The sequence below is a fragment of the Phytophthora cinnamomi genome, assembly GCF_018691715.1.
Source record: "Phytophthora cinnamomi strain GKB4 chromosome Unknown Contig36, whole genome shotgun sequence".
Taxonomy (NCBI): domain Eukaryota; phylum Oomycota; class Peronosporomycetes; order Peronosporales; family Peronosporaceae; genus Phytophthora; species Phytophthora cinnamomi.
In genome coordinates, this window is record NW_027150969.1 from 280,479 (window position 1) to 416,068 (window position 135,590).

The following is a 135,590-nucleotide window of genomic DNA, read 5'->3' on the forward strand; positions in this document are numbered from 1 at the left end:
GCTGTCGCGTCCGAAGCGCACGAGCGTGCGCTTCTTCCAGTCTATCACCGGATCATGCCGTGCAAGCCACGGCATGCCCATTACTACGTCGAACTTATCGTCCAGGTCCAGGACGATAAAGCGTTCGACAAACATTTGTTGTTTGTACGAGAAGCACACGTTCATGACGCGCTTTTCGGTCTTCACGATGGCACCTGTTGCCAGTCGTACCTCCAGAAGACTTCGAGGTACAACTATCTCCTCGACGTCAAGCCTCGGCAGGCTCCGTAGTCGAACAAACTTGTTCGACGCGCCTGAATCTGCCAAAGCTCGGAAAGAGTCACTCGCTCTCTTTGAGTAGACCTTCAAGATGACTAGGTTCGGCCTGTCATCTTGTTTCTTGCAGCGAGAGCTAGTCTCACTGGGGGCTGCAGTCCTCAGTGTCGCGTACCCGATGTCAGCACGCGTGACTGCATTACCAGTAGGGCGCCCCGCGCCTACTGCATGTTCGCGTTTTTTTGTTGGTCCGCGGCGATGCCTAGCATCGCCACGACGGCCACCTCCAGGGGGCATGGGAGCTGTGCACTCCCGTGCAAAGTGACCGATCCTTCCGCAACGGAAGCATCGCACGTTACCTCCCTGCTGCTGGTAGCCAACTGCCGTCGAGTTCGATAAGTCCATTGATTCCGGACCTCCCGTCCTCACGACCGGGCGCGATTGCGGCCTCGGTACGTTCACATGGAGTGTAGCCTGCCGCAGGCTAAACTCTTCTTGCATTTCAAGGGTGATCGCAGCTTCGAGAGTACTCGGGTACTCTCGGAAGCAATAGGTCTTCACGAGCCCATCTCTAAATCCCTTCATGAACGTGACGACCTTGGTCGCCTCATCAATTCGATTAGTCACGATATTTGAGACCAAGTATCGTGCGCGCTGCGTGTAAGCATGAACGTCATGCTTACCCTGCTGAAGGTCGAGGAACTCCGCCCTCGACCGGAACTCGTTTTGCGGGGGATCAAACGCTTGTCTGAGCTCCTCTTCGAATACTTCGTACGTGCTGAAACACGTAGGATCAGAGAGCCGGCGCCAATACGCCCAACCCCTTGCGCGTCCGCCAAGACAAGACATGGCGAACGCGACCTTCGACAGCGGGTCGACGATGCGTCGAGCCGCTATGGCTGTGTCGAGCTCGACTAGCCACCGGAGGAGAGGCTCGCCCTCTCTTCCCACGTAATTGTTTACGCTCAATTTCAATGATTGAACACGTGGTGTCGTCCCTAACGACCCCGACACGGAGGAAGCAGCATCACGCTGCTCCTTCATGATGAATCCTAGAGCAACACCATGTCGCTCTGTCGGCGATAGCGTACGCAGCATCGTAGCTATCGCCGCTTCCCCAATGACTGTTAACAGTCGTTGGAGGGCTTCCCACTCTGGGTCAGACAAGTGGGGGCAGTCAGCGCGTGCAACATGCGTTGCAGGCGTGTTGGAGCTCTCCATGGGCACCTCCGTGCTCATGTGGTTCTCGGCTTCGCGTTCGCACACCTCGTACGAACGCCAACCAGCCCGTCGTTGGATGGACTACAAAGTGCTACCAGGTGTAGTGGGTCTAACTTGACTCACTACTTTAGCTTACACGTCGCGCTACGTGTATGAGGAAGCAGAGGTACTAGTAATAACTGGAGTTAATTATACTTGAGTACACAAGTATAATGTAAATCAAATAAAGACTCCAAGTAGCTTAGTTAAGGTAAAATGAGAACTGTATTGCTTGTGAATTGATCTTCCTCCTAAATCTGCTAAAACGGTTTATCATCTATGAGAGGGGTTGACAGCGGCTGGCTGTCAGAGCCCCGCCAATATGCACGTCTATAATTGGTAGAACGTTGCGGTTAATCGACGACTCGGACATGACGGCACCCGTACACAGGTAATGCACGAGTTTGCGATCCCACCAGTGAAACATTACCATGCTCGGAATAGCTCAAGAGTTGTCGTCAACCACGCAGGGACTTCTGTAAGCCCCTGTATCTGAAGCCCAAACGACATACAGCAACGCGATGAGCAGTTTCCGGTAGAGATTTCGTCGTTCATCATCCACGAAAGCTACGAGCACTGATAGCGTGCCGATAATGTAGACCAGGCCCACCAAACTTGGCAAAATTGAAGGAGCCGCGGGAGATGGAGACCGAGCGCGTCGCTTGCTTCTCCTTGAGCGCAGGGTTAAGGCCGAGTCGGTTGGTCATCCCTGTGCCGATGACATAGACATTCATGACTAGCAGCTCGACACAGAGCAGCACAGATGTGTAGAGCCTGACAACCACAATGACGTGTCACTTATGGCGGTTGCTGGCAAGAACAAGCTTCAGGTTGCGCACCACCGCGGCAGCACCCGTCGTGTGGTCGAATGTGCTCTCACCGAGATCTTCACGTTTCCGCTTGCCCACATAAATCTCGAATCTAGGAAGTAACGACATTCGGAGGCCCAATCATCCGATGCAACCGTAAGTTATGACATAGGAATATATAAACTAAACTCAAAGCCGAACCTCGTACCGATGGCAGTATGCGGTTCGCGGGTCGCAGATCATGAAGATTTGGAGCCGTAGTGGTGTGGCTTGTGGGCATGAACATCCGAGTGGTGTTCCGGCGGGACGTCGGGGGCACGACACCCTCATCGACGCTGAATACCGCCGGTAGCGACCACCCCGCCAAGAACCGCTGTTGGAGTTTATTCACGACCGACCGAAGCTTCCACGGCCTGTATCGCATCCCTGGGGCCTCGTTGTCAACGAAGTGGGGTCGCGTAGGATATCGATATAACGATTACGCGACATGTACCGCCCGAAGTTTTCCGCTGGTACGGCGCCATACTCCACCATCGACCAGTAGGCCGAGAACTGACACTGCTGTGGACAAAGCACGCGCGCGACAAGTAGACCGACTACGTGCAGGATATCAAACAATAAGCTTGGACACCTCGATGGAAACATCATGATCACATTTATTAAATGCAGTGTCGCTCGTAGGGACATTAATATTCAATCTTTCAGGCACAAGAAACTAATCGAATTCAATGTCAATCGATTGGTATTCTGGAAGGTGAAATATATGAAAAGATGAAGCTGAATATTGCAGGAGGTCCGTCGATCATCTGTAATAGATATCCTAAGCGTAATCAGACAAAGATTCGAGGAGATAAGATTTGTAAAAAGATTATCGGCTATGAAGCCAATGCTCTGTATCTGTGGTGTCTCGGTAATGAGATGCCTTGCGGGCGATTGACTACTATCGATCCATATGAAGATATCATCAAGGATATTATGAATGATAACATATTTGACTTTCTTGAATGTGATGTAGAGGTACCAAAAACATTCAACGGAACTACACTATCACTTTGAGGAAATGACACCCATTTTCAAAAATATCGATATTGAACCAGAGCGACACATCATTGGTCATCATATGTACGAATTCAATGAATCGCGTGGTAAACCAAGTCAAAGGGCGGTCGAAAGCTAATCGGAAGCTACTTCGGTAAGCAAATATTGGTATATACGCCTTTGCTCAAGTGGTATATCAGTCATGGATTGGTAATCACTCACTCATATAGCTTCATCAAGGCGCACAGTCATCGCCCCTTCAAGTCAATTATGTGTATCGTATGGGATGCCCGACGTGAGGGCGACGTTAATAAGGCGCTTGATTTCTTGAATACGGTTAAGAAAACCGATTCGAAATGGGATCTGAATAGCGAAGACGTCGACGTGAAAAGTATGTTAGTGCATTCACTCGACACGAGGTACCCGACGAGGTTATCTTTTCCGAAGCGATCAAATGTGGATTTGAATCAAAAACCCTTGATGGACTGTGTAAAGAGGTGCGCGATGCATATAAATTGGCTAAGAATCGAACTATGATAGCTGATATGATGAAGCTTGTCGGAAATGCTGCTTTTGGTCGCTCTGGTAAGGATATGTCCAAACACAAGGGAGTTGATTATCTCAGCGATGAAGATGCTATCTATAAGGCCACCGAACATTTTAATTTCAGCAACAAGACCGAGTTCAGGGATGGGACAGCGGAGATTAGCAAAAGCAAGAGGCGCATCAAGCTCAAAAATCCAGTTCACGTATCTATTGCCAACTATCAGCTGGCCAAGCTACGAATGCTTCAGTTTTACCACGATTGCATCGATTTCTACTTCGAGAGATCCGATTTCCAACACCCAGAGATGGATACCGATAGTGCTTGCATTGCCTTTAGTGATGAACACCCTTTCAAAATTCTAATTAAATATGACTTGATTGTTCATTTCCAGGAGCATAAGCACGGATGGTTTCCAAGAGATGATACGAATGAAAATGCTGATTTCGATAGAAGAACGCCAGGTTTATTCCAGGAGGAGTTCCGATGTAACGCAATGGTATTGCTGTCGTCAAAGAACTACATCTGCTACCTTGGAGATGAAATCGATAAGAAGACTAAAAAACCGAAGATCAAACTATCATCCAAAGGATATCAAAAGTCGAAAAACGCTAACGTTTTGACTCCCGCTAAGTTTGAATCTGTTATCAAGGATCGAATCACAATCCAAGGCAACAACCGAGGATTCCGCGTATGTAAGGAGACAAACTCGATCATTACCTATAGCCAAACCAAAACGGCTATGGGCTACTACTACGCCAAGCGACAAGTTGGAGCTGATAGTATCTCTACCAAACATCTACCTATTTATGATATCTATGGAGAAAGCTATCTTTTTATATAGTGCAGAGCTGTGGACGATCTACTCGAAGGATTATACTATGATCCTGAAACAGGTTTTATCTCACCTAAGGCTCTCTATAAAAAACTAAGCTAAAAGATCCTTCCATTCGATTAAAAGCCGTTCAAGATTGGTATAACGATAAGTTGGACATACAGCGTCATGTTTCACAGAAAGATAGATATGACAACTTCAAAATCGCATCTCATGATCCTAACTCATGGCAAATGAATCTCACCTTCTGGAATAAAACGATTATATTAGCAGCAATCGATATCAACTCTCGTTTAGGTTTCGCGAGGGTCTTCAAAAACTAGGGAACACCCGCTGTATTAACAGGAATCAATCAATTCTTAAAAGACGAGGAGGTTGATATCTTAACATCCGATAATGGCAAGGAGTTCCTTAATCAAAAAGTTCAGGCCTTCTTCAAGGAGCATAAGATTACCCATTACAACTATGATGCAGGCGACCATGAGACGATGGGTAAGATTGAACACTTTAACCGAACCACGAAAATGTGACTACTTCGCATGAAGCGACGTTGACAGACAACCTCCTGGTAAGCTTAATACCCAACTACAACAACACTTATCATACGGCTATTAAGATGACTCCAAATCAAGCCAAAGGCACTGTCAGATACAAGGATCTCGATCATAATCGACAATTAGCCGAACGCATGGAGAATGATATGAGGATAGGAACTACAGTACTCTATTATCTCTCTAAAGGCGTATTTGATAAACAAAACGCGCGATGGAGCAAAACCGTCTATGAAATTGTTGGGCTCGATGGTTATCGGGTTCAAATTCGCTCGAAACATGATCATACACTCTATAAGAGCCCCAACGATATTAAGCTATTCAATGCTAAGACAATTGACGCTCCATTCGAAAGTGGCCACATTTATGAGGCTGGGCGACTTTTAGAACTTAAAAAATGCCTTCCGGCAAGCTCAAATACTTAGTGAAATGGAAGGGATATGACGAACCGACATGGGAGAGTCAAGCCAATGTGAGATTGATCAACAAGGGACAGAGCAGCAAGCTTGAAGGAGATTACTTTAGACGATTAAAGCGTGATTGAAGCTATATCAGGCAATCTCACTGTTCTCGGTTTAGGCATTTCACTGATCCTATGGTCCATTTTTTCTTAGACCGCTGTTTTCTAAGCTTCTCAGCCTCTTCAGTGACATTGCTATTATCATATACGTAAACGGACAACGGATCGTAGTCAATATATTCAATATTATACATGGTCTCTTGAATATACTGTATGTTTAAATAATATCAGCATGCCTTGCATCGCGATTACCTTTTCCAAGAAACCATGCTCCATAGAGTCTCTACCTTGCGGATATTGCTCGCAGCACTCGAAGGACTACAAGATCCAAATGTACAAGAAGGGGCTCAAGAGGATGCATGCGAGGATGCGGTTTTACTCAGAAAAAAATCAATAAAACGAATACAATGCTCAGTGATATCTATAGACTTGACTACATCAAGTATAGGCTCCAGCAGTTAGAATGGACACCCCCATATCGATACCTATGCTGCGACCCTATGTACCAACATCAACTCGAAGAAATATTTGGGCTACCGATAGATGAATGCCAAGAAGCGTATATAAGCTTACTCGAGAAGAGAAACGTTCATAAATTCACCATGCGCGTATGGGACTCTACCGATGACATACCAGTTTCACTAGAATATAAGAAACGATTTTATAAATAAATATAAGCTACATCATATAGCATTCAACAAATGTTTCCAAATTTTGCATCCCTTGCTCAACGCGAGCAAAAGCGTATCGATCTACTCGAACGGACGAAGCTCCGTGTCAGGCAGAAAGATGCAGCTCGCCATATGTACTCGGAAGCATCATGGGCATCGGATTTAGGCAAAGCCACCTCAGTTGACAAGCGGGCCACTCACGACTCGAATGATCAAGCTGGAGATGGTGATTTAAAAAAGCCTTCAGTAGCAACTGAAACCGAAAATCCAGAACATGAACTAAAATCCTCCCAGAAGATCACTGAGGTATCATCAGTTGGGTATCATCAGTTGGAACTGACGCTAAACCCTATCTTCGACCTCTGTCTGATGTTTCACTGGAGGGCATTCATATCCCACCAGTAGTGCGACCACTATCTGACGTTTCACATGAAGGCGTTCACATCCCACAGTAGTGAGACCACTATCTGACGTTTCACTTGAAGGCGTTCACATCCCATCAAGTAAACCTGATATTGGGATTGAAACCTCAGAAAATGCAATCATTCGAGATAGTAAAGAGCGGATTGCATCAAGAAATTGGATTAGAGCATTCTTCAAAGCTAGCCCTAACTGGACGTCGGTTAAGAAAAATGGTAGCGATAACGAAAATCTGGTCACTTGGGAAAATGGTTCTCTTAGAACAGTAAGCAATGGCAAAAAAATACGGAGGTATGGCACAATCGATTGGGTTGCTACTGAAGCTAAAGTCCGAGATATTCTATATGATGGTGAAAGCAATTCAATTGATGAAATTGGTGCTATGCGCGCCGAAGATAAGTCTCCACGGTCAGATAGAAAGCGAAAAGGAGAAGATGATATTGAAGACCTAGATACACCGCTAAAAGATCCAAGACTCGATTTGAAGTATTTGAATAAATCAACTTCTACCCAGCTCGACGATGATGACGCTAAGTACAAGCTAACATGGTTTATCATTGATAATAAAAATCTACTGTTAGCGAACAACCTACAAAAACGGATAATCCCTATTCTAAAGGATGGTAATGCATTTGGAGGCGGCTATCTTTGGATTGATGACCATTTTAGAATTTATGTCATTGGGATAGATTCTAATAAACACCGTCCCGCTGCGCAGGAAAATGTGAATTGGATACTCACCCTCGAACGGTTCTTGTCAATGATCAAGGAGAAAGGACTAAACTTAGTATCAAATACTGATATGGCTAGTGAAAAGATTGCTGGCAATTGAACCAGCTGAAGATCTCATCGATGATCGAGCAGGAGTAAAGACTGGCAAAGACGAGTACATGGACAAAGACTTTGCCATTCCTGAACTTGAAGCTAAAACAATGCTAATCGAGTATTATCAATAGCTTGCGGATAATCAAGTGAAGATAGCGGTAAAGTTGCGTCCAGTTGTCAATTCGGACAAAGGTGATAAGATGCATCTTCCAACGTACTATTTAGGCGAGCCAACGCGTGCGAGACCGCTATATTTTAGAAATGCCCAGCACATGGCTGTGAAAGGCGACGTGATGCCCCATTTAATGAAAATCATTCGATGGATGGACACGTTTCAGTCTCTACGAACTGAACTTGAAGATTGTGGAAAATATGTGGACGATACCGGAGATCGTAATATAGAAACAAATCTAAACGATAATTTTAGGGTTCTGCGAGAGGTCATTTTTAGCAACGTTGCTGTTGTCAAAACTCCACTTGGTTATGAAGATTATGGCGATGAAAATCTTCAAAAGTTACACGATGAAGCAGAATCTGCTTTTAAAGATTACGGAGAGGCCCATAGTCAGTTGGAGAAAAATCTAAGTGATTTTAGGAAATCGTTGTCAGAAGCTGATAAAGAAGCGGTAAGAGCGTCAAGAGCAGCCGTAAAAGCTACCAAAGCTACATGTTCAATTAAATTCCGCGCTTACCAATCTAAGCTGAGCGAGCAGCGTGAAATTGATCAAATGAGTGATAATGATACCATAATGTCAGCGTCAGCTATTGGAAAGGTCGAGCGAAAGCTTAAAGGCCGTGGACTACGAGGGGCAGGAGTAACGCCATTGGAAGGTGTTGAGCGCAGAGGTAGGACTTACAACCTGAATGACATTCAAGGCAAAGCGCCTCCATCAGCATATGTTTATCGCAAGCTTGGTTCTAAATTTATCAGATTGCCAGATCTTGACAAGCGAACGCTTACAATCGTTCAGCCTAATCGCAGAAAGGTTGGCCCGATGCGTGAGATCAGCGATTCTCTACAGACCAAGGATCTGGTATTCAGAAACGATATCAGTCAGGCGAAGTACGATTAGCTATCTATTGATGACAAGAAGCTCTTCAAAGAGATACTTGAGATGACTCACCTTCAATACAATTTCGATCAGCACATTGAGGATCCGCTCGAGTCGCTTCATATGGAATACGACAAACTCAAGGGCGAATTGATGCTTGGCAATACCAATTCATCGATTCTAAAGGCGCGGAAGGTAGTATGCGTTGACATGTACTCGAATCGATTGATTTCTGATTCTGAATTCAAATCTGTTATCACTCGACTACTACAATGATGCTCGTACTCGATCCCAAAAAACATTTCCAAGAACGGAAGGCTCTATAACCTCAATGCTGCTCACAACCTTGCTGAGCTCAAATCAATCATGAAGGACCTGCTCGTCATGGAGGTCCCATCAAGCGATCGACCAACAGTGTGAGCATCCGATGTCAAGCCATATTCAGCGAAGAAAGTTGTTTCGACTCAAACTGATGCTACAGGCGATGAATGGGAGAAGTCAGAATCTAAGGCTGGTGGTGGCGTTTGGGCTTAAAAAATAAGAAGAGATTGGTCAAGAACTTCGCCCTATGAGGCCATTGAAGCAACTATTTTTTTTAAACTCATCCAGGCGTGCATACACATCATCTCGATCCGCTTTGAGAATCTCCAACTCAGCCTGCTGCCTCAATAATAATTTATGTAAGAGACAACTCATTTTGGAGTAGTCTACACACATTTAAAGAGCTTCCAGATCAACTGTTTCATCCTCGACGTGTAGATCTGGATTCCATACGTAGTTAATAGTGTGATATAGACCAGCTTTAAGTAAATCTTGAGCTCAATATTCGAGGTGAGTAGGACAGTTCTCAGGATCCGATGTGTATTTGAACATGGAAGGCTCGATTTGGAGTAGAGAATCGCATACAGAGTCCTCCACTGGTTCAAAACAGTGCCTTAAACGCCTATCACTATAAATAATTGCCAGTAGAGCTAAGCATCGAGTCAGTGCAAGCGATAGCTATCGGGACACTGCTTATAGGTCCTGTCGTGCTAATTAAACCTCCGGATTGTAAAAGTAAGCTACAGCAGTGCTGCCTGCGTCTAAAGTGGTTGAAACGGTCATTCCCACGTACAATCCATATAGAGGCGTCGTAGTAACTACGCCTACACTCCCAGCGTTTGTTCATCCTAAAATGGTCATGCGTGGGCTATCCGACGTTCCAAATCGTAAATCACAGTTGCTCATCGTTCCGATGAACATCGCATTTGTAGATGTTGCGTTCGAGCCGTTGCTGACCTGAATGCATCCTCTTACTGGCGTTGCATACGATCCATAATAATCGGAACAGATAGTATAAGTGCCATCAAGCCAATTGACGCCGTCTCCAGTAATGCTTTGCCACGCAGATTGAGAAGCAGCAGGAGTATTCACTAGAATGCTTGAAACCGCCTGAAAGAGGTTCCCCCAGCAATCTCCGCCTATGCTGACTCCCCCGTCAACGATAAGGGTTCCCGTGAATTGTGATGTAGCGGAGATAGCTCCACCCATATAAGTTCAACCAGTTGGTGTCCATAGCCTGTGGCCGTTCCTCAAAGTCATCTTTTTACCGGCTGTTGGAGCGCCGCTGAAATATAACATTGCCGCTCGGGTAGTGATAACGCCCGTATTGATAGCTCCGATCGTTGAAGCTGCGAAAGTGTTCATACATCCTGAGGCAACCGTTGAAGAAGCAGCTGTCGAATAACTAGTATACGTAGCTGAAGCTATATACAGCTGCGGAGCCGTAGTAGTCCAGGTATTAAGACTTAATCCCCCCCGATGCAATCACTAAGTTGCGATTGACAAGCATTCCTCCTGACACGATTAGAGCTGCGGTCGAAGCGGTTGCATACGTAGAATCTCCTATCAGGCATCGACCGGTGGATATCATGAGCGCGTATGGATTCAGGATCGAAACATTGCTACCTGCAGTAGGGCTGCCTTGAATGTATAATGTAGAAGCAAACGAATATGTTATATTGCTACTAACGGCTGCAATAGTACCGGAAGCGAGAGAGTTGATAACGGAGTATGGTGCAATAAAACTGGCTGGTGATGAGCTATCCGTATATACAGCGCTTAGTCCGGCATGATGAATTCCTTGGCTTTGCCAAGCGGGACTCGAGATTGCAGTTCCTCCTATAACGATGTTCTTAGCAATTCCAACACCTCCAGATACGACTAAAGCTCCACTAACTGATCATGAGCTATACGTTGCATTACTTAGACTCACTATGCCACTCGCCGATAGGCAGGTGCATCCGGAAATGCCTCCTGAAAGCGAAAGAGATGTCGGAGTGCCTACCGAAGTGATATTCGACTGAGCAGCAGTGGTAAGCGTTCCCGATACGTTTCCGGAGCAATTTACGGCAGTTATCGTACCAAGCGATGTGATATTAGGTTGAGCAGCAGTCGTAAGCGTTCCTGATATGTTTCCAGAGCAATTTAGGGCAGTTAGCGTACCAACGGAAGTGATATTAGGCTGCGATGATGTACTCAGAGTACCACTGATATTACCACTCACGGTAACGCCTGTCAGAGTCCCTACGGAAGTGATATTGGCTGAGCTGCAGTCGTGAGCGTTCTCGATATGTTTCAAGAGCAACTCAAGACCGTTAGAGTGCCAAGACTCGTAATATTTGGCTGTGCAGCAGTAGTAAGCGTTCCCAATGCGTTTCCAGTGCAATTCAAGCTAGTTAGAGCGCCTATGGAAGTGATATTCGGCTGGGCACCCGTTTGGAGTGTTCCGGTAAGGCTCGATGCTGATAGCGAATTGATTCCAGAGATATTGCCCGATGCATCAAGTAACAGGGCCGTCGATAGCGATGCTGTACTAGGTGTAATACCGAGCACATAGCTTGGAGCCGATGATACTGCTGAACCGTTAACCGTCAGGCTGGAGCAACTTAGAGCTCCTAATCCGCTGAGTGATCCATCTGGAGCAACGACAAGTGCTACTCTAGGAGTAGCTGTACCAGCCGTTATACCCGTAATATAGCTCAGTCGATAATAATTAATAGCGTTTGGGCGTATGCATATCCCGTCTGATCAGGCGAGAGGTGGAATGCTGGGTTGTAGCATGGATAAACGAAAGTAGGAGGAGGACAACTAAACCCACTCATTTTTAGTATATCTTAGATAAGTCAAATGATTTTTTAGTCATGAGCGCTATTCCCGATTATGATGGATCATTGCCAAAGAAGTATCGAGCCGACTCGGTAGGTGATATCAAGGAGCTTGGTATCAAGAAGCTATTTAGGATGGTTATCCTTGGTCCCTCGTTCTCAGGGAAAAACAATCTATGCTATCATATACTGAAAAGCTCACCTCATGTCTTCTCCCACCTCTATATCATTGCGCGCAACCCAAATCAAGAGCTGTATGACTATCGTCGCGACAAGCTTGAAGGATTCGTATCATTTCACAAGACGCCTCCATCTGTTGATGCGATCCGACGCACACCGGGGAATAAACTGAGCTCATTATCATCGACGACTATAGCAACGATAAATCCCTTCAGAAAAATGTGTTCAGCCACTACTTTACTCGTGGTCGCCATCATAAACTGATCACGATATTTCTGTCGCACAGATGGTTTGCTACTGATAAGATGATCTGCGTGAATACTGAGTATGTGGCGATCCTTCGCGCGAATTCACGCCGCGATCTGAAGCTACTAATACCTGATTTCAACATTCCTGGTCTCACTGAGGAAGACATTCTCCACTATTATAATCGAGCTGTCAAGCGCGGAAAGGGCCAGATGCTGTTCATAGACTCTGTAAAGGGTCAAATCAGGTATAATTTTGATCAGTCCACTAAAATTGTCGAAAACTATTAGTTGGCTCATATAACAACGATTCACTAGGCTGAAGATAACTTGCTCACAAAGCCTACACCTTTTTGAAGTTCGTTCTAATGTCAAGTTTTGTCAAGATCGATAATACTAGCTTAGTCCCCAACGGCTTGAACAATACCTGGCGATACAGTTTGCCAGGATCTGCTTGTAATTTCCAGGATGCCGAGGCTTCGATTCAATCGATTTCACTGTACAACTCCGAGTTCAACATCGATTCAGGGCAATTCGCAAACACTTCTTTCCAAATTGAAGTGCCTACTACTGCTACCATTTATACTATTAATGTCGATCTGCAATACGGATGCTACATGTACAGTGACATCAACAGAAATATACAGTCCGCGTTGGTCTCAGCTGGAGCGTATTTAATTGATTCGAATGGAAATAATGTTTTCTACATCCAAATCGAGGAGAACAGCACTTATTACGAGTGCCAGCTTGATTGATCAGCTACGCCTACTTAACTTCCAACTGGATACACGAGATCCGCAACGGGTCTATATTCGACAACAGGACCAGAGCTACCTATAACAACGCGAGTCCCGTGTCTGATCATCAGTAATGCTCATTTTGGTTCGATTTTGGGCTTCACAGCTGGAAGATATCCAAGTGTATCTCAGACAACTTCTACGAGTCTCCTGAGCAATACCATCCTTGCTATCAGCCTACAAACCAGTTATGTGGTCCATTGCGATTTGATTAAGAATGACTTCGTTATCACTGGTGGTATCATGGCTGTATTTGATAAGGGCGATGCTGGTATTGGTAAACAAATTCAATACTTCCCATCACACGAAACGTGGTGTCAAACCCATGACGGTCCAAGAACGACTATCACGATCAGTATCTGGAATCAAAACAATCAGCCCGTTAAATTCCGGGACAATTCTGTTAATATTATGATCCTACTGCGTAAGCGTCGTAGATCATATAAAAGAAGCATTTTCTCTGTACAATCACATTGTGAAACTTCCAGCGAGCATCGGCTTAGCGCCTCCGTGCTTGCCTTTCCGCATAGAACGAAGCTTAGCCATATGAGCCTTAGCTTCAGGAGAGCCCTCAGCAAACTTACTATTGCGTTTCATCGAAACGCCTACTCCATATCGATGTTTGCTAATGAGCTCATCATGTCCAGGTCGCGTTGCCTTGGTGTGGAGAAACTTTTCTGACTCATCGATAATATTTCTAATGACACCCTTTCGCTTTGCGTATCGTAGTGCATTGCCCGCATGTCGCTTAACATCAGCGAAACTAATGCGATCTCCTTCCTCATCATCGCTATCATAATCATCTACTGCGACGCCTGTTAGAGCTTTGATACCCGCACGAGCTGGAACAGCGAGTTCTGGCTGTCCTATCGCGGTGGCAATAGCTGGAATAGCTACATCAGTGTCTTTGCTAAGTAGTCCACTGTCCTTAGCGAACTTAAAAGCCGATTTGATACCACCCCACACCTTGCACCAGATAGAACCTCCTTGGGCCTTCTTGTTGCCTTTCTTGATTTCGCGCTTCGTGATGTGAAGTCTCACTCCTCGATGAGTTTTTTTTAGCTTGACGTGCCTTCTCATGAGATTCTGGATGCAGATGCAATTTGGCACCTGTACCAGCCAGCTCGGCTGCTGTAAGCGATAGTTTACCAGTTTTGACAGCTTTGCGTAGCTTGCTCGCTGGGACGCCGCTTGAGATGATAAATTCTCGGTACATGATGATAGTATAATCTCTGAGTTAAATGACAATGATATTTAAATTAGTCATGGATTTGAAGAGATCGATGCGATTATGTTGCTTTGTGTATAGCCAAAGCATAGACCATATGTCATAATAATCACCATGCGCTGATTGAGTCAGGAGTTCATTGTATTTGCTGATACCATAGGTTGATGGGGGTCCTTCTCCCATTGAGTCGAAGTATTCATGATCATGGACCGCTGTCCAATGTCCTACATCCTGGTTCGGCTTGCGTAGTAATATCAGAAACGATCATTTCCGTGGGAGGGGCGAGTTGATCTCATTTGACTCATATATGTGATCAAGATGAATATCAAGCTTCTTAGCAAGAGCGATGAGATCATGATCAGAGGATACTGGCTTTACTAATTCCATTTGGATTATTTATTTATGCGATTATGTTGCTTTGTGTATAGCCAAAGCATAGTCCATATGCTACAATATTCACCATGCGTTGATTGAGTCTGGAGTTAATTGTATTTGCTGATACCAAAGGTTGATGGGGTCCTTCTCCCATTGAGTCGAAGTATTCATGATCATGGACCGCTATCCAATGTCCTACATCCTGGTTCGGCTTGCGTAGTAATCTCAGAAACGATCATTTCCTTGGGAGGGGCGAGTTGATCTCATTTGACTCATATATGCGATCAAGATGAATATCAAGCTTCTTAGCAAGAGCGATGAGATCATGATCAGAGAATACTGGCTTTACTAATTCCATTTGGATTATTATTTTTCGTAGATCCTATATCGTCAGCTATATAAGTGCTCTCACAAGTACGTCGGAAACTCAACTCGCCGACCAGTTTTATATCAATCTTCGCTGACGAGCGACCCAGTCGTCAAGGTCAACGCCCGCAAGCGTGTCACGTACGTGATCGATCTCAACCAGGGTTCGTTCCAAAATGGTATTATCACCATTGATGATACTTCTCTGCTGAATGGTGCTAAGGGATATGCCTGCTTGCGTGATGCCTATATCATGCTTCCGTACAAGGTCACCATGAAGAACACGGGAGCTATTGATCTCACCAACCCTGCAAATCGTCTATCAGTTGATCTTAAGTGTGGTATTTGGAATGTCGAGGATGCTATGAGCCTTGAACTTAACGGCAAATTGATCATCTCGATGAGGGAATACAAGCTATTTGCCAATAACCTTCGTGCTCAGACGGAGTCTTCCCTCGATTATGTACAGAAGCATGGTGCTGAGGCTTTCCTATATCCTGACACGCCTGGCTCGATGCTTTTCAGCAGCGCTACAACGACGAACTCCGGGGATGGCTACTCGAACACTGCAGCTGACATCACGCCTGCTCTTGGAACTAATGCTACTGGTGCAGGAGTGCTTCCAGCGAATGAGGGATTTGTAAAGCGTCTGTTGTCGAATCCTCCCACCGCTGGTGGTCAGAACACTAATGGTTGGGCTACTATCGCATCCGGAGCTTCTAATGTTATTGCCAATCAGTTTGGTCGTGGCGCTTTCGTCCCTGGAACAAAAACCGCTGGTACTGTCGCTGGAAGCTGGAACTATATGCTCAAGATTCGCCTTGTCGATCTTCACCCGATCTTCAAGGAACTTGATTTGATGGCTAACCCACAGATTCGTATGCGCCTTCGCATCAACCAGGGTTAGTTTGTGATTACGATTGGTTCTCGAAATACAGCTACTAATACGATGTCTCTCGCCTCTACATCAACCATTTCCGGTACTACCTGTCCGATTATGGTTTCTTCATCCTCTGGAAGCGCACCTAACAGTGCTGTTATCCCTGCTGCAACAGCTTCTGCTTCGAGACAGATCACGGTTGCTTGGGGTGTTGTGTCGGACACGCTTGAAGTTGATCCTACCTACTTTCCCTTCACAACATCGCGTCTATATGTACCTTTCCCCGATCTTGAGAACCCTCAAGCGATCATCTCGAAGCTTGTTAAGGCAGTTCGATACTTCGATTACTATGCCCAATGGTTCCCTAATAAAGCCGGCAGTGGTGTAAGCACTGGCGAACAGAATGCTTCGTTTGATCTACAGCTATCCGCTTCACTAAAGAATGTTAAATATGTCGTCTTTCTCCCTTTTGCAGAGACTTCTGCAGGCAACTTTGAGTCGGCTACTACGGTACAGCAGTGGCAATCTCCTTTTGACAGTGCGCCATGGACTGTACAGCTTAGTTCGTCGGTCCGCAACTTCAACGTTAAGATCGGTTCTCAAAATACGTTCGATATCAGTTATGACTACGATTTTCACGATTTCTGGAACGAATTTTCGAAGCTGAGTGCTATCAATGGCGATCAGACTGCTGAGCTGTCGAATGGTTTGCTTGACTACCAGACGTGGCAACAGACCAACCGCGTGCTCATTGCTGATGTATCGGGGCTAACTGAAAAGGACGTACGCCAGGCTATCCAGATCATGGGAACTAACGCTTCGTGCCAAGGAATGAACATGATTGTATTGGTTGCATTTGAGAATGAACTAAGCTACCACCGCTTGACCGGAGAGGTGCTTGAATATACCGCTAACTAAGCTCCGGTTCGAAGGATTTCAAAATTATATACTCACCATTCTTGAGTCTGATTCTCTCATCACTGCTCTTGACTTGGAGGAGCGTCTTACATTTTCCACAAGCGATCTGCTTAACTCTCACATTTATCTTTGCTCCGGAAACCAGCAAGTGTAAGTCTCCTCTACCAATAAAGCGAATCATAGTTATGCTAATCACTGACTTACTCTTCCTTAGGTCGTAAATATTCATAATTAGAATTAATTAATTATTTTTGAAAATTTCCTTGTGGGTATGGATATGGATACACCTGATAATAGTCATGAGCGCAGTACTTAATTTTGGGAAGCACAAATCGAAGACGATCATGGAAGTCCATGCAACTGATCCAAGCTACTGTCGTTGGCTGCTAAATCAGAAGATTCTCCTTGAATCAAACCCTGAAATTGCTGAGTTCCTCAGAATCAACTACCAAAACGATGATGGTTCATTCTTTCTAACGTGGGGCAAGTATAAGGGACACACTATTAAGCAAGTCCAAGTCCTTGATTCCAACTATATCGAATGGTTGAAGAAGAATGAATTTGTTAGGGAGAAGATGACTTAGCTTTTGACTGCTCTAAATGAGCTGTAAGCCAATGGTACTTTTTTTGTGAAAAATAGAGCTTGATGAGCTTGATATCCTGTAATACACATCGATAGCTGTAATAGTGATCCCTAAAGTCATCGCTTTGATTGAAGTATCTATGCAAGGCTAAAGCCCTGTTGATGCCTATATTTCGACAAAAAACATCTCGAATTTAGAATTAGCATCCCATCAATTCGAAGAAGTTTTCGATGTCATCGAAGCTTTCCATTTGCTTCATCAAGCGTCTTGGATGCATAGTTTCAGTGATTAGCTCCTCAGCGATTTGAGAATTGAATAGCTTTTTACACCTTTTATGATGTAAATTAGAAATTTGCTCAATAATCAAACTCTGGTTATCATATGCGAAGTGATAACCAGTAATTAAATCGAAGAAATCATCAAACTCAGGTAAATCTTCCATCTTATCGACTTCGTTATCAATTTCAGGTAGATAGAGATCAGCGTAATTTCCATATCACTCACCATAGATACGCTGTCGAACTAAATTGTTATGAATTTCTTCTTCACTTTGCTCATGAGTAATACCAAGCGCAAAGCCGATCATTTCTTCTCGCATATCTCCGTAGTAGGTATCACGGTCGAAATGTTGCATCCACATAAAAGGATCAGTAATAGCTTGACATATCATGTCGATGACGTATCTATTCTTAAGAAACTTCAAGAACTCAACCCAATACTCATCAGTTTGTTGTTCCCCCAAAATATGTGTAGAATAGTTATTGAGGAAAATGATAGCATCATCAGTTAGATCAATGATATTGTAGTAGCCATAGCTATAGTCGGATAGAACTTCGTATGCATTCATGATTATCGTTATGGTAGGATCGTTGGGTCGAATATATGGATTATTTATACTTACTATGTTTATTCACTTCCGTTTTTGCGACCAGTCGCGCAGACCGACCAGCCGCACAAGAACCAACCTGTGGTGCGTGGGAGTACACCACCTAGCCAACCGACACCAAAAGGAGCAGCATTCGAGCCACCCTTGAAGTTTAAGCTTGGTTAAACTATAAGGTCTTCAATTGGGAGCACTAAGATCTTGCCATCTCCGTGCACCGTGGAGGCCCGAAATCACCCACTGGACCCTGGCGCCCTCCACCAAGACAAAACAACGGCGACAAAGCTACCAAAGGAACCAGAGAAGGTTGAAGATCAGAGTGGACAAGAAGAGGTCGTGAAGACAATGCATCAGGAGGCAATTGAATCAACGGAGCGACAACCACCAGCTACACCACCACCAGTTGGATAAATCGAGCCGGAAGCTGAGCCCTCCGAGAACAAGAGCCAGAACCCGGAAGGGATACCAGAGAAACAAGCCCCCTTCAGTGAACCGGTGGTCAAGATGGAGAGAACATTTGATCAAGGTGAACAGATGAATGACCAAGAAGAACACACACGCAATCAAGTCATGCAGCAAATGGTCACGATGGCGTACAAGCAACAAGACCAAAAGGAGCTGTCAGAAGAAAAATCTCATTATCCCATTCTCCAACAAGAAGAACTTCGAGGTCTGATCCGGCTCTTCAAGTTAGAAGTGGTGCAGCACGATGGTACGTCGCGAATATGGCTGCGACGACTCAAGGGTCTTGCTGCATCCATTTTCGACAGTAGGCGAACTCTACGGCATGGTATTTCTTTGAAAGAAAGTGAGATCAAGGTACACTACGCACGCAATGAAAACCCATGGACCAATAACCCGTTGCTCAAAAATACCCACGAAGATGACGACGATGCGATGGGAGAAGAACAACACTCAAATGTTGTTCGATTCAAAACCGCTGTATACTCGCCAGAAGAAATCGTTGACATGCGAGTCGTCTACGATACGCCGTACGGATTTCCAACCGAACTGAGAGAGCCAACTTTAACAGAAAAATAATTATTCAAGGCCTGCTAGAAGACACAATTCTAGCTCAAGAGTCACCTCAATTTCTGAAGCGCACATGCAACAACGAGATGCTACGAGTAATTCAGAATACTATCCACGCTCAGGTTGAAGGAGAACTAATGTTTCGACTACCGGGCCAATTCCCTGTTTACCCGGATTTTCAAAATCGAGATCAGCTATGCAATGCAGTGCTTCAAGGAGGGACAGGCCGAGGGTTCAATATGGAACAGTTGACACAAATGCTAGGCGAGACAAAGCAGGCGTGCTACAATGCCCAGCAACACTCGGTCCACCAAATTTATTGGACTAGAGAAGCTGCAGACAAGTGGTCAAAAATTTACAAGTCCATCCCATTTCGAAGCAGGCGGTTTGTATTAACAAACGTACACCATGAAGTCGCTTCTGGATATGGAACACCAAGTGACCACGCAGCACGGGTTTGGGCGCGCCAGATAGGGAGCGATTGTAGTGGGTCTAATTTGACTCACTACTTTAGCTTACACGTTGCGCAACGTGTATGAGGAAGCGTAAGTACTTCGTACTTACTTAGGTTAATTATATTTGATTACACAAATATAAGTTAACTTAGACAAGACTCCAAGTAGCTAGTTTAAGGTAAAATGAGAACTGTATTGTTTGTAAATTGATCTTCCTCTAAAATCTGCTAAAAACTGTTTATCATCTATGAAAGGGTTGGCAGCGGCTGGCTGTCAGAGCCCCGCTAATATGAATGTCTCTGATTGGTAGAAAGATGCTGCTTTCTACCAATAGGATCTTTGGGTATGTGTGGATCACTCACTGTGGTGGTCCACTTCAATGTATCCATTGGTGTGTCTTACACCAATGTGAGGAAGTATCCAAAACGTTTAACAGATAACCTATCTGTTAAATTCACAAGTGGCTTGCAGCCACTTGTACGTGTAACCCCGTTACACCATCCCCCCCTTAAGGTTAGACGCGCGGGGTCCCCGCACGTCAATCTTTTGGAATTGACCATTCGTCAATTCTCCGCGTTTGGAGAAGAAATCCGCGCTCATTCAACGATGAGCGCGCCACAGAAGAAGCCCGCAAAGTCGATGGGGAGTCATCTCTCCATCGACGACTACTTCGAACGCCAGAAGGCGAAGTATGGCGACGTCGTCGACTTCGACGACGACGATGAAGACATGGAGGGCGAGGAGGACTCGCCCTCAAAGCGTAAGGACTCAGTGTCGAGCGAATCGCTCGACCCTCACGCCAAGAACGTTCGCCCGCGTGAAGGGGACGAATCGGACGCTTCGAGTTCGAAGCGTTCGCGTACTGAGAGCGATACCCCACTCGCTTCCGCTGGGGCTCTCAGTACTCCGCGCGCTGCTGCTGCAGCGCGTGATGTCAAAGCTCAAGGCTCTCCGCGCGCTGCGCCTGCAGCGCGCGATCCATGGATGCCGTCCGCGTCCGAGATCGCGGACCGGTATGGGAACTCGGTACCTCCGAATGAGGTGCCGCTGTACGTATGCAGCGCCATCAAAGATGACGCTGTGGCTGCCGAGCTGCACTTTGATGCGGAAACGCATCAAAGACGCGATTACTACATCGGACTCTTTCATGAGCTCCGATGGTTTCAAAGCAAGAAGACCTCTTCTCGCAGCAAAGTGCCCGAATGGCAGGCACTTTGTCAAAGCTGGAACGCCTTTGTTGAGAACTTCAACAAGAGGCCGAGTGCTTACCGTGATCGGATTAAGCAAGCGCATGATCGCTTCGAGACGTACTCGAAGCGTGGAAAGTTGGAGCAACTCCACGTTGCTGCGGAGGAGGCGAATGTGCCGTGCGCTGTGCCCGAGGGCTTTCAGTGCACGAAGTGTTTTCCAGGCGCGGTCCGCTTGAGCGACCGCGACCTGAACGGGTACACGTCGTTCCGTGTGCCCGAGAGTCTCAAAGAGCTCCGTGCTAAGTTCTTAGCACGTGAGGGTTCGGGCGCTAGCGATGATCGCAGCGCTCGTGTTACTTCCGCTGCACCAGCGCGTACTGCTCTTCGTACGCCCTCACCATTTCCGGAACGTCCTCCAGCAAGACGTTCCGCAGCTCCCATGTATCTCGATGGGGAGGAAATCCTCTCCAACGAATACGAAAACGATCCCCTTGAGGGTTCGTTTTCGGGATACTATGGTCAACAATCCGCTCAACAACCCAGCGGGTTGAGCCGCGGGCGTCACGGATCGGCGGTGGCGGGGGTGGGAACACGCCCCGGGTATGATCAGCCCCGGGCTGATCAGTATGCGCCTCTCCACGACCGGGTGACCGTCGTGGAGCGTCTGCAGGGCGTTGAGTTCGCCGCCCTGAAACAGGAGCTGGCGAACCAGAAGGCCCAAGTCGCGGCGGTCTCGCAGACCGCCTCGAACATCCAGGTCGAGCTGGGGACCCGGATGAAGGAGTTGCCCTAGCGCGTCCGCGCGTTGGAGGAGAGGCTGCTCGTCGCCGAGGCCAAGTCCTCCGCGTCTGCCTCGGCTCCTGCCGAGGCTTCGGGTCAGCCGAGCTAGATGGCTCGTGCTGCCGGTATGGCTTCAGCCGTCCGACGTAAAAGGTCGGATGGAGGCGCATGCTAGACGGTATGTCTAGCGTGTATGCGTTGCCGTGCCGTGCCAACACAGTGAACGGCCCGATGAAGCGCGGAGCAAGCTTGCTTGCTCCGAAATCCGAAACTGCATGTCTAGGCAGGTTTTGTGTAGCTAGCAAAACTAATGAACCAACTTTAAATTCATTTGTGTTGCCTCTGCCCGCATTGTCTGCGTTCAGCTTCTGTTGATCAACAGAAGCTGCTATTGTGTCTTGGACAAACCGAATCACGGCTTGTCTTTTGGTGATGAAACTGATTGCATCCGAGCTGAAGTCATTCAGCTCGCTCTCCGCTAGAGGCCCGGCCTCTGCGTGGTTCTTTGCGGTGTCTGCGCCCTGCGCAGACCCGTGGTCGTTGGCCTTGTTGTTGGGGGAGTCTGCGCCCTGCGCAGACTCATGTGGTTTGTCCATTGTTGCAGCTGACACTGTGCAAATGTCAGCGGTTTTCTGCGGCTGCTCTATTGCAGTCGTAGATCCTCCCCCACTTAAAGTGGGAGCCATCACTCCGAGTAAACTCGGTAGACGTGGATGCCGCATGGCATTCACGTAGAACGGTGTATGCCCGGTCGAGGCATGCACTGAGTTATTGATGGCAAACTCTGCCATCGATAAGCACTCGCTCCAGTAGTGGAACGAGTGAGCGTAGCTCTTCAACATATCGACGAGCACGCGATTCACGCGCTCGGTTTGACCGTCCGTCTGCGGATGATCCGCAGTCGACATGGAAAGTTGGCTCCCCAAGAAGTGTAAACACTTCTTGCCACAGGTTCGCTGTGAATCGCGGGTCTCTGTCCGACACGATGTCGGTCGGCATGCCATGGTGTTTGAACACCATGTCGACGAATAGACGGGCCGTCTGCTTCGCGGTCACCTCTGCTGGCACCGCAGCAAGATGTACCATCTTGCTGAAACGGTCTACAAAGACCACAACACCGGTGTTCCCTCCGCTGTCCGGGGGAAGACCAAAGATGAAGTCCAAAGACATGGACTTCCGACACTCCGACGGAGTCGGTAGTGATTAATGGAGCCTGCGCGAATGGCGCAGGCTTTACGCGTTGGCATACCTCGCAAGCACGGATGTACTTGCGCACCCACTTATACTGGTGGTGCCAGTAGAAGTCGCGCGTGAGAAGGACGTATGTCTTCTCACGTCCGAGATGTCCCGCAGTCGGGGCATCATGGTATTCGTACATGATCCTCAGTCGCAGGTCATGGACATTCGGCACGACAACGCGGTCCGCGTTGTCGTCGACTGCATTATAAAGAAGCAGTCCGTCGTGCACCCGACATCGGTGTGCACGCGCACGAAGGTGCTTGGGCAACTTCTGACGAGCCCTGTCAGAAGGTGCTGTGCCATAGGCCAGCAAGAGTTTCGCGTCCGCGTCGTGCGCGTACGCGGCCTTCATGTCGTCCAACAGAGACGACGTGGGAGTGCTCGTTCGCATGGCGTCAATGGCATTGACGTCAGCAGCTTCTGCATAATCCGGCCGACGTGATAACGCGTCGGCCACCATTCAATCTTCCGGGTTTGTATTCGACCCGGAAGTTGTACTCCGCAAAGAAGGAGAGCCATCTCGCCATTCTTTGTGAAATGTGTGGCGACTTCACTGCGGTGCGCAGTGAAGCATGGTCGGTGTAGACCACAAATGGTCTACTCCCAAGCAAGTACACTCGGAACTTTGCGAGTGCGTACTTCATGGCAAGGAGTTCCTTGTCATGCACCGGATAGTTGCGCTCAGCTGGCTTCAGCTGACGCGATTGGTAGACGACACGATCACGGCCCCTCGTGATCGTGTATTAACGCGCATCCGATCGCGAAATCGGATGCGTCACACACTACGTGAAATGGGCGATCTTGGTCAGCCACTGCCAAGATCGGCGCCTCAGTCAAGCCCCGCTTGACTGTATCGAATGCCTTTTGGCAATCGGGTGTCCAATTCCACACAGCTTCTTTCTTAAGAAGGTGTGATAGCGGGCGGATCTTGCCCGCATAGTCCTCCACGTACTTGCACAAGTACGTGGCCAAGCCAAGGAACTGCCTCAGTTCCTTGACACTTGAAGGCGTTGGCCATTCGTTAATCACTCTGACCTTTTCTGGGTCAGGGCGGACACCATTCTTCCCTACGAGACACCCGAGGACGGGTATCTCGCTCGCCCCGAAGATACACTTCTTCAGGTTCGCGTAGAGATTATGTGTTTTCATAAGCTCAAGTAACTTTCGGAGATGCACCCTGTGCATCTCTACGTCGGTCTTCCCGTCCACAGCCCGGCTGTGGATGAATACATCATCGAAGTAGCTCGGTGCGAAGTCGCGCACCGAACGCAACAAGTGCGTCACGCACCTGTTGAAAGTCGCAGGGGCGTTCTTAAGCCCCTGTGGCATTACTAGCCATTCCCAGAGCATGCCGCTTGGCGTGCTCACTGCCGTGAGAGGGATATCGCTCTCACGCGTTAGGATTTGATAAAATCCATCTCGCAAGTCGAGAGCACTGTAAACGGTGCTCCCGGCCATCGAATCGATGATAACATCTTTTCGCGGTATCGGCGTCTGCGCCGGTACCGTCGCATCGTTCAGCTTGTTGTAGGCATGAACGATGCGCCATCCGCCCTGTGGCTTCTTGACACAGAACGTCGGAGCACTGTGCGGGGACTTTGATTCCCGCACTTGTCCTGCTTTACGACGACTTTCAAAGAAGTCGTCGATTGCTTTTACTTGCTCTCGCGGCAGTGGCCACTGCCGCGTGACACAGTACTTCGTGCCCGGCACGAGATCAATTTCGGGCTGAATGCCCTTGTTCTGCGGAAGCTCCGCAGGAATGTCTTCCGGGAGTACGTCTTTGTACTCCCTCAGCACTTCGTAATAGGGACTCGATTTCAGCGAGTCTCAACCTTGTTCCTCGAAGCGTTCTCGCTTCGTCTTCGCACTTAGAGTGAAGACACTCTCAGTGGTACTTCCCATGAAGGGCTGCCTCAGCTCTTCGCTCTCGCTCGCCGTTCTTTCGCTGTCCGAAAGAACGCAGACTTGCTCGATGCGTCCATCGTGCAAGTCGCGCGTGAAGCGCTTCCAGCTCATGGCTGGAAGCGAAGTCAACTCCGACGCCGTCGTCGGAGGACTAGCGAGTTCCATGTCACGATACTGGAATCCAGTATCGGTGCGCGTCAAGACGCTTAGCGTCTTGACATTCGGCGTCACCGCCGCAGTCTGCCCAGCAGACTGCTCTTGTTGCGTCTCGGTCCCGGACCGAGACTTGCGCAGCGTTTTCCGCTTGCGCCGTCTTCTTGTTGTACGGAGCCCTGGTTCCGCACAGTTGTTCTTCTGGTCCAGGCCCGGCCGTGGACAGTTGTTCGCCGGCGGACCCTGTCCGCGGGCGCGCGGTATCAAGCCCGGCTTGACCGCATTTTCCTTCGTGCAGCCCGGTTGCACGGTAACGTGTCTCTTCGCCAGCAGACCCTGTCTGCGGGCGCGCGATATCAAGCCCGGCTTGATCGCATGGCGCTTCGTCGTGCAGTCCGGCTGCACGACAGCATGCGTCAGTGCGGTACGTTTGCAACCGTCCGTACGGCGTCAACTCCCGGAGTTGACACGCCTTCGTCACCTCGACGCCATTCATTGGCGGAGCCCTCATGACTGAGGGTGCGTCGGCTCCCGGAGCCGACGCGTCGTTGTCGACCTGACCGCTTCGGGTCAGGGACTGTCCTACACGCTTGAACGGTGTTGGTTCCCGGAACCAACACATCTTTTTTCCGACGTCGGCAGCATTGCCGACGTGGGTCTCACTTGTGCGCGCCCTCGCGCACTTCTTGGGACAGCAGCATAAAGCGCTGTCTCGATGAGAGCCGCACGCACCAACAGGTGCGTGCGCTGCGTAACAGGGTCATCGCTCTCGTTCCGCTGTCGCGGCCGAAGCGCACGAGCGTGCGCTTCTTCCAGTCTATCACCGGATCATGCCGTGCAAGCCACGGCATGCCCATTACGTCGAACTTATCGTCCAGGTCCAGGACGATAAAGTGTTCGACAAACATCCATTGTTTGTACGAGAAGCGCACGTTCACGACGCGCTTCTCGGCCTCACGATGGCACCTGTTGCCAGTCGTACCTCCAGAAGACTTCGAGGTACATTTACTTCCTCGAAGTCAAGTCTCGACAGGCTTCGTAGTCGAACAAAGTTGTTCGACGCGCCTGAATCTACCAAAGCTCGAAGAGTCACTCGCTCTCTTCGACTAAACCTTCAAGATGACTAGGTTCGGCCTGTCATCTTGTTTCTTGCAGTGAGAGCTGGTCTCACTGGGGCTGCAGTCTCAGTGTCGCGTGCCCGATGTCGGCACGCGCGACTGCATTACCAGTAGGGCGCCCCGCGCCTACTGGATGTTCGCGTTTTGTTGGTCCGCGGCGATGCCTAACATCGCCACGACGGCCACCTCCAGGGGGCATGGGAGCTGTGCACTCCCGTGCAAAGTGACCGATCCTTCCGCAACGGAAGCATCGCACGTTACCTCCCTGCTGCTGGTAACCAGCTGTTGTCGCATTCGAGAGGTCCATTGGTTCTGGACCTCCCGGCCTCGCTACCGGGCGTGGTTGCGGCCTCGGCACGTTCACATGCAGTTTAGCCTGCCGCAGGCTAAACTCTTCTTGCATGGCAAGAGTGATCGCAGCTTCGAGAGTACTCGGTACTCTCGGAAGAGATAGGTCTTCACAGGCCCATCTCTAAGCCCTTCATGAACGTGACGACCTTGGTCGCCTCGTCAATCGGTTAGTCACGATATTTGATACCAAATATCGTGCGCGCTGCGCGTAAGCATGGACGTCATGCTTACCCTGCTGAAGGTCGAGGAACTCCGCCCTCGACCGGAACTCGTTTGCGGGGCTCAAACGCTTGTTTGAGCTCCTCTTTGAACACTTCGTACGTGCTGAAGCACGTAGGATCGGAGAGTCGGCGTCCATACGCCCAACTCCTTGCGCGTCCGCCAAGGCAGGACATGGCGAACGCGACCTTCGACAGCGGGTCGACGATGCGTCGAGCCGCTATGGCTGTGTCGAGCTCGACAAGCCATCGGAGGAGAGGCTCGCCCTCTCTTCCCACGTAATTGCTTACGCTCAACTTTAATGGTTGAGCACGCGGTGTCGTCCCTGACGACGCCGTCACTGAAGAAGCAGCATCACGCTGCTCCTCCATGATGAACCCCAGAGCAACACCATGTTGCTCCGTCGGCGATAGCGTACGCAGCATTGTAGCTATTGCCGCTTCTCCAATGACTGTTGACAGTCGTTGGAGGCCTCCACTCTGGGTCAGACAGGTGGGGGCAGTCAGCGCGTGCAACATGCGTTGCAGGCGTGTTGGAGCTCTCCATGGGCACCTCCGTGCTCATGTGGTTCTCGGCTCCGCGTTCGTACACCGCGTACGAACGTCAAGCAGTCGGTCGTTGGACGGACTACAAAGTGCTACCAAGTGTAGTGGGTCTAACTTGACTCACTACTTTAGCTTACACGTTGCGCAACGTGTATGAGGAAGCGTAAGTACTTAGTAATTACTTAGGTTAATTATATTTGATTACACAAATATAAGTTAACTTAGACAAGACTCCAAGTAGCTAGTTTAAGGTAAAATGAGAACTGTATTGTTTGTAAATTGATCTTCCTCTAAAATCTGCTAAAAACTGTTTATCATCTATGAAAGGGTTGGCAGCGGCTGCCCCGCTAATATGCATGTCTCTGATTGGTAGAAAGATGCTGCTTTCTACCAATAGGATCTTTGGGTAGGTGTGGACCACTCACTGTGGTGGTCCACTTCAATGTATCCATCGGTGTGTCTTACACCAATGTGAGGAAGTATCCAAAACGTCATTTAACAGATAACCTATCTGTTAAATTCACAAGTGGCTTGCAGCCACTTGCACGTGTAACCCCGTTACACTGTCACTGTGACGTGTTATTCCAATCAAGTTGTAGCAGCAACTTTTGTACTACTGGAGCAAGGCCAAACGCTCCCACATTCGAGAACTCTAGCGATTTTTTTGTTCGTGGTCCACCTGGTTCATCAATTTTCTTCGACTCTTGTCGACCAACTTCTGGAAGACCTGTCTGGTTTACAACAGCAATTGGCTGGGCATCTGTGTTGCTCGTTGGTGCTTTAATTTTTTCTAGTGGGTTCAGCTGTGGAGGAGTTGCGTCCTCGGTTTTACTTTCTTCTTCACCAAGTTCTGGGGGCATGTCAAGACATGATGACTCCTCCTCTGTCTGAGGTTGGTTAACCGGACGGTTTCCAAATTGTAGTCACTGGTAGTGCTCCGAACCATACTTTAGTACAATAGGCAGATGCTCTTTTCCTCTGGGATTCAGGCATTCTGTTCCAGCCACAACTGTGCCTTTGGTTCAGCGATCATTACTTCTTTTGCTGATTCCCAAATGACGTTCGCTGATTTAGCTGTGTGCGGATCGAAGATCTGGTAGCTTGGCTTCGTAAGTCCATTCCGTGTTACTACTACAAAGATCGGTCGTTGTAGCAACTTTGCAGCTAGTCGTAGCGTAAAATCAGAGCCCCAGAAGCTTCTGGCGATGAAAGCTGAACTCTTTGAGCTCGTTTGAGCTATATATTCCATGTACTCCATCAGTAATTGCTTCGATTCCATTTCCGATAAGTTACTCGTATTTTCCATGCAAGCTAGTAATCGTAACTTACGTTCGTCGTGCTGGTACTCCTCGTCAAACCAATGATTCATAGCAATTTGCAAACCTTTCTTTAGTTTTGCGGTTAAGTTCTCGATGGCTTTCTGGTTTTCGACAGTGGTGAAATCTGTGTTGAGTAGCGCCATGGCGATAGCATAGTATTGGCAATTTCCTGTTCCTGGTGTGGCTACGTCCTTTAGACCACAGTATTCAAGGACTTGGTGGCCTGTTGTCGTTGCCCATTCCAGGTCATCAATGACAAGATTGCGTAATTGTTCAGTGTCCTCCCACTTCGGTTCCGGGTTGCTGCGACTTATCGCTTCCATGATTAATCTCTGTTGTTTGGACAGTGCTGCTGGTCGACGACTTTGTCGAGGGCCACAATCTGTCGGCTTTACAGCTTCCTTTTCTGGTCGACCTTGCGATTCCTGCTGGGATCCGTCTTCGCTGACTAGATCTATCACGTTCTGTTGATTGTTGTCTGTGGACACTTGCAGTTCTGGTGATGACAAACTCTTGCTCTGTATGTGACTGTAGCTGGCATTACTGCGTTTTCCTCGCGACTTCGGTGTGATCCACGTTGAGATAGGCGCTGGTACCGCTCTTGGGACTTCCGCTTGAGATTCGGCTTGGTTTCCGTCGTTATTGTTCGTGGCTAGCGAAGTAATAGGATGCTCAGTTACATCGTGGCTACTATCAACATGATGGACTAATAGTTTGGTTCCTAGCCAGTTAGTAAATCTGATCCCCTCCAAAAAGGGCGGGTATCCTGGGGATCGAAAGAAAATTTTCTACGCTCCGGTTTGTAGTGTCTGGCGTCCCGAGGTAGGTTCTTGATACGTACTCAACTCTCCATCAAATCTCGATTGCAGAAATGCATCAACGGCTGCTTCATCTATGAATCGAGGGATATTGAGTAGTTTGATTTTGTAGCGATCATGTTGACGTTCATTGGTGATACCATCTCTGTAACGGGGTTACACGTACAAGTGGCTGCAAGCCACTTGTGAATTTAACAGATAGGTTATCTGTTAAACGACGTTTTGGATACTTCCTCACATTGGTGTAAGACACACCAATGGATACATTGAAGTGGACCACCACAGTGAGTGATCCACACATACCCAAAGATCCTATTGGTAGAAAGCAGCATCTTTCTACCAATCAGAGACATGCATATTAGCGGGGCTCCCGCTGCCAACCCTTTCATAGATGATAAACAGTTTTTAGCAGATTTTAGAGGAAGATCAATTTACAAACAATACAGTTCTCATTTTACCTTAAACTAGCTACTTGGAGTCTTGTCTAAGTTAACTTATATTTGTGTAATCAAATATAATTAACCTAAGTAATTACTAAGTACTTACGCTTCCTCATACACGTTGCGCAACGTGTAAGCTAAAGTAGTGAGTCAAGTTAGACCCACTACACTTGGTAGCACTTTGTAGTCCGTCCAACGACCGACTGCTTGACGTTCGTACGCGGTGTACGAACGCGGAGCCGAGAACCACATGAGCACGGAGGTGCCCATGGAGAGCTCCAACACGCCTGCAACGCATGTTGCACGCGCTGACTGCCCCCACCTGTCTGACCCAGAGTGGGAGGCCCTCCAACGACTGTCAACAGTCATTGGAGAAGCGGCAATAGCTACAATGCTGCGTACGCTATCGCCGACGGAGCAACATGGTGTTGCTCTGGGGTTCATCATGGAGGAGCAGCGTGATGCTGCTTCTTCAGTGACGGCGTCGTCAGGGACGACACCGCGTGCTCAACCATTAAAGTTGAGCGTAAGCAATTACGTGGGAAGAGAGGGCGAGCCTCTCCTCCGATGGCTTGTCGAGCTCGACACAGCCATAGCGGCTCGACGCATCGTCGACCCGCTGTCGAAGGTCGCGTTCGCCATGTCCTGCCTTGGCGGACGCGCAAGGAGTTGGGCGTATGGACGCCGACTCTCCGATTCTACGTGCTTCAGCACGTACGAAGTGTTCAAAGAGGAGCTCAAACAAGCGTTTGAGCCCCCGCAAAACGAGTTCCGGTCGAGGGCGGAGTTCCTCGACCTTCAGCAGGGTAAGCATGACGTCCATGCTTACGCGCAGCGCGCACGATATTTGGTATCAAATATCGTGACTAACCCGATTGACGAGGCGACCAAGGTCGTCACGTTCATGAAGGGGCTTAGAGATGGGCCTGTGAAGACCTATCTCTTCCGAGAGTACCCGAGTACTCTCGAAGCTGCGATCACTCTTGCCATGCAAGAAGAGTTTAGCCTGCGGCAGGCTAAACTGCATGTGAACGTGCCGAGGCCGCAACCACGCCCGGTAGCGAGGCCGGGAGGTCCAGAACCAATGGACCTCTCGAATGCGACAACAGCTGGTTACCAGCAGCAGGGAGGTAACGTGCGATGCTTCCGTTGCGGAAGGATCGGTCACTTTGCACGGGAGTGCACAGCTCCCATGCCCCCTGGAGGTGGCCGTCGTGGCGATGTTAGGCATCGCCGCGGACCAACAAAAAACGCGAACATCCAGTAGGCGCGGGGCGCCCTACTGGTAATGCAGTCGCGCGTGCCGACATCGGGCACGCGACACTGAGGACTGCAGCCCCCAGTGAGACCAGCTCTCACTGCAAGAAACAAGATGACAGGCCGAACCTAGTCATCTTGAAGGTTTAGTCGAAGAGAGCGAGTGACTCTCTTCGAGCTTTGGTAGATTCAGGCGCGTCGAACAACTTTGTTCGACTACGAAGCCTGTCGAGACTTGACTTCGAGGAAGTAAATGTACCTCGAAGTCTTCTGGAGGTACGACTGGCAACAGGTGCCATCGTGAAGGCCGAGAAGCGCGTCGTGAACGTGCGCTTCTCGTACAAACAATGGATGTTTGTCGAACACTTTATCGTCCTGGACCTGGACGATAAGTTCGACGTAGTAATGGGCATGCCGTGGCTTGCACGGCATGATCCGGTGATAGACTGGAAGAAGCGCACGCTCGTGCGCTTCGGCCGCGACAGCGGAACAGAGAGCGATGACCCTGTTACCGCAGCGCACGCACCTGTTGGTGCGTGCGGCTCACCAGTCGAGACAGCGCTTTATGCTGCTGTCCCGGAGTGCCCAAGAAGTGCGCGAGGGCGCGCACAAGTGAGACCCACGTCGGCAATGCTGCCGACGTCGGAAGAAAAAGATGTGTTGGTTCCGGGAACCAACACCCACGTTCAAGCGTGTAAGGGACAGTCCCTGACCCGAAGCGGTCAGGTCGACAACGACGCGTCGGCTCCGGGAGCCGACGCACCCTCAGTCATGAGGGGCTCCGCCAATGAATGGCGTCGAGGTGACGAAGGCGTGTCAACTCCGGGAGTTGACGCTGCAAACAGTACGGACGGTTGCAAACGTACCGCACTGACGCAATTTGCATGCTGTCGTGCAGCCGGACTGCACGACGAAGCGCCATGCGATCAAGCCGGGCTTGATATCGCGCGCCCGCAGACAGGGTCTGCTGGCGAAGAGACACGTTACCGTGCAACCGGGCTGCACGAAGGAAAATGCGGTCAAGCCGGGCTTGATACCGCGCGCCCGCGGACAGGGTCCGCCGGCGAACAACTGTCCACGGCCGGGCCTGGACCAGAAGAACAACTGTGCGGAACCAGGGCTCCGTACAACAAGAAGACGGCGCAAGCGGAAAACGCTGCGCAAGTCTCGGTCCGGGACCGAGACGCAACAAGAGCAGTCTGCTGGGCAGACTGCGGCGGTGACGCCGAATGTCAAGACGCTAAGCGTCTTGACGCGCACCGATACTGGATTCCAGTATCGTGACATGGAACTCGCTAGTCCTCCGACGACGGCGTCGGAGTTGACTTCGCTTCCAGCCATGAGCTGGAAGCGCTTCACGCGCGACTTGCACGATGGACGCATCGAGCAAGTCTGCGTTCTTCGGCCAGCGAAAGAACGGCGAGCGAGAGCGAAGAGCTGAGGCAGCTCTTCATGGAAGTACCACTGAGAGTGAAGACACTCTCAGTGCGAAGACGAAGCGAGAGCGCTTCGAGGAACAAGGTTGGGACTCGCTGAAGTCGAGTCCCTATTACGAATTGTTGAGGGAGTACAAAGACGTACTCCCGGAAGACATTCCTGCGGAGCTTCCGCAGGATAAGGGCATTCAGCACGAGATTGATCTCGTGCCGGGCACGAAGTACTGTGTCACGCGGCAGTGGCCACTGCCGCGAGAGCAAGTGAAAGCGATCGACGACTTCTTTGAAAGTCGTCGTAAAGCAGGACAAGTGCGGGAATCAAAGTCCCCGCACAGTGCTCCGACGTTCTGTGTCAAGAAGCCACAGGGCGGATGGCGCATCGTTCATGCCTACAACAAGCTGAACGATGCGGCGGTACCGGCGCAGACGCCGATACCGCGAAAAGATGTTATCATCGATTCGATGGCCGGGAGCACCGTTTACAGTGCTCTCGACTTGCGAGATGGATTCTATCAAATCCTAACGCGTGAGAGCGATATCCCTCTCACGGCAGTGAGCACGCCAAGCGGCATGCTCTGGGAATGGCTAGTAATACCACAGGGACTTAAGAACGCCCCTGCGACTTTCAACTGGTGCGTAACGCACTTGTTGCGCTCGGTGCGCGATTTCGCACCGAGCTACTTCGATGATGTATTCATCCACAGCCGGGCTGTGGACGGGAAGACCGACGTAGAGATGCACAGGGTGCATCTCCGGCAGCTACTTGAGCTTATGCGAAAGCATAAGCTCTACGCGAACCTGAAGAAGTGTATCTTCGGGGCGAGCGAGATACCCGTCCTCGGGTGTCTCGTAGGGAAGAATGGTGTCCGCCCTGACCCAGAAAAGGTCAGAGTGATTAACGAATGGCCAACGCCTTCAAGTGTCAAGGAACTGAGGCAGTTCCTTGGCTTGGCCACGTACTTGTGCAAGTACGTGGAGGACTATGCGGGCAAGATCCGCCCGCTATCACACCTTCTTAAGAAAGAAGCTGTGTGGAATTGGACACCCGATTGCCAAAAGGCATTCGATACAGTCAAGCGGGGCTTGACTGAGGCGCCGATCTTGGCAGTGGCTGACCAAGATCGCCCATTTCACGTAGTGTGTGACGCATCCGATTTCGCGATCGGATGCGCGTTAATGCAGCACGATCACGAGGGCCGTGATCGTGTCGTCTACTACCAATCGCGTCAGCTGAAGCCAGCTGAGCGCAACTATCCGGTGCATGACAAGGAACGCCTTGCCATGAAATACGCACTCGCAAAGTTCCGAGTGTACTTGCTTGGGAGTAGACCATTTGTGGTCTACACCGACCATGCTTCACTGCGCACCGCAGTGACGTCGGCACACATATCACAAAGAATGGCGAGATGGCTCTCATTCTTTGCGGAGTACAACTTCCGGGTCGAATACAAACCCGGAAGATTGAATGTGGTGGCCGACGCGTTATCACGTCGGCCGGATTATGCAGAAGCTGCTGACGTCAATGCCATTGACGCCATGCGAACGAGCACTCCCACGTCGTCTCTGTTGGACGACATGAAGGCCGCGTACGCGCACGACGCGGACGCGAAGCTCTTGCTGGCCTATGGCACAGCACCTTCTGACAGGGCTCGTCAGAAGTTGCCCAAGCACCTTCGTGCGCGTGCACACCGATGTCGGGTGCACGACGGACTGCTTCTTTATAATGCAGTCGACGACAACGCGGACCGCGTTGTCGTGCCGAATGTCCATGACCTGCGACTGAGGATCATGTACGAATACCATGATGCCCCGACTGCGGGACATCTCGGACGTGAGAAGACATACGTCCTTCTCACGCGCGACTTCTACTGGCACCACCAGTATAAGTGGGTGCGCAAGTACATCCGTGCTTGCGAGGTATGCCAACGCGTAAAGCCTGCGCCATTCGCGCAGGCTCCATTACAATCACTACCGACTCCGTCGGAGTGTCGGAAGTCCATGTCTTTGGACTTCATCTTTGGTCTTCCCCCGGACAGCGGAGGGAACACCGGTGTTGTGGTCTTTGTAGACCGTTTCAGCAAGATGGTACATCTTGCTGCGGTGCCAGCAGAGGTGACCGCGAAGCAGACGGCCCGTCTGCTCGTCGACATGGTGTTCAAACACCATGGCATGCCGACCGACATCGTGTCGGACAGAGACCCGCGATTCACAGCGAACCTGTGGCAAGAAGTGTTTACACTTCTTGGGAGCCAGCTTTCCATGTCGACTGCGGATCATCCGCAGACGGACGGTCAAACCGAGCGCGTGAATCGCGTGCTCGTCGATATGTTGAAGAGCTACGCTCACTCGTTCCACTACTGGAGCGAGTGCTTATCGATGGCAGAGTTTGCCATCAATAACTCAGTGCATGCCTCGACCGGGCATACACCGTTCTACGTGAATGCCATGCGGCATCCACGTCTACCGAGTTTACTCGGAGTGATGGCTCCCACTTTAAGTGGGGGAGGATCTACGACTGCAATACAACAGCCGCAGAAAACCGCTGACACTTGCACAGTGTCAGCTGCAACAATGGACAAACCACATGAGTCCGCGCAGGGCGCAGACTCCCCCAACAACAAGGCCAACGACCACGTGTCTGCGCAGGGCGCAGACACCGCAAAGAACCACGCAGAGGCCGGGCCTCTAGCGGAGAGCGAGCTGAATGACTTCAGCTCGGATGCAATCAGTTTCATCACCAAAAGACAAGCCGTGATTCGGTTTGTCCAAGACACAATAGCAGCTTCTGTTGATCAACAGAAGCTGAACGCAGGCTAATGCGGGCAGAGGCAACACAAATGAATTTAAAGTTGGTTCATTAGTTTTGCTAGCTACACAAAACCTGCCTAGACATGCAGTTTCGGATTTCGGAGCAAGCAAGCTTGCTCCGCGCTTCATCGGGCCGTTCACTGTGTTGGCACGGCACGGCAACGCATACACGCTAGACATACCGTCTAGCATGCGCCTCCATCCGACCTTTTACGTCGGACGGCTGAAGCCATACCGGCAGCACGAGCCATCTAGCTCGGCTGACCCGAAGCCTCGGCAGGAGCCGAGGCAGAAGCGGAGGACTTGGCCTCGGCGACGAGCAGCCTCTCCTCCAACGCGCGGACGCGCTAGGGCAACTCCTTCATCCGGGTCCCCAGCTCGACCTGGATGTTCGAGGCGGTCTGCGAGACCGCCGCGACTTGGGCCTTCTGGTTCGCCAGCTCCTGTTTCAGGGCGGCGAACTCAGCGCCCTGCAGACGCTCCACGACGGTCACCCGGTCGTGGAGAGGCGCATACTGATCAGCCCGGGGCTGATCATACCCGGGGCGTGTTCCCACCCCCGCCACCGCCGATCCGTGACGCCCGCGGCTCAACCCGCTGGGTTGTTGAGCGGATTGTTGACCATAGTATCCCGAAAACGAACCCTCAAGGGGCTCGTTTTCGTATTCGTTGGAGAGGATTTCCTCCCCATCGAGATACATGGGAGCCGCGGAACGTCTTGCTGGAGGACGTTCCGGAAATGGTGAGGGCGTACGAAGAGCAGTACGCGCTGGTGCAGCGGAAGTAACACGAGCGCTGCGATCATCGCTAGCGCCCGAACCCTCACGTGCTAAGAACTTAGCACGGAGCTCTTTGAGACTCTCGGGCACACGGAACGACGTGTACCCGTTCAGGTCGCGGTCGCTCAAGCGGACCGCGCCTGGAAAACACTTCGTGCACTGAAAGCCCTCGGGCACAGCGCACGGCACATTCGCCTCCTCCGCAGCAACGTGGAGTTGCTCCAACTTTCCACGCTTCGAGTACGTCTCGAAGCGATCATGCGCTTGCTTAATCCGATCACGGTAAGCACTCGGCCTCTTGTTGAAGTTCTCAACAAAGGCGTTCCAGCTTTGACAAAGTGCCTGCCATTCGGGCACTTTGCTGCGAGAAGAGGTTTTCTTGCTTTGAAACCATCGGAGCTCATGAAAGAGTCCGATGTAGTAATCGCGTCTTTGATGCGTTTCCGCATCAAAGTGCAGCTCGGCAGCTACAGCGTCATCTTTGATGGTGCTGCATACGTACAGCGGCACCTCATTCGGAGGTACCGAGTTCCCATACCGGTCCGCGATCTCGGACGCGGACGGCATCCATGGATCGCGCGCTGCAGGCGCAGCGCGCGAGAAACCTTGAGCTTTGACATCACGCGCTGCAGCAGCGCGCGGAGTACTGAGAGCCCCAGCAGAAGCGAGTGGGGTATCGCTCTCAGTACGCGAACGCTTCGAACTCGAAGCGTCCGATTCGTCCCCTTCACGCGGGCGAACGTTCTTGGCGTGAGGGTCGAGCGATTCGCTCGACACTGAGTCCTTACGCTTTGAGGGCGAGTCCTCCTCGCCCTCCATGTCTTCATCGTCGTCGTCGAAGTCGACGACGTCGCCATACTTCGCCTTCTGATGCTCGAAGTAGTCGTCGATGGAGAGATGACTCCCCACCGACTTCGAGGTCTTCTTCTGTGGCGCGCTCATCGTTGAATGAGCGCGGATTTCTTCTCCAAACGCGGAGAATTGACGAATGGTCAATTCCTAAAGATTGACGTGCGGGGACCCCGCGCGTCTAACCTTAAGGGGGGGATGGTGTAACGGGGTTACACGCACAAGTGGCTACAAGCCACTTGTGAATTTAACAGATAGGTTATCTGTTAAACGACGTTTTGGATACTTCCTCGCCTTGGTGTAAGACACACCGATGGATACATTGAAGTGGACCACCACAATGAGTGGTCCACACATACCCAAAGATCCTATTGGTAGAAAGCAGCATCTTTCTACCAATCAGAGACATGCATATTAGCGGGGCTCCCGCTGCCAACCCTTTCATAGATGATAAACAGTTTTTAGCAGATTTTAGAGGAAGATCAATTTACAAACAATACAGTTCTCATTTTACCTTAAACTAGCTACTTGGAGTCTTGTCTAAGTTAACTTATATTTGTGTAATCAAATATAATTAACCTAAGTAATTACTAAGTACTTACGCTTCCTCATACACGTTGCGCAACGTGTAAGCTAAAGTAGTGAGTCAAGTTAGACCCACTACAGACAGGCTTTGGAAACAATGACGGGGGTCGACGCTGAAACTTTACAACACTGGCAACAACAACTTCATGCCAACGGAATATCTAGCGCCAGCACACCAGACGACAGCGACGTTGAAATGGATGAATCGCAAGAATCATCATGGTCGCCCCCACCGGAGATGGCAAGAAGCGACGCAAAGCACGACCCAGTCCCTCCAGATATACACCGAGACGATTTAACCACTCCAAGAGGAGGGAGATTTACAAGCCATCAGAAAACGGCTTCTGCTGGTCGGCGGGGGGAGATTAGCCAATGGGAGCAATGGAATGCGCTGGAACCTGATTGGAAGCAGATAAGCAGCCTGGATTTCCCGGGTCTTCCAGCAGACACTACCACATGGAAGAATGCGGTTAAAGCTCACCCTATGAAACTATTGCAAAGCATGCAAGCAGTAGACTCACCCGAATATATTATTCGCTCAATAAATGCAAGCGCTCTACAAGACTGGTCGAGAGGATGTCGAATCGACTGTCTAATTCAAGGCCTAATCGAGGTTCGCACTGCTCAACATGACGAACTGGCACAGACTGAACTAGACAATGAGATTAATTATCTGAAGACGGAACGCGACGAAATGATAAATGATTTCTATATTCATGGGCGAGACTACTGGATCAAGCTTCGAAAGTATGACGCTGACAAAAATGAACTACTCAAGATCTGCAAAAAAGCTCAGGCAGCCCACCCTACTCGATTGATAATTGCAGCCTTCGCTTACGGTCCTGAGCTAGCTAGAATCAGTGGGAGGTCATTCCCTACAAACGCCATGGTAGTACCTTTGATCAAAATCTTACAGGGTTCACTTAAACAGGATTCCAGACTAAAAAAGGATTCTATGGGCAAGATTCCGACGGTGACCTAGCTAGCTTGGAATCGATGTTAGCGCATAGGTCAGTTGACCCACCGCAACAAACCCCGAACATCCAATAATTATTCCAGCTCAGTCAACTAAGACGGCAACAGAATCATTCCCGGATCTGTATGCAGACCTGCATAACGTTGCAGAAATGTTTTACACTCCAGGGCATTTGAAGCGAAATGGAATAAAAGGGAGAACAGCACTTCAGGTTATTACACAAAATTTACAAGGATTTATCAGCAAGCGTCGGGAGGCATGGTTGCGCGGGTGGACACAACGCACCGACGTAGCTCCCGCAGAAATTATTTTTGTTCAGGACACACATTTGAAGACGAAGGCAGACATTGCAGAGATGACCGAAATGTGGAATCGCGTTTGTGGAGCAAAACAACCGCCTCATCCTCTTAGTTACTGGACAACTACAGCAACCAACTCAGGAGGAGTAGGATTACTATTACTACCACACGTTGACGCACGAATTCATCCATGGAAACAGAATGATTGGAATGACAGAAGAATTGCGGTTCAATTTGATGATTGGTGCTTGGCAAACATATACGCACCGACAAATAGAATCAAAAGAAATGATTTCTTCTCTGACTTGAACGATTGGATGGACTCAAATATATCGACATTACTTGGTGGGGACTTCAATGCGGTACTAAATCCTCGGGTGGATCGTCTTGTTGATGGACTACCGAGTTTAGGTGCCTGTGAAAGCAAAGAACTCAATCATCTAGTTGATAATCTTAATTTGATGGATGTCGTGACACTTTCATCTTACGCAGATGAAGACAATACCTTAGAGCCCCTTACTCACTACACATATTGGCGAAAGCGCTCAGCTAGTAGGATCGATCGGTTCTACGTTAGCGGTGATATTGCCGGGACAGCGCAGTGGGTTGAAGCACGTGAACCAGTTGGCTACTCCGACCATCAGGAGCTCCGGTTGTGGCTAACGATGCAATATTCACAGACTCGAAAACGCAAAGGGGTTACACGATATCCATTCAGTAGTTCGAGGCCAGAATGGGTGCGAACTCAAATACAAAAGCGACTAAAACGTTTGACCACTGAATTCCAGCGCCAAAGTAGTCCCGCCGTAGCCTGGGATACTTTTGCAAGGCAACTTTCGTTAATGATTGGTGAAGTAGCCCGTATGGACCGTGAACACACCGAACATTATTATGCCCGTTTACAGACAAATCTCCGATCGCCACCATCAACAAGAACTGAAATACTACTAAAAACACAGCATCGCCGAGTACGACAGAGTAGTCGATCTTTTGGTCGATCTATGCAACCTACTGCTTCTAATTTGAAGAATTTTTACTAGAAACACGCTAACTGGCAGCGGGACCAATATGTAGCAGGGATTGATCCATCTCCGGGACACTTCTATACTAAAAATATGTCTACAGCAGAAAGGATGACATCAGAATGGAACGATATATTAGGAGCATCTCATGCAAAAGTTAGTCCCGATAACATTCAAGATGCTCTGAAAAAAATCCACGAAGTACCTGAACAAAACCGACTACAACCAGAGGAACAAACGAAATTGACAAGACCAATTGAAGAACAGGAAGTTCTAACCGCAATAGATCAGCTTCCACGGGATAAATCTGGAGGCTCCTCAGGACTATCTCACGATTTCTTCAAGGATTTCAAAGACGAACTTGTAGGAATCCTCACAGCGGTTTACCAGGATATTCAGAACGGTGCCGCAGTCCCGAAATCGTTCCTGGATGCGGTGGTAGTACCGCTTCGAAAAAAAGGTGATTCAAAAAGCGCAATGGACTATAGACCAATATCTCTGTTGAACACAGCATACAAGATATTGGGAAGAATTTACGCTAATCGAATTCACCCCTTCTAACCACGACTAATTAGTAGTGGGCAACAGGGATTTGTGAGGGGAAGATTACTAACAAGGAGTGTAACAATGGTTCAAGCGCTGTTACGAACAGTAATAGATGATCCTACTATTGATTGGGCAGATTCCCCTGCGATTCTTTGCGTTGATCTCCAGAAGGCGTATGACACACTATGCGGAAACTTTATGGCGGCTGTGCTGGAGCAATATGGATTCCCCCAGCAATTTCTTGATGTATTTCATAATCTTCACAATGGAACCATGGCTAGCTATTTAGTAAATGGAGAAGAATCAAGTAAATGGGCTGTGAACTCCGGCATACGACAGGGTTGTCCGTTAGCACCTTTACTTTTCGCCCTTGCTGTTGATTTTCTAGGGCGAGCAATCCAAGCACATCCTGCAATCAAAGGAGTGGAAATTCCGGGATCAGGAGGAAGACGACATATATTCAGCGGATTTGTAGATGACAGTACAATATTTCTTTCGGCAACGAGAGAATTAGCACCTGTCAACGCAATTTTAAATCGTTTTGGTCAGCTCTCGGGGTTGAAAGTCCGAGCAAAAGTATATTGATACCGCTCAATACAGCTTGGCATCAGACTAAATGCCACGGATATCCAGTATTGGTTCAAACGGCTACAACACGAATATTGGGGTACCATTTCGGAGTAAAAGATACTACTGACCTAAATTGGGAGCTTCGAGTGGAAAACATTAAAAAACGACTGCAAGTGGCAACACAAGTAACCAACTCTGTTAAACAACGAGTGGTTTTATTTAACACGATAGTACTGCCAGTGATCCAATTTACAGGCCAGCACATTTTGATCACTTCAAAAATGCTTCGCCAATTAGAACAGCTACAGAAACGATTCATTTGGAAAGGAACAATTGGAGAGGAACAGGCTCGACATAAGTTAGCCCCCGGATTGGTATTTGCTCCTGAAGAACAAGGCGGTTTGGGTCTACAAAACATCGAATTGGCGCTCCAAATCACACGTATGAATCAGGCAGAATATTGGATGCAATCTACACCAGATAGCTACACAGCGGCGTGGCACTCCCTTGCTCATCCCGACCAAATCAACTCGCCTTACTGCTGTGTATTTACACCTACGTTGAGGAATCGGATACGTTCTTGTCCAAGAAAAAGGAATAAAGGAACTAGAACAACTGTCCAAGAACTGGGACGATATGAGGTTTGGGCAGATCAAACAGAACGGCTGCAACTTCATCCATCTTCAGGAACTGCTGATAGAGTCGCAAGCAACAAAGATACTATGATCTGCTATTGGCATCACAACGGATCTCTCCAATGTGCGCTACAGGCACCTACTCCAGGGGAACCGGAAGGCAGGACGGTCGGGTTTCTACGAGCAGGAAGCTGGTGCGACAATGCGTGTGTTGTTGATCACAAAGGAAAACCACTGCAAGCGAGAGATTTTCCGCTGATATATCCATGCTCATTATTACATCTCCAAATATCAAGCTTAGGACTTGGCGAATTTATTCTGATTCCACCTATTCGCTTCCGCCCATTCAAGATACAGCACCATCGTCAAATACAGAAGTGGTGTGCAAGCATATTTTCGAGTATTACCGATAAGGTTTGGTCCCAACTGCCAAATCCAGTAACCCCATGGTATCTCCCCACTTTGAAAAAAGAGTATCAATGGGTATCAACGTGGTAATCATAAGGTGACGGCATTTTCTCTCACAGTACCACGAGAAGAAGCTTTTCAACTTAGTCAATACAACGATGGATGGACATGGAAAATCACAGAGCGAAACCATGACACTCGATTTGATGAAGATTTCGCAACGCTGCTGTATGTCGAAAAACTAGCGGGATTGCCTTCCAAGACAACCCAAGTCTGTATTCAACACCATGGGCAGCCCCGCCAAAAACCTTGGCACGAAATCTACGTCAAACTATCCGAAAAATCCGAGCTAAACACCTTCGGCGAAAACCTAAATTCTCTGCACAACATATCCTCAATCGAATGAGAGATGCCGCGGAAAAACACCCATGGATAGAAGCTACACAGCGGCAAAGCCCAACCGCAATTTGGAAACAAGATGGTATCTTGACAGACGACCAGCGATGGACGATCCACTAGAACTTTGAACTTCTTTCATGCCGGATGGCCCAGTAATCGACGTTGTTCGTATGAACACTGCACAACATCACCGGAGACTATCGAACACATCCTCTGGGATTGTGCAAGAGCGCAAGGTGTTTCGCTAGCCTGTATTCCATCATGGCTTGGCCACCATCCAACGCATCAGGAGATGACCGAGTTGCGAAGCTTTACAGCAGATAGATCGACCCAATCAACCACTCCAGACTTTTTGGCAGCTGCAAGAAGCTCAATCTCTGAATGGTCGCATGAGCTTACCGAGGCGATGCAAACTCTGTGGCGTATTTGGACGACAAGCACACAATGCATGTTATGGAGAATACGTAACAAGGAAATCTTTGAAAATGTCCAGATACATCAGAAAGAAGCCGAAAAGATAGTGTGGAAGGCAGCAGACTTTCAGACAACAGCCGTAATTCTGGCGTGGACATCCAATACGGCAACCTATAATCAAGGATTTAGACTTGTCCAATGCTACAGTGTATTCAAGGGACTGTCACCTTTGCAGCAAGCGATATTTCTACAAACATGGATCATTCAATATCACATAGTAAAACAGCCGAATGAATATCGCGGGGCCTGGATACTCCCAGGACCCAGCCAAGTGAACAGGATCACAATCGAAGTCATTGGAATACAAGAACGACGTGTTTACTGTTCGACTCAGGAGTGGATAGGAGAAATCCTTCAAGTAGCCCTGCAGAAGCTCCGTCAAATCACACTCTCCAGCACAGTACATGTCATGATTCAAGGTGCTGCATCGGCGACCCAACGCCCAGATGATCCAAGCATCTTCATCAAGTTCAATTCATATATGTGGGAAACAACCAGAATTCAAGAGGTGTCAGGCCCGGCGAACTTAATCAAACTGTCGCGACGAGGTACAATTACCCCAGGGATGTATGAGTTCAACAGCTTACCTCCAAGGCTTAAGGAAACATTAAGTCGGCGTTGTATTCGAGAATCTAGCCCAAGATGGCCACCGGATAACGCATCAATTAGGCAAAGCCTACAGAAATTCCAGGACTCTATACTTAATTCCTAACAAAATAGAGGTTCTCTGACCCCCCCCCCCCCCCCCCCCTCCACCCAATACTTACTATATTTATATATCAGGATGGATCGAATTTCTATATCTCAGAAAATTTACATGAACTGCCTTGGAATGAAATACAGTGCTGGCGGATAGTATACTGCCACCCCGATTTCTTGCTTTATTTTATCCAATACGAGGCGTTTTGCGACGCGCTTTTGTCCAATCGAAAGAGCGCTCTAATACGAAGCGAACGCCACTCGATTCAGCTCACTCCGCTTCTTGCTCACTGCGCAACCGCAATTAAACGCCTCACTCGCTTGGCAGTGCTGGCGGTTAGTATACTGCCGGTGCGTATTTTACTGATATGGAGGCGTTGCTTTCGCATGCGCTTCTAGCCCTGTGATCAGCAATTAAATGTGCATATGCTACTGTATTGTTTGTCATATATTCGTGTTAGCAGCATGCCCAGGGGGACCAAACTTACCGAAGAAGAGCAGCACCGGATAATGGCCTTCTCCGAGGCGGGACTGAGCGAAAGAGCTATAGCGACACGTGTGCAGCGTTCTAGACCCGTTGTACACGCCTTTCTATCTGATCCAGAGGGCTACACCAAGGTTAAACGATCGGCAAGACCCAAAAAGCTCACGCCGAAGGCACGTCGCCGGCTGCTTCGTGAAGCTTCGAAGGGTCAACTCAGCTCTGCGGAGCTCAAAATGGCGCTGGAGCTACCTGTAAGTGCGCGGCGGGTCCGTGAAATCCTTCAGGCGGATCCTAACATGAACTACGGGAAGCGTAAAGCTTCGCCTGTGTTAACTAAGAAGCACAAGGAGGCTCGTCTCACGTGGGCCCGAGCTAAGGTGACCTGGGACATGACAAAATGGGGAAACTGCGTCTTTTCAGACGAAAAGAAGTTCAATCTGGACGGGCCAGACTGCATGCAGTACTATTGGCACGATTTGCGCCGCGAACCCGAGATCTACTCTACTCGCCAAAGTGGCGGAGGAAGTGTCATGGTTTGGGCTGCATTTTGTGCTAGCGGTAAGTCTGAATTTGTGATTTTAGAGGGAAATCAAAACAGTGAGCGGTACATCTATACTCTCTCAGAGTATTTGCTGCCGTTCATTGACCGAGTGTACGGCCGAGAGTGTGTCTTTCAACAGGACAACGCCTCAATCCATACTTCAGGGGGCACGAAGGAGTTCCTGAAGGAGGAAAACGTGGACGTGATGGACTGGCCAGCCAAGTCGCCCGACCTGAACCCCATAGAGAATATGTGGGGGGTCCTGGTTCGTGCTGTCTACGCTCACGGACGACAATTCCAGACACGTGAAGACCTCATCGAGACGATCAAGGCATCGTGGGCTGCGATCGGGCAGGACGTCATCACAAAACTGGTTGAGTCTATGCCAAAGAGATGCATCGCTACGCTGGAGCTCCACGGGGCTAAGACCAAGTACTGAGTGCAATTCAAGCGTCAAACAACCAGTACAAATCGCGCAAACCGAACTGGCAGTATTGTAACCGCCAGGTACGTCCACTTCAACTTCAACATTTTTTACGGTTGCATCGCAAGTACGTGTCAGATTGAAATGAATCGAGTAGCGTTCGCTTCGTATTAGAGCGCACTTTCGATTGGACAAAAGCGCGTCGCAAAATGCCTCGTATTGGATAAAATAAAGCAAAAATTCGGGGTGGCAGTATACTATCCGCCAGCACTGTAACGTCGAGAGCTGTGATGGTGCTTGAAGGTGTGGAGGGTACCTCCTTCGCACCAGAAGGTATCAAGAGGTGTTTTCCTCGAATTTCGATTTATTTTCTACTTTTGAAATATACGCATTAGGGTTGATGTCGATGGTTAAATAACGCTTTGAAAAAAATTACATGAACTGTCCCGGATCTATACTACTCACGGTCTGGGCACACTCGGCACCCTGGACCTGCTTGGCCTCGGAGTACATGCTTGCGCCCTCATCCTGCTCGCTCGCGTTCACGTCATGTGCACCCTCGCCCTTCTCGCCCTCCTCGCCCTCGGCGTGTTCGTGTCGTGCGCACACAAGCCCACGTCCTGCTCACCCTCATTCTACTCACACTCGGTGTGCCCACACAAGCCCACGTCTAGCGCGCCCTCGGTGTGCACGCTCGCGTTCTGCGCGCTCGCTCGCTTGTAGGTGGTTTCGCCTTCCAACCCGCCATGCGGAGCTGCCGCCACAGATGCGGGAAGTCGACGTCATGGTTGGCGGCAGTGTCCGCGGCGGAGGTCGTGCGGCGGGTGTGCGCCATCCAGTAGATTCTCGAATGAGGAGGTCGGCCACTAAGTGCCCGCTGTTCCCCTAATATTCATCCGGCTCCCTCCATTTTGTACCGTTTCTGGATTTTTGGTTTTGACCTCCCCGATCTTAATTTTTAATTACTTGATTTAAGTATGGCTCGAATCATTACCTGTTGTTGTCACTGCAATGTCGTAAGTTACGCCATAACAAAAAAAAGTATGTCATAAGTTACGACGTAGGGAACCAGGGGGTTAATGAGATCAAGTCATATCTACCATAACATGATGAGATGCATCAAGGAGCACAAGGGAAGCAACAGGGAGAGGAGGACAGCAAAGTAGATTTAGGCTTAACGATCAATCTCACTTCGGCATTTGCTCTCATCAACACAAGCCACCAAGGCGACTTTATTATAACCCTGTACTTATACGTTTCTAAGGTTATTTGTATGGTTTGTAGGTAGCGGTATACAGGAATTGATAGTAACACAGATTTATACGAAATTACTATATTAATAGGGCAGCTGTGGCTCCGAATTACTGTAGTAATTTCCTAGTAGTTTCAGTGGTCGACCTCCTGCATTGTCAGGCCTTTGTATCCATCGCTGTCAAGCTCCATACGACGGATTTCCGCTTGATTATGGTTGAGTAGGACCTGCATTTCCGCGCGTTCGTTGTCGGTTCTCGTCCGAAGGCTGCTCATCACAAATCCCCCTGTAGAGAAGACACGCTCTTGGGACGCATTGGAAGGGCTGTGCCCTAGCCAAACGCGTGCAAGGCCGCGATAGATGGAAACTTCACGCGACCGACATTGCGAAACCAACGCAGAATGTCCACATGCTCGCAGAGGGCCTCCACACGCCAGTAAACTACTCCATTTCGACGAACCATCAGCAAAGGAGTAAACTCGTTCTTGCTCAACCCCCTCCTCCGCTGATTGCTGCAGTGCCACGGCGATCCAGTCCACCAAGTACTCAACCCCCCTTTGCAGAACATTGCCGGCTTACTGCACAGGTGCTGAACTCCACGCTCGCAGAAGACACACGGATCGGTCGTCGTCAACTCGGCGAACGAACAGTCGGGTTAACGCACTTCATGGGGTGAAGTGGAAGTGTGACAGGTCGAGAGGGTTCTTGGTCGTTGCTGGCGGTTCTGGTGTTGCTGGAAACTTGCAGAATGAGGGCTCAGAAGTCTGAATCTGCAAGACTGGCGTCACCAGCACGACAACTGGCTTGCTCGTCTGACGATTGAGCTCTTGTAAACGCTGCTCGGACGCAGACACCCCGCTCGTCGCCTTATCCGTCTCCAATGAAGCAGCGATTCACATTAGCTTGCGTGGGAGGCGAACCAGAATTCCTGCTTTGTGGAAGCGGGGGATTGCCACACGCCTCTGGATTTCTTCAAGTGCGCGACAGTAGTTTATAGTAATTCACGGGGTCGATCTGAGTTACTAGTTACTACAGTAGTATTAGATGACACCTCGTCCCAAATTACTAGTTACTACATCATTTTGACCATCATTTTAATATAGGTATCAGTGGAGTAGTAGTTTTAGTCGAATTACTGTCAATCCCTACCATATAATCTCTGCTTAAAGTCGCGTAGATCGGCATAAATGTCTCCGATTAAAGTTGCTTAACGGGATTCGTCGCGCTGGGAACGGGGCAGAGATCCACAGACGGTGGAGCTCTGCCCCGGCTCAAGAATCTGACGCAATCGGCTGCAATGCCGATCTTGCAGTAATCACGATTTGTGCTAATCACTACTCCGGCATCAGGTGGCTGTTCTGTCATGTTGCAGACGTGGCCCTGGCCTGTTACCACTCCAGAATTCGCTTCCTGTCCCTCACACCTCAACCAGAAGCTCAATCCGACAGGTCCATGGCGACTCCAAGCGCCAAGGACAATCCCCGAGAGGTGCCCTTCGCGCAGCTTGTAACTCCACGCGCTGCTGCCAGCAACTCCACCGAGCGCGCGGTTCTGATCAATGACGCAGTGAGCGACATCGGCAAAAAAACTCCCAAGCTCTACGCAGAGCAACAATCGACGCCGTCCAACTTCTCGTTTCTTGATCTCTATCGGTTCGCGACTCCATGGGACCGAACGCTCACGGTCATCGCCGTGGCCATGGCAGGCGTCAACGGCGCGCTGTTCCCGTGCATCGCACTGGTATTCGGCAAAGCCATCGGCGCCTTCGCCCAAGTGAATGGCGGAGTCGACCGCGACACGCTGAACAGTGCAGCGCTGGACTACTTCTTGATCGCCATCGGGCTCTTCGTGACCGACTACTTGGCGTATCTGCTCTTCTCGCTGTCGGCTGAGCGCCAGATGAAGGCTCTGCGCGCTGAGGCGCTGCGGCACATGCTGTACATGGACATTTCGTGGTACGACCTGCACGACCCGCTGCAGCTGTCGAGTCGCATCACGGGGGACACAGTCAAGATCAAGAACGGCATGGGCGAGAAGCTCGGCGACTTTGTCAAGTACGTGTGCCAGTTCGTGGCGGGCTACATCATCGGCCTTGTGCGCGGCTGGGACATCACGCTGGTCATGACGTGCGTCGTGCCCGTAATGGGCTGGTCGATGGGCTACGTGATGAAGAAGTGGCAGACGAGAGCCACGTACGCGCAGCAGGTGTATGCACAGGCCGGAGCTGTGGCTGAGGAAACGCTGGGATCCATTCGAACTGTGAGCTCGCTGACCGCGGAGCAGCGCGCACTGGAGAAGTACAACAAGCACACCGCTGAGGTCGAGAAGGGGAACATCCAGCAAAGCAAGGTGCTTTCGCTCATGATCGGTTTGTCTCGAGGCTGCGACTGGTTGATGTACGCCGCTGGGCTGTGGTACGGAGGGTCGAAAGTGTGGAGAGGAGAAGCCTCGCCGAAGACGGTCTTCCAGGCACTTATGGGCATTCTCATGGGCATGCGGTCCATCGGTCTCATTTTCCCCAACATCACTGCCATTCTCGAAGCCAAAGGGGCAGCCATAGCGCTGTACGAGCTGCTGGACACGCAATCTCTGATCGATGCGTCCCACCTCGACGAAGGATTTATCCCGGACTCGTGTTCGGGTCGAATTGAAGTACGTAACGTCCATTTCGCGTATCCAAGTCGCCCAGATGCCCCCGTTTTGCGGGATTACAGCGTAACGATCGAGAGTGGGCAAACTGTTGCGTTCGTGGGGGAGAGTGGAGGAGGTAAGAGCACCATCATTTCGCTCCTTGAGAGGTTTTACGATCCTTCGAGTGGTTCAATTCTCCTGGACGGCCGAGATGTCAGGACGCTCAACGTCAAGTGGCTTCGATCTCAGATCGGACTGGTTTCGCAAGAGCCCGTGTTGTTCGCTACCACCATCGCAGAAAATATCGCTGCAAGTCGGACGGGTTTCACCCGTGAGGACATTATTGCAGCCTCTAAGATGGCCAACGCGCATACTTTTGTCATGTCACTACCTGAAAACTACGATACTTTGGTTGGAGAGAAGGGCGTTTCATTGTCTGGGGGTCAGAAGCAACGTGTCGCTATCGCTCGTGCCATCATTCGCAAGCCGAAGATCTTGGTTCTCGACGAGGCAACCAGCGCGTTAGACGCTGAGAGCGAGCAGGTGGTGCAGGACGCCTTGAATGACTTGATGGCCAAAACGAACATGACGACTCTCGCGATTGCTCATCGTCTCAGTACAATTCGGCATGCCGACAAGATTGTCGTCCTCGCCGAGGGGCACGTCGTCGAAGAAGGTCCCCACGACGAACTCATCGGGATTGAACACGGCGTGTATCGCAATTTATACGAGATCCAGGAAACAAAAGCTCAAGAAGAAGCCGAAGCAGCAACCCTCGCATTGAAAAAAACGGGATCTGATGACCTCAAGAGTGAGGCCGGTGGACTGATAGCCCACAAAGCAAGTTGGTGGTCTATGAGAAGTGATGAATCGAGACACAGTGGTCGTGATAACGGAAGTAGCGCGGACGAATCTCCACGACGATTTACGTTGCGGGACGCCAATCAGCTCAGTACGCCAGAACGCAAGTATTTCATCTTGGGTATGATCGGAGCGGCGATTAATGGAGCTTCTTTCCCAGCATCGGCGGTTCTCATCAGCCAGCTCGTGTCAATTATGACAATCGACTACGCCTACTACCAGGAGTACGACGATCGATCGTATTTATCGTCCATGCCGCACAGGGTGGCTGTGTACGGATGCTTGTACATTGCTGGAGCGCTGATCCTTCTGGTCGGCAGAGCGATGCAGAGTTACGGCTTCCAGTACATGGCTGAAAAGTTGACAGCGCGTCTTCGTGGGATCCACTTCTCTTCACTCTGCAGACAGAACATTGGCTTCTTTGACAAGACGGAGAACGCAACTGGAGCTCTCACGGCTGATCTCGCCACGGATGCTCTGCGCGTTGCTGTGATTTCGGGGGAAACTGAGGGTCGATTGTTCCAAGCAGTGTACACGACGGTAGCGGCGCTTTTAATCTCGTTTCTGGCGGGAAGCTGGCTGCTTTCGCTTGTGATGCTCGCTATTATCCCATTCCTCGTTCTGGGAAATGTTTTCCGGGGTAACAACATGCGCGGAAAAAGTATTCTCGCGGATGACATGGCCGAAGTTGGAGCTCATGCGTCTGAAGTGCTCGGAAACATCCGCACCGTCGTGTCACTGGGACTTGAGCGGTCTTCGTGTGATAAATTCTCTGTACTGCTAGATGCCCCAATGAAGAGCGGAGAGCGAGACGCACAAGTGAATGGGCTCACAGTGGGGTTCAGTTCTTTCATTGTATTCGCAACGTACGCGTTCGCGTTTTGGTACGGCGGCAAGCTCGTAGATGATGGAAAAATTACGTTCCTGCAGCTGATGCGGTCGCTGATGGCTATTATCATGTCGTCCCAAACAGTGGGCGGTTCCATCGGATACCTTGCCGACGCTGATGGTGCATTCGAGGCTGGAGGGGTCATTCTTTCGCTTCGTGACCGGCAATTGCCCATTGACTCATTTTCGGAGGAAGGTTTGCGTCCTGACACCGTAATTGGCAAGATCGAGTTCAAGGATGTACTTTTCAGGTACCCGACACGACCTAACATGACGGTGCTGCAAAACTACAACCTTACCATCGAGCCTGGCAAGACTGTTGCGTTTTGTGGTCCGAGTGGAGGCGGCAAAAGCACGTGTGTGTCGCTGCTAGAGAGGTTCTACGATCCCATCAGTGGTCAGGTGCTGCTCGACGGAGTGGATTTGAAGCAGTTAAACGTCCGATGGCTGCGTGGCCAGCTTGGACTGGTCGGTCAGGAGCCAACGCTGTTTATTGGCACCATCGCTGAGAATATCGCGTATGGTTTGGACAAGACACCGAGTATGGAAGAAATCGAGACGGTGGCAAGGATGGCGAACGCGCACGACTTCATTATGCAGTTCCCCGACGGCTATAACACGCAGGTTGGGGTGAAAGGCGAGCAGTTGTCGGGCGGTCAGAAGCAGCGGATTGCAATCGCCCGCGCGATGATAAAGAATCCTAGCATCCTGCTGCTAGACGAAGCGACAAGTGCGCTGGACTTGGAGAGCGAGAAAGTTGTGCAAGAGGCTCTGGACAAGGTAGTTGCGATGCACCGTCGTACAACCATCGTGATCGCGCACCGACTATCGACAATTCGCCATGCAGATAAAATCTGCGTCGTAAGTGGCGGCAAGATCGCAGAACAGGGAACACACCAAGAGCTCGTCAGTCGTCACGGTATCTATGCCAAGTTGGTGGAGACAGCTACAGCGTAGGCAGAAACCGACATGTAATTTGCTGCTTGTGTTCAACTGACACTTCTTCTCTTGATCCTCACACTTGTCCCACTCACACTCGATTGACTTGCCACCAACCAAGACATTCTGTGGAGTTACTTAACGAAGATACCTCGCCGCCATAATACTTGTCGATCGCTTGAAAATTCACGTCGAAGACGTCTTGCTGCCATTACTTTCGGCGTGGTCAAGGGCTGGTCCGAGCTCCCATCGAAAAATCAACGACGGGCTCCCGAACGCTGTAAACATCGTCTCGGGATCATTGGCGAGATCGTAAGCTAAGCGCATCACACGACACTGGGGTTCTATGCAGTACGTGGGTGTAAATTCTGCCCTCGCCAGCATATTGCATTTCGAATTCCACCACTGCCAAATGCCCATGCGATGCCGCCAAATAGCTCCCAACCTCAATCCTGTCGCTGCCTCAAGCTGTTCACGCTGTCGATGTGTTATTGATGTCCCCAGAAGAGGCCGTGGCCGAGGCGGTAAAAACTGGGTAAACGTTGATCCAATTGCTGGGAAGTGGGAACTTTCGTATCGATCTATCAAGAGCACTGAATTTTGCAGCAAAGTATTATCTAGACGATTTTGTCCAGACGTAGGGTGAAGCTGTGCAACGTGGCCGTACAGTTGCTTCCATACAATGGCGTGTCGAACGGATTAAGCTAGAGAATCTAGCCTCCGATTGAGCGAGTATGAGCAACGGTAGACGCTGGGAGGGTCGTTTCCGAAAGAAATTGTCATGTTGCACGAGTTGCTGCGTACACGATTGGTGAAGTTCTGAGCTTCAGCACCCGCATCCGTCTCACGCAGTCGCTTGGATTCATTGCAGTTTGCTCCAGGCACGATGAATAATGATGTGTCGTCTTCTTTTCTTACTGTAGCAGGTGGGTAAGGCCGAAATGATGTACAATGTTGTCCGTAGTTGCGAGACTGGACGGAAGCGCTGCTTTAAAATAAATAAGAACACAGACGCTAAACCACCACCTCCGATGAGCAGCCAAGGACAGCACTCGGCAAGTACGGAATAACAATTTTGTGTAGATCGATGCCACTAAATGCACAAAATGTCGTTTTTTTTATTCGATTCAATGATGATCAAATATTTTAGACTCTTAAAGGAGTTAAAACGACCTTCAAACTAAGCTTTATTATGAAGTTCCATGATGACGCAGATACTGCACCTCCATCATACCAATAAACATTCGTAGCTGATGCGGTCGTCAGTTACGTGTATGTCAATCCCATGGTCTCCTGTTCTACAAAACGAGCATGGGGGGGGGATAGGGGACATGAGAGTATACAAACAGCTACTGCACACAAATCAGAGTAGGAAAAATTGCTGCCGTATAGGGTAGTAAGCTGCTTATACATTAAAAACTTCCCATGACAACAGCTTGAAAAGGTAAAAATAAAAGAATAATAGAAATAACATGTCGATGGGGTTAGGAGATTTTTTCCTGAAGCTAGCAAAGGATACGAACATGCTGGTGGGGTTAGACAATTATATTTATTAAGTGGTATTACGTGAGTTCAATTTGTATACCAATTTTGTTGCGTTTTGCCATGCACAAGCAAAAAGTTGCTGGAATGAGCATTCCACACCCAGGAACCTGCATCGAGGCATTGTAAGGTCCGTGTTGCAGAAAGGCTACGACAGAGACGACGTTGTTGTCCTGACGATGCACATTACCGTCGCAAACTTTTTTTCAGAGCGTCCTCTGGTGCGGACAGCAACCTGCCGTTTGATGGTACATGTACACGACGTGCACGCAGCCTTACATTTGCCAATAATTTGAGAAAGATAACATACTGTTTATTGAGCTACATATCGCTACTAAGACGTCTGTGAGAGAGGACTCCTATCATCTACCATGACTCGTTTGCATCCTCCTCGCTATCTCATTCTGCTGGTTCGCAACTCAGGCATCGCGAGGGAACACTCCTCGAAGGGATCGTGGGCATTTGTCAAGACTTTGTTGGATTGCAAGGGCTCGACTTGATCTGCGGTTTACGGGTGTACGTACAGTACACACACAATTTAGATATTCTCCTGATGCGCAAGGCACAATGCGTGGCGGCGTTCCGAGAAACTGGTTGGCCAAATTTGAAAGCAAAGGTAGCTAGGCAATCGTTCGAGTCGGTCTCTGATATGCTACAATAACGCACTGTGTACGTGGCGAATAGCGCACAGAACTGATGGACGCTGCCATTATGTGTACTCAACTAAGTATATAATATATTCTATAATATTATGTATATTATACATGCATCCGGTGCTAAATATAGTCGATACGAAGAATACTTCTATCCCAATTATACACTTCATAGTAAAAATACTACTTGCACAGAAAATGAGTCAGGTTCCCAACGCAATCTGTTTCTTGGGCGTGCTCTTCAACCAACTGTATCGATGCACCCATGTACCGATATTCGCTAGTTCACGCCTCTCCCCTCCACGAAACTCTCTTCATTCCACAATTTACTTCAGAAGCCGTACCACCCCAGGCATGCGCTTCTACGCCACAATGATGGCGACAGCCGCCTTTCTCGCTGGCGGTGAATCACTCGCGGCGGGCGCAAAGTCAAGGGTGTCAGCAGTGACCTCAATTACCGACCCGATCGTCGTCAGCAGCGGTAGATTGTTGCGTGCGGCTAAGAGCTACAGCACCGACACAGAGGAAAGAGGGTTTATCTCACAATTTGTGGACGATGTTACCAAGATGGGGAGCGTAACGTTTTGGGTGAACACTGGGAAGACCGACGACTACGTCAAGGACGTACTTCATATCGATAAAACTCTGACGGGTGCAGCGCTGAAAGCTCACCCGAACTACAAGATCTTCGAGGAGTTCGTAGAAAAGATGGACGCGCGGAAGGTGGACGCATGGATCAACAAAGACACCCTCACGGCTGAAGTCTGGACAATCTTGGGGCTGGACAAGCTCACCAAGCAAGAACTCAAGGAAAGCGACGCGTTGACGACGTATATTCGGTACGCGACGATGCTGGACGACGAGATTTGGCACTACAAAAGAGCCTCTTTCGAGCCTGAGATCAGTTCGGCAACCGAGTTGTCAGTGAAAGTGAGGATTTGGGCGAACGCCGATAGACCGAGCTGGTATGTACTCGAAATGATGGGCAAGAACGCGAAGCATGGAAACCCGAACTACGAGTACTATCAGCTATTTCAGAAGCTGATCAAAGCTAAGAAGCAGCGCTTGGTCAATTAGAGAGGATCTTTAAAGTTGAAAGCAGATGATTTACTTCGAAGTAGTTCGAGTTTTAGTCAAGACCTTTTCAACGTAATTACTGACGATGTTGAACTCAGACATTTATTGTGAAAACCGATTAGTTTGTCCTGTTGAATTAGTCTGTATAGTATTGCTCACAGATCATAATTATCAACACGGTGAAGATATTCTGATAGGATAACGCGAGTTGGGTGGTATGTGAACTCATGCTTTTATATAGATTTCGCTGCGCTTTATACGGATACCTATTATGGCGAAAGACTTGGATTGACGAAGTACTGGCCTAGAACAATGAATTCGTATTTGAGGTGGATGATAAGGTGTACACACGTATGCAAACAACACTTACAGTTCGTTTGTGTCAGGTAAAAATCACAAAAAATGTTTTCGGAGTACGCTAGCTACGATTAGCGCGGTAAATTCTTACAAATGACCAGAAGAAATGAAGATCTCAATGACAAATTCGGCGTGGGAATCAGAAATGCTCGAACAGTACATCAAGATCAAAGAACGCTTCTCCTTGTTTATTGCTTCCGTAAACGAATCAATCTGTCTACTACTCTGTCCTACTTCTGAACAAAAAAAATATTTTGGATATTCCATGAGGATGCTTTCTTTTGCCGTTGTCATTTGCTTCTGTATTTCATGAACATTACTCGCTACCGCTTTGATATATACAACTACGTAGTATTACCGCACCTCACAAAGTGAATGCTTTGGCTCAAGCCCAATTGGCTCTCATCTTACCGTTTAGAAGCGTGCTGGTAGTAGAAATATGTGTTTTTCGTGTTAAGATTCAGTAGCAATATTCAAATACTCCATTTGCTGAGTACGTACTCTACTCAAGGATTGAAGCGAACTGTAGTTGTCAATCAGATTTCCAATGAGCTCTTTAAAAACCTGATCTAGCCGATTGTACAAGTACACTATAGCGTCCTATCTGAGTTGTGCTTCTCGATTACCATGGATACAGCGTTCTGTTTCCCGTTCACATGGAGACCGCTTCTTCAACGCAGTAAACCACCAGCACTCGATCAAATTTATACTTACCTCCAGACTAGCGTCCAGTTTGGTTGTTCACTTTACACTAGGTCGTCTGCGACTTGGCTGGGAACACCAGTGCAGTAAAGGGTTGTTGATGGCACTGGTACATCTTCTTTTTGCCGTGACAAAGGACCTATCTGACCGCGCGAGTCATCGTGGTCAAGTATTCTCTAAACTTCATGCAATATCGTAGGGAACCAAGACAAACATTTCACAGAGGTCGGTTCTCCATGAACTCGTTCACTGCGAAGCACTGAACGAGCCTGTCACAGCGGTGGCTGGAGACAACACCACGTTAGATAAAACGGAGCACGAGAACTCCGCAGTGACAAACCTTTATTATCTTCAGGTTCCGAGTTGTCTGCAACATCGACTATCACAACGAGCCTGATATCAGAGTTGGTAGGGTTGTTGTACTTGGCCGCCGTCACCGAGACGCCCCCTGTGTGACGCAACCTTCCTCAAACAGTGTGCTGAGGAAGGCGACAATACCCTTGTCGAACAGCATCTTTTTCTCCTCGGAGTTCCACCTCGATCTTCTTGTTGAGCCCCTAACCGGTGATATCGCGGATCTGCAGCGGCCACAGAACTTGGTGTAGACCGACATGACCGCACCTCACTCTCCGGAGCTGGATGGTGATGCAATGCTACAGATCCCAAATCGGGGTAGGCTGACTGGCACGAAGGTTTATACAAGTCGAGTTACGCGTTATGATCACGCAATTAATCCGTTGGGGCTGCCCTCTCCCCTCATTCTTCGGGTGTTCCAGTCAACTAAGTATAATACTGTGGTGGTGTGCTCTGCACGCAAAGGTGTGTCAGCCTCGACGGAAGAGCACGTCGCCTCTGGCCTTCCTTCGCAACCTATGATTGCCCTGTCATCACTTCAACTGATTACAGTACTGTTCGTTGACGTATTCATCTGCGAAAAACGAATGTGTACCGTTTTCTCGGTACATGTCTTCAACTGACTGACAAGATTTGATCTACAAATGCATCGCCGATCCTGTCACCCACAACTCGATCTGCTTCCAAGAGCTCACTACAGTAACTCCACTACCTTACGACCCCGCCCCCCCCCCCCCCACCCCCTCGCCAACCATGCCGAGCTACAAGCGACTGGAGGTGCACACCAAGTCCACGGACTTCCGCGCGGCCACGAGACTCGTGGTGGAGCCGGCGCTGCCCAAGGCGGGGGCCAACTCGGTGGTTGTCAAGAACCACTACGTGGGCATCAACGCCACCGACGTCAACGTGACGAACGGCGCGTACACGGGCTCTCTCCCGCCGCCGTTCGGTTGCGGACTGGACGCTGTGGGGGTCGTCCTGGACGTAGGGGAGGGGGTCACCGGCGTCAAAGTGGGGGACGCCGTCGCTTACCGAAGTAAGAGAAAAAGCCACGACCTCCTTTCCTTTCCATGATGAAACGGCTTCTGACGTTATCCTGCTTCTTTACTGTTGACTGAAGAGCTGGGCGCCTTCGCCGAGTACAACGAGGTGGACATGGCCATGGTGGTGAAGGTGCCAGCAGCCACGCCCGACGCCCTGCCGCTGATTGTGGGCGGCAGCTCCGCGTCCATCGCGCTGGAGCAAGTCGGCGAAATGAAGTCCAACGAGACCGTGCTGGTCACGGCTGCGGCTGGTGGCACTGGCCAGTTCGTGGTGCAGCTGGCTAAGCTGGCGGGCAACCACGTGATCGGCACCACGAGCTCAGACGCCAAGGCGGCCCACTTGAAGTCCATCGGCTGCGACCGCGTGATCAACTACAACACGGAGAACGTGGACGAGGTGCTCAAGAAGGAGTACCCGAACGGCGTGGACCTCGTGTTCGAGACGGTGGGCGGGGACTTGTTCCGCACAATCGTGGACAACATGGCTGTCAAGGGTCGGATTATTGCGTTCGGACACATCACCGCGTATCATGGAGCCAAGGACACGTTCACGGCCAGCGAGCTCGTGCCCAAGCTGCTATTCAAGTCAGCGTCGCTGCGCGGGTTCATCTCGGGTCACTACCGCGATCAGTTCCACCCGCATATGCAGCGGCTGCTGAAGCTGATCGACGAGAAAAAACTGGTGCCGGGGATCGACCCGGTCAAGTTTGAAGGACTCGAGAGCATTCCGGACGCAATCGACTACATGTACGCGCGCAAGAACATCGGCAAGATCGTGGTTAAGCTGGCGTGAGCAGAATACTGGGGCTGTCTTCTTAAGAAATAAGCCGGTTTTGTTTCAACTCTTGCGTATCTCAGTCTAATTTCAACAATCTGTCCAAGCACAGTTGAGGGTATACGTAGTTCTTTTGGTTGAGGATTTTGCGCGCGTTTCGGTTTGGGCCGCTCTTGACTAAAGATGGGGTGTGCGGCAGTTAATCGGTGTCTCAATACGTTCAAGAACGACAGGACTCGCGCCGTAACTCAAGGACTATCAGAATTCCTAAGAAGATAAGAACTTTATCGTTTTGGGATGGAAGCCGCTGGCAGATTGGTAAGGCAAGGTATTCTACTACTACGTAGCATAACACTCTGATGTTCCTCTTATAGCCAACGCGTGGCTTCCTCCCGTCCTTGCTTGTCCATTCGGCTCCGGTTCGCAAACATACGTGTACAATTGGTGTATTGTTGTGAATGATTCGACAATGGAAACGTTGCTGTAGTGACTCTCTTCCTTATGAGATATGATTTTGAATTATCTCCTTGCGCCAAAATACACTGGACACTATACACACAGAGACAATCCTCTCTTTAGTGATAGCCTCCGAAGGGTACATTTTATCACAATCAGGAGGAATCAGTGATACCCACCACCAAGCATGTTTCAGATTGTGATTCCGAATTACAATCTGAAAGATGCTAGGTGTTCGGTGTTCTTGGCAAAATAAGAAGTGAATTACTTGCAGTCTGTGAAACCTACTTAGCTTCAGCATCCTGTATCCTGCCTGCCTTGCAGTCCTCGTCAGCCTTTCTGCTAAGTCTCGTCGTGAGCAGGTTTACCCTGTGCCAGCGTAAACCTTCACGATGGCAATTACGCCGCGCGAGCGCAAACAATCACAACAGACAACAGCTTCACTCTAATACTACCTGGCAGTACTTGGAAAATAATATATAAAATTGAATTGTTTTTGTTTAAGCCCGCAAAAAGTTACCGCAATACATCGATCACGGTAGTGGGCAGTATAAATGATCGACTTTGGGAGGTGTGAGGTTTAAATTCGCTGCATCATCAGAAATTAATTTATTCAACCATGAAAATATGACCCATGAAAGAGGTTAATCGTGCCTTATGTCACTGGAAGCAATTATAGTTCCATTCTCTAGAAAAACAGCCAATCAGCTTTGAGATGTTCCCCTTACAAACCACTGATATTCGTGTTTTATATAATCATATGTGGCGTAGCAGGACACCCAGCCAATCAAGCAGCTGCTTTTTTTACTAAAAAAAAACAGTTTCGTAAAAAGTGAATTGTAATATTTCATGGATTTGTGACGGTTGCGCAACCTCTCTCGTAGCTCACTTCTGAATATAAGCAAGGGGATGCTAGCCAGCTGCCCTAATTCATGTTTCGTGGACGGACAATAATACGTCTTGTAAAGGAGTCGCCCCGCGATTTCCGTCAGTTGATGAAAGATAAAGTCAGTAGACGTTGGCGCTGCTGCAGAGCCAACCCATCTATCTTCGCAATCCCGTTCCGGATCTCGGATCGAAGCAGTCTATTCGATTCCAGCCCCAACCTGACGAACAGTACCCGGTACTGGCTGCAAACTTGTCACTTCCCAAGAAGCTCCTCAACGCCGAAGTCAAAAACGAATATCTTCCCCTGCAAAGCATGCGCCTCGCCTCGTTGCTGCTCGGTGCTACCGCTGTTCTTCTGGCAAGTATCAATGCCACGGCTTCCATCGCAGACACGAAGGCTATTTCACAGAGAAAAGTTGGCCAGATTGATAACCAAGCGAAACGCTTCTTGAGAACCGGGCAAGGAAACAAGTTGGATATTGATGACGACGCTGAAGAGAGAGGTATGGAAAAGTATGGGAATTTGGTAATCAAGTTGAAGGACACCGGCCGCATGAACACTCGACTCGTGAACAGTGCCAAACTCGCCGCAGAGAAGTCGGGAGTCAAGTTGACGAGTGCCGACCACTTGAACACGCGCCTCACGAAAAGCGCCAAACTGTCCGCAGAGAAAAAATCCGGTGTTAAACTGACGGACATCGATCATTTAAACACGCGCCTTACACGAAGCGATGATCTCCAGAAGCTGCGGTATGCAATTAAGTTGAGGAAGCGCTTGAAGACGCCACTTACAGGCAAGTTGAAGAAAAGAGCAACTTAGCACGTTTCTTAGCAGCATTCTTGCTGTCTGAGGAAGTTCTAGGTAGGTTAGCTTTTGCAGTATAACTTATACCTGCCTCAATAACTTGATCTGGTCGATAAAGGCTTTTGTTTCGGCTTGCCAAGCTGTCACACGACGATCATCAACAGCGTAGCCTTTTCCATCAAAAGAGGTCCTTTTAGGTGAGAAAAAAATCAGGAATCGTTACCACTTGTGTTCCCCTCTCCTAACTAGATACTGCTAGTATCTAGCAGCGTCTTACATGTGCCTTCAGCCCACGAATACATTTGTACATGTATATTATATGATAATTTTCTGTTATTAATACGAAAAACGTTTAATGAGAGCTAATTGCAGTGTTTCCGATTCGGTAGGCCGAGTGCATTTGACTAGACGAGCGTGTCCTGCATCGTTGTCAGACCCCTCTTGCACCAGAGAAGACTTCAGTCTCTCATTGCCGAGTAACCCACCTCTCTCCAATTTCGTGACCTCATCTTGCGAAAGTACGGCTCCCCACACTCGAAAAGCATCAATGACACCGTGGAATCCGCGCCAGCCCGGACCGTTTAATGCATCAGAAGCGTCGAAGCCTGTTCCGACCTGCGCGTACGTCATGAAATGCCACTGGTAACGCCACAACCCAGTCTTCGACTGCACTTTCAGCCCATTGAAGTAGACATCTTGGAGTTGCGCAGGGTGATCATAGGTCAATGCGACGTGGTACCACCGGTTCGGCTTCAGCCTGCGAGCGACCACGGGCTTTTCATCTAGCACCGAGCAGCACAGATCTCCAGTCGAGGTCACCATCACGAATTGATGGTAGAAATGCGGCCACTCGCAGCTTTCTCGACTTGATGATTGCAACCCGTAAATAATACCCCCGAATCGCTCTTCTCGAGACTCGGACAGTAGGCTGAACCAGAGATCAAAGCTGAAACTCTCACCACCCATGTGCGTCAGCTGGAAGCGGCCCAATCTCTGCTTGTTTTCTCCGTTCGTGAGGTACATGAAGGAATCCAGAAGCTTCGAGGAGCCGTTGGATTTCGGGGCCTCGAAAAGCATCGATCGAGACTGCACGTACTGCTTCTTCCACGACTGTGTCCCACTCGGGTGATTCTCCCTGGTCCTCAGTCCTCGCAGGCATTTCTTCCAGAACGACTCGTCCGACAGATAATTTCTCCACCAAGCGTTCGTGACGGATAAACTGAAAGCGTCAAAGCCGGTGAAGTAGCCGCATAAAACTTCAACTAGTTCGATGGGTAGTTGCTGAGGTGGCATCACGGACCAAGGGATAGATGTCGAGTCCATTGCTGCCGAAATTTGCTATGTGTGGTGTTGATCGTAGCAAATTCAGAAGTGGCGAATGTGCTCGTGGCGTGGGCATGCGCCTGCGTCGCTGGCGTCCACTCAATTCCGGAAGTGACGCCATGAAGAAGATCTCGTGTCAGCGAGTCCATTCCACCCGGCGTGGATATGAAACTATTTCAGCGAAAAGTCCTGGCCCGTGAGGCTAAAGTGCACATGTGAGGTGAACCGCCAGCAGTTGACAACGTGCAGTGCTGGCCGGGCCCGATCCGACATCTTCATAGCCCTGGATACACAAGCACCAAGGGCAATGAGGGCAATCTCGATCCACCGGCCCCGATCGACAGTTCACACCAGATGCAGAATCAACCATCAGCCCTGCTGCTCCTGCGTCAACATTGGCTGTGTCACCAGGAGGGTAGTTGGCGGCATGTCCAGCTTTTTGTCACGTGGGTCTTCACGGCCCGTGAACATAGGAAGTTCATGAACGACCTTTACGCCCAACGAGCGAAGCAACGGCTGTCACAGGTGCTTGCGCGTGTTCGTGAACCAATTTGAGAGCTACTTGGCGTCGATGGCTGCTAATGCCTCCTCCTCCTACTTGATCGGTGCGGGTGGGCAAAGTACTGTCTTCGGGCTATACCACCCAGGCCTAGAGCAAGTTCATGGCCTTCGTTTCTCAGTGCGTGCATTTCTTGCGTCTCTGCGCGGCCGTCTCTTCCTGCCGGTGCTGCCCATCTCTTCGTCCTCCGTGCTGTTGATAGCAGGTGCGTCGTACCACAGCGGCTCTGGATCAGGCAGGTCAGCCACAAGTAAGCCACGTCGATGCCAGATTGAGATGCCGACTGCCACAAAATGACGTAGCCTTTGATCGTGGTGTTATTCCATCTTATGAAATGACGTCATCAAGGGTTAATAACAACTAGTTAACGTTATCTCCGGTAATCGACAGCGTGCGTCACGGCTGAGTTGGGGGGAGTAGTGCGTTGTGTGCACGTCGTGCGACGAATGGTGTGAGGAACAGACCAAAGCGAAGTCGTGCCACTGTCACATGCACGGAGGGCCACCAGTGCTCCGAGACGGGGTGAGGATCACGACGCGCTCAATGGTCAAGGGGCTGCGCTTCCCCCACACTGGCGGAACCAAGTGCTCGCACCCGGACTGTGGCACGAACCTCTATTTGGTGGGCGATGCCGACTTCAACTCTGATAATTCGGAGCCAGTGATCGCGAAGTGCAGCGAGCACGAAACTGCTAGACGGTGCGAATAGCGTTATTTAATTACCGCTTATCATGCTCGGTGTCCACGGTCTCCTCGGTCGCACACACCACCCGAGCTGTTGTTGTCGCTTTCGGCGCTGGACTCACGCTCATGACTCCCCCCATTCCGTTCGGCTCCAAATACCATTTGACCGTTTTCAAGTGAGCGTGGGAACCGGCTGCACAGTGGACGGCGACGAACTGATGCATTTTGATACCGCTGGGCTGGTCGACGACGAACTTCTTGAGCTTCTTTGCCAGCCCCGACTCGTTTTGCTGCCGGGTGCCGAACAGCTCGAGTTGTCGCGCGATTTGGGGCGTTGCACAGTGATACAGCACCGAGTCGAGGCCTCGGGTGCTCCATTTGGCCACGAACGCGCGGTCGCTCGACTCCTTGGTGGAAACTTCCCTCCACAAGGTTCTGCTCGAGCGCTTCCTCACCAGATTCCTCAGCCCTTTTGAGTCCGTAGACGCCAAGTGCAGCAGCACGAATCCTGTCGAGATAATCAGCGCCACTGCCAGGCCGCCGAAAATCGCGTACAAGTGCGGATCCGAGTGGAGCTCCGCGTTGCGGAGAAGTAAATCCGCCCCTACTTTGCAGCTGAAGTGGATTACCAGGACCGCCGAAGCATTGAGCGTCCAAAATCGAATGAAGTCGTTGCGAGCAGCGTGGTCGAGACGCATTGCTAGCGAGCGCGTCTGAAGTGTCACCCGGATCACCCAGTAGCTACTACTGAGTGTCGTGAATACAAGTGTGAGACTACGTACGGGGATGGTGGGAGTGCAGTAAATGACGATACTGCCTGCAGCGGTTGAAAGTTGAGCTGTACAGCTGAGAGAAAAGATGTTGCTAAAGGCACCGATCGCGCCGAGATAGAGCAGCACCATCGTGCCAGGATGTTCCAGCGCTCCATCGGCTGGATCACATTGGAGGAGCTCGAACAGTCCAATTCGAACAAGCGCAGTGGCCTTGTTGTCGAACGAATCTAGCGTTCCAAGGCGCGACTGCATCTCCTTTACAGGTCGATAGACGCTGTTGCGAATGAAAATCCACACACTCTTTAGGATGTAGATGTACTCCATCGCGTAGTATGAGGCTCCGATCAAGTTGAGAATGAGGAGAAACGTGCGGATCTGCCGGCTCGTGTTGTCTTGGATTCGAATGCGGCGATTTATAAGGGTTGTATCGATCATGAACCACTCGATCTGCCGCAGATTATTTTGCTGGGCCAACTGCTCCTCCGCGCTAGCCCCAGAGGCGATCAGCGACGCACACGATGGAAGCTCGATCAAATTGCCGTTCAGGTCACGGAAAAGCACCTCATTCGTCGTCATAAACAGCCGACACAGGGTCTGGAGATCTGTCTCCTGTGAATCGCGGAATGCACAGTTGCCGAGACCGTCGCCCATGTAAGCTTGGTACTTCTGAACGTTGCGCCCGCTTTGCTTCATCACATCGTCGACGGTGCCACGACAGTCCGGCGTGTATAGATATCCGTACGGGGTAGTTGCTGGCTGCGTTCCCGTCGTGTTTGAGCGAGATTTTGTCCACGCGGTGCCGTCAAGTGCGAGTATCGGCGACTCTGTCAACGTCTCTGGGAGCGTCAGTGGCACATAGCCCGCCGTGGTCTCACGACGACGACCCAAGGTGTAAACGGTGGTGTTATCAAGCTTGGTATAGTCGCGCTCGTCTTTCTGGAAGAGAAACATGAGATTCACCGCGAATGTTGGAACGATTACCGAGAGATCTTGTCCACATTGCTTAATAGCGGCGGCATCCACATCGTCGACTGTGATAGCTTTGTCCATGGTCGTGTACTTGATCGCGCAGTTCCAGAATGGCGCCAAGTGCATCGTTGAAGCTAAGTGCATCCCAACTGTGTCGATCAGGAAGTCTGACGTGAAGAAAGACGCTGCAGCATGGGTCACCTCGGCCAAAATTGCGGCCTCTCCATTCACGTTCACCCCCATTGTGAGCTCTTGGGTTTCTAGATAGTATGCAAGTAAAGCGCTCACGCCCAATACATCGACAAGCGCCACATGATGAATATCATATGAGCCTGGAAGCATCGCCACGACGTCAGCTAAGGGGATGCCGTTGCTGTATCTGTCTACGATGGCTTGCGCGACGTCGTTCGTGTAGTCGGGGAGATCCAAGCCCATATACCCTTCCTGCACGTTTTTCATGATCTTACGGATCACAAGAGCGTCATTGAAGTGCCGTAAATACAATTCAGACATGTTCACGACGGCGATTAGGCCCAGCGTGACGTCTCCAACATCTGAGAGGTTCGCATCGGTGGGCGCCGTGACAGCGTGGTTGAAATAGCGATCGAGTGGGAATCGGTCGTGGAAGTCGCGGCAGAATTCGTGGCGAATGGCGGGAAACCAGTTTCCAAAGAGCAATTGAGCTGGTGTCTCCCAGGACGTCAGTGTACTGGTCACCGGTCCACACAGCGGCGCCAGCACGTCAACCATGAGATCCACGGACGTTGCCAGCAGCTCCTCTGGAAGACCTGCTAGTAAGTCGTCACGACGCAGGTTGGCACGGACGAGGAAATCCGTCAGCGAGATGTTAGCCGCGGTAGAGCGGGTTAATTCCTTCTTGGTTTCTAAGTCAATGAGAGGAATGAGAGAGCGCTCGAACGTGTCGAAGTAGTGCACACCGCTCATCACAACGCCCATTTGGTTGAGTTTTCTGGCAGCGACCTCGTCGCGCACTTCGTCGAATGGTTTGGTGACGTAGCTGCCGAGATAGTATTCTTTGAGCGGAATCATGCTGACGCCAAGGAGGACGACCACGAAAATCGCGATGCAGGACCGATACGTGATCTCGTAGTCTTTGAGCTGGATTAGCCCGCTCGGTTGTTTGACTTGCTCCTGCATCTCTACTGAGAATCGTGGGCCACCGACGGACAGTCGGTGGACGGTAACCGTGTTCCCGCCAATATTGCTCGCATCCCCGTCGACGGCTGACATCAGCTGCCGCGGACAAAGGCACGAGCGAGGGAATGCAGGAGTGTATTTGAAGAACGCGCTCGGGGATAACGAGCGCCGACTGATCTATCACGGGGTATTCCCGAGTGTGTTTTCCTGTCGATGCAAATGCACCAGCAGTCACTTGGAGGATATTTAAGGACCATCGTACAAGGAAGCGAAGATGAAAACACACCCCGCTATTCACGTCTTCGTCTCATTCAATAAATTGCGGTGCGTACTAATATAGCTAAACTATTACAGTAGCTGCGACAAATAAATGACGGTCAGTTTTCTTGTCGTGCTACTTTGGTACGTTCTTTGGAGGACTCAGTTCACTCCCACCTACGGCGTAAACCCTGGCGTTATTTGGTAGCGGCTCCATAGCCATCACCGCCCCACGCCCGTCAGGGTGAAGGTACCATTTGACGCTCTGCAAGTGTAAATGTGCCCCACCAGCGCAGTGCGCGGCGACGAAGTCGTTGATGCGGATGGCAGCTTCCTTACCGAGTTTCGTCGGATCGCCCGACCTGCTGCCTTGCTTCCACTTTCGGTTCTCTGGCTGCTCTGGCAGGCTGGAAATTTGCAACTGCCGCGCAATTTGTGGAGACGCACAGTGATATAACACGGAATCGATGTCGTTGGTGCTCCATTTGCCAACAAAGGCGCGGTAACTCGTGGCTCGAGCTTTCGCCGCCTTCCACAGCGATCTCGACGTTTCTTGTCGGACGAGCGCTTTCAAGCGATCGACATCAGTAGAGGCGAGATGAACTAGGATAAAACCGGAAGAGATGACCAGCGCCAGAGTCAGCCCTGCAAGTATCGCGAAAATATGTGGGTCCGAATGAAATTCCACGTTCTGGAAGACGAGATCGGCGATCCCTTTGCATGTGAAGTGGATGACCAGAACAGCACATGCATTGGTGAACCAGAAGCGGACGAAGTTGTCGCGCACGACGTGATCGAGCCGCATCGCGAGTGAGCGCGTCTGTAATGTCACGCGGATGACCCAATAGCTGCTGCTAAGGGACGTTAGTACGAGATTGAAACTAGTCACTGGAATGGCGGGCTTGCAGTAAATCACGATGCCAGCTCCAGTAGTCGATAGGTCTGCGGTGCAGCCCAGCCTGAAGATATTACTGAGAGACCCAATCGCTCCGAGAAACATGAGCACCATCGTGAGGGGGTGCTCAAGAGCGCCGTCAGCTGGATCACACATCAACAGCTCGAGAATGCCAAGTCGCACCAATGGGGCCGGCTTAAAACACATACTGTCCGTAGAGGCAAGACGAGAGCGCTCTGCTGCGGCAGGCTGTAGCACGCTGTTGCTGACGAACGTCCAGATACTCACGAGGATGTAAATGTACTGAAGAGCGTAGTGAGACGCACCAATTAGATTCAGCAGCAAGAGGAATGTACGAATTTGTCGACTCGTGTTGTCCGTGATGCGAATCCGTCGTGTCAATGCTGTCGTATCGATCATAAACCACTCAATCTGGCGCAGATATTCTTGTTGTAGATCCTGATTCTCTTCACTGGCTGACGAATTCACAAGGGACGAGCACGCAGGTATTGTCACGAAATTCCCCGCCAGATCGCGAAACAAAACTTCACCTGATGTCATGAATAGTCGGCAAAGTGTCTGTAACTCCGTCTCTTGCGAGTCTCTAAACGCGCAATTGCCGAGACCATCTCCCAGATACGCTTGGTACTTCTGCACGTTGCGGCCGGTTTGTAGAAGAGCCGACTTGACAAGCCGGATGCAATCTGGTGTATACAAATAGCCGTAAGGGGTTGTTGACAGCGTCGTAGCTGATGTAGCGTTTGTATCCTTCTTGGACCAACTGGACCCGTCGATGGATAAAATCGCAGATTCATCAAGAAGTGCAGGAACTTCTAGCGCTTTATAATCAAGATCCGATTCGCGCCGGCGACCCAGAATGTACGTCGTAGTGTTGTCCAGCGTCGTGTAGTCTCTGATTTTCGACTGGAAAAGGATCATGAGATTTACAATAAAAGGAGGGAGATTGCTCGTCAGATTGCTCCCGCATTGCTTCATCACAGATGCATCCACATCGTCTACGGTTATGTTCTTATCCATCGATGTGTGCAAAATTGAACATTTCCAAAACAAAGCCAAGTAAGTTGTCGAGACGTAGTGCATTCCGACTGTCGTGGTTAAGAAGTCCGACGTGAAGAAGGAAGCAGTCGCATGAGTCACTTCAGCCGATATGGCAGCCTCTCCATTGACGTTTTTCCCCATCGTTAGATCCTGAGGTTCCAGGTAATACGCGAGCAACGCGCTGACACCCAGAACGTCTACCAGAGCTACGTGGTTCGCATCAAAAGAGACTGGGAGCAGTGCCACGACCTCAGCTACAGTCATTCCGTCACCGTATCGCTCCACAATGGCATCTGCTACACTGTCCGTGTAGTATGAGAGATCTAAACCCGTGAACCCCTCCTGTACGTTCTTCATGATCTTGCGAATTACTTGCGCGTCATTAAACTGACGTAAGTACACTTCGGACATGTTCACCACAGCAATGAGGCCCAGCGAAACGTCACCAACTTGAGCGAGGTTCGCATCAATCGGTGCTGTCGTTGTGTTGAAAAATCGATCACGCGGGAATTTGGCGTAAAAATCGCGGCAGAATTCGTGACGAATAACAGGGAAATAGTAGCCAAAGAGGAGCTGAGCTGGTGTTTCCCACGGGCTCGTCGAATCTGTGGCGGGACCACACAGCGGCGCAAGCACGTCTACCATGATATTTACTGTTTGTGCGAGAGTAGCTGGAGGTAACGCGGAGAGAAGGTCATCTCGACGAACGTTGGCGCGAACAAGGAAGTCTGTCAGGTCTAGTGTTGCTGCTGTTGCATGGTTGAGCACCTTTCCGGTTTCCGAATCGATAAGTGGAATTGCGTTGCGGTCAAATGTGTCGAAGTAGTGGACTCCGCTGATGACGACGCCCATTTGGTTGAGTTGCCTGGCAACAACTTCGTCGCGGACTTCATCGAATGGGTCCGTGACGTAATGCCCCAGGTAATACTCTTTGAACGGGGTCAGGAAAGCCACCGTACCGAGGAAAAGGAAAATGGCAACACAGGCTTTGTATGAAATCTGTCGGTTGAGTAGCTGCAGCAGTCGTGGTCGAGGGTCTACGCGCGGGGGCGCCAAGATGCTGGCCTGAGGCGGGTCACTACATGCATTGGGCCCAGTTGATTCGGGTGAGCTCATCCTCAGCCGTGATCGCGGTGGGCAGTTGCAGTTCTGTACTCGCAAAATTCTGCAGTGAGAACGGCCTGTCCTAGGCTATTTTCGCATGGCAATGGCGCTATTTCAGTTAGAATTGACGTAGAATACCGAATAGTACACGGCGGTATATTGTTATAGACCGCCCGTCAGGGTGTTATACACGAAAAGCGTTCAATTAAGACCGCGTTATATCTCATTTCGACTCAACACGATTTCAACCATCAATGCCAGCAGATGAATTGAATTGTTAGCAGCTCGAGGCTATTCTTCGATCCATACTTCATCGAGCGTCTCGAGCAGCTCATCCGTACCGTCGTCCGTACCATCGCTAGTGTCGTTGTCAACGACTGTGTCATTGCTAGCAGCTCGCCCGAACGGAATCGGGGTCCGTACACGTCTTGCTTGGGAATGAACCAGTCCGCGGAGTCGTCGTAGAAGCCGCACTAGCCGACGCTCTTTCGCACCACAGAGTCTGGAGCCTGTCTACGATAATGAATTCAGAAGCAGAAGGCAATTCTGCATCCCGATTGCTGCTGCCGCGGTGTCAATTTGCCGAAGGAATCAACCTGTTGGTGCAGCGGTGGTCTTTGTGAGGGTGTTTTAATTGATGGTGTTGTGTTAGCTGTAGAAATCCCCAGATGCATTGGTGTCAATAAGTGTGTTTTAAGAGTTAGTTTGTACAAACTCATTAAATGCTATTGCGCACTCGCTGATTCCTGCTAAAAGAGCTACGATCTTCTTGTTTATATATGTTTGTGCCTCTCGCTGATCGACCTATCGAATGCTGTTACTTCCGTAGTTGTTTAATTTCAAATCGCATTCCAACCGAGAGCTGCTGTGTAGTTCTTCCTTTTTCCTAGTATTGACCAAAGATACATCAAATGAAAAGATTTCAAGTGTCGATTATATCCTTGCCGTGCTCGCTTGATACGCAAAACACGCCTACTGCATCGTCTAAAATCTGGACCCCCATAATTCATCGAAAAGCTGAACCCTCGAACTTTTGCAGTGTAAAACTATGGGTGCCTTCCAAAACCTACATAAAAAAGTTTAATCGCTAGGGGTAGGGTGCATTAAACGGGTCATTAAACTTGCTCATTAAACTTGAGTTGTTTGATCCCACCAAAAAGTGGTCGGACCAAACAACCGTTTGATATACCCTTTTATCAAGCTTTGATGCGTTCCTCATTTAGCAACGAATTAAAGAGTGTCTTGAACTCAGTATAGCTTCAAACTGACCCTGTACAAACAACTTCCATTTGAATTGAAGTTCGAACGATCTTCAAAGGACGTCGTTGGATTTCGCGCGCGCTCAGCTTTCGCGCCCAATGCGGTCCGCTCATTTGAAGATTCATCGGCTGCTGATCAAGCGCTGCTACCAGGAGAGAGAAGACGACCAGTAAGGCGTGCCTTCGGGACGTATAAGGGGCAAGCTAGTGTTCTGTGTCTGACGAGTACGAGTGCATATCGTAGGGTGCGCTACCACGCAGACAGATCGAGTAACCAAGCGATCTCCCGAGTGGAGACCAACTCCGGTGCGTGCTACTCCGTTCAAATCTGTCCCTAGAATCATCAACATGTTATGCAGCTTGTATTTGCAGGTGGCACGTTGGCGCGGTAGAAGCTCGACTACGCCTAGCGAGATCTCAAGCTGCATACAGAAATTTTGTTCTAGCTAGTCACGGACGAGAATATCGATGTACGTATCAAGCGCTCCCACGTATCCATATTTCTTCTAACAGAGTTTATTATGATCTGAATCTTGCTGATCTCATTGAAGCTTCGGTGACAAGGATGAACCGCTTGCGGAAGCGCGCTGTATCAACCTATGATGATGTGGGGTCGCAGTCAAAGAAGCCGAAGACCGCCAAGACGCCCGATGGGCAGTGCCCAATGCTCCGATCAGGGTTGTTCTTAAGACACCCTTTGATCGCGGAGGCAGCAACCATGCAAGTCGAATCGCTGGACAAATTCCAGCTGGCGCCTTCTGCGCGAGATTCTCTGTCTCCTTGTGAGTCGCAATCGACTGACGCATCCATTATCGCCATCTGGTCACCAAGATCGGTCACGGCGCCATCGGATGCATCATCACCGTGCTCGCAGACATCGGCCAAGACACCATGTCGCCCTGGATCGGGCCTATCGGCAGAGGTTTCGCGCTCCCCAAGCCTAACTTCAATTCCGTTGACCACGGTTTCGTGCTCTCCAAGCACGAGTTCGACCTCGCTGAATTCTTCCAGCTCTAGTATTCAAGTCCAGTCTCCAACACACATTTCACATTCGCGTTCAAGCGACGCGGAGGTGATACTGCGCATTAGAATGCCTCGCACGCCGTAAGGAGAAGTGCCCTCGTGGTTTGCTGATGCGTTTGAGTCTGACGGCTACTCTCGAACTCATCTCACACTTGAGGCCGCCTACACGATCGGTTACGCCTGGAAGTGAGCAAGATCCCAACAAAGAATGGCAGCACTCGTTCCGTGAGCCGTGAGTACGGGAAGAATGGCCGAACGACGTGAAGCGTCTTCGCGAACAATGGAATCCCCGCAAGTGGAAGTTTCCTTCTGCCAGTCTCGGAATACGAAATGGGGCCGGATGTGGATGCGAGACCCGATGCAACGCTGTTTCTTGCCTGAATACCAAGGAAAGTCGATTTTGCTGTGAACGAAATTGTACTTTTGGAGGTGTTTGCGGCAATGCACTACGCGAACATACTTCACTAATGATTGCGAGAAGTTCACGCACCGGTATGCGCGGCTTGATGGCGACTGCTGCTATCGCCACTGGAGAAGTACTTGGCGAGTACTCAGACCATATTGATTTGTTCGGCCCACCATGCCGAAGTTGTAACGGGGTTACACGTACAAGTGGCTGCAAGCCACTTGTGAATTTAACAGATAGGTTATCTGTTAAACGTTTTGGATACTTCCTCACATTGGTGTAAGACACACCGATGGATACATTGAAGTGGACCACCACAGTGAGTGGTCCACACATACCCAAAGATCCTATTGGTAGAAAGCAGCATCTTTCTACCAATCAGAGACATGTATATTAGCGGGGCTCTGACAGCCAGCCGCTGCCAACCCCTTTCATAGATGATAAACAGTTTTTAGCAGATTTTAGAGGAAGATCAATTTACAAACAATACAGTTCTCATTTTACCTAATCTAAGTCACTTGGAATCCTTTCTTACTTAACTTATATTTGTGTATTCAAATATAATTAACCTAAGTAATTACTAAGTACTTACGCTTCCTCATACACGTTGCGCAACGTGTAAGCTAAAGTAGTGAGTCAAGTTAGACCCCCTACACCTGGTAGCACTTTGTAGTCCGTCCAACGACCGACTGCTTGACGTTCGTACGCGGTGTACGAACGCGGAGCCGAGAACCACATGAGCACGGAGGTGCCCATGGAGAGCTCCAACACGCCTGCAACGCATGTTGCACGCGCTGACTGCCCCCACCTGTCTGACCCAGAGTGGGAAACCCTCCAACGACTGTCAACAGTCATTGGAGAAGCGGCGACAGCTACGATGCTGCGTACGCTATCGCCGACGGAGCAACATGGTGTTGCTCTGGGCTTCATCATGAAGGAGCAGCGTGATACTGCTTCCTCAGTTACGGCGTCGTCAGGGAAGGGACAACACCGCGTGCTCAACCATTAAAGTTGAGCGTAAGCAATTACGTGGGGGGAGAGGGCGAGCCTCTCCTCCGGTGGCTAGTCGAGCTCGACACAGCCATAGCGGCTCGACGCATCGTCGACCCGCTGTCGAAGGTCGCGTTCGCCATGTCCTGTCTTGGCGGACGCGCAAGGAGTTGGGCGTATGGACGCCGACTCTCCGATCCTACGTGCTTCAGCACGTACGAAGTGTTCAAAGAGGAGCCCCCGCAAAACGAGTTCCGGTCGAGGGCGGAGTTCCTCGACCTTCAGCAGAGTAAGCATGACGTCCATGCTTACGCGCAGCGCGCACGATATTTGGTATCAAATATCGTAACTAACCCGATTGACGAGGCGACCAAGGTCGTCGAACAACTTTGTTCGACTACGAAGCCTGTCGAGACTTGACTTCGAGGAGGCAAATGTACCTCGAAGTCTTCTGGAGGTACGACTGGCAACAGGTGCCATCGTGAAGACCGAGAAGCGTGTCGTGAACGTGCGCTTCTCGTACAAACAACGAATGTTTGTCGAACGCTTTATCGTCCTGGACCTGGACGATAAGTTCGACGTAGTAATGGGCATGCCGTGGCTTGCATGGCATGATCCGGTGATAGAGTGGAAGAAGCGCACTAGCGTGCACTTCGGCCGCGACAGCGGAACAGAGAGCGATGGCCCTGTTACCGCGGCTCACCAGTCGAGACAGCGCTTTATGCTGCTGTCCCGGAGTGCCCAGGAAGTGCGCGAGGGCGCGCACAAGCGAAACCAACGTCGGCAATGCTGCCGACGTCAGAAGGAAAAGATGTGCTGGTTCCGGGAACCAACACCCACGTTCAAGCGTGTAAGGGACAGTCCCTGACCCGAAGCGGTCAGGTCGACAACGACGCGTCGGCTCCGGGAGCCGACGCACCCTCGGTCATGAGGGGCTCCACCAATGAATAGCGTCGAGGTGACGAAGGCGTGTCAACTCCGGGAGTTGACGCTGCAAACAGTGCGGACGGTTGCAAACGTACCGCACTGACGCAATTTGCATGCTGTCGTGCAGCCGGGCTGCACGACGAAGCGCCATGCGATCAAGATGGGCTTGATATCGCGCGCCCGCAGACAGGGTCTGCCGGCGAAGGAACATGCGGTCAAGCCGGGCTTGATACCGCGCGCCCACGGACAGGGTCCGCCGGCGAACAACTGTCCACGGCCGGGCCTGGACCAGAAGAACAACTGTGCGGAGCCGGGCTCCGCACAACAAGAAGACGACTCAAGCGGAGAACGCTGCGCAAGTCTCGGTCCGGGACCGAGACGCAACAAGAGCATTCTGCTGGGCAGACTGGGGCGGTGACGCCGGACGTCGAGACGCTAAGCGTCTTGACGCGCACCGATACTGGATTCCAGTATCGTGACATGGAACTCGCTAGTCCTCCGACGACGGCGTCGGAGTTGACTTCGCTTCCAGCCATGAGTTGGAAGCGCTTCACGCGCGACTTGCACGATGGACGCATCGAGCAGGGCTGCGTTCTCTCGAACAGCGAAATAACGGAGTGCGAGAGCGAAGAGCTGAGGCAGCTCTTCATGGGAAGTACCACTGAGAGTGAAGACACTCTCAGTGCGAAGACGAAGCGAGAGCGCTTCGAGGAACAAGGTTGGGACTCGCTGAAGTCGAGTCCCTATTACAAATTGTTGAGGGAGTACAAAGACGTACTCCCGGAAGAGATTCCTGCGGAGCTTCCGCAGGATAAGGGCATTCAGCACGAGATTGATCTCATGCCGGGCACAAAGTATTGTGTTACGCGGCAGTGGCCACTGCCGCGAGAGCAAGTCAAGGCGATCGACGACTTCTTTGAAAGTCGTCGCAAAGCAGTACAAGTGCGGGAATCAAAGTCCCCGCGCAGTGCTCCGACGTTCTGTGTCAAAAAGCCACAGGGCGGATGGCGCATCGTTCACACATACAACACTGCTGAAGGATGCGACGGTACCGGTCCAGACGTCGATACCGCGAAAAGATGTTATCATCGATTCGATGGCCGGGAGCACCGTTTACAGTGCTCTCGACTTGCGAGACGGATTCTATCAGATCCTCATGCGTGAGAGCGATATCCCTCTCACGGCAGTGAGCACGCCAAGCGGCATGCTCTGGGAGTGGCTAATAATGCCGCAGGGGCGTTCTTAAGCCCCTGTGACCTTCAACAGGTGCGTGACGCACTTGTTGCGCTCGGTGCGCGACTTCGCACCGAGCTACTTCGATGATGTGTTCATCCACAGCCGGGCTGTGGACGAGAAGACCGACGTAGAGATGCACAGGGTGCATCTCCGGAAGCTACTTGAGCTTATGCGAACCTGAAGAAGTGTATATTCGGGGCGAGCGAGATACCCGTCCTCGGGTGTCTCGTAGGGAAGAATGGTGTTCGCCCTGACCCAGAAAAGGTCAGAGTGATCAATGAATGGCCAGCGCCATCAAGAGTCGAGGAACTGAGGCAGTTCCTTGGCTTGGCCACGTACTTGTGCAAGTACGTGGAGGATTACGCGGGCAAGATCCGCCCGCTGTCACAACTTCTTAAGAAAAGAAGCTGTGTGGAATTGGACACCCGATTGCCAAAAGGCATTCGATACAGTCAAGCGGGGCTTGACTGAGGCGCCGATCTTGGCAGTGGCTGACCAAGATCGCCCATTTCACGTAGTGTGTGACGCATCCGATTTCGCGATCGGATGCGCGTTAATGCAGCACGATCACGAGGGCCGTGATCGTGTCGTCTACTACCAATCGCGTCAGCTGAAGCCAGTTGAGCGCAACTATCCGGTGCATGACAAGGAACTCCTGCCATGAAATACGCACTCGCAAAGTTCCGAGTGCATTTGCTTGGAAGTAGACCATTTGTGGTCTACACCGACGATGCATCACTGCGCACCGCAGTGAAGTCGCCACACATATCACAAGGAATGGCGGGATGGCTCTCATTCTTCGCGGAATATAACTTCCGGATCGAATACAAACCCGGAAGATTGAATGTGGTGGCCGATGCGTTATCACGTCGGCCGGATTATGCAGAAGCTGCTGACGTCAATGACATTGACGTCATGCGATCAAGCAAACCCACATCGCCTGTGTTGGACGATGTGAAGGCCGCGTACGCGCACGATGCGGACACGAAGCTCTTGCTGGCCTATGGCACAGCGCCTTCTGACAAGTCCCGTCAGAAGCTGCCCAAGCACCTTCGTGCGCGTGCACACCGCTTTCGAGTGCACGACGGAATACTGCTTTACAATGCAGTCGACGACAACGCGATCCGCGTTGTCGTACCGAACGATCATGACCTGCGCCTCAGGATCATGTACGAGTATCATGATGCCCCGACTGCGGGACATCTCGGACGTGAGAAGACATACGTCCTTCTCACGCGCGACTTCTACTGGCACCACCAGTATAAGTGGGTGCGCAAGTACATCCGTGCTTGCGAGGTATACCAACGCGTAAAGCCTGCGCCATTCGCGCAGGCTCCACTGCGATCACTACCGACTCCGTCGGAGTGTTTGAAGTCCATGTCTTTGGACTTCATCTTTGGTCTTCCCCCGGTTAGCGGAGGGAACACCGGTGTTGTGGGCTTCGTCGACCGCTTCAGCAAGATGGTACATCTTGCTGCAGTGCCGGCAGAGGTGACCGCGAAGCAGACGGCCCGTCTGTTCGTCGACATGGTGTTCAAACACCATGGCATGCCGTCCGACATCGTGTCGGACAGAGACCCGCGCTTCACAGCGCACCGGTGGCAAGAAGTGTTTACACTTCTTGGGAGCCAGCTTTCCATGTCGACTGCGGATCATCCGCAGACGGACGGTCAAACCGAGTGCGTGAATCGCGTGCTCGTCGACATTTTGAAGAGCTGCGCTCACTCATTCCAATACTGGAGCGAGTGTTTATCGATGGCAGAGTTTGCCATCAACAACTCAGTGCATGCCTCGACCGGGCATACACCGTTCTACGTGAGTGCCATGTGGCATCCACGCCTACCGAGTTTACTCGGAGTGATGGCTCCCACTTTAAGTGGAGGAGGATCTACGACTGCAATACAGCAGCCGCAGAAAACCGCTGACACTTGCACAGTGTCAGCTGCAACAATGGACAAACCACATGAGTCTGCGCAGGGCGCAGACACCGCAAAGAACCACGCAGAGGCCGGGCCTCTAGCAGAGAGCGAGCTGAATGACTTCAGCTCGGATGCAATCAGATTCATCACCAAAAGACAAGCCGTAATTCGGTTTGTCCAAGACACAATAGCAGCTTCTGTTGATCAACAGAAGCTGAACGCAGACAATGCGGGCAGAAGCAACACAAATGAATTTAAAGTTGGTTCATTAGTTTTGTTAGCTACACAAAACCTGCCTAGACATGCAGTTTCGGATTTCGGAGCAAGCAAGCTTGCTCCACGCTTCATCGGGTCGTTCACTGTGTTGGCACGGCACGGCAACGCATACACGCTAGACATACCGTCTAGCATGCGCCTCCATCCGACCTTTTACGTCGGACGGCTGAAGCCATACCGGCAGCACGAGCCATCTAGCTCGGCTGACCCGAAGCCTCGGCAGGAGCCGAGGCAGAAGCGGAGGACTTGGCCTCGGCGACGAGCAACCTCTCCTCCAGCGCGCGGACGCGCTGGAGCAACCCCTTCATCTGGGTCCCCAACTCGACCTGGATGTTCGAGGCGGTCTGCGAGACCGCCGCGACTTGGGCCTTCTGGTTTGCCAGCTCCTGTTTCAGGGCGGCGAACTCAGCGCCCTGCAGACGCTCCACGACGGTCACCCGGTCGTGGAGAGGCGCATACTGATCAGCCCGGGGCTGATCATACCCGGGGCGTGTTCCCACCCCCGCCACCGCCGATCCGTGACGCCCGCGGCTCAACCCGCTGGATTGTTGAGCGGATTGTTGACCATAGTATCCCGAAAACGAACCCTCAAGGGGCTCGATTCCGTATTCGTTGGAGAGGATTTCCTCCCCATCGAGATACATGGGAGCCGCGGAACGTCTTGGTGGAGGACGTTCCGGAAATGGTGAGGGCGTACGAAGAGCAGTACGCGCTGGCGCAGCGGAAGTAACACGATCGCTGCGATCATCGCTAGCGCCCGAACCCTCACGTGCTAAGAACTTAGCACGGAGCTCTTTGAGACTCTCGGGCACACGGAACGACGTGTACCCGTTCAGGTCGCGGTCGCTCAAGCGGACCGCGCCTGGAAAGCACTTCGTGCACTGAAAGCCCTCGGGCACAGCGCACGGCACATTTGCCTCCTCAGCAGCAACATGAAGTTGCTCCAGCTTTCCACGCTTCGAGTACGTCTCGAAGCGATCACGCGCTTGCTTAATCCGATCACGGTAAGCACTCGGCCTCTTGTTGAAGTTCTCAACAAAGGCATTCCAGCTTTGACAAAGTGCCTGCCATTCGGGCACTTTGCTGCGAGAAGAGGTCTTCTTGCTTTGAAACCATCGGAGCTCATGAAAGAGTCCGATGTAGTATCACGCCTTTGATGCGTTTCCGCATCAAAGTGCAGCTCGGCAGCCACAGCGTCATCTTTGATGGCGCTGCATACGTACAGCGGCACCTCATTCGGAGGTACCGAGTTCCCAAACCGGTCCGCGATCTCGGACGCGGACGGCATCCATGGATCGCGCGCTGCAGGTGCAGCGCGCGAGAGCTCTTGAGCTTTGACATCACGCGCTGCAGCAGCAGCGCGCGGAGTACTGAGAGCCCCAGCGGAGGCGAGTGGGGTATCGCTCTCAGTACGCGAACGCTTCGAACTCGAAGCGTCCGATTCGTCCCCCTTCACGCGGGCGAACGTTCTTGGCGTGAGGGTCGAGCGATTCGCTCGACACTGAGTCTTTACGCTTTGAGGGCGAGTCCTCCTCGCCCTCCATATCTTCATTGTCGTCGTCGAAGTCGACGACGTCGCCGTACTTCGCCTTCTGACGCTCGAAGTAGTCGTCGATGGAGAGATGGCTCCCCACCGACGTTGGAGTCTTCTTCTGTGGCGCGCTCATCGTCCAATGAGCGTGGATTTCTTCTCCAAACGCGGAGAATTGACGAATGGTCAATTCCGAAGATTGACGTTCGGAGACCCCGCGCGTCTAACCTTAAGGGGGGGGATGGTGTAACGGGGTTACACGTACAAGTGGCTGCAAGCCACTTGTGAATTTAACAGATAGGTTATCTGTTAAACGTTTTGGATACTTCCTCACATTGGTGTAAGACACACCGATGGATACATTGAAGTGGACCACCACAGTGAGTGGTCCACACATACCCAAAGATCCTATTGGTAGAAAGCAGCATCTTTCTACCAATCAGAGACATGTATATTAGCGGGGCTCTGACAGCCAGCCGCTGCCAACCCCTTTCATAGATGATAAACAGTTTTTAGCAGATTTTAGAGGAAGATCAATTTACAAACAATACAGTTCTCATTTTACCTAATCTAAGTCACTTGGAATCCTTTCTTACTTAACTTATATTTGTGTATTCAAATATAATTAACCAAAGTAATTACTAAGTACTTACGCTTCCTCATACACGTTGCGCAACGTGTAAGCTAAAGTAGTGAGTCAAGTTAGACCCCCTACACCTGGTAGCACTTTGTAGTCCGTCCAACGACCGACTGCTTGACGTTCGTACGCGGTGTACGAACGCGGAGCCGAGAACCACATGAGCACGGAGGTGCCCATGGAGAGCTCCAACACGCCTGCAACGCATGTTGCACGCGCTGACTGCCCCCATCTGTCTGACCCAGAGTGGGAAACCCTCCAACGACTGTCAACAGTCATTGGAGAAGCGGCGATAGCTACGATGCTGCGTACGCTATCGCCGACGGAGCAACATGGTGTTGCTCTGGGCTTCATCATGAAGGAGCAGCGTGATACTGCTTCCTCAGTTACGGCGTCGTCAGGGAAGGGACAACACCGCGTGATCAACCATTAAAGTTGAGCGTAAGCAATTACGTGGGGAGAGAGGGCGAACCTCTCCTCCGATGGCTTGTCGAGCTCGACACAGCCATAGCGGCTCGACGCATCGTCGACCCGCTGTCGAAGGTCGCGTTCGCCATGTCCTGTCTTGGCGGACGCGCAAGGAGTTGGGCGTATGGACGCCGACTCTCCGATCCTACGTGCTTCAGCACGTACGAAGTGTTCAAAGAGGAGCTCAAACAAGCATTTGAGCCCCCGCAAAACGAGTTCCGGTCGAGGGCGGAGTTCCTCGACCTTCAGCAGAGTAAGCATGACGTCCATGCTTACGCGCAGCGCGCACGATATTTGGTATCAAATATCGTAACTAACCCGATTGACGAGGCGACCAAGGTCGTCACGTTCATGAGAGGACTTAGAGATGGGCCCGTGAAGACCTATCTCTTCCGAGAGTACCCGAGTACTCTCGAAGCTGCAATCACTCTTGCCATGCAAGAAGAGTTTAGCCTGCGGCAGGCTAAACTGCATGTGAACGTACCGAGGCCGCAACCGCGCCCGGTAGCGAGGACGGGAGGTCCGGAGCCAATGGACCTCTCGAACGCAACAACTGCTGGTTACCAGCAGCAGGGAGGTAACGTGCGATGCTTCCGTTGCGGAAGGATCGGTCACTTTGCACGGGAGTGCACAGCTCCCATGCCCCCTGGAGGTGGCCGTCGTGGCGATGCTAGGCATCGCCGCGGACCAACAAAAAACGCGAACATCCAGTAGGCGCGGGGCGCCCTACTGGTAATGCAGTCGCGCGTGCCGACATCGGGCACGCGACACTGAGGACTGCAGCCCCCAGTGAGACCAGCTCTCACTGCAAGAAACAAGATGACAGGCCAAACCTAGTCATCTTGAAGGTTTACTCGAAGAGAGCGAGTGACTCTCTTCGAGCTTTGGTAGATTCAGGCGCGTCGAATAACTTTGTTCGACTACGAAGCCTGTCGAGACTTGACTTCGAGGAGGTAAATGTACCTCGAAGTCTTCTGGAGGTACGACTGGCAACAGGTGCCATCGTGAAGACCGAGAAGCGTGTCGTGAACGTGCGCTTCTCGTACAAACAACGAATGTTTGTCGAACGCTTTATCGTCCTGGACCTGGACGATAAGTTCGACGTAGTAATGGGCATGCCGTGGCTTGCATGGCATGATCCGGTGATAGAGTGGAAGAAGCGCACTAGCGTGCACTTCGGCCGCGACAGCGGAACAGAGAGCGATGGCCCTGTTACCGCGGCTCACCAGTCGAGACAGCGCTTTATGCTGCTGTCCCGGAGTGCCCAGGAAGTGCGCGAGGGTGCGCACAAGCGAAACCAACGTCGGCAATGCTGCCGACGTCAGAAGGAAAAGATGTGCTGGTTCCGGGAACCAACACCCACGTTCAAGTGTGTAAGGGACAGTCCCTGACCCGAAGCGGTCAGGTCGACAACGACGCGTCGGCTCCGGGAGCCGACGCACCCTCGGTCATGAGGGGCTCCACCAATGAATAGCGTCGAGGTGACGAAGGCGTGTCAACTCCGGGAGTTGACGCTGCAAACAGTGCGGACGGTTGCAAACGTACCGCACTGACGGAATTTGCATGCTGTCGTGCAGCCGGGCTGCACGACGAAGCGCCATGCGATCAAGCCGGGCATTATCGCGCGCCCACGGACAGGGTCCGCCGGCGAACAACTGTCCACGGCCGGGCCTGGACCAGAAGAACAACTGTGCGGAGCCGGGCTCCGCACAACAAGAAGACGGCGCAAGCGGAAAACGCTGCGCAAGTCTCGGTCCGGGACCGAGACGCCACGAGAACAGTCTGCTGGGCAGACTGGGGCGGTGACGCCGGACGTCGAGACGCTAAGCGTCTTGACGCGCACCGATACTGGATTCCAGTATCGTGACATGGAACTCGCTAGTCCTCCGACGACGGCGTCGGAGTTGACTTTCTTCCAGCCATGATCTGGAAGCGCTTCACGCGCGACTTGCACGATGGACGCATCGAGCAAGTCTGCGTTCTTTCGGACAGCGAAAGAACGGCGAGCGAGAGCGAAGAGCTGAGGCAGCTCTTCATGGGAAGTACCACTGAGAGTGAAGACACTCTCAGTGCGAAGACGAAGCGAGAGCGCTTCGAGGAACAAGGTTGGGACTCGCTGAAGTCGAGTCCCTATTACAAATTGTTGAGGGAGTACAAAGACGTACTCCCGGAAGAGATTCCTGCGGAGCTTCCGCAGGATAAGGGCATTCAGCACGAGATTGATCTCGTGCCGGGCACGAAGTACTGTGTCACGCGGCAGTGGCCACTGCCGCGAGAACAAGTAAAAGCAATTGACGACTTCTTTGAAAGTCGTCGCAAAGCAGGACAAGTGCGGGAATCAAAGTCCCCGCGCAGTGCTCCGACGTTCTGTGTCAAAAAGCCACAGGGCGGATGGCGCATCGTTCATGCGTATAACAAGCTGAACGATGCGACGGTACCGGCGCGGACGCCGATACCGCGAAAAGATGTTATCATCGATTCGATGGCCGGGAGCACCGTTTACAGTGCTCTCGACTTGCGAGACGGATTCTATCAGATCCTAATGCGTGAGAGCGATATCCCTCTCACGGCAGTGAGCACGCCAAGCGGCATGCTCTGGGAGTGGCTAATAATGCCGCAGGGGCTTAAGAACGCCCCTGCGACTTTCAACAGGTGCGTGACGCACTTGTTGCGCTCGGTGCGAAGTCGCGCACCGAGCTACTTCGATGATGTATTCATCCACAGCCGGGCTGTGGACGAGAGGACCGACGTAGAAATGCACAGGGTGCATCTCCGGAAGCTACTTGAGCTTATGCGAAAGCATAAGCTCTATGCGAACCTGAAGAAGTGTATCTTCGGGGCGAGCGAGATACCCGTCCTCGGGTGTCTCGTAGGAAACAAAATGGTGTTCGCCCTGACCCAGAAAAGGTCAGAGTGATCAATGAATGGCCAACGCCTTCAAGAGTCGAGGAACTGAGGCAGTTCCTTGGCTTGGCCACGTACTTGTGCAAGTACGTGGAGGATTACGCGGGCAAGATCCACCCGCTGTCACAACTTCTTAAGAAAGAAGCTGTGTGGAATTGGACACCCGATTGCCAAAAGGCATTCGATGCAGTCAAGCAGGGCTTAACTGAGACGCCGATCTTGGCAGTGGCTGACCAAGATCGCCCATTTCACGTAGTGTGTGACGCATCCGATTTCGCGATCGGATGCGCGTTGACGCAGCACGATCACGAGTGCCGTGATCGTGTCTTCTACTACCAATCGCGTCAGCTGAAGCCAGTTGAGCGCAACTATCTGGTGCATGACAAGGAACTCCTTGCCATGAAGTACGCACTCGCAAAGTTCCGAGTGCATTTGCTTGGAAGTAGACCATTTGTGGTCTACACCGACGATGCATCACTGCGCACCGCAGTGAAGTCGCCACACATATCACAAGAAATGGCGGGATGGCTCTCATTCTTTGCGGAGTATAACTTCCGGGTCGAATACAAACCCGGAAGATTGAACGTGGTGGCCGACGCGTTATCACGTCGGCCGGACTATGCAGAAGCTGCTGACGTCAATGCCATTGACGCCATGCGATCGAGCAAACCCACATCATCTCTGTTGGATGATGTGAAGGCCGCGTACGCGCACGACGCGGACGCGAAACTCTTGCTGGCCTATGGCACAGCGCCTTCTGACAAGTCCCGTCAGAAGCTGCCCAAGCACCTTCGTGCGCGTGCACACCGCTTTCGAGTGCACGACGGAATACTGCTTTATAATGCAGTCGACGACAACGCGGATCGCGTTGTCGTACCGAACGATCATGACCTGCGACTCAGGATCATGTACGAGTATCATGATGCCCCGACTGCGGGACATCTCGGACGTGAGAAGACATACGTCCTTCTCACGCGCGACTTCTACTGGCACCACCAGTATAAGTGGGTGCGCAAGTACATCCGTGCTTGCGAGGTATACCAACGCGTAAAGCCTGCGCCATTCGCGCAGGCTCCACTGCGATCACTACCGACTCCGTCGGAGTGTTTGAAGTCCATGTCTTTGGACTTCATCTTTGGTCTTCCCCCGGTTAGCGGAGGGAACACCGGTGTTGTGGTCTTTGTAGACCGCTTCAGCAAGATGGTACATCTTGCTGCGGTGGCAGCAGAGGTGACCGCGAAGCAGACGGCCCGTCTGCTCGTCGACATGGTGTTCAAACACCATGGCATGCCGTCCGACATCGTGTCGGACAGAGACCCGCGCTTCACAGCGCACCGGTGGCAAGAAGTGTTTACACTTCTTGGGAGCCAGCTTTCCATGTCGACTGCGGATCATCCGCAGACGGACGGCCAAACCCAGCGCGTGAATCGCGTGCTCGTCGACATTTTGAAGAGCTACGCTCACTCATTCCAATACTGGAGCGAGTGTTTATCGATGGCAGAGTTTGCCATCAACAACTCATTGCATGCCTCGGGAGTGATGGCTCCCACTTTAAGTGGAGGAGGATCTACGACTGCAATACAGCAGCCGCAGAAAACCGCTGACACTTGCACAGTGTCAGCTGCAACAATGAACAAACCAAGAGTCTGCATAGGGCACAGACTACCCCAACAACAAGGAGAAAGACCACGGGTCGGCGCAGGGCGCCGACACCCAGAACAAGGAGAACGAGTCTGTGCAGGGCACAGACTACACAAGGAACAAGGACCACGGGTCTGCGCAGGGCGCAGACACCGCGAAGAACCACGCAGAGGCCGGGCCTCTAGCAGAGAGCGAGCTGAATGACTTCAGCCCGGATGCAATCAACTTTCTTATCAAAAGCCAAGCCGTAATTCGATTTGTCCAGGATGCAATAGCAGCTTCTGTTGATCAACAGAAGCTGAACGCAGACAATGCGGGCAGAAGCAACACAAATGAATTTAAAGTTGGTTCATTAGTTTTGTTAGCTACACAAAACCTGCCTAGACATGCAGTTTCGGATTTCGGAGCAAGCTTGCTTGCTCCGCGCTTCATCGGGTCGTTCACTGTGTTGGCACGGCACGGCAACGCATACACGCTAGACATACCGTCTAGCATGCGCCTCCATCCGACCTTTTACGTCGGACGGCTGAAGCCATACCTGCAGCACGAGCCATCTAGCTCGGCTGACTCGAAGCCTCGGCAGGAGTCGAGGCAGAAGCGGAAGCCTTGGTCTCGGCGACGAGCAGCCTTTCCTTTAGCGCGCGGACGCGCTGGAGCAACCCCTTCATCTGGGTCCCCAGCTCGACCTGGATGTTCGAGGCGGTCTGCGAGACCGCCGCGACTTGGGCCTTCTGGTTCGCCAGCTCCTGCTTCAGGGCGGCGAACTCAGCACCCTGCAGACGCTCCACGGCGGTCACCCGGTGGTGGAAAGACGCGTACTGATCAGACCGGGGCTGATCATACCCGGGGCGTGTTCCCACCCCCCGAGGAGAAATCGGTAATATAAAGAGTTAGTAGAGTGTTTGTAGCACTTTCAAAGCGAATTGAAAACGGTACCTGGAGGGAGATCAGCATACCAAGTAGTCAAATCAACATCCCGGCGAAGAGCGAGTTCGATGTTGACAGAACAACCGGCGCCGAGACTAACAGAGCGGGTATCATTAAACTCGGAGATCTTGGCGTTCCGAACCAGAATGATCTTGTCTGTAGAGTTAGGGGTGATGTCTTGAGCATGGTGGCCCCACGCAGTGCATATAACTTCAGTCCCCGAGTCGTCAGCCACAGTTACCACCATCTTTCGAGGTAAATGTTTTAGCGCTGGTACGTCGTGAACAACAGCAACGATCGCGACCGGCTTCTGCAAAGTGGTGTATAGTGATTTCTCTCTCGAAATGCGGTCACCTCTGCTATTCGACCAGTGGCGCAATTATATATCACGACGATATTGTACACGTTCCATGTACGTAGGGGGCATTAAGTGGGTAAACACCACTTACCCCATCGGCGGAAAGAACAACAATAACACGTTTCAGCATCCAAGCCATAGCGACGATAGGAATTTCGCCTGAGCACTCCAAATACTGCCCCGGTATCGCCACAAAGTCCCCCCACGTCTAATGTATCGATGCTCAAATCATTTTCAATGGCACCCTCATTGATTAATCTCACGACTTCAACTGCAACGTTTGCTCGTAGTTCAGACACGTGAGCTGATGAGCAAAACCCGAATGCTTTAGCACACCAGCAATTGATGCTGCGTTCCAAACAGCATGGTAAAGGCAGTCACCACATGCCAAAACATCAGTTCCGTAGATCGGCACTGGTATCATCGCTTGGCCACCGCTGCCACACGGTAAAAGTGTCCAGCCGTTTAGTTGTACATCGACAACACGGTAGAATCTCATTGTGATCATATACTGAACTGAGCAGATCTATGAACAGGCTTTTTGCATAAGGCAATTGGCATCCTTGAGCATAGCTAGCGAGAATTAAAGTGCATGCACATGTAGCGTCTGATCATGTCATGCTCAGCGAATCGGTGGCAGGCAAAAAAGGCTTTATCAGGTATATGGTTGCGGTACGCTACTGTAGCCTTATGAAAGGTCAAGCCGCTGGGGGCCACGGACAATTCCTCCTTCGCCACCGACCCTCTTCCGCCCCCCACGCCAACGTAAACGACACTTCCGGCAGTTGTAGTAGTAGTAGCAGCAGCAGCAGCAGCAGCAGTGGTAGTAGTAGTAGTAGTAGTAGTAGTAGTAGTAGTTGTTGTTGTTGTTGTTGTAGCGGCGCTGGCTCCGAGACCGTCGACGTGAGTATCCTGAGCGCGGCCGACAGCGATGCCACGACTGTGTGGGGGACGCGGCCAAAAGCGTTGAGCTCCAACACTGGCAACTCGAACGTAGATAGCTAGTACTCGCGGCCGCGCACGTGCTTGGGCTGCCGGAACGTGCTGCTGTCCTCGGACGAGTGTGCCTTGGACCCGAGCTGGCTCCTGCGTGAGCATGAGCCAGTACGAGAGCTTCCTGGTCACCGCTACTACTACACGACGCTGCTCCCCGTTCGGCCAGTACTCGTACTGCAGCACCAGCGCCTCGGTCTGCGCAACTTGCTCGCAACGGTGGAACGCCACCTTCGTAGACGCTGTGTCATTTCTTGCGACTTGTACGTGCTCCGGGTTGACACCAGTCAACACGTCGATGGTGTTACGAGTTATCGCATCGTTGGCATCCGAAGTCACAGGTTGAAGAGCTCCTGCCGGTCACGCGACATCTCTAACAGCCTGCGTATCAGCCTGTGTATCAACCTTCATGTCCCCCTCGGCATTAGCGTGCCCGCTAGCGGTAAACGTGCTTCAGCGCGTATCGTCCGAATCATCGTAGTCGTTGTCTTGATGTCCACGCGCAACAATGTGCGGGCGCGTAGCCTACGAAGTCCATAATACCCGAGTCGAAACGTAGAACAATGGAACGTGACGATGCAAACGAGCGGTGTACTTGTACTACAGACGATAGCCTTAGCAGTAGCACGTCATGAGCAGGCTCCGACACCGCAGTACCGCCATTTGTCATCGCCGACTGCACACGTAAGGTGTCGACACCTGGGTTCGCTAACGCATACCTCACGTCGAAGCTGCCAGCACCTGTGTCTGCCTTTGCCTGTTGCGTAGTGAATGCCCCGCCGACAGGCATTCACGTCGGCCCGACACTAAGTGTCACCTCAACTAGTCATTTCCCATCCTACTGAAATGTCAAGGTCTGTTCATAAACCTGATCAGTTATGTATATGGTCACATTGAGAGCTAACCGCAGTCATGTTCCAAATCTTGTTTGAAGAAGTAATGGAGCTTTTGGACTGATGGCATAGGACTTACGCGGTAAATGGGTTTCATGTTCCAAATCTTGTCTGAAGAAGAGGCGATTACTTCTTTTGGATTGATGGCATAATGGATGACGTGGTTCAGGTATTTCATGGGATTTACGTAAGACACAACTATGCCATCAACCCCAGACTGATGGAAATCGATACTAACTACCGTTGGCCGTGCTAATTTTCCTACGCCCACTCCTGTTTTCTCAACTGTTGTGGCAGCACCCCCCCCACACCCATTCCCGGGATGGATACCTATCGCCACCACAACGTTGAGCCACCCACGCCTGCAAAGCATCCTGAATAAGGTACTTGAATTTTAACTGTCCTAGACGTATCTCTACTTCGCGCGGCTTTCCTTTGACCACTCCTTGTGGTGACCTGACTGTGAAACCTGATAACCAAGTCCAGAGAACAAAGTGTGACAGTGCGGGAACGAGGACGAAGAACGGCAAGGTGATCGAGTGCGTCGTGGATGCACTACGGCACAAGCAGGCAATGAAGAAGGCGGGCGACGAAGTGAGCGAGGTCGCAGAGCGCGCGGTGTGTGGCCCCACGGCGCTCAGGGAGAAGATGAGGGAAGACGACGCTACGAGGGAGAGCGTCTGCGTGTATGCGTGTGCGGGTGCTGCAGAAGTGTGGCAGGCCCAAGCGCGCGTGGTGAAGGCAATGGCGTCGGTGGCTGAGCAACGACGCGACAGCAGGATGAAGCTCCAAGGTGCCCAAGGGGACCACGAGCAGGTAGGCAGTGAAGACAGCGTGCTGGTAGGTCCTGTAAAGCTTTCAGAATTCAATTAGCTTTCTCAAGAACACGTGGCCTTACCATAAAGTTAACTTTGGCCCATCAAGGCCAACGACTTCGCCGGCGATCAAGCTACAAGCAAGGAACCAGATCGACGGGCAAGGTTTTAAGCGGATCGTTGGAACAAGATGCCGACCTTCCGCGTGGATGCTGACGGGGACGTGGAGATGTCCATCCCGCAGCCGGTCTATGAGTTCGTGAGCGCCCCCGAGCTGACTGCCTGGGACCAGGAGTCGCTCGTGAACTGGAGGCGTGAACGAGAGCGCTATGTTGAGAAGATTCAGCAGAAATGCAGGACGTCGAACGGCTCGTTCGACGCAGCGGTGATGCGGGTTCGCGACACCGTGAGGCCCAAACTTCTCCGACACTTAGCTCGATATGTGCTACGCAAGGCCGTGGAGGATATCACGGACGCTGATATCAAAGGTCCGAGAGCGGGCGAGTACACTGCAGAACGGTCACATCCCGGACGTGCAGTCGTTCTTCAAGGCCAACCTGCGGATGGACATGTCGGAGAAGGACATTGACGCTAGAGTGCTCAAATATTTTGTGGACTTTGACCAGTTGGTCGAGGATCATGGCTTCGAGACCCTGCTTGGTGTTGGGTCAGTGAGTGCCACTGGTTACCGCGACCGGATGAAGCAGAGATGTAAGCTGCTCATTGCGGGTCTCGCACCTGCGATGTTGAAGGTGGAGATTGAACGGTTCGTGCTGCTGCAGCATAAAGATGCCAAGGCTGATGACGTTGCCTTGCGTGACCTCATATTGGAGCGCGCTACTGCACAACAGCACTACCACCTGATGCAAATGGAAGAAAAGCCTGACAAGCGCCAAACGGTGACTGTCAACAAGAAGAACCCCGAGTTGAAGGCTAAGCCAAGAACTTCGGGAGAGCCGGCTGCCAAGCAGACTGAGAAAAACCCGGTCCGCGTGAGGGCTGTTGGGTCTGCAAGGGGGGGGGGGCATTTTGCACAGCAGTGCCCTACAGCTACGGAGGAGCAAAAGGCTGAAGCTCGTAGGCGCCTTGACGAGGCGCGTGCACGGAAAGTGAAGGCGGCTCGCGTTGCCAAATCGCCAGGGAGACGTCGAGTGGTCATCAATGAAGTACTCGAAATCCCATTCCGACCAGACAGCGGTGCTGACTGTTGTTTCCTGCCCGAAGAGTATTTGCGAGAGCTGCAGGCAGTAGACACCAGCGTGCATCCCATCAAACTGGACAACCCTGTGGCAGTGGAGCTGGCTGGCGGAAAGGTTGACCACTGCCACTTTGAGTGCACGGTGGACCTACTGCTTGGTACGAAGGCTGGCCCTGTTCATGTTCGTCGGGTGAAATGTTTGGTACTGCCAGGGACTGAGGAGGAGTTTCTCTTGGGTGATGACTTGCTGAAGTCACTTGGTATTGACGTCGACGGCATGATTGAGCAACTGGCGGTCGGTTCGTTGGAGCAAGACGATGGAGACGACTTAAACGATGAAACTAAAGTTGGTCGCGATGAGGCTGAGTCGGTTGAAGAGAGCCTGGGGGCGTTAATTCAGGACGCAGAGGCGAATGGCTTTCCGCCTCACATGATGTCGTCATTGCGCACGACGGTGCTGGACTACGGCGATGTGTGGAGAGCTAGGCTTGGTACTGATGGACCAGCCCGAGTACGACCATACAGTGTAAAGTTGAAGCCAGATGCCATTCCATTCCGATGCAAACCGAGGCGCTACCCACCACTGCAGAGTGACTTCCTCCGCAGTCATGTTGCGAAGCTGCAACAGTTTGGGTTGGTTCGTCTAAACAACGCAAGCCGCTGGGCGTGTGCAGCAGTGCCAGTTCGAAAGGCGGGACTGAAGGATGCGTTCCGGCTCACGACCGATTATCGCCCGGTGAACCGGATGACTGTACCGATTGCAGCCGCGGTGCCGAATCTCGCTGTGGTGACGGGTCGGGTCCGAGGTGCTCAAGCAATGGCGAAGTTTGATATGTTCAAAGGTGTAGTGGGTCTAACTTGACTCACTACTTTAGCTTACACGTTGCGCAACGTGTATGAGGAAGCGTAAGTACTTAGTAATTACTTAGGTTAATTATACTTGAATACACAAATATAAGTTAACCCCCCAAACCCGAGACGTTGTATAAGGCACGTTAAGAAAAAAGCTTAATGTTGTATAAGGCACGTTAAGGAATTTTATACTTAGTTTTTGTATAGGATTATACAAATTTGACGTCAAATAGGGATGGGGTTCAGCACATCGTTCCTGCACAAGTGTGCATGGGTTGTGCGCAGGCTTACATAGAGATGCAAGCAAGTTGAACTTCAAGAGTATAGCATCTCAAAGACTTTATGTGGGGGACACATATTCGTATCAAAAGTGGAAGGTGCTTTTGCGCGCCACTCATTCTCGGTCCAGGTCGAAATCTCCCTCGCTCCAGCCAAACGCCCGCGTCATGGCGTTCCAAGCTCGCTGGAGAGAGCTCAAGCGCGCAGGTTGGACATCCAAGCGCCCAGCAGGCCTGCCCAATGATTTCTTCTACATCAAGCCTGGCAAGAGCAAGAAAGGTGTGCGCGGCGATGACTTCTTTGTCGGCGAGCACGAGCTAATGGCGTATTTGGATCGGCTGGACCTCGGTAAGCTCGTCGTTTTCGTGGATAATTTACAGTACCTTACGCGTCGTATTTGTCGATAGACGAGCTTCAGCGGCAGAAGCAAATGGAGAGCCAAGCATACTCGGACGCCATTGCGGTCCAGAACCATTCCGCAAACAACAATGAGACACCAAAGGGTACGCACTGAATTACTTGTATTAGACACACATTACACTGCTGACTATCGTGTATCATACAGGGTCGCCTGAACTTGCAGCGCAGACCCAAGCGATGACCAAAGACAGTGACAACCCCTACAATCCCACAGTTGCAGGTAAATCGCGGTTCCATTTGCGACTTCTATCCTATACACTAACAATCGTTTTCATTATATAGAATCCCCAGAATGCCCTGGCCCCAGCCGCGAGTTGATTGCTACGTCGCCACACGTATTGAGCGACGGAGAAAGCGCGGCAAGCTCTCAAGGTGGTAACAGTACTATTGGTACGCGATATATATTGACAATGCTACTGTATTCGGTGGGAACTAACCGGTGTTTGCACGTTGTCTCTAGCCCCAGCACCCCAACGCAGCCTAAACGACGACTTTGTCGCTGTAGCCGATGATGTCAGCAGTGATGGAGAACCTGATCAATCCTCGGATGGCGAAGGAACGTCAAATGGATCGGTGGCCCCTATTCGCACGCACACACTCTACGAAGAAATGGAGGAAGACGAAGTTGCTTCTAGTCCTCCGACATTCGGTATGTGTATCGTGTATATACACGATAATGACACAGGTTATCAAACTTAACGTGTATTGTTATATTGTTTTAGACACTTTTGCAGAGGATCCTAACATTGTCTGCCTTGGCGATACGGGCGACTACGCAGCGCTTGATTCCGATGGCGGGGTTGAAGGAAGCTCGGTCTACGATGACGATGATGAAGTCGACTGGGTCGAACCGGATCCCGGCTCCGATGACGAAACAAACTCTCCGACCGACCTCATTTTCGATCCCGCACTGATCAATGCAGCGGGTGGGATGGATGCCGTGGCTCGTGGTGCAGTGCCGACACGCGTACTTGATGACATGCGGGTAGATGGCTGGACCGTACCCCAGCTGAAGACGCCTATTCCCTACATGGATGAGCCGTATGAAGTCCGGCCCAGTGGGTGGATTCATGAAGACTATCCTGGTATCTACAATGGCGAGCAGGGACCTACTGCTGGTGCTCTAAATGCCGCATCGACCGCTCTTGGCGCGTTCCTACGTTTTGTGAGTCCCCAGCTCTTGGAGAAAATCGCAGGAGCGAGTAACGACTACTTTGACGAGAACTTGGACGCGCGTGTGCAAGCCCAACATGCCAAGCAACTGGCCCGACAGCAGAAGCGACCAAATTTTCAAGTGCAAACCCCACAACAAATCAAGACAACTTTGCAAAAAACGCTTGAAATTTCGGGTCGAGATCTGTGCATCTTTATTGGTCTTCTTATTGCGCGGACAATTGCTCCTAACAAGGAGAAATTCGCTCATCACTGGAAGACCACGGACGAAGGTGCCATCCCACGTGGCTGCTTCGGTCTGTTTATGACGCGTGATCGATTTGACCATGTTTCGCGCAATCTTCACTTCAGCAGCAACTCTGACGCTCAAGCTGCTACCGACCGCGCCTGGAAACTTCGTCCGGTCATTGACGCTCTCCAAGACACGTTCCAAAGGAACTTCATTCCCCCACCCGTGATGGCTTTTGATGAGGCGATGCTTCCCTCCACCTCGCCTTTCAATAAGATGCGAATATTTATGAAGGATAAGCCACACCGCTGGGGGACCAAACTCTTCATGTTGTGCTGTTCCGAGTCCGCATATTGTATACGGTAAGTACGAGAGCGTGCCTTTGGGCACGCTCTCTTTTTTTTGGCTTCAAAGTTTGCTTAACGTGTCTGATACATGCTAACTAAATAAATCTATCGTGTATTGTACAGTTTCGAAGTGTACTGCGGAAAGCGGCAAACTCATGACTGCAGCACTCCGCCCGATACCAAGTCGGGTCCTGCAGCAGTTGTCAGAAACGTTCGTCAAGTGTTTGAACCAACTGGTCCACCCGAGTTTCGCCTTATCGTGACCGATCGGTTCTACACTTCGGTTGTTCTCGCCATGCAACTTTTGACCATGAATTTCTACAGTGTAGGTACTGTCATGACGAACAAGAAGGGCCTGTGCACTGCGATCCTACCTAAGAAGAAGAAGAATGGGCGGAAGGAGTCGAACAAGCGTCCGGCTTGGATCTCGAGAGGCACCTTTCACATTGCGAAGTTGCGTCAAGTTCCTCAGGTTCAATTTACGCGCTGGTGGGACAACCAAGGGGTCTTTGTGCTCGCTGCGGGAGGCAGTGCTACGCCGGATCGTATTGTGCGCCGTGTTCCAACTACCGGCGAACAAGCTGAATTGATGTGTCCAAGGTTTGTCAAGGACTACCAGACTTTCATGGGCGGAGTTGATGTCCATGATCAACTCCGCCTACAGCGGCAAGTTCTCTTATCGTGTACATACAACTTTGAGCTAAACGACTAACATGTATTATACAACAGATACTCGCTTCAGCTGGCCAGGCGCTACAAAAAATACTACAAGTCGTTGTTTGTCGGCCTAATCGAAATTGCAATTATCAACGCCTTCATCATCTACAACGCGCGCCGCATCATCGATGGCAAGAGCAAAGTATCGCACGTCAGCTTCCTAAAGCTGCTACACCTGGAGCTTTGTCAGCTCCAACCGAGCGACTGGGACCAACTGCTGCGCCATCACGGCCTCCAGCCTACGCCGACAAAGGCCAACAGAGTGGTAACCGCCCATGTGCCTGTCCAGACTGACGAGTGGAGGAAGGGCAACGGCGGGGAAACGCGGAAGCGCATACAGCGAGCGTGCAGAGTTTGCTCGGTGTTGAAGCGAGCGGATCAAGCGCGTGGAGGGGAGACGACGTTTTACTGTGCGGCATGTAAGCTGAAGATTTCCTCGAAGCACGCGCTCGCATCGCGCGTGTTTCTGTGTAACAAGGTGAAGCATACGAGCAACGGGGTGGAGACTTCGTGCTTTGAGATATGGCACAAGTACTGGAAGGACGGAACATTGATCCCTCAAGCGCGGCGCAAGCGAAAACTCCGCGCCCGGAAGCCCGCTCGTATCGCTGTGACGAAGAGAGTGGTGAGTGCGATTCGGGTGGTCAGTCGAGCGACGATTCGGCAGCTGTCGCTCCCCCGCCGCGGCGTCAGCGTACACCCGCCATTGATGACTCGGGCACGGTCTAAGTAGGTGTAATTGACTTGGATTGAATATACTGCATTATCTTGCCGTTCTTGCAGATCGCCATATGCTATTACTTCAACTAATATTTGCACTGGCTACTCAGCGATTGCTATGTCTTTGGTTGGACAGTGCTCATTTTTTATCACAAAAAGACACGATGACAGTGCTATCATGTATCGAGGAGACACGTTGTAGCCGAAATACACGGTAAGGAAGTTGAGGAAGAGCTAGGGATCGGGTGCCGTACCGACTTTGAAAAGGACACGTTACCAAATATGTTGATTTCACTATAGAAGCCCATCCTTGGGATAAAAATTATCGTGTCTAGGGATTCGGTTAATGGGCGCAACCAAAAGGCCTCGGGTTGGGGGGGTTAACTTAGACAAGACTCCAAGTAGCTAGTTTAAGGTAAAATGAGAACTGTATTGCTTGTAAATTGATTTTCCTCTAAAATCTGCTAAAAACTGTTTATCATCTATGAAAGGGTTGACAGCGGCTGGCTGTCAGAGCCCCGCTAATATGCATGACTCTGATTGGTAGAAAGATGCTGCTTTCTACAAATAGGATATTTGGGTATGTGTGGACCACTCACTTGTGGTGGTCCACTTCAATGTATCCATCGGTGTGTCTTACACCAATGTGAGGAAGTATCCAAAACGTTTAACAGATAACCTATCTGTTAAATTCACAAGTGGCTGCAAGCCACTTGTACGTGTAACCCCGTTACACCATCCCCCCCTTAAGGTTAGACGCGCGGGGTCTCCGCACGTCAATCTTCGGAGTTGACCATTCGTCAATTGTAACGGGGTTACACGTACAAGTGGCTGCAAGCCACTTGTGAATTTAACTGATTCGCACCGATGGATGCATTGAAGCCACAGCGAGTGGTTCACATTAAAGATCTCATTACGTTATCTTCACCAATCAGATCACGTATTGATAACCTTTCATAGATGATAAACAGTTTAGCAGATTTTAGAGGAAGATCAATTACAAACAATTTGTGTATTCAAATATAATTAACCTAAGTAATTACTTACGCTTCCTCATACACGTTGCGCAACGTGTAAGCTAAAGTAGTGAGTCAAGTTAGACCCACTACACCTGGTAGCACTTTGTAGTCCGTCCAACGACCGACTGCTTGACGTTCGTACGCGGTGTACGAACGCGGAGCCGAGAACCACATGAGCACGGAGGTGCCCATGGAAGCTCCAACACGCCTGCAACGCATGTTGCGCGGCTCTGTATCTGACCCAGAGCAGGACTGTCAACAGTCATTGGAGAAGCGGCGATAGCTACAATGCTGCGTACGCTATCGCCGACGGAGCAACATGGTGTTGCTCTGGGATTCATCATGAAGGAGCAGCGTGACGCTGCTTCGTGACGGCGTCGTCAGGGACGACACCGCGTGCTCAACCATTAAAGTCGAGCGTAAGCAATTACGTGGGAAGAGAGGGCGAACCTCTCCTCCGATGGCTTGTCGAACGCATCGTCGACCCGCTGTCGAAGGTCGCGTTCGCCATGTCCTGCCTTGGCGGACGCGCAAGGAGTTGGGCGTATGGACGCCGACTCTCCGATCCTACGTGCTTCAGCACGTACGAAGTATTCAAGGAGGAGCTCAAACAAGCGTTTGAGCCCGCAAACGAATTCCGGTCGAGGGCGGAGTTCCTCGACCAGCGGTAAGCATGATGTCCATGCCGCTCAGCGCGCACGATATTTGGTATCATTAACAAGGTCGTCACGTTCATGAAAGGACTTAGAGGTTGAAGACCTATCTCTTCCGAGTATTCGAGTACTCGAAGCTGCGATCACTCTTGCCATGCAAGAGAGTTTAACCGCGGCATTAAACTGCATGTGAACGTGCCGAGGCCGCAACCACGCCCGGTAGCGAGGACGGGAGTCCGGAACCACCTCTCGAGCGTAATATCAGGTCAGCAGCATAACGGTAAGGATTTTCGCTTTACGTTCTGGAGCCGTCGGCGAGCTAGGCAGCCGCGGACCGTTAAAACGCGAACATCCAGTAGGCGGGCGCCCTGTCGCACGAAATGAATATCGCACGCGACATCAAGGACCGCAGACCCCAGTGAGACCAGCTCACTGCGAAATAAGACAGGCCGAACCTAGTCATCTTGAATGTTTACTCGAAGAGAGCGAGTGACTCTTCGAGCTTTGGTAGATATGTCGAACAACTTTGTTCGACTACGGAGTCATCGCGAAGATGAGAAGCGTCGTGAACGTGCGCTCGTACAAACAACGAGTGTTTGTCGAACACTTTATCGTCCTGGATCTGGACGATAAATTCGACGTATGGGCATGCCGTGGCTTGCGGCATGATCCGGTAATAGACTGGAAGAAGCACGCTCGCGCCGAGATAGCGGAACAGAGAAAGAGCAGCGCGCGCACTGTTAGGTGCGCGTATTATCAGTCGAGACAGCGCCATGCGTTGTCCGGAGTGTCGCGAAGGGCGCGCGGTTCCGGGAACCAACACCCACGTTAGCGTGTAGGGACAGTCCCTGACCCAGCGGTCAGGTCGACAACGACGTCGGCTCCGGAGCCGACGCACCCTCGTCATGAGGGCTCCGCCAATGAATGGCGTCGAGGTGACGAAGGCGTGTCAACTCCGGGAGTTGACGCTGCAAACAGTGCGGACGGTTGCAAACGTACCGCACTGACGCAATTACATGCTGTCGTGCAGCCGGGCTGCACGACGAAGCTACGCGATCGCCGGGCTTGATCGCGCACAGTCTGCCGGCGAAGGACATTACCGTGCAGCCGGGCTGCACGAAGGAAAATCGGTCAAGCCGGGCGATACCGCGCGCCCGGTGGAGCCGGGTCAATAAGAAGAAAGCAGCGCGCAAGACGCGACATGTAGCTGGAAGCGCGCGATGGACCATCGAACAAGTCTGCGTTCTTTCGACAGCGAAAGAACGGCGAGCAGATGAAGAGCTGAGGCAGCTCTTCATCGGAAGTACACGAGAGCGAAGACACTCAGTGCGAAGATCGAGAGCGAAGCAGGCTGGGACCGTCGAACAATTGTTGATATAAAGACGCATCCCCGAAGACATTTCGCGGAGCTTCCGCAGGGATAGCATTCAGCACGATATCGATCTCGTGCCGCGCAACGATTATTATACGCGGCAGCGGCCACGCCGCGAGCAAAGCGATCGACGACTTCTTTGAAAGTCGTCGTAAAGCAGACATGAAGGAATGTCCCCGCACAGGGCCGGATGGCGCATCGTTCATGCTTACAACGATGCGACGGTACCAGCGCAGACGCCGATACCACGAAAGATGTTATCATCGATTGATGGAGGTTTGATTTACAAAGCCTCGACTTGCGAGATGGATTTTATCAAATCCTGTGTGTGAGAGCGATATCCCTCACGGCAGTGAGCACGCCAAGCGGCATGCTCTGGGAATGGCTAGTAATGCCATAGCTTGAAGAATGCCCTGCGATTTCGTCAGGTGCGCGACGCCTTGGCGCTTGGCGACTTCGCACCGACTATTTCGATGATGTATTCATTCAGCCGGGCTGCTGACGGACACGACGTGGAGATGCGCACAGGCGCATCTCCGGCAGCTACTTACGCGAAAGTTGCGCGAACTCGAGAAGAAGTATACCGTCCGGAAGAATGGTGTCGTTTGACCCGAAAAGGTCATGACAATGAATGGCCAACGCCCGGGCAAGATTCACCCGCTGTCACAGCTTCTTAAGAAAAGAAGCTGTGGACGGGTCGCTTGGCCGACCAAGATCGCCCATTTCACGTAGTGTGACGCATCCGATTTCGCGATCGGATGCGCAGCGCAGCACGATCACGAGGGCCGTGATCGTGTCGTTCAATAATGCAACTATCCGGTGCATGACAAGGAACTCCTTGCCATGAAGTATGTACCGCAAAGTTCGAGTGTATTTGCTGAAGTAGACCATTTTGTGGTCTACACCGACCATACGCGCACCGCAGTGAAGTCATACATTCACAAAGAATGGCGAGATGGCTCATTCTTTGCGGAGTATAACTTCCGGGTCGAATATAAACCCGGAAGATTGAACGACGTGGCCGACGCGTTATCACGTCGGCCAGACTATGCAGAAGCTGTTGACGTCAATGCCATTGACGCCATGCGATCGAGCAAACCCACATCATCTCTGTTGGATGATGAAGCGTACGCGCACGACGCGGACGCGAAGCTCTTGCTGGCCTATGGCACAGCGCCTTCTGACAGTCCCGTCAGAAGCTGCCGCTACGCTGACGCGCACACCGCTTCGCGCACGAAGCGACTGCTACTTCTGGTTAACGCAGTCGACGACGCGATCGCGTTGTGTGCCAAATGACCCGCGACTCAGGATCATGTACGAGTATCATGATGCCCCGACTGCGGGACATCTCGGACGTGAGAAGACTTACGTCCTTCACGCGCGACTTCTACTGGCACCACCAGTAGGTGCGCAAGTACATCCGTGCTTGCCGTGAGGCCATCGCGCCCGTTACCCGCAGGCTCACTGCAATACTACCGACTCCGTCGGAGTGTTGAAGTCCATGTCTTTGGACTTCATCTTTGGTCTCGGACAGCGGAGGGAACACCGGTGTTGTGGTCTTTGTAGGTTTCAGACAAGACGGTACATCTGCTGCGGTGCACACTGACCGCGAAGAGATCGCCTGTCGACGATTACGGTGTCAAACATCCATGGCAGCCGCCGACATCGTGTCGACAGACCTGCGCACAGCGCACCTGTGGCAAGAAGTGTTTACCCTTGGGAGCCGTCGACGCGGATCATCCGCAGACGGACGGTCAAACCAGCGCGTGAATCGCGTGCTCGTCGATATGTTGAAGAGCTACTCGTTCCAATACTGGAGCGAGTGTTTATCGATGGCAGAGTTTGCCATCAACAACTCAGCGTATGCTCGACCGGGCATACACCGTTCTACGTGAATGCCATCCACGCCTACCGAGTTTACTCGGAGATGGCTCCCACTTTGGTGGGGAGATCTACGACTGCAATACAGCAGCCGCGAAACCGCTGACACTTGTACAGTGTCAGCTGCAACAATGGACAAACCACATGAGTCTGCGCAGGGCGCAGACACCGCAAATAAGGCCGGGCCTCTAGCAGAGAGCGAGCTGAATGACTTCAGCTCGGATGCAATCAGTTTCATCACCAAAAGACAAGCCGTGATTCGATTTGTCCAGGATGCAATAGCAGCTTCTGTTGATCAACGAAGCTGAACGCAACAATGCGGGCAGAGGCAACACAAATGAATTTAAAGTTGGTTCATTAGTTTTGTTAGCTACACAAAACCTGCCTAGACATGCAGTTTCGATTTCGGAGCAAGCAAGCTTGCTCCGCGCTTCATCGGGTCGTTCACTGTGTTGGCACGGCACGGCAACGCATACGCTAGACATACCGTCTAGCATGCGCCTCCATCCGACCTTTTACGTCGGACGGCTGAAGCCATACCTGCAGCACGAGCCATCTAGCTCGGCTGACCCGAAGCCTCGGCAGGAGCCGAGGCAGAAGCGGAGGCCTTGGTCTCGGCGACGAGCAGCCTTTCCTTTAGCGCGCGGACGCGCTGGAGCAACCCCTTCATCCGGGTCCCCAACTCGACCTGGATGTTCGAGGCGGTCTGCGAGACCGCCGCGACTTGGGCCTTCTGGTTTGCCAGCTCCTGTTTCAGGGCGGCGAACTCAGCGCCTACAGACGCTCCACGACGGTCACCCGGTCGTGGAGAGGCGCATACTGATCAGCCCGGGCTGATCATACCCGGGCGTGTTCCCACCCCGCCACCGCCGATCCGTGACGCCCGCGGCTCAACCCGCTGGATTGTTGAGCGGATTGTTGACCACAGTATCCCGAAAACGAACCCTCAAGGGGCTCGTTTTCGTATTCGTTGGAGAGGATTTCCTCCCCATCGAGATACATGGGAGCCGCGGAACGTCTTGCTGGAGGACGTTCCGGAAATGGTGAGGGCGTACGAAGAGCAGTACGCGCTGGCGCAGCGGAGTAGAGCGAGCGCTGCGATCATCGCCAGCGCCCGAACCCTCACGTGCTAAGAACTTAGCACGGAGCTCTTGAGACTCTCGGGCACACGAAACGACGTGTACGTTCAGGTCGCGGTCGCTCAAGCGGACCGCGCCTGAAAGCACTTCGTGCACTGAAAGCCCTCGGGCACAGCGCACGGCACATTTGCCTCCTCAGCAGCAACATGAAGTTGCTCCAGCTTTCCACGCTTCGAGTACGTCTCGAAGCGATCACGCGCTTGCTTAATCCGATCACGGTAAGCACTCGGCCTCTTGTTGAAGTTCTCAACAAAGGCGTTCCAGCTTGACAAAGTGCCTGCCATTCGGGCACTTTGCTGCGAGAAGAGGTCTTCTTGCTTTGAAACCATCGGAGCTCATGAAAGAGTCCGATGTAGTAATCGCGCCTTTGATGCGTTTCCGCATCAAAGTGCAGCTCGGCAGCCACAGCGTCATCTTTGATGGCGCTGCATACGTACAGCGGTACCTCATTCGGAGGTACCGAGTTCCCAAACCGGTCCGCAATCTCGGATGCGGACGGCATCCACGGATCGCGCTGCAGGCGCAGCGCGGAGAGCCTTGAGTTTAACATCACGCGCTGCAGCAGCAGCGCGCGGAGTACTGAGAGCCCCAGCTGAGGCGAGTGGGGTATCACTCTCAGTACGCGAACGCTTCGAACTCGAAGCGTCCGATTCGTCCCCTTCACGCGGGCGAACGTTCTTGGCGTGAGGGTCGAGCGATTCGCTCGACACTGAGTCTTTACGCTTTGAGGGCGAGTCCTCCTCGCCCTCCATGTCTTCATCGTCGTCGTCGAAGTCGACGACGTCACCGTACTTCGCCTTCTGGCGTTCGAAGTAGTCGTCGATGGAGAGATGACTCCCCATCGACTTTGCGGACTTCTTCGAGGCGCGCTCATCGCTGAATGAGCGCGGATTTCTTCTCAAACGCGGAGAATTGACGAATGGTCAATTCCAAAGATTGACGTGCGGAGACCCCGCGCGTCTAACCTTAAGGGGGATGGTGTAACGGGGTTACACGTACAAGTGGCTGCAAGCCACTTGTGAATTTAACAGATAGGTTATCTGTTAAACGTTTTGGATACTTCCTCACATTGGTGTAAGACACACCGATGGATACATTGAAGTGGACCACCACAGTGAGTGGTCCACACACACCCAAAAGATCCTATTGGTAGAAAGCAGCATCTTTCTACCAATCAGAGACATGCATATTAGCGGGGCTCTGACAGCCAGCCGCTGCCAACCCTTTCATAGATGATAAACAGTTTTTAGCAGATTTTAGAGGAAGATCAATTTACAAACAATACAGTTCTCATTTTACCTTAAACTAGCTACTTGGAATCTTGTCTAAAGTTAACTTATATTTGTGTACTCAAATATAATTAACCTAAGTAATTACTAAGTACTTACGCTTCCTCATACACGTTGCGCAACGTGTAAGCTAAAGTAGTGAGTCAAGTTAGACCCACTACATCAATTCTCCGCGTTTGGAGAAGAAATCCACGCTCATTGGACGATGAGCGCGCCACAGAAGAAGACTCCAACGTCGGTGGGGAGCCATCTCTCCATCGACGACTACTTCGAGCGTCAGAAGGCGAAGTACGGCGACGTCGTCGACTTCGACGACGACGATGAAGACATGGAGGGCGAGGAGGACTCGCCCTCAAAGCGTAAAGACTCAGTGTCGAGCGAATCGCTCGACCCTCACGCCAAGAACGTTCGCCCGCGTGAAGGGGACGAATCGGACGCTTCGAGTTCGAAGCGTTCGCGTACTGAGAGTGATACCCCACTCGCCTCAGCTGGGGCTCTCAGTACTCCGCGCGCTGCTGCTGCAGCGCGTGATGTTAAAGCTCAGGCTCGCGCGCTGCACCTGCAGCGCGCGATCCATGGATGCCGTCCGCGTCCGAGATCGCGGACCGGTTTGGGAACTCGGTACCTCCGAATGAGGTACCGCTGTATGCATGCAGCGCCATCAAAGATGACGCTGTGGTTGCCGAGCTGCACTTTGATGCGGAAACGCATCAAAGGCGTGATTACTACATCGGACTCTTTCATGAGCTCCGATGGTTTCAAAGCAAGAAGACCTCTTCTCGCAGCAAAGTGCCCGAATGGCAGGCACTTTGTCAAGCTGGAACGCCTTTGTTGAGAACTTCAACAAGAGGCCGAGTGCTTACCGTGATCGGATTAAGCAGCGTGATCGCTTCGAGACGTACTCGAAGCGTGGAAAGCTGGAGCAACTTCATGTTGCTGCTGAGGAGGCAAATGTGCCGTGCGCTGTGCCCGAGGGCTTTCAGTGCACGAAGTGCTTTCCAGGCGCGGTCCGCTTGAGCGACCGCGACCTGAACGGGTACACGTCGTTCCGTGTGCCCGAGAGTCTCAAGAGCTCCGTGCTAAGTTCTTAGCACGTGAGGGTTCGGGCGCTAGCGATGATCGCAGCGCTCGCTCTACTCTCTGCGCCAGCGCGTACTGCTCTTCGTACGCCCTCACCATTTCCGGAACGTCCTCCACCAAGACGTTCCGCGGCTCCCATGTATCTCGATGGGGAGGAAATCCTCTCCAACGAATACGAAAACGAGCCCCTTGAGGGTTCGTTTTCGGGATACTATGGTCAACAATCCGCTCAACAATCCAGCGGGTTGAGCCGCGGGCGTCACGGATCGGCGGTGGCGGGGGTGGGAACACGCCCGGGTATGATCAGCCCGGGCTGATCAGTATGCGCCTCTCCACGACCGGGTGACCGTCGTGGAGCGTCTGCAGGGCGCTGAGTTCGCCGCCCTGAAACAGGAGCTGGCAAACCAGAAGGCCCAAGTCGCGGCGGTCTCGCAGACCGCCTCGAACATCCAGGTCGAGTTGGGGACCCGGATGAAGGGGTTGCTCCAGCGCGTCCGCGCGCTAAAGGAAAGGCTGCTCGTCGCCGAGACCAAGTCCTCCGCTTCTGCCTCGGCTCCTGCCGAGGCTTCGGGTCAGCCGAGCTAGATGGCTCGTGCTGCAGGTATGGCTTCAGCCGTCCGACGTAAAAGGTCGGATGGAGGCGCATGCTAGACGGTATGTCTAGCGTGTATGCGTTGCCGTGCCGTGCCAACACAGTGAACGACCCGATGAAGCGCGGAGCAAGCTTGCTTGCTCCGAAATCCGAAACTGCATGTCTAGGCAGGTTTTGTGTAGCTAACAAAACTAATGAACCAACTTTAAATTCATTTGTGTTGCCTCTGCCCGCATTGTCTGCGTTCAGCTTCTGTTGATCAACAGAAGCTGCTATTGCATCCTGGACAAATCGAATCACGGCTTGTCTTTTGGTGATGAAACTGATTGCATCCGAGCTGAAGTCATTCAGCTCGCTCTCTGCTAGAGGCCCGGCCTCTGCGTGGTACTTTGCGGTGTCTGCGCCCTGCGCAGACTCATGTGGTTTGTCCATTGTTGCAGCTGACACTGTACAAGTGTCAGCGGTTTTCTGCGGCTGCTGTATTGCAGTCGTAGATCCTCCCCCACTTAAAGTGGGAGCCATCACTCCGAGTAAACTCGGTAGGCGTGGATGCCGCATGGCATTCACGTAGAACGGTGTATGCCCGGTCGAGGCATGCACTGAGTTGTTGATGGCAAACTCTGCCATCGATAAACACTCGCTCCAGTATTGGAACGAGTGAGCGTAGCTCTTCAACATATCGACGAGCACGCGATTCACGCGCTGGGTTTGACCGTCCGTCTGCGGATGATCCGCAGTCGACATGGAAAGCTGGCTCCCAAGAAGTGTAAACACTTCTTGCCACAGGTGCGCTGTGAAGCGCGGGTCTCTGTCCGACACGATGTCGGTCGGCATGCCATGGTGTTTGAACACCATGTCGACGAGCAGACGGGCCGTCTCCTTCGCGGTCACCTCTGCTGGCACCGCAGCAAGATGTACCATCTTGCTGAAGCGGTCGACGAAGACCGCAACACCGGTATTCCCTCCGCTGTCCGGGGGAAGACCAAAGATGAAGTCCAAATACATGGACTTCCAACACTCCGACGGAGTCGGTAGTGATTACAATGGAGCCTGCGCGAATGGCGCAGGCTTTACGCGTTGACATACCTCGCAAGCACGGATGTACTTGCGCACCCACTTATACTGGTGGTGCCAGTAGAAGTCGCGCGTGAGAAGGACGTAAGTCTTCTCACGTCCGAGATGTCCCGCAGTCGGGGCATCATGATACTCGTACATGATCCTGAGTCGCAGGTCATGGTCATTTGGCACGACAACGCGATCCGCGTTGTCGTCGACTGCATTGTAAAGCAGTAGTCCGTCGTGCACCCGATATCGGTGTGCACGCGCACGAAGGTGTTTGGGCAACTTCTGACGAGCCTTGTCAGAAGGTGTTGTGCCATAGGCCAACAAGAGTTTCGCGTCCGCGTCGTGCGCGTACGCGGCCTTCACATCATCCAACAGGGACGATGTGAGTTTGCTTGATCGCATGACGTCAATGGCTTTGACATCAGCAGCTTCCGCGTAGTCCGGCCGACGTGATAACGCGTCGGCCACTACATTCAATCTTCCGGGTTTGCATTCACCTGGAAGTTATACTCCGCAAAGAATGAGAGCCATCTCGCCATTCTTTGTGAAATGTGTGGCGACTTCACTGCGGTACGCAGTGAAGCATGGTCGGTGTAGACCACAAACGGTCTACTTCCAAGCAAATACACTCGGAACTTTGCGAGTGCGTATTTCATGGCAAGGAGTTCCTTGTCATGCACCGGATAGTTGCGCTCAGCTGGCTTCAGCTGACGCGACTAGTAATAGACAACACGATCACGGCCCCCGTGATCGTGCTGCATCAACGCACATCCGATCGCGAAGTCGGATGCGTCACACACGACGTGGAATGGACGATCTTGGTCAGCCACTGCCAAGATCGGCGCCTCAGTTAAACCCCGCTTGACTGCATCGAATGCCTTTTGGCAATCGGGTGTCCAATTCCACACAGCTTCTTTTCTTAAGAAGCTGTGACAGCGGGTGGATCTTGCCCGCATAGTCCTCCACGTATTTGCACAAGTACGTGGCCAAGCCAAGGAACTGCCTCAGTTCCTTGACACTTGAAGGCGTTGGCCATTCATTGATCACTCTGACCTTTTCCGGGTCAGGGCGAACACCATTCTTCCCTACGAGACACCCGAGGACGGGTATCTCGCTCGCCCCGAAGATACACTTCCTCAGGTTCGCATAGAGCTTATGCTTTCGCATAAGCTCAAGTAGCTGCCGGAGATGCACCCTGTGCATCTCCACGTCGGTCTTCCCGTCCACAGCCCGGCTGTGGATGAATACATCATCGAAGTAGCTCGGTGCGAAGTCGCGCACCGAGCGCAACAAGTGCGTCACGCACCTGTTGAAAGTCGCAGGGGCATTCTTAAGCCCCTGTGGCATTACTAGCCATTCCCAGAGCATGCCGCTTGGCGTGCTCACTGCCGTGAGAGGGATATCGCTCTCACGCATTAGGATTTGATAAAATCCATCTCGCAAGTCGAGAGCACTGTAAACGGTGCTCCCGGCCATCGAATCGATGATAACATCTTTTCGCGGTATCGGCGTCTGCGCCGGTACCGTCGCATCGTTCAGCTTGTTGTAGGCATGAACGATGCGCCATCCGCCCTGTGGCTTCTTGACTCAGAACGTCGGAGCACTGTGCGGGGACTTTGATTCCCGCACTTGTCCTGCTTTACGACGACTTTCAAAGAAGTCGTCGATCGCGTTTACTTGTTCTCGCGGCAGTAGCCACTGCCGCGTAACACAATACTTTGTGCCCGGCACGAGATCAATCTCGTGCTGAATACCCTTATCCTGCGGAAGCTCCGCAGGAATGTCTTCCGGGAGTACGTCTTTGTACTCCCTCAACAATTCGTAATAGGGACTCGACTTCAGCGAGTCCCAACCTTGTTCCTCGAAGCGCTCTCGCTTGTCTTCGCACTGAGAGTGTCTTCACTCTCAGTGGTACTTCCCATGAAGAGCTGCCTCAGCTCTTCGCTCTCGCACTCCGTTATTTCGCTGTCCGAGAACGCAGACTTGCTCGATGCGTCCATCGTGCAAGTCGCGTGAAGCGCTTCCAGCTCATGGCTGGAAGCGAAGTCAACTCCGACGCCGTCGTCGGAGGACTAGCGAGTTCCATGTCACGATACTGGAATCCAGTATCGGTGCGCGTCAAGACGCTTAGCGTCTTGACATTCGGCGTCACCGCCGCAGTCTGCCCAGCAGACTGCTCTTGTTGCGTCTCGGTCCCGGACCGAGACTTGCGCAGCGTTTTCCGCTTGCGCCGTCTTCTTGTTGTGCGGAGCCGGGCTCCGCACAGTTGTTCTTCGGTCCAGGCCCGGCCGTGGACAGTCGTTCGCCGGCGGACCCTGTCCGCGGGCGCGCGGTATCAAGCCCGGCTTGATCGCATGAGCGCTTCGTCGTGCAGCCCGGCTGCACGACAGCATACAAATTGCGTCAGTACGGGACGTTTGCAACCGTCCGTACTGTTTGCAGCGTCAACTCCCGGAGTTGACACGCCGTTGTCACCTCGACGCCAGTTATTGGCGGAGCCCCTCATGACCGAGGGTGCGTCGGCTCCCGGAGCCGACGCGTCGTTGTCGACCTGACCGCTTCGGGTCAGGGACTGTCCCTTACACGCTTGAACGTGGGTGTTGGTTCCCGGAACCAACATATCTTTTTCTTCTGACGTCGGCAGCATTGCCGACGTGGGTCTCACTTGTGCGCGCCCTCGCGCACTTCTTGGGCACTCCGGGACAGCAGCATTAAGCGCTGTCTCGACTGATGAGCCGCGCGCACCTGCTGGTGCGTGCGCTGCGGTAACGTGGCCATCGCTCTCTGTTCCGCTGTCGCGGCCAAAGCGCACGAGCGTGCGCTTCTTCCAGTCTATTACCGGGTCATGCCGTGCAAGCCACGGCATGCCCATTACTACGTCGAACTTATCGTCCAGGTCCAGGACGATAAAGTGCTCGACAAACACTCGTTGTTTGTACGAGTAGCGCACGTTCACGACGCGCTTCTCGGTCTTCACGATGGCACCTGTTGCCAGTCGTACCTCCAGAAGACTTCGAGGTGTATCTACCTCCTCGAAGTCAAGTCTCGACAGGCTTCGTAGTCGAACAAAGTTGTTCGACGCGCCTGAATCTACCAAAGCTCGAAGAGAGTCACTCGCTCTCTTCGAGTAAACCTTCAAGATGACTAGGTTCGGCCTGTCATCTTGTTTCTTGCAGTGAGAGCTGGTCTCACTGGGGCTGCAGTCTCAGTGTCGCGTGCCCGATGTCGGCACGCGCGACTGCATTACCAGTAGGGCGCCCCGCGCCTACTGGATGTTCGCGTTTTTGTTGATCCGCGGCGATGCCTAACATCGCCACGACGGCCACCTCCAGGGGTATGGGAGCTGTGCACTCCCGTGCAAAGTGACCGATCCTTCCGCAACGGAAGCATCGCACGTTACCTCCCTGCTGCTGGTAACCAGCAGTTGTTGCGTTCGAGAGGTCCATTGGTTCTGGACCTCCCGTCCTCGCTACCGGGCGCGGTTGCGACCTCGGCACGTTCACATGCAGTTTAGCCTGCCGCAGGCTAAACTCTTATTGCATGGCAAGAGTAATTGCAGCTTCGAGAGTACTCGGGTACTCTCGGAAGAGATAGGTCTTCACAGGCCCATCTCTAAGCCCCTTCATGAACGTGACGACCTTGGTCGCCTCGTCAATTGGTTAGTCACGATATTTGATACCAAATATCGTGCGCGCTGCGCGTAAGCATGGACGTCATGCTTACCCTGCTGAAGGTCGAGGAACTCCGCCCTCGACCGGAACTCGTTTTGCGGGGGCTCCTCTTTGAACACTTCGTACGTGCTGAAGCACGTAGGATCGGAGAGTCGGCGTCCATACGCCCAACTCCTTGCGCGTCCGCCAAGGCAGGACATGGCGAACGCGACCTTCGACAGCGGGTCGACGATGCGTCGAGCCGCTATGGCTGTGTCGAGCTCGACAAGCCATCGGAGGAGAGGCTCGCCCTCTCTTCCCACGTAATTGCTTACGCTCAACTTTAATGGTTGAGCACGCGGTGTCGTCCCTGACGACGCCGTAACTGAGGAAGCAGCGTCACGCTGCTCCTTCATGATGAACCCCAGAGCAACACCATGTTGCTCCGTCGGCGATAGCGTACGCAGCATTGTAGCTATCGCCGCTTCTCCAATGACTGTTGACAGTCGTTGGAGGGCTTCCCACTCTGGGTCAGACAGGTGGGGCAGTCTGCGCGTGCAACATTCGTTGCAGGCGTATTGGAGCTCTCCATGGGCACCTCCGTGCTCATGTGGTTCTCGGCTCCGCGTTCGCACACCGCGTACGAACGTCAAGCAGTCGGTCGTTGGACGGACTACAAAGTGCTACCAGGTGTAGTGGGTCTAACTTGACTCACTACTTTAGCTTACACGTTGCGCAACGTGTATGAGGAAGCGTAAGTACTTAGTAATTACTTAGGTTAATTATATTTGAATACACAAATATAAGTTAACTTAGACAAGACTCCAAGTAGCTAGTTTAAGGTAAAATGAGAACTGTATTGTTTGTAAATTGATCTTCCTCTAAAATCTGCTAAAAACTGTTTATCATCTATGAAAGGGTTGACAGCGGCTGGCTGTCAGAGCCCCGCTAATATGCATGACTCTGATTGGTAGAAAGATGCTGCTTTCTACCAATAGGATCTTTTGGGTATGTGTGGACCACTCACTTGTGGTGGTCCACTTCAATGTATCCATCGGTGTGTCTTACACCAATGTGAGGAAGTATCCAAAACGTTTAACAGATAACCAATCTGTTAAATTCACAAGTGGCTTGCAGCCACTTGTACGTGTAACCCCGTTACAAAAGGCTTCTGGCAGTTGCCATTGGCCGAGGATTCTCAGGAGATCTTCAGCATTAAGACCGATGAAGGAGTGTATACTCCGACCCGGGTTCCCCAAGGTGCTGTCGACTCTGCAATGCACTTCCAGTCAACGATGCAGGAAGTCTTCGGGGACATGATGAGCCACAACCTGCTGGTCTATGTGGACGATGTAGTTTTAGCACGCGCCGACGCATGATGAGTTCCTCATGGTGCTGGAGAAGTTCTTCCAGCGCCTGCGTGAAAGCAACCTGAAGTTGAACGTCTCGAAGAGTGAGCTGTATGCTCAAGCTGTCACGTGGTGTGGCAAGATTGTAGATGGGTCCGGCGTGATGCATGACCCATCCCGAGTAAATGCACTGCAGACTCTCCCACTGCCAACCAATGCAGGTGAATTGCAGCACTTCTTGTGCGCTGCTAACTGGCTTCGTGACTCGATCGTTGACTACAGTCGTGCTGTGGCTCCGCTTCAGGAGAAGTTTGATGAAGTGATGACGGGTCACAACCGCAAGAAGCGTCATGCGGTTAGCGTTGCTGTGACTTGGACGTCAGCCGAGGAGCAAACGTACAAGGCCTTCCTGGATAGGCTTGCATCTTCCGTGACGCTGTCGTTCCCAGATGATGATGCGACTGTATGTTTGAGCACGGATGCAAGCGATCGAGGCTGGGCTGTTATTGTTACGCAAGTGCGTGATTGGAATAGCGAAGTGCCTATGCATGAGCAGTGCCATGAGCTTCTCTTTTGCAAGGGAGGGTCATTCAAGGGGCCCCAACTCAATTGGTCAGTGATCGAGAAGGAGTCATACCCCATTGTGTTGGCATGCACGGAGCTGGAGTACCTGCTACAAAGCGCCCAGGGCTTTCGAATCTTCTGTGATCACTCCAATCTTATTCAAGTATTCTGCCCCAGCAAGGAAGTAAAGCAACACGTGCGAGGTAAGCTGCAGCGGTGGACAATGAAGCTGACAGGCTACAACTATGACATCGAGCATATCAACGGCACTGACAACCATTGGGCTGACATGGTCTCGAGGTGGTTGTGTCGACAAGAGGAGCCTGCGTTCGTTCGAGTCAAAGCGGTCCGGACCCGCTCGAGCCAAGGCAGCGGTAGCTCACTCCGCCCACTGCAGGATGAGGGATTTGCTTGGCCATCGGTGGATGAGGTCCTGCGTGTGCAGTAGCGACATGTCAGCAAACTGACAGCCACGCATGAGCAGATTGACGGGATGATCTACGTCGAGGGCAAACTGTGGATTCCGAAGCAAGAGCGTGATCTGCTCGCGCGGATTCTGGTTGTCGCCCACTGTGGGATCCAGGCCCATCGTGGAGAGCAGGTGATGATTGCGCACCTACAGCACAAGTATGCTATTGAGCGTCTGCTGTCCCATGTGAAGAACTTTGTGAGCAAGTGTTTGCTGTGCAAGCACCTGAAGGGAGGCAAACTCATTCAGCGACCATGGAGTCAGCCCAGGTCGTAACGAAGTACTGCACATGGACTATTTGTCGATGGATGATTCGTATGGCCCCACCAAGTACGTACTCGTCCTAAAGGACGAGCTCACGCATTTCTGCGAGCTCATCCCGTGCGACCCTCCTACTAGTACTGCAGTGGCAGCCACAGCTATGCTAGACTGGTACAAAAGGTTCGGCATGCCAGCCATGTGGATGTCGGATCAAGGAACACACTTCAAGAATGAGCTCATGGCGGAGTTGAGGCAGCGTCTGAAAGGCGTCAACACATTTGTGCCCGTGTACACCCCATGGGTCAACGGTACAGTTGAACGATTGAATCGCGACATTTTACATGTTGTTCGAGCCCTGCTGCTGGAGCTGCAGCTTGACACACGGAACTGGGAGTATCTCTTGCCGGTGGTACAGGCGAATCTCAACCACACACCGGTCCTTTCGCTCGGCGGGGTGGCGCCTACTGAACTGTTTACGGGGCTGCCATGCCCACCGCCATTGGACACGATACTATTACCAGATGCAGACAAGCCTCTTCAACGCGTTGACATGACCACAGTACATGAAGAACTTGAGCGACTCCGAGTTGGGTTAGCGGAGATGCATTCAGAGGTGGCGGACAAGAAGGAGCGTCGCCGACTGTACCAGCAGAGTGAAAAGCACGGCACACTGTGTAACTTCTCGGTCGGTGACTACGTGTTGTGGTCGCGTGTGGACTCGCGGCTGCGGGGTGGCAAACTGCTAGTGCGCTGGGTGGGTCCGTTCCGTGTCACAGAAGCCCGGCCGCATTCTTTCATGGTGCAAAACCTACTCAATGGAAAGGAGTATGAAGTACATGGCTCACGATTGAAGTTCTTTCAAGACTCGTCCCTCAACGTGAGCGAGGAGCTCGTTGAGCACGTGGCTAATCAAGGCATCGTGCTTGGTGTCGATGCAATTGTCGGGCACCGCATCAACCCCGAAACTGCCAAGAAGGAGCTACTGGTGTCCTGGACTGGCTTGGAAGCCATCGAGAACTCGTGGGAGCTGCTGGAGGTGATGCTTCGTGACGTACCGACCAAGGTACAGCAGTATGCAGCAGCCAGCGATGATGCTTCCCTACTGAGGTGGTGCGCCTGGTGTGCATACTTGGTATCAGCTTTAGGGGGCAGTGTGGTGACCTGACTGTGAAACCTGATAACCAAGTCCAGAGAACAAAGTGTGACAGTGCGGGAACGAGGACGAAGAACGGCAAGGTGATCGAGTGCGTCGTGGATGCACTACGGCACAAGCAGGCAATGAAGAAGGCGGGCGACGAAGTGAGCGAGGTCGCAGAGCGCGCGGTGTGTGGCCCCACGGCGCTCAGGGAGAAGATGAGAGAAGACGACGCTACGAGGGAGAGCGTCTGCGTGTATGCGTGTGCGGGTGCTGCAGAAGTGTGGCAGGCCCAAGTGCGCGTGGTGAAGGCAATGGCGTCGGTGGCTGAGCAACGACGCGACAGCAGGATGAAGCTCCAAGGTGCCCAAGGGGACCACGAGCAGGTAGGCAGTGAAGACAGCGTGCTGGTAGGTCCTGTAAAGCTTTCAGAATTCAATTAGCTTTCTCAGGAACAAGCGGCCTTACCATACTCCTCCGTTCTCGCTAACCAGACGTATTCTAAGCGCTGCGCGCTCGTCCAGGAACGCGATGAAGAGGTGGTTGTGCGTCGGCATCGGCGCCCCCAGCCACCGCCCCTGCTGCGCGGGCGTGGTGAAGTTCAGCAGCCCGAGCTCGAGCGAGAGGCGGTCCAGCGCGCGCAGGTGGAGCATCGTGTCCACGCGCGAGACGCGACGACAAACAGTCGTCGGCGCGATCTCTCGTGCTGCTCCAGAACGAGGAGCTGCCACGAGACGCTATTGAATTACGCTGTCGTGGATCACGTCAGTATTCACTTGATACATGCCGTCTTTCACGACGGTAATGACCAGTGTTAATCCACTGGCGGAATGTCGGGGTTCGGAGTCCGGGGTAGGGGCTGCTGGCCGTCAATATTGGCATGATGCCCGTGTTGGAACCACTTCAGCTACCGCCGCAACTGCACGGCGCTGCGCCACGACTTCAATGCGCTGCAGGTCTGCGCAAGACCTGCAAAAGCAGATTAGTCACTACACGTTCACGCCATTTGTTACCCCTGTTTTTGTCCGATTTTTGCTGCGTCAGATTTTCTTCCTAGCCAGATCTCTGTGACTTAATATCCCATCGAATATCATGAGATATGAAAATTTTATTCAGCAAAACACTTAGAGTTTGTATGCTTTTGCTTGGTGTGTGCAACAAATGCCACCCATGCCGAATTAATCCCCGCAGGGCTGTCCGTACTTCGTACTTAAGCACCACCAGGAATATTAAGATAAAAATGTTGTGTCACCTGATCTCTGCACCGTTTTTGCCGTGTTGCATTGAGGCCGTGTTGCGGTGAACCGTGGTTTACGGTACCGACTAACCTTTGTTATCACCTTCTACTTGTTATGACATACAGCAGTGATATAGCCAATCAGAGCCCGCGCGGGGGACCTCGGTGCACCCTTTGTTATCACATACAGGCCTCGAACTGTATGTTTCGGAGCTCATTTTTGCCATCCGATGGCTCACACGCAGCGCGGCGCTGAGCGCCGACGTCCAAAAGGACGCCGTCGTAAGGCGAAGACGCACACTGTTTCATCCTTCCCCGCGTCACAAAGGTCTTCGACCATTTTGTTGCCTACAATGATATCGAGAAGACTATCAACCCTTCTGTCCTGAGCTGCCAGCGGCTAAATTGGACGAAGTTCTCAGTGCAGGATGTCTAGATACCGGTAAGGCGGTAGGTGCTTTCAGCCTGGACGATGATTTTGACGATATGTTCCGGGCTGTAGCAGAGCCTAACATCCAATACTGTAGACTGTATTTGATTCCTCCCTGCATTAGAGGTGTGAATGTTCAGCCTCTGAACGTTCGCGATACCTCTACTACGGAGGTTTGATTTTGCTGTTTCTGAACCTCTTCAAGCCTCCTTTTACCCCTCCCTGAACCTCCCGCATGGGTACACTAGACTTCAGCATGCACATACAGTTTTGAAGTATGTAAGTACCTCGAAAGCTATCGAAATGATACTTCATTACCATTATGGAAGGCTGGCAACCAACTCACTGCCAGACGCCGCAGAGTGGCGATCTACGTCGAGGTCCTCCTGTACCATGAGCGCATCGCCGTGCGCATCGCTCACTTTCATTCGGTCCTGCGTCGGCATCAGCACTACCGGTGCAAGCAGCTAGATCGCAGCTCGAGCACACCCCAACTATTAGCAATGGTATTCTTTCGCCGCTTCAGCCACAACTGCAGCTCCGTCCACAACAGCAACAGCAGCCGTCCCATCAATCGCAGCAACACATTTCAACAAACAGTCGATCGAGCACAATATGATGTCGGCCTGCAGCTAGTCTGAGAAGTGCGGATGACAACGTGATGCGCCGTACGTTGCTCGAAGACGTCGTCCAGTACGTTGCATATCATGGCGTAGCTCAACTCAGGACACCTTGAACAGCATATCGAGGCGAACTTGGCCAGCACTGCGAAAGGCTACCTGGTGGGGCTAGGCAACAGTACTCCTCATCGGCTCCTACGTGCCACTCGCTAATGCGGAGAGTGCCGCCGCGCTGACAGGATCAGAATGGCTGGGTAGTGTTTCTTACACAATCGCGTAGTATAGTTTTTCCAAGTCAAAATCATGCGGAGGTTCACGGTGCGTTTAAAACGACTTTACCGCCCGTAAACGTTCAGATCGTAAACCGATTGTGAAGCTGAACGTTCACAGCCCTACCCTGCATTCAATCGTGCGGTTCCGATAGACAGGACATAAAATATCTGGTCTATAATATGTTGGTACACTAAAGTGTATGTGATAACAAAGGTTAGTCGGTACATGTAATTCACCTGATGTTGTCGGCCGTTCTTAACAGAGGTAGATCGGTATCGCTGGGATACCAAGGTCCAATTGTGCACGAAACAGGCGAGTATCACGGTGCAACCGATCTACGGTTCTGATGAGAATGAAATTCACGGTTCACGTGATTTTTCGATTGTCATTTTCCGGTTACTTCCCGCCTCTCATGCGAGGCCCTCACCCCACTCATTTATCCCCCTCTTTGGGCTCGCGCTCGCTCAAGCATGGGCCTGGATAGCGTTGCTGAGTTAGATGAGCAGACGCTCTTTGGTGGTGATAGTGACCTCGTCGACGAGCGCTTTGGCAACAGCGCTTCGGAAGGCGAACTCTTTGGCGACAGCGCTTCGGAAGGCGAACTCTTTGCCTGGACAGCCCAGTGTTGGAAACACCTGCGCGTTTTGTCTTTGAGTTCCGCCAAAATACATGTAGGTGCAATGCACTAGCGATTTATGAAAACGTTGCGCGGACCGCTTCGTGATGGCCGTTGCGGCGATGTACCGGTTTTCCGCATTGCCAGTGGACGCTACGACACAGTACAATAGGTACATGTACATGTACAGTACTAGTACACCATTTCTGGATCAAATTGAGATTGTCACGATCAAAACGATCAGCCTCCGCAAAGCAATAGAAAGGTCAACAAATCGTACAAATCATCCTCTATCTTCTCGTTTCGGAATTACAGGTTTCCATGCTGAATCTGCAATGATGGGACCAAAAAAACTGCGAGGTTACAATATCTGCACAGGTTGCGCATAGACGCTAATGTACTGCTTGTTAATGAAGAATGTTACGATATAGCTGAGTTTGCGCTGGATACGGAGAGAGACATTTTCCCGCAACGATCTCACTAATTCAGTACATCTCGCCAAACACATGTGGCGAATCTTGTGCACTTGCAGACTCCCGCTCACTCTGTGTTCGCGGTAGATATCTGATGGCAGTTGCAGATTCAGCGGGGAAACCTGTACATGATTCTCGTTTTGAACAGGGAAATTCTCAGAAATGGTGTACCGACTAACCTTTGTTATCACCTTCTACTTGTTATGACATACAGCAGTGATATAGCCAATCAGAGCCCGCGCGGGGGACCTCGGTGCACCCTTTGTTATAACATACAGGCCTCGAACTGTATGTTTCGGAGCTCATTTTTGCCATCCGATGGCTCACACGCAGCGCGGCGCTGAGCGCCGACGTCCAAAAGGACGCCGTCGTAAGGCGAAGACGCACACTGTTTCATCCTTCCCCGCGTCACAAAGGCCTTCGACCATTTTGTTGCCTACAATGATATCGAGAAGACTATCAACCCTTCTGTCCTGAGCTGCCAGCGGCTAAATTGGACGAAGTTCTCAGTGCAGGATGTCTAGATACCGGTAAGGCGGTAGGTGCTTTCAGCCTGGACGATGATTTTGACGATATGTTCCGGGCTGTAGCAGAGCCTAACATCCAATACTGTAGACTGTATTTGATTCCTCCCTGCATTAGAGGTGTGAATGTTCAGCCTCTGAACGTTCGCGATACCTCTACTGCGGAGGTTTGATTTTGCTGTTTCTGAACCTCTTCAAGCCTCCTTTTACCCCTCCCTGAACCTCCCGCATGGGTACACTAGACTTCAGCATGCACATACAGTTTTGAAGTATGTAAGTACCTCGAAAGCTATCGAAATGACACTTCATTTCCATTATGGAAGGCTGGCAACCAACTCACTGCCAGACGCCGCAGAGTGGCGATCTACGTCGAGGTCCTCCTGTACCATGAGCGCATCGCCGTGCGCATCGCTCACTTTCATTCGGTCCTGCGTCGGCGTCAGCACTACCGGTGCAAGCAGCTAGATCGCAGCTCGAGCACACCCCAACTATCAGCAATAGTATTCTTTCGCCGCTTCAGCCACAACTGCAGCTCCGTCCACAACAGCAACAGCAGCCATCCCATCAATCGCAGCAACACATTTCAACAAACAGTCGATCGAGCACAATATGATGTCGGCCTGCAGCTAGTCTGAGAAGTGCGGATGACAACGTGATGCGCCGTACGTTGCTCGAAGACGTCGTCCAGTACGTTGCATATCATGGCGTAGCTCAACTCAGGACACCTTGAACAGCATATCGAGGCGAACTTGGCCAGCACTGCGAAAGGCTACCTGGTGGGGCTAGGCAACAGTACTCCTCATCGGCTCCTACGTGCCACTCGCTAATGCGGAGAGTGCCGCCGCGCTGACAGGATCAGAATGGCTGGGTAGTGTTTCTTACACAATCGCGTAGTATAGTTTTTCCAAGTCAAAATCATGCGGAGGTTCACGGTGCGTTTAAAACGACTTTACCGCCCGTAAACGTTCAGATCGTAAACCGATTGTGAAGCTGAACGTTCACAGCCCTACCCTGCATTCAATCGTGCGGTTCCGATAGACAGGACATAAAATATCTGGTCTATAATATGTTGGTACACTAAAGTGTATGTGATAACAAAGGTTAGTCGGTACATGTAATTCACCTGATGTTGTCGGCCGTTCTTAACAGAGGTAGATCGGTATCGCTGGGATACCAAGGTCCAATTGTGCACGAAACAGGCGAGTATCACGGTGCAACCGATCTATGGTTCTGATGAGAATGAAATTCAACGGTTCACGTGATTTTTCAATTGTCATTTTCCGGTTACTTCCCGCCTCTCATGCGAGGCCCTCACCCCACTCATTTATCCCCCTCTTTGGGCTCGCGCTCGCTCAAGCATGGGCCTGGATAGCGTTGCTGAGTTAGATGAGCAGACGCTCTTTGGTGGTGATAGTGACCTCGTCGACGAGCGCTTTGGCGACAGCGCTTCGGAAGGCGAACTCTTTGGCGACAGCGCTTCGGAAGGCGAACTCTTTGGTGACAGCGCTTCGGAAGGCGAACTCTTTGCCTGGACGGCCCAGTGTTGGAAACACCTGCGCGTTTTGTCTTTGAGTTCCGCCAAAATACATGTAGGTGCAATGCACTAGCGATTTATAAAAACGTTGCGCGGACCGCTTCGTGATGGCCGTTGCGGCGATGTACCGGTTTTCCGCATTGCCAGTGGACGCTACGACACAGTACAATAGGTACATGTACATGTACAGTACCGTATTCCTTATGTGCTTGCTGACATGCATCTGCATGATTTGCAACTTGTCGTCCAAACATTGATCAACAGTAATCTTCGACAAATGCAACAGTAGACAAATGTAACAGTAGTCATCAAACGGAAAATTGTATTACGCGCTTACCACTCGTCGATCTCGTCGCCATCATCGCTATCTAAGTCGTCGTCAGACGAGAGATCGCCTACAGTCTCATCTACCATGCTGAACTCCCTCAAGAAGGCCACAGCGGCGTCATCTAAAACGTCAGGAGCAGTCCTTCCTCAGCGCGTTGATCCACTGCACCAGCTCCATCTCAGCGTCGGTGGGGAGGATGGTAGTGCTGCCGGTCGAGCGTATGTACTTTAGACTTGCTTGGCGGGGGTCGGCGCACAACTCTTCGAGTTGGTCGTGCTCCTTACGCCACTGGTACATTAGCTTTCTCTTCTGCTCTCTTGCATGGCCTGCCAGCTTAGGAAAGTATTTGTCTAGCGTAGCGTCGACTTTGTTGTTAGCAAAGAATCTTACTATCTCCAGCTTCTCACTCTTAGTGAAGGAGTCCCGAGTATGCTTCGGCTCCTTTCGGCCGGTGCCAGTCACGCGGCTGCGTCCTGGTGGTTTCCGCTTCATGCCGTCGGCTGTGCGCTGCTTATGTCGAAATTGCAAGTGAGAAATTTGTGGTTGAGCTGAGCTGTCAGCAAGCACATAAAGTAAAACTGTACAATCAACACTCGAATTTGATTGGCTACTTAGATTTGTCAGTAAAATGAATCAGTCAGCAAGCACATAAGGAATACGGTACACCATTTCTGGATCAAATTGAGATTGTCAAGATCAAAACGATCAGCCTCCGCAAAGCAATAGAAAGGTCAACAAATCGTACAAATCATCCTCTATCTTCTCGTTTCGGATTTACAGGTTTCCATGCTGAATCTGCAATGGTGGGACCAAAAAATCTGCGAGGTTACAATATCTGCACAGGTTGCGCATAGACGCTAATGTACTGCTTGTTAATGAAGAATGTTACGATATAGCTGAGTTTGCGCTGGATACGGAGAGAGACATTTTCCCGCAATTATCTTACTAATTCAGTACATCTCACCAAACACATGTGGCGAATCTTGCGCACTTGCAGACTCCCGCACACTCTGTGTCGCGGTAGATAGCCGGTGGCAGTTGCAGATTCAGCGGGGACACCTGTAGTGGAGGTCTTTTGGTCTCTTTTTCTGTTATAGGCACGCATTGACATATCTATCGTAACATTTGTCATTCTCTCCCGTCATGAATCCAGACGACACGACTCTGACATGCGCAGCGGCCTCGATATGTGTGCTTGCCGCCGTCGTCTCCGACAAACGCACGTGGCCCGAGCCTCCGCAACACTAGTATACCTTGCCGCGAGCTGATTGGGATATGATTCGGTCCCAACAAGTCTTCTCCGTGGGCTGGTTCTGACGGCATATACGCTGCACTCGTAGGCTTCTTCTGTGCGGCTGGCCATGCTTAACTGTGAGCAAAAACTACACTGATTCGCATGTGAATTTCTTGAGGGAAATGCGAAAATGTGCTGTGACCCGACCTCCACTTTATTAGCTATAAAAAAGCCAAAAAGAGAAGAGGTGCGACCTGGCCCTTACAAAGGTTAGTCGGTACAGTGCATTCTGATCGTGCACTGTATACTTCGATGATCGGATCAGGATATGCTCCTCCTGAGGACTCTCCATACCTTGACAGTGCATGAGCATCCAACTGCAGTTAAGTACTGTACATGTAGCTACAGCAAATCCTAAACTACTAAATGTGCAGCACGTGTGCGTGAGTCACGGAAAAGAATAACTGGCAGCCATCAGTCGCATTCGTAGCCACACCAACTTGTTCATTTCTCAAGTTTCTTCGGACACCACAACCAAGTCATCAACGTCTCCTTGCACCTGGATTTCACCGCACCATGAACAAGTTTCCCCTTGTGCTGCTGGTCGCGCTCGCGCTCCTCGTGAGCAGTGATGCTCTATTATCTGACTCCCAAACCGAGTTATCCAAAGTGGGCCCTGCGACCATGAGCCACGCAGTCTACGCCGACAAGAGATCGCTTCGTGGTCTCGAGTCGACGGAGGACGGCGCTGACGAAGAGAGGGGTATCACAGAGCTCTCCGCCAAAGTCAAGCAATGGGCTCAGAGCGTCAAGGCGTGGGTCACCAACTCCAAGCTGGTGCAGATGGCTGCGAAGAACATGCCGACGTTGGGCCAGAAGCGGCGCGTCGCGAAGGCCTCCAGCCTCATCGAGAAGGGCTCGTCCGACGCCGTTCTATACGCGAACAAGGTCACGCCGGACGAGTACTTCCTGGCGAAGGGTCTGGACTCCAGGCTCAAGTTCGTCGCAGACTCCCCGACGGCGTGGGCAAACAACAAGGGCTTAGAGCAGTGGTTCACGTACGCCAAGTACTACGCCCAACAGCGGCGCGTCGCGCAGGCCTCCAAGCTCATCAAGAAGGGCTCGTCCAACGCCGTGCTATACGCGAACAAGGTCACGCCGGACGAGTACTTGCTGGCGAAGGGTCTGGACCCCAAGCTCAAGTACGTCGGAGACAACCCGGTGGTGTGGGCAAAAAACAAGGGCTTAAAGGAGTGGTACATGTACGCCAAGTACTTCGAGGTTATGCAGAAACAGACTCGGGCCTAGACAGCTCAACGCGGTGGCGGTACGCCGACTTTATAAGCTTAAATGGACATTCCATTTTACGCGAACGTCAATGAAAAATAGACATTTTGTCATCAGAGTCGCATGGCCCTAAGAGGTTGATGCATTTATCACCCATGCGCTATTCAAGACTCGACTCGTACATACTACTATATATGAAGAATCGCTAAAACTCTTCCCATTCGAGCCCCGCCGTGAGTTGCGCGCTTGCTTCCGTGCGCCGCCGACGTGTGAATAGAGCACCGCCGTCGCCCATTACACCGCTTCACCTTTGGTTTCGGTTCATCTCCTGTTGTCACACTTTGCAAGTTTCGAGCCCCGACTCCACCAATACCAATACTTGCTTCAGGAACATCGATCTCAATCAGAAAAGCGACCGGCATCATAATCTCCGTCGACGCCATGTCACCACTCAACACGAACTCGTTTGCATCCTTTGGTGTCTGTGACTCCCTCGGTACTTTACTCTCGTCTCCGAGTCGCCACCATCGTGAATCTACAGTAACGTTAACAGAGACGACGGATGTTAGAAGTGCAGCACTACAGCAACGCCCAGGCGATGGAATTTCCCTGGGTGTTACTTTAGACCTTCCTGCCCACGATGCATTGGTTGTCGTGGTGTACTTACTTCACCCGTACGATATATTATGCTTTGCAATGCGTTTGTCGTTTTCACCTAGTGATTTGCCCGAGTTATAATATCTGGCGCCCGATATAAAAACAGATGGCCATTAAATCCTCCATGTTATAATCGCCAGCCTCGATATCGATATCGATTTACGCTATCTGTGGTCGAATTGCCGATCCAAAAACGCAATTCGGGCCGATTTATTTTAAATCGCGATGGCTGTGTACGGATTATAATGCCGCGCTTTATATATAACATATGCAATTGGACACTTACATCTGGACACTTGACGAGTGGTCAGCAGATCCCGCTGCTGATCTGTCGAAGCACCGCATCTTCCGAAAACCTTCACCTTGCACAAGTGCAGTATGTACTCTCTCGACTACCGTTGGCGAGCCATTTTTCTTATTCATGTGTATGGAATATGTATGCAGTATGTTAGCGATATATTTGGGCCTAACGTGCGAACACTGCAACGTTGGTACAAGTTGTTTTTGACCGATGGTGTGGTAGATGAAGGAAATCGAACTAACCGCTCGTCGCGTTGGCCGAACGACGTGGTAACCCGTGTTCGAAAGTACGTGAAAGCTCACCCTACATTTTATTTAGAGGAGCTACAGGAGTTCATACGAAACAATTTTCCTGAAGTGTAAAATGTTTCGTTAAGCACCATTTGTAGAGCCTTGCATTTTGATATGAATTTGACACGAAAAGTTTTAACGAAAGCCGCAAGAGAGGCTGTGCCACACGACGTGCATGCGTACAAGGTTAAGTTGGAAGCTATGTATTCTTATCCTGAGCAACTGCTTTTTGTCGACGAAACGTCGAAGGATGGACGACATGCGTATCGTAGATATGCATGGTCAAAACGGAATACAAAGGCGGTGGTCCGGCTGCCGTTTAGTAGAGCTTCGGAGATGAAGGCCCAACGATGCTTTAGCAGCTCCCAGAAGTTGGATACGGAGACCTTGAAGTCTTGCTGGCTGGCGTTGTTAGTGGCTTTCATAAATACCTTCCTGTCTTCGATCACGTCAACTTCAGCATCAAACTCCTGACCTGAGAGGAAGCGAAACATTTGAGCCCGGGCCACTGAGTAGCCTGCATCGGCCACAAACTTGAACGACTTCACGATTCCTTTACGCGGGCCTGATGAGCGCTGGCCTGACCTGAACGTCACCGAGCCTCGAAGTTGCTTGTCGAATGGCAAGTCACCACCACGTGGTGGGCTCATTGTAAAAAGCAGGAGCAGCTAGTGCACTCACAGACGAAGCTAACGAGCCATCAAACACGTTCAACAGATTAGTATTAGAGTCGCAAGGGCCGGAGACACACTAAGTTTCAGTATGGTAGCGTAGTATCGACATGCGGTCTTACATGGCGGAGTGCAGCTCGCGCGACAGACAAGCGGAAAGCCCAGCGATACAAGAGTCGCTAGTGCACTCACATACGAAGCTAACAAGCCGTTAAACACGTCCAACAGAGCCGTATCGGAGTAGAAGTGGCCGGCGACATTACCTCGGCGTCCTGAGAACCAACGATGCGCTCGTTATATTTAGTAGGAAGAGGCAGTGCGACTTACCTACACCTGGAGGTCGATTTACTACCATGTCGCATGTTTATGTCTACGAATTATTTTATCTCAGAGATCGATCTAAGCCCTAAATCCGAGCGACAACATATCTGCAAACCACAATAACATTACATGTACTGTAGAAGGGATAAGATTTTATTCAAGCAATTTTGGCGGTTTGTCAAGCAAATTGGTATTTGCGCAGACGTTCTTCAAGCAAACATGTTCAATCTTGACTACTGAGTACTGCATTAAGAATATTATTATTACATTGAAAACCCATATTTTTTTAAAAGAAAAAAGAGTGCTGTATTGTTTTCTTAAGCCAAGCGGAGTAAATGGAATTCAAATTTGCAGAAAGCTAAAAGGAAAGTGAATACTGCTGCCTACTAGTACCCAAGCTCGTTCAACGCACTGAGCCAATTGTTCAACCTCCAGGTATTCAGTGACTCCGTGCTCAAACTCACAGCGCCAAACGTACATTTGATCGTGTAGCGCATACGTTTTCACTTTCCCTGGCACGGTCTCTTGTCGGCGAACGTCCTAGCTTCTTTCTTTGAGTTGAACCAACCCAGGCTAATCTCCCCAGATGCCACCAGTGCAGTAGTATCTGAAGCAACACGTGCATGCCCTAAATCCATGTCGGAGTCGTCGCTGCCCTCGCCACAGGAAGCCATGGCCCTGCTAGAAAATCGGCTGAATCTACGTCGTTGTGGAAGTGCTACTACACAGCGAGCTATTCTTAAGCTAGCGCTCAAAATCTATTTGGAGAGTCATCTGCTTGAAAAACATCCGCGTCGAATTAACTTGCTTGACTTCCATCTAAAATTGCTTGAAAAAAATCTGCACCCACTGTAGAAAGCTGACTTCTTTACTGTGGTGTCTGGCATCTTGGTGAGTCCTGCGCAATCGCTGCTGGCCTCACGTTGTCTCGGGGGATTTGACAACTTGAAGTTCAGGGCTGCTCTCGTCCTGCGCGTGCATGTGCAAGAATCACTTTGCGATCTGCTGCAGCACCAGCGCTATTGGCACCATGGAGCACCTTCCAGCTGATACGCTCGCGCTGTTGAGCAGCTTCCTGACCGGACACGACGCCTTCAACTTATCCCACACCAGCTCCTGGTGGTTCAAGTACGTGGCGGACGGCTCGTTCTGGCAGCGGCGACTGCGGTCAACGCGAACGTGGACTAAGATGCTCATGGTGGCGCCGTCGCTGCTGTTCCACGGTCGACGGGCAGGAAGCAATCTCCATTTGGACTCGTTCGCCTATCTGATGGACACGCAGCAACCCGACACGGCCCAACACTTCCGCTTGACCAGCCTCAACTCCCAGAGCTTCAGCTTTGACGTGTGGTTCAGTCTCCTGCCAGCTTCAGGCGACGAGTGTTTTGGTGGGATCATCTACGGCTTGCAGTCCGCAAAGAGAGACAGTCGTCCGTGGCCTCACTATCACCAGCCCGTTGTGGTCGTCAACGCCATTGGAGACTTGTACTGCTCCGTACTAGACGCCAAGCCCGTGGTGGCGAACGGTTTGACTTCGAGTCGATGGCATCACCTCGCTCTCACCTACGACTGCGACCTGCAGCGTCAAGATGTCTATCTCAATGGGGAGATCGTGCGATCCGACTCCGGAACTTTACACGAAGAGTGGAGACACCTCACGCATGAACAGGTGGGCACGGGCTGCGTCACTGCAGGCGACCTCGCGTTCCCGTACCGAGGCCATTTAGGCTGGTACGGTTTCCACGGCTTCGTGGACGAATTTCGTGTCTGGGGAGGGGCGTTGATGCCGGAGGATGTTGTTGAGCTCGCTGTTGGTGGACGTCTATCAAACAAGCGACTGCGAGGCTCCGTCAAGTCGCACGTGGCGTCGCTAATGTGTCCGGCGGACCGGTGGGTGAACGTCCAGGTAGTATCGTGCACGAGGCCGACCGAGGATAACGTGGTAATGTTCATGTAGCTAGGCATCTGTGAGTACAGGAAGGACTGAGGGGATACCGTGTTGGATTCGAGACCATTTGGGCGTCGAGCTGTCATTCCTCGATCCGTCGCACACACCCACGATGAGAGCCAAGAAGTCGACTTGAACTTCCCGCCGACATTATTCTTAAGAGTCTGTGCAGTCTCTTGACGGGCTTCGATGCCTTGAGCTTATCCCAGACGAACTCGCGGTGGTGGAAATATCTGTCGGATGATTCCTTCTGGCAGAAATTGCGTCAGGGATCCACTGCTGTCGCGAACGATCAAGAGGCCCGGAAGAAAAGGTACTTACAGTCGATATCCATGCTGTTCAAGGCCTTGAAGGTGATGCGGACTAGAGCTGGACACCTTTGTGTACTTGACATACCAAACGGAGCTAGCACGGAGCAGTAGAGCTCCCCGCTCGAGCTGCTCATAACGAACTGCTGGTGGTAGTGGGTCCATTGGCCGCCGATGCAGATATCGTTGACGCTGTAGAGTTTTCTTAAACGTAATAGCGTTCATCGAATCGTAGTATAAGACGTGCAGTTGTCGTATGCCTGCAATCAACACCAGTGGGAATTGCAGAAGGTTACTGGGACCAGCAAATATTGAGCCCGATCGCAGTTGCCCAACACAGAAGTTTTGACTTCTTTAGACAGGCTTGGTTTTGGGGAACCGCTTCATGGTCTTCCTCCGATAATTCGTATTCTGGTTTTCTTGATGCCAACTTCATATATTTCACTACGTGGAACAAGCAAATTAAAACTCGGACGCGCGGGAAGCAAGCCTGCCAAGCACGAATCTCATCCAAGTCCATGTCCACCATTCATACATGTACCTGGACATTGTCAGCAACGTCACCATTCACCCTCGTAAAATGCTGCCAAGCACGGAACATATGCCGGGACTGTTGAACCGGTTGGTCTTCTCGATTTCCATCTACAACCATAAACGTACAGAGTTGGTAGTTGTATCTGCAAACCAAACCGAAGTGACAGCGTTGAATACTGGTTAGAAGAGTATAGGCGTCTAAAACCCAGTCTGTACCGTACGGATTGGTCTTGTGTGTGCAATCGACCAAGTTCAATTCGGGGAATCTTGAGAGCATAGATTGCATGTGTCGCGATGGCACGCCGATGATAACACCCGATTTTCCTTTGTCAGTCTCATCAACGATAACCCGTATACACGCGTTTATAAACGCCCCAACTTTCCGGTACGAACGAAACCTTGCCTCCATTCACATTTGTATTGCGTCTTCAGACGGATGTTTCGGAGAGCACAGTTAACCGTCTCTTGTACTCTAATAACCGGGTGGGTTCGCAACTGGTATAGGTCGAGAGGTGCTCCCCCCACGCCTTCCAACTCGGATGAGTAGGTTTTGAAGGCTCCACGTCTTCCGTATTACCGCCAGCAGCGAGGGTTGTAGTCTACTACTTGTAGATACCTTTGGTCGACCAGAATCTTTCGCATCCGTGTCGGAGTCTTCACGCTTGCATTCAGCAGTGCTTCACTTTCAGCAGCACCAGCTGGGCCCAGACCCGAGCATTGGAGAGTGTTCTGCGCCAGGAAGAAGGAACTGCAGTGCATGCAGAGGAAACCTAACACGGGTCAAACGCTCTCAATCTGAGGGTCGCCGCTCTCATATTGAAACACCTGCACTTGAAGAGCATTTCTCTTCCAACTACTTGGGGAGCGTCTCCATGACGCTCTTCACGTGCGGCGGGTACAGCTTCGAGACGGCCATCTGGCGGTACAGCACGTCGGCCTGCTGGCGCGCGAAGGCGAGCGCCGCCTCCTGCTCGGGGCTGCCGGCCTGCAGCGTCTTGTTCTTGCGGAAGTCCTCCTTCACGCGGCGCGTGGCGTAGCTGCGGAAGTTGTAGGTCTACGAATAAAAAGACAGTTAGAGAGCAGTAAGTAAAAACCCGATACTTAAGTAAAACCCCATTTTCGACAAGATGCCGCGCGCTTCAGACGACGAGCGACACATCAACGCGCAGCGGAGACGCAGAGCTACACGACGCGTACCTCAAACTTGGCTGCATTGCGCAGCATCTCGCGGTACAGGCGCAGCACGGTCGACGACGACGCCATTCTCCTCTGATCACTTGGGCCCTTGGGAGCTTGTGGTGGATTTAACACTGAGCGGTCATTGGCTGCGCGTCCGGCCAATGAGAAAAGCAGCGCTGCACCAGCCAATGAGCGGCGGATTTACTTAAATATGCTGCGCCGTCCCGGAAAAGATGGGGGCGTCCGTGCTATTTCTTATTAGGACTTCAATACTTTTTCTGTTCGATGAAAAATGACACTGAGAAATTTGTTGACATTTCTAAAATGAAGTGCACCTCATTTTACGAAACGGAACTCTCGGCGACACGCGCACATACATTCCATTTTCAGATCTGATTCCAGGACCTGAGTCGACGCAATGGAGACTCTGTCGCCGCCAGCTGTGGCCTGCATCTGCAGCTTCCTCTCGGGGCTGGACGTGCTCTCGCTGTCGCACTGCAGCTCCTTCTGGCTGCGGCAGCTGGACGCGGCTCCGCTGTGGGAGGCGCGCATGCCGGCGCAGCCCGAGGCGCTGCACGCGGTCGCCTACAAGGCGCTGTATCAGCGTACGCGGGCATTAGGATTCGCAGGACTTGCGATATCTGATACCCTACCCGCGCGATCGTCTGATTCATATGCATCAATTCTGAGCGTATCAGGTAACGGGGGTAGACGACTTCAACTATCAGGTTTGAAAGACTGCAACTTCGGCTTCGACCTGTGGTTCGCGCTGCTGCCGCAAGAGCCCGACAGAGCTTATACAGGCGGCATCCTCTACGGGCTGCAGTCCGTGCAGGCCGAGAGCCGCAACTGGCCGCAGTTCCACCAGCAGTTCGTGCTGGTCAGTGCAACCGGAGACTTGTACTGCTCCGTGGTGGATCATCGCCCCGTGGTGCAGAGAGACCTGGAGACTGGGAGATGGTACCATCTCGCACTAACCTACGACCAATTCAGCCAACGCCAAGATGTCTACCTGGACGGGGCAAAAGTTCGCTCGGACGCGGGCGCGTTGCACCGCGAGATGGAGTTCCTGACGCACGAACAGGTCGGCACGGGCTGCATCACGGCCAATGAGCTGCACTTCCCCACGCCCGGGTACTTGGGATGGTACGGGTTTCACGGCCTGATCGACGAGTTCCGAGTGTGGGGTGACGTCTTGACGGAGCGAGATGTGGCTGAGCTGGCGAGAGGACAGAACGCGGTGGACAAGGAACTGGTCGGCACGTTGAAGCCGTCGGGGCGTGCTCATCCATGGGCGAGGTGGAATACGTGCGAGGTTCGCTGCTCCAGGCCGCTGGAAGGGCGGCAGGTGCAGATGGTCAAGTACAGCAGCAGGAGGCGAATTGCAGTGGTCAGGCCCGAGCAGCTCCCGTCGGATACGATCGAGACGCTGTGCAGCTACCTGACGGGCTTCGACGCGTTCAATTTGTCGCACACGAATCATTGGTGGATGAAGTATTTGGCGGACGAGTCTCAGTGGCAAAGGTGTATGTCTGAAGCGGCAGCAAGTAATGAGGACGGAGTGTCGTCGTGGAAGGAGCTGTACATGATTTCGCGGTCAATGTTGTTCAGGGGGATTCCAGGGTGAGGACGGTCGCCAAGTCGATTCCTATGCGTACTTCACCTATGCTGGGAATGAGCACCGGCGACGATCACAGTTCCGATTGAACTTTCTTGGAAGCGAGAGTTTCAGCTTTGACGTGTGGTTCAGTCTGCTCCCAGGGTCGGATGGAACGCAGTTTGGCGGGATTCTCTACGGTCTGCAGTCCGCCAGTCGCGAGAGCCGTCAGTGGCCGTACTACCACCAGCAATTTGTGCTCGTGAGCTCTACCGGTGATCTGTACTGCTCAGTATTGGATACCAGGCCAGTTGTTGCGAGCAACTTGCAATCGAATTGGTGGTACCATCTCGCTCTCAGCTACGACAACGAACACCAGCGTCAAGAGGTGTACCTTGATGGCGCTAAAATTCACTCCAGCACTGGCACACTTCATCACGAGTGGGGCTATTTGTCAAACGAGCAGGTTGGGACTGGTTGTATTACCGCTGGAGACCTCAATTTTCCCCGTCCGAAATATCTGGGTTGGTACGGTTTTCATGGTGTTATCGATGACTTTCGCATTTGGACAGGGACATTGTCGCAGGATGATGTTTCCAAGCTTGTTCGTGGCGGAAGCCTGCAGACGGAAAGACTCCGAGCATCTATGAAAACGAATTATACTGGAGAGCGCCTAGTGCGACCTCTGTTGACGTGGGTTAATGTGCAGCTGACCATGTGCACCCGCCCTGCAGAAGGACGGAGCATGCAGCAAGTGGAGTATCGCTCGACTTCGCAGCCAAATTGTGTCATCTCGTAATACGAATTTCGTGTGGGATGGAGGAACAGCGCAAAGGCACTGGAAAGAACAAAAACAAATAAAATCGTCTTGGATTGAAATGGAGGGTGCTACAATTCTGGTAGTTTCTCCAGACTTGTCGTGAAACTATTCCGATGACCACGCGCTTTGGAGGTGCTGACTGGACTGGCGGCGAAGCAGATCGTACTGCTGTCGTTGCTGCTGCTTCACCTTGCGCTCCGTTTCAGCAGCCTCGTCCTCTTTCTTTCGCTTCACTCGCACAGCGACGCACGAGGCAATCCCCAAGATAAAAAGTATTGAGCCAACACACACTGAAACGACGAGAGGAGGGCTGAAGGACACAGCACTTGGTTGGCTGGGCAAGATGCAACGCGGGCCGGTCCACGCGCCGCTTGAACACTCACAGCGCTGGTTCACGCACCGTCCGGTGAATGCGACCGTCAATCTTCTGTTAGACGAAGCTTGTTGATGTCGGTGCCTCGTTTGAACTGTGCAGTCTTCGTCAGTCTGACAGAATGCCTTCCCACGCACCTCAATAAGTTTGTTTTCCTCGTCTTCGTATTCGTCAAGGTGGTCGAGTATCCATTGACGCGTGGGGTGAGTCCTTGGATCGCAGCCAACACTCATGATTGAGTCGGGGGACAAGTCTTGGTACACGCGAACGTAGTCGATCTTCAACTGCATCGGAAAAGAATCGCAGATGCGGTTTGCTACCGGATCCGTGCCATCTCCACGACACGGATTCTTCGGGTTTGGTGGCTGGGCGCCCCACTTACTGGACATTGCCACGTTGAAAATGAGGTAGAGTGGTTCCTCGATCATGATCTTGCGGGGATTCTTCACGCTTGCTCCTTGTGGAGGGTTCGTAATCGTTGCAGCCGGAATCTCGTACAAGGGGTCTCCATCCAGCATCCAGCGAACGTAACCATTGGGGCCGGGCACCCATTCCACCTGATACTCGATAAAGTCCGTGTACGCCGCCATGTGCACCGGCCAGTTCGCCGAGAGTGCATCCATCTGGAAGGCGAACGTCGACTCATCAGTGGGCAAGACTGGCGCGTTATCGAGAGATTTGCAGTTGGGGTCGGGGTTTCCTGCGCTGCAGATAAACTCGCCCATGTAGGAGTTCATCGCAGCGAAGCAAGTGCCGTTCGAGTTGATTCCCCAGCGGTCACCGCCATCTGCACGCATGAAATGAAGGTCGGAGTTGATATCCAGCGAGGCTGGACAAGTGTCGACGGAGCACACGTTGTCTTCAATCCCAACATTCAGCGCGGCTTTCACGGCGGCGTAGCTTTGAATCAAGCTGGTGTTTTGCTGGCAGAAGTTGTTGGAAGCGTAGCGCAGATGTTGGTACCAGGATTGGTGGCCTCGAGCTCCGAGATACACGCTTTCGGGGATTCCTGGGATGTTGGCCCCTGGTGTTTTGCACGAGCTCGAATAGATGCACAACCTGTTCTCGTTTACTGGTGTTATGACGCGAAAATCCGACGGCATTCCAGGCCCCACTTGGATGGACGACGAAATGACAGTGCCTCCACCTTCTACGATGTCGATCTCTGGAGCACCGCGACCTTGATACGGGTTCATCCCCGAACCAGGATCTGCTTCACACGCACTGATGCGCTGGTTGCTCGGCTTGAGCGCTTCAGGATCACAAGCATTGTAGGAGAACGGCCACATCCGGTTCGTCGAGCCGCTGAAGATTGCTCTGCCGAGGTTCCCTGTGATACATGACAGAAACAAACATGAGATTCTAGGTCAAGGTGGGTAATAACGCGGCGATTGTACCTAATAGCCAAATTCCAGGCCAGGTCGGATAATAACGTAGCGATTGTGCACGTGCGCTGGGATCTAAAAGCGCGTCAGGATTGCCCGAAGACTCTGACAGCGCTCCTGGTAGCTGGGCGCGAACTTCGATCATACCGCCTTGCATGCAGAACTTGTTCCAGGACTGCACCATGCCCCCACGATAAAACTGCCAGCGAACTCAACACGGGTCAGTACTTGCAGGTTAGCAAACGGTAGAGAAAACTTACAAATGTGACGTTCTCAAAACCCGGTGTCTGCAGGAAGCCGTTCCACACTTGCCGCTGGGTGACCGAGTCCTCGACTTCGATCTGAAAGCTGCAGACACCGCTGGTATCATCACATGCTGTGGTGGTTTTGTTGTGCGCGTAGACCTCCATGGCGTCGTTCACGCCGTCTGGTTTCTCAATCGATGTCCACATGTGGTCGTCACCAGGTCGAAAGGACCGACCTGGAGAATCGAACTCGTCACTCATGACGAGGTCCCAGGTGTCTCCGCGCGAGCTCTTCCACGTGTAGACTCCCAACGGGGTCTTGGGGTCGACCCACATCTTTAGACCCGACTGCGTCACTAGGCGGTTGTCATTCCGTCGAGTCGATCGCGCTGCCCAGCACTGGGGCTGCACCGCTAGCCATATCACGACCAAAACCGTCGATACTCGCCTCATTGCTGCGTGAAAACTTGAATTGCACCAAGTGGGTAGCTAAATTACCATAGTCCACCTTTTCCCTGTCATTGATCAGGAACCCGACGAGCAACTGGGACGAGTGTCACCCAAAAAAGTGCCTGTAGTTAAGCAGATTTTCCCGGAGCAACCAACTGTCACTTCAACTTGCTCACTAGGATATCCCGCTCGTATTTCTGCAAATCATTTTCTGATTGCTTTCGTGAAAAGATGAAGCCCGAGTTGATGCCTTTCGACGTCTTGGAGACCGTGCTGGCCTTCCTGACAGGTTCCGACGCGCTCGAGCTCCGCACTCCAGTTTTTGTGTCCCGTGTTTGCGCGAACGGCACCTCGGAGCTGCGGCGGGCCGCCGTGGATGAAAAGTTTGAAAGCCTCGGCGAACCGGATGAGAAATATCGTGCAAAGAGACCTGAGGCGGCACTGGAAGAAGAAATACATGCTGGAACGCTCAGTGTTGTTTCGCGGCATGGGGTCGCTGTGCCGGAGGGGTTATCTACGGACTCGACTGTGACACCTGGGCGACGATCAGTGGCAACCAGTGGTGGTGGACTCAACATGCAACTTGTACTGCTCGCTGCTGGACGGGAGGACGATGGTAGCAGCCAATTTGGCGACTAATCGCTGGCACCATCTTGCTCTGACCTACGACCGGGAAAAGCAAACCCAGGAAGTGTATGTTGATGAAACCTGCGTTGTGACGGGGTACCCTTTTACGCTTTATCCATGGTTGCCGTAGATTGGAGCGATTCTCGCGGTATTTATTCCAGTCCTAAACCCCGAGGGAGTACGGGGAAAATTTGGTGGAGGGGGTGGAGGCCCACGCCAGATTTTTGATTACATACGCTGTACTTAGCTACCAGTACATGAATACAATCATCATCACCACTCCATATGTACATACATATATGAACATAAAAATCACGCATTAGATTCTACTTCAAGTGCTGTCTTGGCTTCGCATCATTAATACACCGCATTTCTTCAGTCTGCGCATACTCCCTGTCAGGCTGACAGTGTCAGCGCATACAGCTTCATTTAGCCAATCACACAGCTATATTTTGGCCTTTGCGAAATTTCGTTTATATCACACATTGCCCACTATACTTGAACATTGTATGGACCTGACTCTTTTTTTTTACCAAAATATTGCGCCAACGTCATAAGCTGCACACACATAAAAGGAACATGGTATGTGCGAGTATTTAAGCAAAAAAGATTAATTTGTCTTGTTTTCACTCAACCAACCGTACATATTTATCTTAGTAATATATCCTCTTCCATGATGTGCTTGAAGTTGAAGCACCAGCGTCGCCATTCGTTTTGAATCACCAACCGCCTGATCACCGAGTTTTATGGCATGCTGAACCCCAACCATGTATTGAAGTCTGGTCTTCTCTCAAGTTTCATGAATGCCTGCTACAGTATCATCGAGCCGATCTGTTAGAAAATCGTTGCTGAAGGTTCGATATGTGCTCCGCTCACCAAACAAGACTGGCCGCCTTTCGCGAAGGATTAAATCCTATGAACTGTCGCGGGCACCGCGGATCGTGTGAAGCAGTTACGGATCGTGCTACAGCAACCGAAAAAGCACCGAGCGAAAAGGGTTGATACACCGAAAATCGTCTAAGTTCGGTATGTTTTTGGTAACATATAAGGTTTAGGAGTTCAAGTAGGATCATTGATTCTTACAGGGAGAGGGTGAAAAGCTAACCCGCCAAGCCCAGCCAAATTGGCGGCTTCATATCTACAGATGCGTTTGCTGCTCGCGCTTCCAGGACCACTGGATAGACGTCCCCTCTCCCAGCTATTCTATGAGGGTAAACACTTCTTTGTAGCAACCGTATTGCCTAAGCAGGCCACTTTCTTCCCCTTCGTATTAATAGCGGTCGTTTTAGGGATTTGAGGGCCGTGACATCCATCCCCGAGAGCCGGTTTCATTTTCGGTTGCTCTAGCCTTCTCCAGCAGTTATCGTCCTCATGTAGCTGCGTGACCGTGTACAACATATGCATACTGTATCTCCTCACAACTTTATCGACAATAATATTATATATAAATCTGATCTTCCGCAACGTCTTCAGCAACAACGCTGGACCTTTTACATGAGTTGGAGTTAACAGTGCAATCACTAGTGATAGCGTCTGTTAATCATCAGGATCGGGCATCGGCCGGCTCCTTAGCCAGCATGATAGGAATGTTACATGAATCAAGTGGCTTCCTTTTGCGGGAAGAGGTAGGAATGCGCGACGTGTCTTCCCTTTGTTTCGGAGTCCAAGCCCCGTTCACCTCGCTTGCGCTCAGTTCGCAGTTTTCTTCCAATCGCCCAAGCTGTCAACCGATTTCAAGTTATGCGGTCGATTCGCGTTAAGCTAGTGGCGCTAGTTTTGCTGGTGGCTTGTAGTGCGGTGATTTCGGCAGATTATAAGAATCCCGATCGACTAACCAACAGCAAGCCTAGTGCTAGTCGCCTCCTACGGTCCGTGGAAGTGACCACGACTGCGACCGGAACCGAAGCCGAGGCGGAGGAACGAGGATTTACACTGACGCCTAAATGGCTGACCCGCTTTCGGATCTGGAAATTAAAACGCGAAGCAACTTGGGATTTGAATAAGACCTCCAAGGAGCTCGCGAAGGAGAAGCTCAAGGCCGACGAGTTGCTCGTAAAAGAAGCAGGAGAATACACCAAGTGGATGAAAGCAGGATTCAACCCGGAGTACATCTACGACAAGCTGGGGCTCGTAGCCTTGGGTAACAAGGCCACGACAAGCCCAAATTTCCGCCGATACGAAGCGTACCTGGCCCTGTGGTTCGAGAAGGCCAATGACGTCGGAACTGCGAACTGGATCAAGGTCTGGTGGAGACGCTACAAGCTAAATAGACTCAAGAGCAAGGCCGCGGCTGAGATGAAGAAGGCGGAGGAAGACCTCGCCAAGGAGGTGAGGGAGTACGAGAGGTGGATCAAGGCAAAGTATACGCCAGAGTTCATCTACGAAAAGCTGGGCTTGGCGGCGTTAGGAGCGAGAGCGACGAAAAGCAAAAATTTCCGCCACTACGAGGCATACCTCAGGATGTGGCACGAGCGCTTTCCTACTTCAGTTTAGAGAATATCACGGATACCGTGCTGTAGGTCGGTTCAAACAGTTAACCTCAAGCTACATCCACGACTATTTGCCTTCAACTACACTCAACTTGTGACTGAATCCTTACCCCGCGGTGGTACATGTACAGTACGTGTGTTGCCTCTGTGTAAGACAGTGCGGGGCCCTCGATTTTACCCCCCAGCCCCACACACAACTTCGCTGGCTCGCAGCACTCGCTTAAGATCTACATGTAACGAAGGACAGTAGTAATATGCCGGGAGTGTTTGCGTGAAAAGGACATTTATTTTTGTTTCTTCCTGGTGTTTTTACGACTCGTGCGTGTCTTTTCGGCGGATCATCGAGGACAAACAGAAAATGGAGGTTCATCGAGGATTCTAAGCACATACTCACTGCTTCGAAGTACTTTTTTAAGTTGGGTATTCATCGAGTGCATCACAACAACTCCAGGACTTCGACCGTACATCAAGTTTCATTTAATAGTGTTGTTGTTCGGCGGTGATGCAATATACACATGCAGGCGCATTCTACGGCTAACGCCCTACCAACTTTCGAATCACTACGCCTCACATATCTACCGCATCGGAAGCCACAATAGTTTCCTGACACTTTTTTATTTGTAAATGGTGCAGCTTGCGGAACATGCGACGATGGTGGCCACCATGATCAACTTCCCGACGCCCGAAGACAGCGCGTTGATCGGAGGCACCACTATAGCCGGTGAGCAGCTCCACAGTGCCCACGAACATCCAGAGTCACGGGTTGAAACATGTGGCCACCATTGCGTTGTGCCAAGCTGCAGCAAGCGGCAGCAAGCGGCTGGGGCATCAATGACGTGACTGATCGGCACACTGCCGCTGGAATAGCGCTAGCGTCGTCAGTGGCGTGATTGATTAGTGTAATTAGCAAGTCCGAAAGGGTCAACTCCATTATGAATTGATAGCTCTATTTGACCCTTCATTGGTACACGAGCCCTGAAGAGTCTGCGTACTTTACAGGATCAAACATTTTGAGCATGTTCGGTTCATCATTGGCTAA

The 135,590-nt window shown here is 51.4% G+C and overlaps 15 protein-coding genes across 15 annotated transcripts; 11 read left to right on the top strand and 4 right to left on the bottom strand.

Moving 5' to 3' along the window:
* Positions 1–44,201: 44,201 nt before the first annotated feature.
* Positions 44,202–45,155, top strand: IUM83_18775 (transposable element Tc3 Transposase; the record flags this gene model as incomplete). The annotated part of the gene is made up of 2 exons (XM_067943788.1): positions 44,202–44,426; positions 44,487–45,155. The coding sequence occupies 2 exons, from the start codon at positions 44,202–44,204 to the stop codon at positions 45,153–45,155; spliced, it is 894 nt and encodes a 297-aa protein (XP_067792305.1).
* Positions 45,156–47,844: 2,689 nt separating this feature from the next.
* IUM83_18776 (multidrug resistance protein ABC superfamily) lies at positions 47,845–51,729 on the top strand (the record flags this gene model as incomplete). Its single annotated transcript, XM_067943789.1, has 1 exon — positions 47,845–51,729. One exon carries the CDS (start codon positions 47,845–47,847, stop codon positions 51,727–51,729), a length of 3,885 nt encoding a protein of 1,294 aa, XP_067792308.1.
* Positions 51,730–54,260: 2,531 nt separating this feature from the next.
* On the top strand, positions 54,261–54,983 carry IUM83_18777 (putative secreted RxLR effector protein; the record flags this gene model as incomplete). Its single annotated transcript, XM_067943790.1, has 1 exon — positions 54,261–54,983. One exon carries the CDS (start codon positions 54,261–54,263, stop codon positions 54,981–54,983), a length of 723 nt encoding a protein of 240 aa, XP_067792307.1.
* Positions 54,984–57,149: 2,166 nt separating this feature from the next.
* On the top strand, positions 57,150–58,232 carry IUM83_18778 (putative alcohol dehydrogenase; the record flags this gene model as incomplete). Its single annotated transcript, XM_067943791.1, has 2 exons — positions 57,150–57,432; positions 57,517–58,232. The coding sequence occupies 2 exons, from the start codon at positions 57,150–57,152 to the stop codon at positions 58,230–58,232; spliced, it is 999 nt and encodes a 332-aa protein (XP_067792304.1).
* A 1,639-nt stretch (positions 58,233–59,871) lies between these two features.
* IUM83_18779 (putative secreted RxLR effector protein) lies at positions 59,872–60,378 on the top strand (the record flags this gene model as incomplete). The annotated part of the gene is made up of 1 exon (XM_067943792.1): positions 59,872–60,378. One exon carries the CDS (start codon positions 59,872–59,874, stop codon positions 60,376–60,378), a length of 507 nt encoding a protein of 168 aa, XP_067792303.1.
* A 2,585-nt stretch (positions 60,379–62,963) lies between these two features.
* IUM83_18780 (uncharacterized protein) lies at positions 62,964–65,828 on the bottom strand (the record flags this gene model as incomplete). The annotated part of the gene is made up of 1 exon (XM_067943793.1): positions 62,964–65,828. The coding sequence occupies one exon, from the start codon at positions 65,826–65,828 to the stop codon at positions 62,964–62,966; it is 2,865 nt and encodes a 954-aa protein (XP_067792281.1).
* A 394-nt stretch (positions 65,829–66,222) lies between these two features.
* IUM83_18781 (Transmembrane protein) lies at positions 66,223–69,156 on the bottom strand (the record flags this gene model as incomplete). The annotated part of the gene is made up of 1 exon (XM_067943794.1): positions 66,223–69,156. The coding sequence occupies one exon, from the start codon at positions 69,154–69,156 to the stop codon at positions 66,223–66,225; it is 2,934 nt and encodes a 977-aa protein (XP_067792316.1).
* An 18,949-nt stretch (positions 69,157–88,105) lies between these two features.
* On the top strand, positions 88,106–88,405 carry IUM83_18782 (uncharacterized protein; the record flags this gene model as incomplete). Its single annotated transcript, XM_067943795.1, has 1 exon — positions 88,106–88,405. The coding sequence occupies one exon, from the start codon at positions 88,106–88,108 to the stop codon at positions 88,403–88,405; it is 300 nt and encodes a 99-aa protein (XP_067792282.1).
* Positions 88,406–88,537: 132 nt separating this feature from the next.
* Positions 88,538–91,840, top strand: IUM83_18783 (uncharacterized protein; the record flags this gene model as incomplete). Its single annotated transcript, XM_067943796.1, has 10 exons — positions 88,538–88,753; positions 88,836–89,703; positions 89,758–90,056; positions 90,994–91,024; positions 91,084–91,179; positions 91,242–91,316; positions 91,379–91,486; positions 91,557–91,609; positions 91,732–91,745; positions 91,819–91,840. The coding sequence occupies 10 exons, from the start codon at positions 88,538–88,540 to the stop codon at positions 91,838–91,840; spliced, it is 1,782 nt and encodes a 593-aa protein (XP_067792317.1).
* Positions 91,841–111,943: 20,103 nt separating this feature from the next.
* On the top strand, positions 111,944–112,243 carry IUM83_18784 (uncharacterized protein; the record flags this gene model as incomplete). Its single annotated transcript, XM_067943797.1, has 1 exon — positions 111,944–112,243. One exon carries the CDS (start codon positions 111,944–111,946, stop codon positions 112,241–112,243), a length of 300 nt encoding a protein of 99 aa, XP_067792278.1.
* A 7,402-nt stretch (positions 112,244–119,645) lies between these two features.
* Positions 119,646–120,377, top strand: IUM83_18785 (putative secreted RxLR effector protein; the record flags this gene model as incomplete). Its single annotated transcript, XM_067943798.1, has 1 exon — positions 119,646–120,377. The coding sequence occupies one exon, from the start codon at positions 119,646–119,648 to the stop codon at positions 120,375–120,377; it is 732 nt and encodes a 243-aa protein (XP_067792294.1).
* A 1,582-nt stretch (positions 120,378–121,959) lies between these two features.
* On the bottom strand, positions 121,960–122,637 carry IUM83_18786 (uncharacterized protein; the record flags this gene model as incomplete). Its single annotated transcript, XM_067943799.1, has 6 exons — positions 121,960–122,006; positions 122,080–122,215; positions 122,286–122,293; positions 122,398–122,475; positions 122,539–122,547; positions 122,628–122,637. 6 exons carry the CDS (start codon positions 122,635–122,637, stop codon positions 121,960–121,962), a joined length of 288 nt encoding a protein of 95 aa, XP_067792279.1.
* Positions 122,638–123,626: 989 nt separating this feature from the next.
* On the top strand, positions 123,627–124,553 carry IUM83_18787 (ATP-binding Cassette (ABC) Superfamily; the record flags this gene model as incomplete). Its single annotated transcript, XM_067943800.1, has 1 exon — positions 123,627–124,553. One exon carries the CDS (start codon positions 123,627–123,629, stop codon positions 124,551–124,553), a length of 927 nt encoding a protein of 308 aa, XP_067792280.1.
* A 1,686-nt stretch (positions 124,554–126,239) lies between these two features.
* IUM83_18788 (LYR motif-containing protein 4) lies at positions 126,240–126,649 on the bottom strand (the record flags this gene model as incomplete). Its single annotated transcript, XM_067943801.1, has 2 exons — positions 126,240–126,440; positions 126,584–126,649. 2 exons carry the CDS (start codon positions 126,647–126,649, stop codon positions 126,240–126,242), a joined length of 267 nt encoding a protein of 88 aa, XP_067792276.1.
* Positions 126,650–126,983: 334 nt separating this feature from the next.
* IUM83_18789 (uncharacterized protein) lies at positions 126,984–134,555 on the top strand (the record flags this gene model as incomplete). The annotated part of the gene is made up of 3 exons (XM_067943802.1): positions 126,984–127,170; positions 127,294–128,089; positions 133,856–134,555. The coding sequence occupies 3 exons, from the start codon at positions 126,984–126,986 to the stop codon at positions 134,553–134,555; spliced, it is 1,683 nt and encodes a 560-aa protein (XP_067792277.1).
* Between the last annotated feature and the right edge of the window lie 1,035 nt (positions 134,556–135,590).